The 108,345-nt window shown below is 46.7% G+C and overlaps 1 protein-coding gene and 1 long non-coding RNA gene across 4 annotated transcripts; one reads left to right on the top strand and one right to left on the bottom strand.

Annotated features, from left to right (window-relative positions):
- Positions 1 to 947: 947 nt before the first annotated feature.
- On the bottom strand, positions 948 to 89,075 carry DLX4 (distal-less homeobox 4). Of its 3 annotated transcripts, none has more exons than XR_008309424.1 (5): positions 88,891 to 89,075; positions 69,632 to 69,752; positions 67,707 to 67,791; positions 66,008 to 66,199; positions 13,585 to 13,718 (listed from the first exon to the last, which is right to left on the bottom strand). XR_008309424.1 is itself a non-coding variant. In XM_053259000.1 (4 exons), exons 2-4 carry the CDS (start codon positions 34,706 to 34,708, stop codon positions 2,544 to 2,546), a joined length of 819 nt encoding a protein of 272 aa, XP_053114975.1. In that variant the 5' UTR covers positions 34,709 to 34,728; positions 35,029 to 35,152; the 3' UTR covers positions 948 to 2,543. The 3 variants fall into 3 exon arrangements, 1 of the variants encoding a protein (XP_053114975.1); XR_008309423.1 differs by lacking the exon at positions 13,585 to 13,718 and adding an exon at positions 50,797 to 51,171 and having other exon boundaries at positions 66,082 to 66,199; XM_053259000.1 differs by lacking the exons at positions 66,008 to 66,199; positions 67,707 to 67,791; positions 69,632 to 69,752; positions 88,891 to 89,075 and adding exons at positions 948 to 2,795; positions 34,336 to 34,728; positions 35,029 to 35,152 and having other exon boundaries at positions 13,525 to 13,718.
- Positions 54,193 to 77,812, top strand: LOC128328852 (uncharacterized). Its single transcript, XR_008309425.1, has 2 exons — positions 54,193 to 54,307; positions 77,312 to 77,812. It is a non-coding gene; the product is annotated as an uncharacterized LOC128328852 (long non-coding RNA).
- Positions 89,076 to 108,345: the final 19,270 nt, after the last annotated feature.

Genomic DNA, 108,345 nt, shown 5'->3' on the forward strand with positions numbered 1-108,345 from the left:
GTGGTAAGCATTTCAGGGTTTCCTCCCCACTCACCCTGTAGCCCTTTCTCACCAATCGTGAGAAAGGGCTCTATGTTTTAAAGGAAACTGCCATTTTTGTTTCTTTTGGCCCAGCAACCTGCTATCTCACATCTAGAAAAAGGCTAATCTAACTAAGGCTGCATAAAATCATTTGCACTCTGTTTTAAGACTATTACAAACTGTTACAATCATGTAACAAGAGTCTAGGCCTGCTCAACTTAGCCCCCCCCCGCCAGCTGTTTTTGGACTACAACTCCCAGAATCCCCAGCCACAGTGGCCAATAGCCAGGGATTATGGGAGTGGTAGGCCAACATCTGCAGGAGGGCCAAAGTTGAGCAGCCCTGATTTTACAAACTTCAGAATAAGGGATTTTCCATGAAGCTCAAATTTCCCTCCTATCTTCCCCTGCTCCATTTTGTTTTGCTTCCAAAGAACTCATTGCAAGGGACCTCCAAATACATTATTGGCTGGCATACAGCTCAATGTCCCCCTGCCTTAGTGCAGTTACACAAGAGCACTCATGCAATAGTTGTGCAGAGGCAGTTGCATGATGGATGGCCATTATTTCTATTGGCTGTCCATTGCACAACTGCATTTTCACAATTACTGGATCTTGCACAAGAGTGCTTTTGCACAATGTGCACACGTTCCGTTAAAAGGCAGTTGGACCATTCGCAGTATGTTGGCGGCTAACAGCTTTATGATGTTTTAGTTGGTCCCAATAAAATAGCTGAAGGCCATTGTGGCTGGGAATGATCGGAGTTGTAGTCCAACCATATCTGGGCACCCAGTCTTGGGAACCCTGCTCTGTGCTGTTGTGCATCCGAAACTCTGTTTCCATTTGTGGGTTTAGTTTCCATGAAATTGTCCTTCCAAATTCATACTTTACAAGAAAAACAAAGAAAAAGACTTAACAAGATTTGTTAAAAAAAAAACATTTATAGTTTTACATTCTTTTTATAAAGAGAAAACAATACCGTATACCAAAAGTTTTATTTCAATAAATAAAATTTTTGTCATTATGCTTGGCAAAGTGTGGGGGAAAGTAAAGTTAAATTAGTTAGTTGGTTTAGTTAAATAGTCTCAAGTTATTTATTTATTTTTGGTGGGGGGAGACTTTATGTAGTGACTGAAACAAACACAAATCATCTTTTTGGGGAGAGGGAGGGGGAGAGATCAAAGGGATTACATTCCACAAACTTTTCATTAAGTGTAAACAATCCTGGTTTAAACACAATTTTTAAAAATATATTTGAGTAACACAGACAAACCTTGAGGCAAATTTGGCTTTGTAGAAAGTGTTTGAATATATAGAAGTATTTTTCTGCAGGAGCAAGTTGGGGACCTGTATGGAAATGGGGGACCTACATCCACCACCTATTTCTTTTGGAGGAAGGAGGTGGGACTATACTGAACCCATTTGGATGGGTAAAGTTCTCGCCAGTTTTAATCCAGTGAGATGATTTTGCTATCTCCCAGTTAACCGGTATTCTGCTTCCAAAATCATTAAGTTGTGCCAATGTGTAGGCTTTCTCTTATTTTTCTATCCGGTTCTGCATTCCTTTTTCTAATACCTGTCTGAAAAATAGCCCAGTGCAGCTCATTAGCATGCTACACTAAGGAGAGCTGCTGACTTTTTTTTCTTGGCAAAGCTCCTGTGCCTTTAGCAATCACTTAACAGTCAGAAATTCAACAGACGAAGCCTTTCCATCCCTGCACCTCCATGTCAGGGAAAGCACCACTTGTCTGCCATCGCACTGTTCAAGACAGGTTCCTTGCCTGGAGAAAAAACGAGAGAGGTGGCAACTTACTCTAACCCTACTCACATCACTAGAACCAAAACAGGGCCATGTCATTCATGAGACTATCTTAAGCGCAAAATGCTAAGTCTTGTCATGCTTGCAACCACAAGACCAGCCACTTGTCCCCCTAGCTAAGCAGGGTCCACCCTGGTTGCATATGAATGGGAAACTTGATGTGTGAGCACTGTAAGATCTTCCCCTTAAGGGATGGGGCTGCTCTGGGAAGAGCATCTAGGTCCCAAGTTCCCTCCCTGGCATCTCCAGATAGGGCTGAGAGAGAGACTCCTGCCTGCAACCTTGGAGAAGCCGCTACCAGTCTGAGTAGACAACACTGAGCTAGATGGACCTATGGTCTGACTCAGTATATGGCAGCTTCCTATGTTTCTATGCTAACACAGCTCTTGCAAATCCATGAGAGAGCACCACTGCTTGAAATGGGGCCAAGACTTCTGGTTAAGTTTTATTGGGAGGTTTCTTTCCTGTCTCCACTTCACACATTCTGTCATAGTTGTTAAATTCAGTCCATGGCCTACATAGATGTCCACTGGTGCATCTGCAGTCCTCTCCTGCCAGGCAGCTTCTCATCTCAAGAGAAGGGCTGGAGATTCCTTCCAAGAAGCCATCTCCTCCATGAGCATTTCCCTGCTCCAAAGACCTTGGTGGTGAGCTTTGGAAAATGGCACACACTAGATGGATGGATGTCCCAAGTGCCGTCTGCATCACATCACCGGAGGCCTCCCCATGTTGTCTTGGTGTTGTGGCTGGTGGTACCAAGGTCCGAAGCTGTTGATGTAGCTGTTGGGGGGCAGGGGGGTTCCTTTGCATGCCATGGGGATGTCCCAGAGTGGGGGGATGTTAGGGGAACAGGGGGACAAAGATGAGGAGCTGTGGAGATGGTCTTCTTGGATGCCGGAGCCCTGCTTCATAATTTTTTTGAATTTGGAACGCTTATTTTGGAACCAGATCTTGACCTGTGATGAGAGAGGAAGAGACTTATCACGTATTGAAATCACTATTGTCATACAAGAAGATTAGATCCTTGGGTGTCGGTGATAAAATCCTTAATTAAAAAGCAAGGAGGAAGAGGAAGCAGAGAGTGCACATGGCTAGAGCAAATTTTGGAGTGGGGTGGGGTGGATATCAAGCCAATTCTTTTAATATGAATTGGCTTCCAAAAATTTATATACTACAAATGCATTTTTTTCAACATTGCCAGTATAGATACTTCTGGATTTAAGGGTTCTACATTTTAAGAGTATTGAATTTATAAGTGGACACCGGCCCTTAATTGCTTGAAGATTTTCAGACACACTCAGTGTTGACATTCAAAAGCAAAACTGTTTGAAAATACTCTAAAAAGTCAAAAATTAGGATCAAGTTGTGTTAGTATGGTTAAGAGCTGTCACAGGTGTTCTAACAAAGATTCTGTGCCTTCACCAGCTTGATGGAGGGGAAAAATCTCGGACTCTGTTTGGACACCTGTATATACTGGTTTCTCATTCTTTTCATTGTATTTTGTAATTCTACCTGGTATTATGCCATGATGTTTTTTATTATTTTCACATGTGTTGAGAGCTGGTTATTTATCCATCATTTACTTTGGGTTTTTTTGTTCACAGGTTTTGCATTTTCGCCCCTCCTCCATTCCATTTTTTCCTCGGTTCACCAGTTTGATGGCAGACAGACATGAAACAGGTCAAGTTTATCTGACAAGGAGGTGCAGTGATAGGAATACTTCATCTGTAGAATTTCTGAAAGGCACAGGAGCACTGTCAGAAAGACTTCATCAGTCAAATTTCTACCTGATCCACAGCTGTGAAGACACAGGGGCAGTGCCAGAAAAATTCTGAATGTGTGGAACATTATTTTCAATTCCAGCCTGTGTTAAGGAAGTGGTCAGCTATTGCAGGACACCCTTTCAGTACCATGTCACACTCAGCAGGGTTGGCATCGGGGACTGGCATCAGTGGGAGAGCTGGTCTTGTGGCAGTGAGCATGCCCTTTGCTAAGCAGGGTCCAGCCTGGTTTGCATTTGAAGGGGAGACTACATGTGAGCACTGTAAGATATTCCCCTTAGGGGATGGGGCTACTCTGGGAAGAGCACCTGCAAGCTTGCATGTAGAAGGTTTCAGGTTCCCTCCCTGGCATCTCCAAGAAAGGGCTGAGACAGACTCCTGCCTGCAACCTTGGAGAAGCTGCTGCCAGTCTGTGTAGACAATACTGAACTAGATGAACCAATGCCTGACTCTGTATAAGGCAGCTTCCTAGGTTCCTAAATGCTCAGAAGGGCCAACTACTGACCCCTCACTATCTCTATGCTCACACCCTTTGTGAGTGGTTGTCAAATGACTGTCTCAGGAGTTCTTCTCAAGTAGGAAGTTGTCAATGGAAGGCAATTTGCCAAACGCTTCCTGAAATCTGGGGCTGATCCTGGCACAAAACATCCTTGGTTTCAGTGCATGGGTTTTGTTTATGCCAAGGTGGTCATGTTTGAACTGAGGAATGAATTTCCCTCCAGATCAGATGGGTTAATCACTGCAGAGTTACCACCTTCAACATCTGCTCTGATTTGTGGCTTGGCTCATTTGCTTGAGTCATCTGGAACTACTGTAAACACCTTTCTGCAAGGTATCAGCCCACTTCTTGTGGTATGCATTTAAAAAAACACAAAAAAAAAACCCATGATCCAGGGCCAACCCAAAGTCAAAAGGAACAGACAAGGTCACTGGGGGCAGCAGAAATTTGGGAGGCACCAGTGAAGCAGCCTGTTCCCCGAGGCAGATGTCCTAGAAACATCTGCAGCTTGAATCCTTCTTGTATTGTGTGGCACAGACACTGAAGCTGCAAATGTCTTCACCAGCATCAATCAATCAATCAATCAATCAATCCATGATGACCAATGTCTGGACTGTCCTGTCTTATTGAACATAGTTGGTTTGGCCTTGCAATACATTCTAATGCTATGATTCTGTTCTCCTCCTTCGGCCTTAATTCCCTCCTCTGTAAAATTGAAATAAAAGTGGCCCATCTCCCAGAGCTTTTGCAAGGGTAGATAAGGGTTACAATACACTTGATACAGATGGACCATGGTTTTGGCAAACTTTGTCAAGAACCTGCCCTCACTTGCCTTTTGAATGTCCTCTATTGCTGCCTGACCCTTCTTCAAGGTCTCTTTTTTTCTAAAGCCAATTGCACAATGGCATTTGTGGAAAGATCAGAGAGGGCAAAGTGTCTTCAGGGCATTTCAATAGATGGAAAACTACAGGAGGGGAAAGCAGGCGACAAAGCTGCGACTAATCCCTGCAGTCCAGATAATGCATTTACAAGGTATATCATCTCCATCTGATCATGTGGCAAAATTGAGGCAAGGGGCAGAAAAAATCACTTTCCTCCTCCATTGGCTATTAGTTTGATATGCAGGAGAGCAGCAAACAATGAAAAGTTTAGTCTCAAGAGGATAAGTTTGTAGCTTTTGAGAACTGGTCTTGTGGTTAGCAAGCATGAATTGTCCTTTTTGCTAAGCAGGGTCTGGCCTGTTTGCATTTGAATGGGAGACATGTATGAGCACTGGAAGATCAGATGTGGCCACTCTGGGAAGAGCACCTATTGTAGGTCCCAAGTTCCCTCCCTGGCTTCTCCAAGATAGGGCTGAGAGAGACTCCTGCCTGCAATCTTGAAGAAGCCGCTGCCAGTCTGTAAAGACAATACTGAGCTAGATGGACCAATGGTCTGACTCAGTAATGGCAGCTTCCCGATATATATTTATATATTTCCAAGACTGGAAACTAATTGTGCTAGTAAAAGTTTCCTTGTGAGCCAGTGAAACATTTTTAGGATGGGGATCTTAATATCATTAATGCCCCCTCCCAGTTCCTTGTTCTGCCTTTTCATCTTCCCTCTTCTTCCTTCTTGTTTGCCTTGTATTCCTCCCTTTGTTTCTTACACCTTTCTCCTGATATCCCTTGACACATCTTGCTCTCGTCTTAAAACAGATCTTGCTCTGTTTTAAATCTTGGTCTTGTAAACCGCCCAGAGACGCAAGCTTTGGGCAGCATAGAAATATTTTAAATCAATCAATCAATCAATCAATTAAAAACAGCCCCTGCCAGCTAAGCAAGGAGGCAGCTTTCAAAGTGGTGGCTCTCATATTAATCAGAGGAGAGCAACTGTCTCTTTCCAAGCATATTACAGTGTCCCTCCCAGGGGCTGTTGCCAGGGCTCCTTTTAAAATTGAGACACACGGACCTGGGGCGTAGGGGGCAACGTGGGACAAGCTCACCCGGCATCCCCTTGGGCTAGCAGGCACACCCCCGGCATAGGATGTCATATGCAAGAGGCGTGGTCACCAGTTGCAATACAGGCGACTTGCCCATCTGCCTGCTGCACTCGGCACTTGGTTTGCACGCCATTGGAGTCATTGCTCAACTGAACGCCAGTGGTGCATGAATGAAGCAGCCAGTGCAACAGCCACTGGCACGGGGAGAACGGGGGCAGACGAGTGACTGGAGCAGACCCTCAAAGGTGTGGAGGGAAGTGGGGGCGAGCCTCTGGAGGCCCCCAGAAGTGTTTGGGGCCATGGTGACCTGGGGATGTTCATCCCCCTCATGCTCTCTGGGGGGTGGGTGGGCTGCACACACCCCTTTGGCATAGGGAATCACTTTCTCAATCCTTTCGCAGTGCAAACCACTTGGAAAACTTTTATTGTGGTCACTGAAATGTGGCATATAAATAGTCTTGATAATAAGGTTAAGAGGACACATCAACCTACGTGCATTCAGTCAAATAAGTATTATTTATATTTCTATCTCACCCTTTCTGCAAAGAGCTTAGATCAGTGTACATGAGATCCCCACCCGCCACACTTTCTTCTCGCGACAACCCTGTGAGGTAGGTTAGGAAGAGAGTGACTGGAGGAAGGTCACTCACTGAGTTGTTTATTATTAGAGAACCAGCCAGGTGAGGATCTGAACACAAGTATCCCCGCTCCATGTCTAACACTCTTAAGAGTGCACACATACATATATAATCATAGAGCTAATCTCTATTATTAGAAACTTTCTTTTCTAGGGTCCAAGATTCTGTGGACAGCCTTTTGCCCATACTTGTGTGTATACACACACACACACACACACACACACACACCATGCAAGTCCAACTGAATATTTATTATTCGTTATTTCTTGTATACCACCTCCTCCAAAGACTCTAGGCAGTGAGCCGGTCTTGTGCTAGCAAGCATGACTTGTCCCCTTAGCTAAGCAGGGTCCACCCTGGTTGCATATGAATGGGAGATTGATGTGTCAGCACTGTAAGATATTCTCCTTAGGGGATGGAGCCGCTCTGGGAAGAGCATCTAGGTTCCAAGTTCCCTCCCTGGCATCTCCAAGGTAGGGCTGAGAGAGATTCCTGCCTGCAACCTTGGAGAAGCTGCCGCCGGTCTGTGAAGACAATACTGAGCTAGATGGAACCATAGTATATGGCAGGTTCCTATGTCCCTTTGTAATTTACAAAAAAAAAAAATTAAAGAGCAGAAGCCTGCCAAAACAGATAAGTCTTAAGAAGGGCCTTAAAAGCAACTAAGCAGAAGGCTGAACAATGGGGGGGCGGGCGTTTTTCCAAAGAAGAGGGGAGGCTACAGAAAAGGCCTTCCTACGGGCCCAGGCACCACACACTACACCATGGCCCGGGACACTAAAGAGGGCCAGCTGAGAAGACCTCACAGGATGGGATACAACCGGCCGAGAGAGGCGGTCCTGAAGATATACAGGTGCTAATCCCATAAGGGATTTGTAGGTGAGAACCAGCACTTTGAATTGGACCTGGAAGTGAATAGGCAACTAGTGCAGCAACCATAAAAGAGGTGTGACACTATCAAATCTACAGCCTTCCATAAGGAGGCGGGCCACTGCATTCTGGACTAGTTGAAGCTTCCGAATCGTTTTCAAAGGCAAGCCTAGGTAGAGTGTGTGACAGCAATCCAAATGTTTACTGTATCCTGAATATGCAAAAAAATGAGGGCGGGAAGAGCTGCTGCTATGATCCTGCTTCCCTGCTATCCCATACACTAAGTCACCCTGGATCCCCCCTTTCTTTCATCACGAAACCCAAGGCAATGTATATGGGGTTCCCAGGCAGCCAGCACTGACCAGATCCAGACCGACTTAGCTTCAGCAAGAAGGTGGTCACTGGTCAGAGCATGCATGACTCGCACTCAGACCACTACATGATATGTAATACAAACTGGGCTTTCCGTAATCCTGTTTAACTTAGAAAACAGGAAGCACCAGAGCTCAAATGTGTCCGAAATTACGGTCCCCTAAGCCAAACCCATCTAGGGAAAGAAACCAGGGCTATAGAGGAGGCAAACATACTCTGCTTCTGTGCAGAATTATCTTCAGACAGTCTCTCCATTTGCCCTATCAGTTCCTTTGCAGACTCAAGAGTAGGGCTATAGAGGAGGCAAACATACTCTGCTTCTGTGCAGAGGTACTCTCCTTCATTATTAATTTACTATTTCAAGTGGTGAACATTCAGGAAAGGTTCCTGGGCTAAAACCCTGATTGAAATTATCTTCAGACAGTCTCTCCATTTGCCCTATCAGTTCCTTTGCAGACTCAAGAGTAGGCGAAGCAATGTTTTCTAGGGGCCAAATTACACATTACAATAACCTTGCAGTTTAGTCTTGAATGCTTGGTTTTAGTTTTAGTTTTTTAAGTTACATAGCAGCTGCAGACAGGGAATGGGGATTAAAACGGAGCCCACAGCACACGGGGAGGGGGTATTTAAGCCTCTCCCCTTGTGCCACGGTCCCAAGGAAAATTATTCCCCCAGATCATATTAGTGCTTCCCTCGTAGAGCTGATCGTAACTGTGGGAGCAATTTTCCTTGGGACTGCAGTGTGGCAGGAGAGAGTTAAATGCCCCTCTCCCCACTCACCATTCTGATCTCTCATCAGGGCTTGTTATCTAACTACAAAAACCCAAACACAGCACATGTTATATCAAACACATAACATAGCGTGTGAGTAGCCCTCTACTCCCAAGGACTTACAGTCTATCAGTCAGGAAGATCAGAAGTTGGCGGGTGAGTTTGGGGATGGGTAACATGGCAACAAAGGTGCAGGCAAGGTGAGGTAAGGTACGATGTTTCCCCGTGTAAAGAAAATACGTCACCGGCTGAATTTCGGCCTACTGCGTGGTTCTTAGAGACACAGGAGTCCAGCCAGGAAAAAAGCAGGGGGCAACCCTATTCCCTCCATAGTGGTGGTGGTTCAGCTTGGTGTGGGCACACTCAAAAGCATTTCAACAATTCCCCACCGAATGATGCCCATCGTTTGCAAAACGGTGGGAATTTTGGGGGGGAATCTGCAGCGTCGAGAGTGCGTCTCCACTCAGCAGCCGCTGTCACAGGTGGCTGAGCAGCTGAAAGAGATCGCTAGAGACAGACAGATGTCAGGGGGTGAGTCCACAGCCAGAGGCATTAAAAAGATTTGGGTTTTGAGCGAGAAAAAGTCAAGTAGAAACCTGCCAAATCCATATGTTGGGGGTGTGAGGGAGAGGCACTGAGGTAGAAAAGGCTGGTAGAGAATGGGGTTCTTCCCCTGGGCAGCACAACAAAAATAAGGCTTAGACCTGGACCACATGTTATAATCATAGCCCTATTCAGACGTTATGTCCAGTACATGTACAATCTGTATACCATGTATACATCCATGTACAGATCTAAAGGGCTCATGCCATGGAGTACCACTCTGGAGTACCACTCCAGATCACCCTCCCCCCCCCGATCCACCCAACCCCCTCCCACCCTGCCCAGGGGCTGCTGTTTAGGAAACAAAAACCAAATACTCAAAAGGCAATTCCATGCTTAACGCAATGTGTAATCCGGGGGTGGGGGGTGGCTCAAGATCTTTGAGTGCCTGAGGAGAGGCACCGAACACTACCCCCCCCGGCTTTGGCATACTTCTCCCCCCACCCACCGCCACCAGGCACCCTTGGGGATGTAGCTCCGTGGAAGAGCACTTGCTTGCATGTAGAAGGTCCCAGGTTCAATTCCCAGCATCCAAGTAGGGCTGAGGAAGGCCCCTGTCTGAAACCCCGGAAAGTCACTGCTGCCAGTCAGTGTAGACAGAACTGGACTAGGTGGATGAATGGTCTGACTTCAGTACAAGGCAGCTTCCTGTGTTCAACTTGAGGAGCACATCTGTAGCTTGCCATGTGCTCTGATGAACATGTATGCAAGGCATGAGTTCGTCAACATAAGAAGAGCCCTGCTGGATTGGGCCCCAGGCCTACCTAGTCTAGCATCCTGTCTCACACAGTGGCCCACCAGGTGCCTCTGAGAAGCCCACAGGCAAGAAGTGAGGCGAGGGACTCTGAGGCTGGAAGTGGCCCAGAGACACCAGTCTAGTAGCCATTGACAGGCCTGTCCTGTTCCCAGCTGCATCAATATGAGCATGGCCTTTGGCTGCTGTTCTCTTTATTGGAGCAATTTAGGCCCCATTTTCTAAGACTGTGTGCCTAGGCAAGAGAATTTATTTATTCGATTTATTTATTCAATCCGAATGCCCTTTGAGTGCTTGGCACACATACATGCTCCCCCCCCCTTTTTTTTTTTAAACACAGAGTCTGCTGCTTTTTAAAACCTGTTTCTTGTTTCCTCATTGCACTTGCTCTTGAGAAGTCTCTAATCAGTGAGGAGTCAAGGAAAAATAAGGCTGGAGACCAACATTTTTAAGAGAGCTGCAAGTGGTTTGCAAAGATGCTTTGCTTCTGACAGCAGAGACACACATTTCTTTTGTGCCAACCTTGTTTCTGGTTGAACAGGTTGGGCAGGTTTTAAAAAGGATACGCAAACCTGCAAAACCTGTTTACCAGGCCGGGGGGGGGGCGGAGGGGGAAGTGGAACGGAAGAGCAACAGGTCCTCTTTTGAACCAACTTTCTGGAAAAATCATAATCTCTCTCAGCCCTCAGTGTCTTTTAGGCTCTAGCTACAGGTCACATAAAGCATATAGGAGCATAGGAAGCTAAAGGTCAAGGTAAAGTGTGTTGGCGAGTCGATTTCAACTCCTGGCGCCCACAGAGCCCTGTGGTTATCTTTGATAGGATACAGGAGGGGTTTGCCATTGCCTCCTCCCACGCAGTATGAGATGATGCCTTCCAGCATCTTCCTATATCGCTGCTGCCCGACACAGCGGGGATTTGAACCGGCAACCTTCTGCTTGTTAGTCAAGCATTTCCCTGCTGCGCTACTTAAGGTTACTTAAGTGCTTTATACTAAAGCTGCTTTATACTAAGTCAGATCATTGGTCTGTCATGCTCAGTATTGACAGCATTGACCGGCAGCATCAATCCAAGGTTTGAAGCAGGAGCCTTTCCCGGCCCCACCTGGAGATGCTGCCAGGGATCGAGCCTGGAACCTCCTGCATGCAAAGATGCTCTACCACCGAGCTGTGGCCCTATCCCATAATTAGGCCCTGCATACAGTGTACACTGATGGGTGATCTGACTTCACATACAATTATTCATACATTAGGCAAGCACAACAGAATGCACAATCGATATCTCTGCAGGCTCCAGTCCCTAGGTTCACTTTTCAAACGAATGCAAACGAGTGTGCATTCACTCACATAAAGGCATGTGCTCTCGTACAGGCCCCTGTATGCACATACAGTGTAACATGTGAACAGCCCTCCTGCCATTCCCCTGTTCCATGCACGGACTCGATATAGAGTCTCAATGGTTGCACCACCTTGAAACTTACATCATTATCTCTTGAACATGCAAAGCTGCCCTATACCCAAGGGCGTAACTACCATTAGGCAAGGGGAGGCAGTCGTCTTGGGGCCCCACTGCCTCGAGGGCCCCCCCCCGAGGCACATCACATGACTCCCCACCTGCCCATGTTGCACCCCCTATGACTTATGTTGCGTCTCTTGGAGATCGGTAGGAGCAGAGAGTAAAAGAAACTCAATTCAATGTGAACTAAGTATTCACCGTATTCATAATGGGGATGTGAGTGTGAGTGCACTACATATTGTGAAGTATGTTTGTGTGTGTATATCAGCGAGGGGCCCATTTTAAAATCTTGTCTCTGGGCCCCCTCCAACCTTGCTACGCCCCTGCCTATACCAGAGTCAAGCTCACTGGCTGGCAGCAGTTTTCCCAGGGTTTCAGCCAGGAACCATTCCCAGATGCCTGCGGCCTGCTACAGGCAGAACAGATGCTCCACCATTGGGTTACGGGCCATGGGTGTAGCAAGGCCGAAGTGGGTCCTGGGACAAGAAGAGAAGATGGGCCTCTGGGCCCCCAGCCTCCTCCTCCTCCTCCTCCTCCGCCCCATGTCTTTGCTACCATCTCAACTGCTAATGGAGCAAAGAGGCACTTTCCCCAAGTGGTGGTTCTTTTTAGTGAGCAGGGGGAGAGCAACTGGCCCTATCCATCCCCAGCACAGCATCCCTTCAGTGGCTGTTGCAGGTGTCTTATGTTTCCTTTTTAGATTGTGAGCCCTTTGGGTGTGTGTGTGTGTGTGTGTGTGTGTGTGTGTGTGTGTGTGTGTAAGTAAACCACTTTGGGAACTTTTGTTGAAAAGCGGGATATAAATATTTGTCGTATTTGTATTCTTAAGAACTATAGGGACATGGTGAAAAACTAAACATCCTCGGCCTGCCCTTCCGCTCGCTCCTATGCAAATAATATCACACACTCCCCACACTCTGATGAGGAGCCAGATGCTTGCCAAGCAAGCGGGGAGGCGAAAAATACGAGTCAGCTGCTTCCCAGGAGGTGGGTCCCTCTTCCTCATGGGCATGGCAATGCCTAACTTGTCCTTTGAACTTCAACAGGACTAGGAACCTAGGAAGCTGCTTGCTACTGAGCCAGACCCTTGGTCCATCTAGCTCAGTATTGTCTATATGGACTGGCAGTGGCTTCTCCAAAGTTACAGGCGGCCCTATCCTGGAGATGCCAGGGAGGGGACTTGGAACCTTCTGCATGCAAGCATGATTACTTGGAGTGATTTTTCTCATCAGGTCAGCCAGTGACCCCCCCATTGTATAGTGTGGCCAAGAAAGCTTTAGGTGAAAGAAAGAAAGAACAGATGGAGAGGATTAATGTTGTCACTCTCTCTCAGCCTAACCTGCCTTACACAGTTGTTCTAAAGATTAATGCCATGGATAATTTGAGTCTTAGCTACGAAGCATGCTGGGTTACCTAAGGCCAGTCGTCATCATGCAACCCAACCTACCTCACAGGGTTGTTGTGAGGATAAATGGGATAACTCCATGATTGCTACCCTCCATGAGCTCCCTCTAGAGCAGGGATTCTCAACATTGGGTCCTCAGATGTTATTGGACTTCAACTCCCATAATTCCCAACCAAAAGTCACTGGGTCTAGGGATTATGGGAGTTGAAGTCCAATAACATCTGGGGACCCAACGTTGAGAATCCCTGCTCTAGAGCAGGGCAACTCAGCTTGGGTCCTCCTGCAGATGTTGACCTACAACTCCCATCATCCCTGGCTATTGGCCACTATGGCTGGGAATTATGGGAGCTGTAGTACAAAAACAGTTGGGGGGGGGCTAAATCGAGCAGACCTGCTCTAGAGCAAGAGTAGGCAACAACAAAAAAGGGGGATGGGCTACACAGATAGCTAAGAAATACACAGAAATGCAGGCCTGTGACTATTTCGCTCCGTCTCACCTGTGTTTGAGTCAAGCCCAACTGTGCCGCCAGCTCTGCCCGCTCAGGTAGCGCCAGGTACTGGGTTTGCTGGAAGCGCTGGTTGAGCGCCTGTAGCTGGAGGCTGGAGTAGATGGTGCGCGGCTTCCGGATCTTCTTCCCTTTCCCGTTGATGCGGATTTCCCCATTCTCAATGATGGTGGATTTCTCAAGCTCTTCCAAAACAAACAGATTTCAAGTCAGCTCCTCTGCAATTGAACCCAGTTCCCGTGCTCTCTCTCTCTCTCTCTCTCTCTCTCTCTCTCAGCTTAACCGACCTTTGTCATAAGGATAAAATGCAGCGGGGGGGGGGCACGTAAGTTGCCCTGAATTCATTGGAACAAAGGCAGGATAAAAATGTACTAAATAAATACAAGTGCTTGGCGGCAAGCAGACTTTGAGTGGCTACATGCAGCCACAGGGGAGGGGACTGTTCATAATTTGCATTGCTTTTCTTCCCCAGCTAATCGAAGTGTGCTAGTGGAATAATCACCTGAGTCAGCATTCTAGGAATATACTCATTAATTTCCTATGAAGAGAGATGCCGGAGACGAAGTCTGCCTTGTAGCCCTCAGCCCTCATCTCAGACACATGAGGACTAATTGCTGCGGTTATTTATTTAGCACATTTACACACCACCCAAATCTCAGGGCGGTTTACAATTTAAACAAACAGCAGTGGCAACTAGGACCTAAAAATCATATAAAACAGATTAAAATGTCCATAAATACAACTTTAAAACACCATCCACTAAGAGCCTGATGAAACAGGTGTGTTTACAAGTCATTTAAAAACAACGGGAGATTGAGAGGTCCCGATTTCATTGGGGAGTGTGTTTCAAAGCCTCAGGGCACCCCCAGAGAAAGCCCGACTTGGGGTCTCCACCAAGCGAGAGCCAGTGGCAACTTCGGCTGAACCTCCCCTGATGTTCTTAATAGGCGGCAGGGTTCATGAAGAAGGCGGCGCTCTCTTCAACACGCAATGAGGTGGGGAAAGCATTCTGTGCATGCTCAAAAGCACTCTGTTCAACCCCAAACCAGCATGTAACCCTGTAACACCCCCCTCAAACACACGCATATACACTTAAGTTCCATGCAACCGATTATTTGTCCCTAAATGTACCCCAGGTTCACTGTTTTAAATGAACGTATGTACAATCATTCACACAAACCTGGACATGGGTACCTGTAAACACACATACAACATAATCCAGGTGGCGGGAAGCTGCTCTGAACAGCTTTCAGGTGCAGCGGGAGGAGGGATAAACACCTACTAATTTATAATTAATGTTGCCTCCTGCAGCGCCACACACACACCCCTCCCGCCGGCTGCGGCCGCACTGACACGATCTCTGAATAAGGCTAGAGGAATCATGTCTCCTGACCTAGAGGCCGCCTGCACCCACATTATATGGATGTGTGGGCTGTGGTGACAGAAAGGTACTCTGTGTATACTCAGGCGCCCTCATCAATATGTTTCAGGCTTGAAGTGAACCTTGACCACAAGCCCAGATTTCAGAGTCTCTGCACACAGTCTTTCAGAAGCGCTTGCAGTGATGTGCTTGCGGAACACAACCCCGCTAACTGGACCAACCCTGTAAACTTTCAAAGCGGTGCTTCTCTTTTATTTAGCCGAGGTTGAGCAACTGGCCCAATTTAGTCCCCGCACAGCATCCTTCCAGCAGCAGCAGCTGCTGGTGTCTATCGTATGTTTCTTTTTAGATGGTGAGCTCACTGGGGACAAGGAGCCATCTTACTTCTTTTTCTGTGTAAACTGCTTTGAGAACTTTTTTGTTGAAAAGTGGCATACGTGATAGCAAAGTAATAATAGTAACAGTAATGTGTTAAGCTGGTGAGATGGATTCCCGGCAGAGCTCCAAGGCATGCCTTACCATGCAAGCATTTAGCAAAAATACTACAAGGGATGGGGGGAATGGTCATGGACATTTTAAAAGTCCCAGGTGATGATGTGAAGAGACTAAACTCTGGCCCAGTCCAAACATTTCTGTCGATTAATGGATTACTCACAGCATTGTCTGTGAAGCACCTCCCTTGCGAAGAGTAGCCACCTCCTATCTTTGATGGCTTCTTCACACATGCAAGTCATCGCTTGATATTGCCATATCAAGTCATAAATGTGTACATCAGAACAAGGCCAATATATCAACTAGTTGGGTTCTTAGCTGCATGCAAGCTTTTGAGTAACACAGAATATACACACAGAGGCAATCCTGTGAACATAAAAATTAGGACTGACAAAATTTAGGAAATGTAGGAGCAACAAAAGGAAGTACTTTTTCACACAGCACATAATCTATGGGCTTCTCTGCCATGGGATGTGGTGATGGCCACTAGCTTGGATGTCTTAGACAAATTCATGGAGGACAGGTCTATCAGTGGCTACTAGTCTGGTGGCTATAGGCCACCTCCAGCCTCAGAGGCAAGATACCTCTTAATACCAGTTGCAGGGGAGCAACAGCAGGAGAGAGGGCATGCCCTCAACTCTTGCCTGTGGGCTTCTCAGGGGATGAGAAGCCCACAGGCAAGAGTTGAGGGCATGCCCTCTCTCCTGCTGTTGCTCCCCTGCAAGTGGTATTGAGAGGTATGTTGCCAGATTTGGCTTATTTTAAGATACACCAAAATTCTAAGCTGTGATGGCTCCCTTCACCAAGGAATCTTGGGAATTGTATATCTGGGAAGATGCTGAGAGCACTCATACAGCTGGTTTTCACACCCAATCCACACTTATTTTTCCGATGTTGTTGGACTACAATTCCCATCATCCTCAGATGCAATGGCCAGGCCTTTGTGGCTGGGGATGATCGGAGCTGTAGTCCAACAACATCTGGGGACCCAAGTTTGAGAACCTCTGAGTTGTGTCTGTTCTTTCCAAACTTACAGATTGTATGAAATTCCAGACGTAATGCATTATGCTAAGAATTCCTCATTATATTCTCTGTTTTTCAAAACCTGCCTCTTCCCCAAGGGGAGAGTAATTGAGTAGGAGAAAGCTAGCCCACAAAATGCAAACAATTTCAGAAAAGAGTTCCTGTCCAATCAGAGGCCTTATTTCCCCCCCTCTTGCCTTGAAACTGTGTCAGGGGAAGGAAGGAGCTAGGAAGAGGTCCCTCTGCAGTGCTGGTTTTAATTCTCCCTGGGATACAATTTAATTAAGAAGCCCAACTGATGTGCAAAGCAAAGACAAGCTGTTAGACTTAACGAAGAACACTCCCTAGACGCCTCAATAAACCACATCCATGTGCTACTGTAGAAGCCACAACAGAAAAGATACAGAAGAAGTTTTGACAAGTCAAACAATTTGGGGAGGAAAACCATGACACTATTATCTTTAAAATAATTAGTTGTATGTTTTGTTTTGTTTTTAAAAACTACAATTGGGAAGTGCTTTTTTGTTTTTAAGTTGGATCTCAACCACTGAATTGTGTAGACCTTAGATGAGAATTTGGAGGAGGAGGAAGAAGAAGAAGAAGAAAAGACAGCGAGGTCATTCACACGAGCAGGTGAGCAGGGTGGTGAGCGGGCGAGGAGGGCAAGCTGATCAAACTCACCTCCCCCTCAGACCATGCCTCCAAAGTTGCTGGGAGTGCAGATCACGCTCCTGGATGATCTGCAATGTGTCCTGGCCTCTGGAGATCCCACAAGGCACAGTTTGACACGTACAAGGCATTGGGGGATTCCCCCAGGAGTCCGGTGCTCTAGGCACCCATCTCTGTGTCTGCTGGGGCTAAATATAGCCCCAGTGAACACACAATCCTGGAGCCTGGGTTAAGGGCTTGGTCAAGCCCTGAACCCTGGCTAAGAGCTGGGCTACAAAACAGGGCTAGGCGGCTCAATCCCGGAGGTTCTCATGAGCAGCCTAACCCCAGGCTGAGTGTCCCTGGCCTGGGTTAGGCTGCGCATGAGAACAGCCTCTGTGTCCGGAGTTCTCTCTCGTTTTTTCCATCTGTGTATGGAATGAGTTTTGTTCTAGGCGGCAGTATCAAGGCAGTGTCACATCAAAAACATGCATTCAGAGTGGGACCTTCTTGATTCAACCTGAGCGGGATCTAGAATTAACTGAGCGGACATCAAAAAACGAGTGAGTGCAGGCACACGCCTTAGAGCAGGGGTGGACAAGTCAAATACTCTCATGAGCCAGAACCAACCATGACTTGGTAGGCAGGGGCCGAGGTAACATTAATGATTACATTAGAATTAATTATTAAAAATATTAATGAAAGCAATTATTAGTTACCTACAGCACAAGGAGGCTCCTAGCAAGCAACCTTTTCTCTTCCACTTTCAGTGCTTGCAAAGGTCAATTTTGAAAGGGGGCTGAACACCACCAGGTCCATGGGGCAAGGTGGCATTTTGCACCTCACCCCAGGCACCACAATACTTTGGGCCACCCCTGGGGCCAGCAAAAAAGTCCCTGTGGGCCAGATCTGGATATGCATATGTTGTGTAGGCCTGCCTTAGAGGGAACACTGTCTGTGTCTCCTAAAAATTATAAAGTTTTGACATACCTTTAATCTAGGGACCTGTGGAACAGCAGAAGGAAGTGTATGTTAGAGGATAAAGAGGGTCTACTGCACAAGCTGCATGGAGAACTATATGGGACCAGATACATACACCAAGGTGGAGTGCCACAAAACTTGCTAAATCATACATCGTAGAGCAGGGATTCTCAGCGTGTGGGTGCCCAGATGTAATTGGACTTCAACTCCCATAATTCCCAACCAAAGGCCACTGGGGCTGGGGATTATGAAAGTTGAAGTCCAATAACATCTGGGAACCCACACATTGAGAAACCTTGTCGTAGAGTAAGGGTTCCCGACCCGGTCCCCAGCTGCTGTTGAACTACAACTCCCATCTTCTCCAGCCACAATAGCCAAAGGATGAAGATGATGGAAGTTGTAGTCCAACACACATGAGTACTCCAGGTTACAATAGCCACAATAGCCAAAGGATGAGGATGATGGAAGTTGTAGTCCAACACATATGAGTACTCAAGGTTAGGGATCCCTGCAGTAGAGAATCTTCCACAACCTTGCGAGAGGTCTTGGAGCACTTCACTGGGATTGCATCCCTGAAAAGACTGCGGCCACACTGGCCAGTGGAGTTCTTGTGCAATCAGGTAGCCCTGCATCAGAAGTTAATTTGCAAGTATAACCACATTGCGGGACACAGTCATTTCCCCTATCTTATTAAGCTTCCCCACATCTAATAGAACATCCATTCACAAATTGTACTTGCTAGAAGAAAGAATGTACAGGGGAGCAGAAAGTCAACAATTTACAACACCCCTACAAATCCTGCAGTTCTAAAATAAAATGCGGATTTTCTCTTTGTGATTTTATTCTGGTTTTTCAGTCAGGAGATATTTCCCCCCAGCAGTTATTAAATACTTTAAAGACAAAATGTGTTCATCACAGGCTTTCAGAATACCCCTTAAGGCTGCAATCCTATGCACTCTTACTTGAAAGAGTGCACTAAATACAGTGAAACTAACTTTTGGAGTAAACATACATAGGGATTGCATTGCAAGTCAGCAACCTTATGCATACTTGTATGGGATTAAGTTCCATTGCTCAGCGGTACTGACTTCTGAGTAAAAATACAAATGATCAGGCTGTACAACTGCCACAGCTGTAGATTAGACCACGGTATTTGGTGTCTGCCGTGGTTAAAAGCCACTAAGAGATGTAAACATTTATTATATAACCACATAACTAATGCTGTTAGCTGCTTATATTCTTCAAAAAGTCAGCAATAGGCTATCTAGCCCATTTATATTGGCAATAAATGGTTTCTGTCTCTGTAAGACATCCCTCTTATCCCAGATCACTCATCTTAATATACACATCCATAGATTATATAAAAGCAAGGATAATGCAAGGAATAGAAAATTTGCTCAGCAAAGAAATCCATTGAAAACGGAAGCTAAACACAAGATGCATAAAGTTCCAGGCTCCAAACTCTCCTTAGCCACAAACTCAATAGGTCAGATTTTTTTTCCCCTCCCCAGTTTCAATGCAGGGATGATAATATTGTCCTTCCCTTTAGGGCTGTTAGAAGCATCACTGACTAAATGCTAAGCACTATTTATTAGCCCAATTATCATCTGTACTTTGTCCATTAACATTAATAATAGTTTAGAGCAGGGGATTTCCAACTTTAGGTCCCCAGATGTCATTGGATTTGGACTACAACTCCGTGGCCACAATGGTCAAGTTGGCAACCTTTGGTTCAGAGGGAGATTGTACTGAATCAGTTTTCTCTCTCAGTCTAGGTATACCAACAGAATAAATATATAGCCTAATTGGCATCCTATTTCCTAACCTTGGTTTTCTTTATCATATCTGTATTACAAGAGCTGGAACATTTTAATTCTTTGAGTTTTGTTTTGTTCTTTAAATCTAGATGGGGTCATCTTGGTTACCTTAGATATTATAGTCTTTGGAATTGATTCTTTCACTGTTAGTTTAAGCTTAAGAGTTGAGAGCCTCTTCGTTCTGAACCCTTGAGATGGGGCAAGAAAGCTAGACCCCTGTAACTTTTGAATTTAACTTTGAATGTAACATAAAATTCAATAGACACAGCTTTCACCATCACGGCATCTTCCCTCCCCAGACAAACTTCACCTGTTGGATCTGCCTCTCTCTGTTAAAGACACAAAAACTCTGTTAAAGAAAGCTGAGCCAGTAAAATAAAACACCTTTCCTAAACTGATTCTCTTATCACTTTATTATACCTTCTCCGGCCAACAGGATATGACAACGCAACATTGTTCTCACTTGGAGAGTCTCATTTCAAATGAGACTCCTCTCATTTCGGACTGCACAATCTTTTTAATGGGGATTCCACTGTTTGGTGGAATCCAAGTCCCTGCGTTATTGACTCAGAAGTCAGTCCGGGTGAGTTCTTCCTCCCACGTACAGGATCATTACCTTAGTCTCTGGTGCTACAATCAAGGGTGATGTTGAATTGACTCGTTTCACAACCCATCTAAATGCATCGATCTGGATCTAACGCAGAGCAGAAATGCCTCAACAAGCTATCAACAGGTTACCCAAAAGCAGCACAGGACCTATTCGACCGGAAGCCCATAAGTAAAACTAATTAGACTGTTGTCCTGAGACCGTTTAAGAGGACAGCAGAGTGTAGGATATTTCTCTTGTTACAGGACAAACATATGGGCCGAAATTAACGCTGTAAATCAGTTCTACTAAATCCAGGGAGAGCGGCTTCTGAATCAGGGTGCAGAAGGCAAGCTCAATTCCTCAGCTGGTTTTGGGGGGAGAGAAAGACAATTTTGAAGGGAAGAAAAATATGTGCGGGGGGGGATATTAGATTTCATGTGGGAGTTCAGTTAAATAGGGAAGTGGGTCTGCACCAACGGTCTGAGTAAACGTGTTTGAGATTAAAACGTGTTTAAACGCTGCAATCCTTTGCAAACTTACTAGAGAGTAAGTTTTATTGAACATAGCGGTACGTACTTCTGGGTAAACAAGGACAGACTCCAGCCATAAACCCTGCATCCTCAACATAGTAACGCCAACGGAGTTAATAGGACAGGATCATTTGCTCCAGCCCAATAATTGCATTGCAGCCTGTCCGTGCGGTTAAAAAGACTGCCCTCTTTTTGTGTGTCTCTCCTTTTTAGTTCTTCTCCCCCCACAGAATCATGACAACAAATTAAAGGCCGAAACTGAAATCATTTAGCCAATTTTGCGGGGGTGTTCGGTTTTGATTGCAAAGAAAGAGCCGGTCTATCCACAATCCACTACTCGGTTAAATCGAAACATTAGTTTTGAAACCTAATTTCAAAACATCTTTCTTAGGTGCAGAGGGCGAAGGCGGGGGGGGGGGGGACACACCAACCCGTGATGGAAAAGACAGAAATTGAAATGTACCAGAATGGTGTAAATATTTGGTTAATTTCGGGTTATTGTAATTAAAGTATTAGTTACCGATTATTAACAACCTTTATTATGAATGTGTTTATTTGATGGGCTTTTGCGATGTTCTCGGGTGGTTTTTCTTAGAAATGTATTCGTATCTGTTGAAATTTGTCAATTACGGCGCCAGGAGGTCAGTTTCACAGGTCAGTTTCAACTCTCTCCGAAATTGATCGCGATTGATTGATCTCCCTGAAATTGATCGCGATTGCAGTGCGGTCTTAGGGACGTCAGTTCGGAAGCAAATCTCACCATCGGAAATAATGGACCTCCTACGTTAAGCGTGAATATGACTCTGAGACTTTATTGAAGCCGCCTCCAAAGACATTCAGTGGAATTTGCAGCCTGCCTGATCCTATGCATGTTCGCACCGAAGTGCCTCTAAGCTTAATGAATCAAATAGCACAAGCCTGCACATGTTTTTACCCCGATGTAAACTCCTCTGAGTTCAGGGATATTATTTTCCCTTTTAGGATTGCAGCTTTACTTCCAGGCAAGCATGCATTGCAACCTTAGGCTGCGCTCTGATGCATGCTGATTGGAGAATAAAATCGTACTGAACTCTGGGCGCGCTGCTGATCCGTTTAAATGAAAACCTAAAGCCACGATCCAGCGGGCAGCAGTTCCCTGCCTTGTAAAGGAGGTGTGGAAAAGCAGCACACCGCAACCCCAAGTTCTTTAGGGCTTAATCAAGGAGGGGCTGGACACGGCAGAGAGGAGGCTGTAATAACCACCGCGTGCCTCCAAGTCCAGGTAGCAGCGAGTCAACCAGATGAAAGGACTTATTCGCAAATGGAAAAGCCCTCGAGGAAGCATTTTGTTCCAAACACGAAGACGCCTGACCCAGTGTCTAAGTAAAACTGGTTGCATCGTAACTGGAACACACACGCACACACAACGACACAGAGACACCGCCACACCTTAAGCCGGTCCTCTAGGAAAAGACCAGCCTTCCATGCGTTCTGCAGAAATCAGGCACGTGTTTTGTTGTTGTTTTTTTAAAAGAAGTGGAATTCCGTGTGGGTCGCTCTCCAATTGCTTGGGGCGCCCTGCGCTGGATAACCCTGAAGGGGGCAGGAGGAGGATCTCTATTCCACCCCCCCTCCTGAAACTGAATGTCAATAAGCCGCCCCAAGCAGGATTGTACTACTGGAGAGACGGGATACAAATACATGTTTTAAATAAATAACGAGGCCCCGAGTGGAGTGGCGAGAGAAGACATAAATTTAAAAAAAAAAAAAGGGGGGGGGCTTCAGGCTATTTTTTTTTAAATGATCGGAATTTAACTTTAAATCAAGACGTTTTCCACACCCAATTAGACCTTTCATAACCAGAAATGTCTGGTCGGGGGTTGTAAAGCAGCTGCGCCTGATTTATGACTCCATATGGAATAGAAACCCCGCAGCCTATCCAGACACGTTTTTCGGGAGTTCGGATCGACCTTCGATCTACATCCAAGCAGATGATTTGGGTGCAGTCCTAGCAGGCGCGCGCGTTTACACGAGAGTAAGTCCCCCTTGAACCCTGCGGGACTTACTGCCATGCCGAATAAACATGCCGAGAAGCGCTCTAAATGAGACACAAACCCACCGATCCTCTCAGTGCTCTTGCGCAGGAGACTATCCTTCCCACTGGCCTTACGGAGGTGGCAACACTGGCGAGCAGTCTCAGTTAGCCTGTGATGAGCCAGGGGTGCAGATCCCCTAACCCCACACTAAGCATCTGAGGTCCCCCTTCATTTTACTGAAACCCCCCCCCCACCAACCTAACCCATATCTTCCATTTTTCTTTCCCCTCCGTGAATGCCAGTTCTCTCCCACCCCCAAAAAACTTCTCCTTAAACTATCTCTCTGTCTGCACTCCTGTAATGCGCAGGCTTCAATGCATGGGGGGAAACAACCCCCCTACAGCCAACGTATTGATTTTAAAACCTTTATATCCCGCTTTTCTGTTCGCAATAAGCCTCTAAAGCGGCTAACAAAAACATCACAAAAAAGTCAATTTCCTCTAGGGTGTTTTGTTTGTTTTTAAGGAGAGGGAAGAAAAGAAAACCAACTGTTTAATATATAAATATTTGAAAATAAAAGGGGAAAATCATTAAACATATAACTCTAACTCAATGTATTTGGGAATAACTCCGTTGACTATAATGAGATTTACTTCCGAGTAAAGAAGATACCTAGGTTCGGGCTCAACTCTAGATGCGACATTCCTGGTTATTATAAAGTGATGTGTGCGGGCATTATTAGTGTTCTTTAGAATACAATCCATCTTCTTGAAATAAAACTTATTTGAAAAGAAGCCAACTGCATTTAGGAGACCAGTAAAGCAGGTTTTTTTTTAATTCGCCTGTTTTAAAAGGAAAGTAAAATCAAATGACCTAAACTAAAATTAAGAACAATTGCCAAAGTATGTATTTTTTAAAAACTGTTGAAGGCCTAGGAGGTATTTAAGCACGATCTCATTGGACGATCATCTGAATTAGACTATAATTTTAAAAATCAGGCTCTCAACTAATGTTTAAGACGACTCGAAGTTGAAGGAGGGGCGAAATTGACCCTTGAAATTAACCAGACGCAACTATCTTTTCCGAAGCCATAGGAAGGAATCGCTAAAGAGCCGGACAAACAGAACAGAAATTAAAGAGGATAATTAATCTGATATATTTAACAACACCTAGCTGCAGTCCTTGAGGGGAAGGAAATCACCGTAAAGCAACTGAAGCTTCAGTTTCTTTCTTTCTGCAAAAAGCTTTTTGCAAAAAGCAGTGACACTGGTTTGAAATTACAGGTGAACTATTATTATTAAAATTTTAAATGCATCTGTTCCTCTAATTGTTCCTTGCCCATTAAATAATTCAACCTCTTTCTTGTTTCTTCCGAAGCAAAAACGGGGATTACAAAACCGTTTTAATAATGATCATCAACACACACACGCAGGCAAAGGCGGGGGGAGGGAAATCTCCCTATTGATTTCTTAATTTGGTATATACATTCGGATTATTCACCTCAAAACACCCTGAATGCTTGACTTTTGTGGGGGAAGGGAAAGACGTCTTTTATTGGTTTCAGTTGAGACACTGGGGTGCAAAATCGGAGCGACGATGCAGATTTTTTCCACCGGCTATAACTCCAGATTCGCCTACAGATGAGCCTTCAAAGCTGTTTCACCTCCCTTGCTGAAATCGACTAACTGATTGCATAGTACTGCCCAGGAATTATTCAAGGACTACTTTATTTCAATAGGACTACTCGGGAGTAGTTTCGTCTGGATGGCGGCCACTGAGAGCAAAAGACTGACGCCCAGCGACCCAGCTTTTCTTTCTTTTCTTTTTTCCTTTTGGTTTGCTTTTTTAAACATTTCGGTTGAAATAATTTGCTTTGCATTTCCACCCACAGGCTCATGACACACCCGGACGAGAGTCTGATGTTCCGTTTTCCCCTGCACATTTCTCGCATTGGGTTTTACATTCCCGTCCCAGAACGACGAATTAAATTACCATTACAGGGGCGGCTTTCTGCTGCGGGTTTTTATGATGGCACAATCTGATTTCAGGTTCATTTATGGCAACGCGAATGTAAACGGGAGTTCGTTTTCAACGACCGTCGTTTCAGGTCTACCGCTCCCATGTCATTTAGATTCTCAGACATTTCCTTCTTTTCTCTCTTTTCCTGCCCTATCGCCTGCTCTCGGGAGTAGTAGGTCTCACCGAAGTCAAAGGGACATACTTCTGAATAAATGTCGACGGGAGGATTGCAACCTTACACCCTTCATCTTGACTCGGAAACAAGTCTCTTTGGGTTCCAGGGGGCTTGCTCCAGGGTAAGAAGGCAGGTGGGGATGAAGCCTTACAGGGCTTCCTCGCAGACCTCCTCCCACAACTCTCCCCCTCTCCTTCAAAGGGTTGCGGGAATTCAAGCGACTTATGAGGACAGCGCTTTCCGACTTCGAAAGCTGCAGTACTAGCAACTTAAAAGCAATTTCACCATCACTCGTAGATTTGGTGTGATTTGAGGGACCAGACCATCCGCGTTGGCATTTTGGCAAGGGAGCACCTCCCTCCCGACAGCTCAGAATCAACGACCTTTCTCATCCAGAACTGCTGAAGAGTTCTGTGTAATTCGAAAGCGGGCAGATCCTAATAGCAACAGAAATTGATTGAAATTGAAGCAAAGAAATGGCTCCCCACGCGTGCCTAACTTCTCCTCACAGACCTGCAGCCCGAACCACAGTATGTTGACTCAGAAATAAATCCCACTGATTTCAGCGGGGCTTGATCCCACATAAGTGAGCCCGGGATCGCAGCGTAAAAAGCCTATCTCCGATGCAGAGTTAGATTGCTTAAATCCTTAGATGCGCCTTATTCTACACAACAAAGGCTGCGATACTGTGCAACACCTCTAATTCGGGACAAAGCCCCCGTTCAATTTAGAAGGATTTATTTCTGACACAGGAACAAGCTGTACAAAGTGGAGAGCGGAGAAGAAATCTTGCAGTCTCCCTGGCACTGACAACCAACCCTTTTTATTCTGTCTGACCAAGAGATCTGTGTAACTCTGAAGGCTAGCCACCTACTCCAAAAAGTAAACATTTCAAAGAAAACAAGAAATGGGGTATTTTGATGGCCCTTGGCTAGTAGTGACAGCCAAGTCAGAGGAGCCCTCCCACTTCTGAGCTCTTTGCGGCATGATTAAGAGTCCTGGCATTGGGTTGCCACTGTTGCACTTAATAATTATCACCTTTTTGAATTAGAGCAGAGCTGCGCGTTCCAATGCTAATTAGCTGCTGGTGTGATCCACACTCTTGTAATAAATAATTTGTTTTTCAGCCAAGGGACCAGCTACAGAACAATCCCTTTAATGGATTGAGTTTGCCTCAAATATTATTAAGACATCTTCTATCTCCCTGACTGATCTTGACAGGTGCCAATTAAAAAGAAGGAAAGCTGGAATTCAGCAATATAAACATGCACTGCAAGGAAATGATTGATTATAGAATCATAAAGTCAGATGGGGCCTTGTGGGCCGTTGTAGGGAATCCAGAGCTGAAGCATCCCCCAGATCAGGGATTCTCAAGGTTGGGTCCCAAGATGTTATTGAACCAACTCCCATAATCCCCAACCAAAGGCCACTGGGGCTGGGGATTATGGGAGTTGAAGTCCAATAACATCTGGGGACCAAACATGGAGAATCCCTGCCCCATCTCTGCTTGGAGACCCCCAGTAGGGAGAGTCCACTGAGCCTCAATAAATTGGCCCCATTGTCAAACTGCTCTTAAACATTAAAAGCTTCTCTTAATGTTCAACCAAAATCTATCCTCCTGCAACTTAAACCTGTCTGATCTTCTTCTGCTGCTGGGGCATCAGAATCCATGTTTTTGCCCTCGCCTGTGTGGAAGTCCTTCAAGCATCTGAAAAGTGCTGTCATGTCTCTCCTCGGCTTTAGTCTTTCCCAAGCTAACCAAATAGTTCCTTCAGCCTTTCTTCCAGACTCCTGACCATCTTTGTCACCCTCTTCTGAACCCGTTACAGTTTGTCTAAAGGGAAAGTGTGCCATCAAGTCGATTTCAACTCCCGGAACCTACAGAGCCCTGTGGTTTTCTTTGGTAGAATAGAGGAGGGGTTAACCATTGCCTCCTCTCGCACAGTCTGAGATGATGCCTTTCAGCATCTTCCTACATCGCTGCTGCCAGATACAGTACCAGCAGGGATTCGAACCAGCAACCTTCTGCTTGTTAGTCAAGCATTTCCCCTCTGCGCCACTGTCTACATCCTTCTTAAAGTGAAGCACCCAGAACTGAATACAGTACTCCAGATGAGGTCTGAAGAGTGCAGAATAAAGGAATTCCCTTCTTGTGCCCTGGAAACTCCTCATTCTGTTAATGCAGCCTAAAATCACATTAGCCTATTTTGCAGCTGCATCACACTGCCGACTCATGTTCGGCTTGTGATTGTCTGCAACCCCAAGATCTTTTTCACATATACTGTTGTCAAGTCAGATATCCTCTATCCATGCGGTTTTTTGCCTATGTGCAAAACTGTATTTTCCTCGGTTGAATTTTGTTAGATTCAGACCAATTTTTCATTATATCAAGGCCATTTTGAACTGTATTCATGTCTTCTGAGATGTAGCTTTTCCTCCCAGCTTTGTGTCATGTGCAAATTTGGTGAGGACTCCTTCCACCCCTTAATCTAAGAAAGGGCTGCTCAACTTCAGCCCTCCTGCAGATGTTGGCCTACAACTCCCATAATCCCTGGCCATTGGCCACTGTGGCTGGGGATTATGGGAGTTGTAGTCCAAAAACAGCTGAGGGGGGCAACATTAAGCAGGCCTAATCTAAGTCATGGATGAAACTGTTGAAGAGAACTGGGAGCAAGACAGGGGTCTGTGGCATTCCACCCAAAGCCTCCCTCTAGTCTGATTTTTGAACTTTGAGCACAGTTTCCCAACCACTTGCGCATCCACTTGATAGTATTATTATCTACCCTGCATTTGATTAATGTGCATTGCTGAAATCATGACGAGTTACATCCACAGGATTCCCCCAGTGCACTTAGTAAACAAACAAACAAATTAGTTTGGCAAGATTTATTCTTCAAAATACAATTCTGGCTTCTACTAATCACTCTCCTGCTATAAAAATGTTCATCTATTGACTGTTTTAGAATATGTTCTGTATCTTCTTTGATACTGAAATCAGACTGACTAGTCAGCAGTTTCCCAGATCCTCCTTTCCCCACTTTTTGAAGACTGGGACAACTTTAGCCCACCTTGTGACCTCTCACGCATTCTCCAGGAATTTTTAAAGGTGATAAACAGAGAGGTTCTGAGAAAACATCAGCAAGTTCTTTTACTATCATAGGATGCAATTCATCTGGTCCTGAACTTATTAAAGCTAGATAAGTGTTTCCTGACCAACTAATCATCAGTCTTGAACTGCAATCCTGACCCCTCACCATGCACACAGCTTTCATGAGGTTGTTGCATGATATAGTTCCCCTCTGGGGAGAAGACAGAAGCAAAGCAGGTGTGGGACAATTTTGCCATATCCCTTTCACATTTCACCATCCATACTGGGCAGGGAACCTACCGTTTTCTTCCTCTTTCTCCAAACATAACTGAAAACACCCTTTTCTATGCTCCTAGCATGCCTTACCAGCCTCAGCCTGCCTGACACTGGCTGGCATACTGCATTGTAACATTGCACTTGTGCAAGAGCAAAAATTGTGCAAGAGCAAAAATTGCACAAACACCGTTGCATAATGACAGGCCATTATTTCCAATGGTCAATACCATCGCACAATTTTTGCACTCGTGCAAGAGTCCTCATGTGCAGTGGCAGGAACATTACAACATGTGTGTAATGTTGCAAAGTATGTCAACCACTATCCTTACAAGCCTGGGTTACTTGTCTTCTTTTAACCTCTGTGACTTGTCCATCTTTCTGTTTCTTATGGGCACCTTTATTATTACTACTACTACTACTACTACTACTACTACTACTACTACTTCAGGACACTTTTTGTGCAGCACACAAAGAGTACGGCTTTTTGAGAGGATTTCCATTTTTCTCCCTCTTCCGTTTCTGACAGTGCTTTTAGTAATTATCTTCAGAAGCCTCCACTCACTTCAGGTTCCTTTCCCTGTTAGTTTATTTAGCCATGGGATCCTACTTAGCACTTATCTGAGCTTATCGATTATAAGGCAGTGCTCAATTTATTTTTAAGAAGTATTGCAGCAGTTTAGGCCTACCTGGAAGGCTTAGGTCTAAACTAGGAGGAATGTCTGATAATCCTGGTGGTGGTGAGGAGCTTTGGTTACTCAGCCGTGAAGGAAACACTTTTTACATGCTCAGAGACACTGTTATGACAGACATTTAAAAAACCATGTGTCAAGCCTAATCGGTGAAGAGTCCTCTGCTCAAATCAAGTCCCTGATATCTTTGCATTTCCCAATTAAAACATTAAAATGGCTCTGAAAATGGCAATATTCTACAAAGGGCATTCAAATTCGCCAGGGCAATTAAGATACGAAAAACTCTGGAGATTGCACAAAAACATTTGCAGGTTTACAGCCCCTTATCAAGAAACCAGTTAAGCCAAACTAACTTGGATTTCCTCTAAATTTAGCAAACTGGTGTTACTGCATTCTGAAAGACCTTTCAGTTCAATTTTTTGTGGCTCTCCTGAGGAAGGGGATTTCAAGCTTGCTTGTTTTAAATGGGTTGGGGATTAATCTTAAACCCAGGTTACTTTGTTCAATATGGGCAAGCAAATCCTCTTACTAGAGCATCTTAAATCAGGCTAATGATGATATGCAAGCATCTTATAAGAAGTGATGGCCATTTCAGTGTACAGTATCAGTAATCATTTGGCCATTACTTTCTGAAATACTCTCACCAATCCATATGGAAAGCTGGGTGCAGACACAGAGGGTCATTTTAGACTCTAAAATGTCAGAAATCCAAAGTGTAGGGTTATAAGAAATCCCCCTTTCCCTTCTAATCATATTTCATGTTTTTTAAGCTAGCATTTCCATTGCATATTTAGAGCAAAATATCAAAAGAAAAAAATATTTTGAGTTACAATGTTCATATGTTTTCAATTTATGCACCACCAACTGGCTTTTAATTTTTTTTTAGCTGCTTCTTTTGAATCCAATACTAAGTTTTCAAAACTCAGCATGCCTTAAAACAAACAACATACACAAATTATTCTCAGAATCTTGGGCCATTTAAAATAGAAACTATCTTTTTGTTGGGATCTCAGTTTGAAGCCAATTTAGTTGGGAACAGTATACAAAGACCTCAAAATAGTTCATTTGCAATGCAAAATGAGCAAGAGAAATATTAATATTTTTGCATGCACTAAAAAAAACAAAAAACAGTCAAGCAGTTTTCCATTAGAACAGAGAGTTCCAGAATTTGCCCTGATGTTTGAGAAAACATCTGGATTTTGTCAAAATTATTCAAAAGGCTATCCTTTGAGGGGGGGTTAAGTATTTGGCAACATGAAATTTCAGAGTTACTGGAATAAGTTTCTATAGAACTCATTTCAATTGTATCCCTTGGTAATATGTCAAGAAAAGGGGGAACCTGAGAAGGAAAACTGTCCATCTTCTGTGTTATGAAGGAGGTGGGATGGGAGAAGTTTCCCTCAAACCCAAATGCAAAAATGGTTTAAATTCAGAAATGTTTGCTAACTGTATGGGATGGAAAATGGAAAAAAGAGAGAGAGATAGAGAGATAGAAATATGTTTCTCTGAATGGGGCCCTGGGTCAGCCATCAAACTTACTGATGAAATGCATATAAATGGAAGGGCTCAAGAAATTCACAGATCAAATTGTGAATATGGAAGGCAGTGCAGTATATTGGTTAGAGTGTTGGACTTCGCCTGGGAAGACCTTGCTTCAAATCCCTTCAAGCTTACTGCATTATGTTCAGTTAGTCACTTTCTCTCAGCCTAAACTACCCCACGGGGCTGTTGTGAGGGTGAAGTAGTTGGGGGTGGGGGTGAAGTAGTTGGGGGTGGGGGTGGGAGTTTTCAGCATGCTACTGAAAACTCTTTGGTGGAAAAAATGAAGTTAGAGAAAGTAATCTTTACCAAGAGTCAACGAGGAAGCAATTTGACTAGGGAGCAAGAGGTTCGAATCACCACTGACATGTTCCCCAGATGGTGGGAAACACCTATACTGGGCAGCAGCGATATAGGAAGATGCTGAAAGGCCTCACCTCATACTGCGCAGGAGATGGCAATGGTAAACCCCTCCTGTACTCTACCAAAGACAACCACAGGGCTCTGTGGTCGCCAGCAGTCGACACAGACTTGACGGCACAACTAATGGACTAAAAATCTTTACCCAAAACTTCATATTGTTAATGTCCAAGATGTGGACCTAGGAAGTGCCTTAGAACTGGTGACTACTTGAGGTTACATAGTGGGAAGGGGGAAAACCACTCCGCACATGATCAGATGCCAAAGGTTGCGGTTCCATGGCGGTGAGGAAAAAAGCACTCTGTATGTGGTCAGATGGCAACAAAAAGAGCCAGAAAACATCATCGAGCAAAGACCTCTCACGCTTACTGAGTGGCTTCACCTATCTCAACCTCTTGTAGGGAGTTATTTATATAGCAGCATCAGCGTATAGGATCTCTCCCAGGGCCCTGCTGCCCAGAGGCACTTTCAATCTGAATGTCAACAGCAGGGGAAACAACAACAGCATGGGGAGGAGAGAGAGAAGCAAGGGTTACAAGGGAGGATGGGGAACAAATGCTTCTTCAAAAGCTCAAGCATCCTTTCAACTGATAACAAGGACTACGGAGCAAGGACTCATGTCTCATCCCAAGCATGCACATAGCACTTCTCCACACCAGCCCTCTTTTAACTCAGTTGCTCTGAACATTTCTGTGGCACTCATTTCCCTTCTGGCCATTTTGCAGATGGGGAGACTGAGGCAGAAAGATTAAAACTTGCCCATGGCTACCCAGAGGTTAAATTGGCAATGCCATCTCAGATGTGGGAAGATGGTAGAGCATCTGCCTTACATGCAGAAGGTTCCAGGTTCCATGCATCCCTGGCATCTCCAGGTAGGGCTGGGAAGGACCCCTGCCTGAAACCTTGGAGAACTGCTGCCAATCAGTGTTGACAATACTGAGTTAGATGGACCAGTGGTCTGACTCTGTAAGGCAGCTTCCTATGGAATCTGAGGAGGAACGAGCTCAATCTTTCTCCCCACATGTGACACAGACAGACAGGGACCTCCCAACCCAAATGCCCCACAATGTTTATGTGTGTTAGAAGCAGAGAACAGGAATCAAGGAACTTCTCCCAGGTGGCTACAAGACCCCCAGCTATGCTCAAGTAACTGCCAATTTGGTTGCCCCAGGCGGGACTCCTGTTGTCCATGGAGACTTAGACATACCCTCCTACCATTACTCAGGACCTTGCTGATGTTTTGGTATCCATCAGATTGGTTGCCCTAGGGGCAAGCATTCTGGTAGCCCCACCTACGAGGCTATTTTCAGCTAGTGACTGAGGGGAGAGATAGCAGGAAGGAGGGCTATTTTCATTTTTATTCCACAAAATGAGGTGAAAAAAGCTCTAAATTTCAAAAAGATATAGAATGATGTGCAAGGCACTGTACATCACAATCATGACAAGGTCTCTGCACCCAAAGAGCTTACAATCTGCATTTTATTATGCATGATTATTAGATATAATTAATTTGTATAGCACCATCCATGTACACAGTGACACAGAACAATATACACCTGATAAAATATATCTACATTGCTTAAGTTTCCAGAGGCTTCTTTAATTATAGTAAGCTCACTTCTGCAGTGCAGGAAGAGATGCAGAATTTTTATTTCGCTCTCACAGCCTCTCTGGCTGCTTTGCTACCTCGGGATGCCCGATTTGTGAATGTGGCTTGATGGTCGAAGGACAGAAAGAAAGGCACCAGGGGCGTAACTATAATAGGGCAAGGGGGGACAGTTGTCTGGGGGCCCACTGCCTTGGGGGGGGCAGAGTCAAGTCACATGACTGACTCCCCCAGCTGTGCACCTGCTCGGGCTTCCTTCAGTTGTATTCATCCTCCAAAATTGATGTGAGTGTTCAGACCTGGAGCTACCAGAACAGCATGTCTTTCTCTAGGACCATTCAATGACTCGCATCGTCCACAATTTACCACCTTTAAAAAAATAATTTAGGATGATGTGGCACATAGGAGATATATCTATATCTATATCTAAATCTATAATTTAACTATGCTTTTTGTTACTACTATTCAGCATAATTTAAGATTTCTTAACTTCATGAGCTGAGCTTCCGTGGGGGAGGGGGCATATTAAAATCTTGTCTCTGGGCCCACTCCAACCTTGCTACGCCCCTGAAAGGCACCAGGTGTGCAAAGTGTACCATGCAGCCAGTTGATCCGGAGGTTGCTCCGGATCAAGTTGAATTCAATGCAAACACTGGTTTATGACCTCACATTCTAGCAGCTACGAGTTTCTTTTGGTGTCTTTGATATGTGGGGCAAGACTGACTCTCTCTCTCTCGCTCTCTCTCTCTCTCTATATATGAGAATGATCGCTGGACATAGAGTTAAGTTTGTTTCTGAAAGTTTCCAAGACAGACCCAGCCAAGTTCTGACTTTTTCTCCCCAGCAGGTCCCGCGAATGAGCGGAGGGGGTGGTGTGTGTCACCTTTTCTTTGTAATGTCTGCGTCCCGGGGAATCTCTCATTTTGGCACCTCTAAATCACTTAATCCAAATTCTTTAGCTTTTAACTACCTGCCCTTTCATATTGTCAGTTAAGGAAGGCAGCCAAAGGAGAGCCGAATGCTGGAGATTTCTCTCCACACTTTCAGCAGCGCGCAGAACAAGGAATGCGAATTACGGCGCAGTCCTGGGTATATTTACTCCAAGGGAAGCCCTGTCGAGTTCAATAGGGCTTCCTCCCAAGTAAACGTGCCTAGGACTGGAGCCTTCGTTGGTGTCTGCGGCTGCAATACTGAGCAGATTGATTAGGGAATTAAGCACTATGGAGTTCGATGGGAGGGACTGGTTTTCAGTAAACGGGTTGAAGATTGCCTTGTGAGAGAGTCGGGAATTAAGAGACAGTCCTTCCTCTGAATTATTTACTAGAACAGGGTGATCGTGTGAAGGGGGGCGGTTGCTCCGGATCAAGCACTCTGCCCTGCCAGGAAGCGATCTTGTGTCGGGGGCGTCCCTCGGCGGCGCTTTAGCTACCCCCGAGACAGAGCCCCAATCCACCCTCTATCCAACCGCTGCCCCCCGCCCCAAGATGCTTCCAAGCCAACCAGCCTCGCCTTACCCGTCTCCTCCAGCCTCGTCCCGTGGCCCAGGGCGCTGGAGGTCTGCTGGTAAGGCGAGTAGGAGGCTCCGTGGTGGTGGTGATGGTGGTGATAGAAGGCGTGGGGGCTGCCGCTCGCCGCCCCGGGGTAGGGGGGATACGCCAGGGGTCTGCCGTAGGAGGCGGCGGCCGGGAAGGAGCCGCCGTCGTGCTGCTGCGGGGGGTGCAGGGCTTGGAGAGGGTAGGGGGGCGCCGCCAGGCTGGCCGGGTGCGGCTGCTGCTGCTGAGGAGGAGGAGGAGAAGGAGGGGGGCCCAGCCCGAAGTCCAGGAAGGCCGCCTTAGACGGGTCCGGAGGCCCCAGCAGGCTCTCGGCTAGAGAGTTCATCGTCATCATCCAAACTTCTGCAGGAGGCGCTGGAGGAGGAGGAGGAGAGGAGGAGGAAGAAGAAGAAGAAGAAGACGAAGAGAGCCTCCAGACGCGGAAGCATCCAGAGGGCCAAACAGGATTGGGGGACCCGGGGAGCGGGCGCTAGCAAAAGCTTCCCAGAGCGAGGTTGCTGCTGCTGGGGCTGGACAGCCTCATATCTGGGAAAGCACCTTCTTCCTTGCCCGGGGTCAGCCTTGCCACCGCCACCGGTGGCGCCACCGCCGCCTCCTCCTCCTCGGGGCCCTTCTGCCTGCCCTCCCGCCTGCCTGCCCACCACGTCCACTCACTCTTCGCCTATTCCCCCAAATCACAGCCAGACGCCCTTTTTTCTCAAGCACCGACTCCCGCAAGAGGGAAAAGACTGCCCGGGGGAGTTCCTCCTCCACCGCGCCCCCCGCCTCTCCTTTCATCTCCCGAGCTCCGCCCACCGCCTCCTCGATTGGCCCAGGCGCGCTGGTGACGTCACGGAGCCCCTGGGGACATCCCTCATTAAGATAAGCATCGCAGTCGATGGCTAAAAGGCAGCTGTTTTAGCTCAGTGGCCCTGCCTTCCCCACCCCCTCCCCGGGGTGGGGAGAGTCGGAGAATAAGTTAGAGATGAAACACCAACAGGTTTGGGCATGTCTATTTTTTCACCTATGCAGGAAGAGGAAAGAAAGTCCAGGCTGAAATGGTTGTCAACCCCTGGAGTGGCCGCGTGTGTGTGTGTGGCTGGGGAATCTCTGAAAGTCAGAGAAAAGCGACACAGTAAATAATTAATACCGATGAGGGGGAGGAGGAAACCACGACCTGGATATGAAACATCTCAACAGGTTTGGACTAGTCCTTTCCCCGCCCCGCCCCCGTCCTCTCTGGAGAGATGAAGAGGAATCCAGATGTAAATGTTTGTCAACACACATTAGAAAGTTCGGGAGCGGGGAATATTTACTGTACCAAAAGGCTTGGCGGGAGCGGGGGGAGAACAACATAATTTAAATGGGGAGAAGGGGGGAGAGAAATCTAATATGTGATTACACAATTTTTAAAAAATATATGTAAATAGTCAGATATTATTGCTACATCACTTAACTCCTTGAATGGGGACTTTTCTTCTTCCTCAAGACTTTGAAAGATCAGCTCAGTTCAGACAAGTTGTATGTGCATACAGGTATACATGTACAGGTTCTTGTGTAAATGCATGCACTTGCATTCATTTTGGGGTACAAATTCCCTTAAATGCAAGGTACAGATAGGAAGTGATGTGTACTACAGAATATGGAAGTGCATTTGTCTCTGCCCCATGATCCTTGCCCCAAGCCAAGATGGAGGTAGAGGGGAAGTGTCAGGGATGACAAGAAACCTTGCATGCATTAGAAATCCAGATTCCATTGTATTTTGCCAGGATAATTTGAGTGTTTGAGAACTTCCATCTCAAGCGTCCATTTCAGCCAAGAGCCATCTCCTTGCATTGGCTATAGGAAGCAGACCAAACTGCAGTTTTGATCCTCAGTTACCCTGCAGGCCATCCTGTCAATCATGCTATCCTAAATGAAGATTTAATTATTCCTGCCTGCAAAAGGCAGCTGCCTGCATTGTAAGAAACTGATTGCCTGAGATACAGAGCACTAAATGAAGCCAACTTTGTGTAAGAAGACCATGCAAAGACAGCTGTGCAATGCTTACCTGTTACCACTCACACCACTGTCTCAGAGCCAAAACCAAAAATAAACCTACAAAGAGACAGGACTTGCTGTATAAACAACTTTGAAAAGTCTAATTTGTTGTTGAAAAGTCGCATATGCATAAATAACAAGTTGTTCTAGTAAGAACTCATCAGCCTACTTTCCTTTCACTGTCTCTACAACTGGACAAAATTTGGTTGAAATTGAGGTCCACAAGTTAGATTTCTTGCGCCTCAAATGTTCATGCATCTGCCATATTGGATCGGGGTAGATGACATCATCACAAATTACACCATTGGGGCATCCCTATGTGTCCATACAGCTGTAGCAAATTTGGTTCAAATCAGACTGTCCACAAGTTAGTGCACTTGTACCTCAAAAGTTTACGTGTCTGCCAACTTGAATTGGGTTGGATGACATCATCACAACCAGCGCCATTGAGATGTCCCTATGTGTCCCTACAGCTGTAGCAAATTTGCTTCAAATCAGTTAAGCGGTTCACAAGTTAGCCCACTTATGCCTCAAAAGTCTATGCGTCCGCCATCTTGAATCAGTGTGGATGACATCATCACAAACTATTCCGTCGAGGTGAGAAGATACTTCTCAAAGAAAAGGCTGTGATGTCTTTCACAAGGATCACGAGAGTTTCATTGAGATTAAGCATCTAGCTAACATTAAAGGATGTCGGTGCGTGCACTTCTTGCAAAAAACTGGCTCTGAGCAGCTGGTCTGCTGAACACAGAGGCACATGACACATGTGCAGAATCATATTATACTAATGTTTTGAAGCCCGTTATAATAACGGGCGCTAGCCTTTTCCTCTCCCCTTTACTGTTTTTTTTTTTTAAATGCAGCCTCCGCCGCTGCCTCCGAAGTCCCACCCTCCCTCCCTCCCTCCCAGCTTCCGAAACCACCTTACCCTGGCCCGTGACAGTTGAGCAAAGAAAGTCCTAAATTGAGGAGGGAGAGAGGAGCTCGCAAGCAGTGCTCCTCCCTCTGCAAAGGTTCTGCCCGAACTGGTGCTTGGGACTGAAAGGACGCACTTTGGAACTTCGGAGGCAGCGGCGGAGGCTGCATTTTTGCTTTTAGTTTTCTTCGGCCTTCGCTCGGCCCCCGGTCCCGGCCTCCGTCTCCCTGGGCCGGTCTGGATCTCCGCCACCATTCCCCCTCCCGCCACCCACCGCGGCCCATGTCTCCGGCCAGGGCGGCCACCCAGGGCTCCGGCGGGCCCGCCAACCACCGCCGCCACGGCCCGCGGCTCCAGCGGGCCCGCCACCCGCCGCCGCCGCCCGCAGCTCCGGCCGGGCCCTCCGCTCCCTGGGGCCTCTCCCTTGCCGCCGCGGGTGTCCTCTGGCCAAGGTGGCGGCGGCCAGTGTTCCCCGGTGCCGCTCACCCAGCTTCTTCGGGGCGGCCGCTTCTGGCCGCCCAAGATGGCCACCGGGTGCCGGCCGTCGTGTCTCCCTTGCCCTGTTCTGCGCATGCGCTCCGCGCATGCGCAGAACAGGCCAGGGAGGCATGGACACACGCTTGGTGTCCGTCCACGGACGGACACCAAGCGTTTTATTAGAGAGGATATTCTGAGCCAGAGAAGATCTTGGTGTGTGTGTGCGGGGGGTGGGAGGGATGGTGCTAGAGACATAATTCATCTGAACATTATGAGCTGGACAAATTTGTATCCCAAAGCAGGTAATTGCAACCTCTGGCAACTTTGCTATTGTTCTCTTCATCTTTCCAGTCTGACAGCGCTCTACAGTGTTCTTTATTTAGTACTGTTTATTTCCTTCCAGTCTAACAGCACTGGACAGCACTGTAGTTTATTCGATCTCAGACATCTTTTTGTTAACACCATGCCTTATGCCACCATACCACTCTTAGTATTAAGGTCTATTCCTTTCTGTTTTTCACTTCCAAAGCCTTCCCAGCTTTGACTCCTGGACCAGATCTCACATTACTACTACCGGTTTTACTACTACTGCTATAAGATTTATATACTGGTCACCAACCAAAGTTCTCAAAGCAATATACATAGAAAAATAAATAATACATCAAGAAGATGGCCCCCTGTCCCCAAAGGGTTCATAATGAAAAAATAAACATAAGGCAAATACGAGCAACAGCCACTGGAGGGATGCCGTGCTGGGGTTGGATAGGGCCAGTTGCTCTCCCCCTGCTAAATATAAGAGAAAGATGCCTCTTTGCTTAGTTAGCAAAGCTTAGCTTGGCATGGTAATGTTTATCATTACCGTACTAGGCAACAGGGCAGTTCATGCAATCAGACCTCCATGCATTTGAGAAACTTGTACCCAGGTTCACTTTTAAAATGAATGTGGTTCCAGTTATTCATACAAAACATGTACGTGTGTACAGACATCTGCACACTCGTGCAACATGGTGTCTGAATAGGGCTTATTTGTGTGGTGAAACTGATCTGTAACAGCACACTCACCCATACAAGTCATTGGGGCAGTTCACACAGTCATATGCTGGGCTGGAGGGCTCCCTTATACCCAACAGCTATACTCAGCTGCTGAATGAGATAGGAAGAAAAGCCCTCCAAACCAGCAGCTGCTTAGTAGAGGATCAAGCTCCCCGCCTCTGACCTTGGTTTTAACTCACATACTGTTGGCAAATGGGAGATTCTTAAAGCTCCCAAAAATATGTCCACTGCTTTCTAAATTGTTTTAGATTTTTTTTAAAAGCTTAATCTAAGCCCCAGATAGTCTCATGTGTGCATTTCCCCCATCTCACAGTCACACTGCATCATGGGTTCTGTAGTGTTCAGCTTGCACAAACACTTAGTTCCACATGCCTGTTTTGCTCTAGTTAAAGCTGCAGTCCTTTTTACCCTTGCTTAGGAATAAGGTCCTTTGATCTCAGCGGACCTTTCTTCTGAATAAACACACTTAGGATTGCCTGTCCTGTAAATTAGTCTCTGAGTGAAAGATGATATTGAGGGATTTGGTAAGATTACAGATGTAAGACTGCAGACGTTGTGAAGTATTGCTCGTTAGCAGAAGCAAGCCGACGATGAACATTTTTATCAGGGTGAACGTGTGGCAGGTATGAGGAAAGAATAATTAATATTTATCACCCACCACACTCTTTCTCTCCCTCTCTCTCTTCTCTCTGAATTTTTCTAACTGGATTTTGATTGCACTATCAATCCAAATTCCATTTTTTAACTAATGTTGGTAGCACGTCTTGTGGCTGGTGCAATGGTGCTAAATATATTTTAAGCAGTAACAGCAGACAATAATGACAAACAGACACACACCTGTGGCAAAGTGTTTCCTGTTCTCTAGCTCCTCCACCAGTTCCACCATCTCCAAGCTCTTACACAGGCACCGATCTGTCCACATACTTGAGAGTGTGTAAGATGTGCTTCCTGGTATTTTTTATTTGAATATTTACAGCCAGACCCAGCTGTTGGATCTGTTGAAAGGTAAAGGGCACCTACCATGCTTATCTACAATTGCTCTTATTCATCTCAAGCCCTTTAGGGACAGCAAGCTCTCCACAGACATTCACACCAGTCGGCCAGAGTGTATTGGCCGTGTGTGACCCAGGAAAGGTTGCACGCACAGTGGTAGGTCTGATCTTTGCCATAGGTTATCGGGGCTGCCTTTGGAAAAGCAACCCAGCAGCAGTTCTAAGTGTGGAGCTATGCAAATGAGGCATCATGCTTTCCATGAAAAGGAAAGGAAAGCAGAGCCAGAATTTGGCTGAGTTTGCCGTTGCCAGAGCAATTAAATCTGGTATGGTGTTGAGTTTCTTTAGGGATTGCAGGCACAGCTTTCAACAAGGGAAGGCAGGGCGCTGGCTCCAAGATTTGATGTGATAATTGCCCAGAAATGAAAATCCAGGCTCTGGCCTCCTTCTCTGGATGGAGAACCAGCCACCACCTGTCCATACAACAACCTGTCGGCACAGAGGCCCCACAAGCGAAGCCATTTGGTTCTCTGCGATGTGAGGCTGAGAGGTGGGCTGGGAAGCAGGACCATGTTGTCACCTGTTCTGCTCTGTGTGTGTGTCTGTCTGTCTGTCTGTCTGTGCGTGCACATGTATGATTCATTCATTCATTCATTTGAAAGATGTGTATGGTGCCATTCTTCATACATGAATTGCTGGTGGCTTACAACAAAATTCATTAAAAACCCAGTAAAATACAGTAAACACAACCTCTAAAATCATAGAAATGCAGGACTGGGCCATCGTTAAAACAGGGCGGCCACAGAGAAATGTAAGGAGTTAAGGGAATAAGAAAAAGTCTTCAACTTGTGTTTAAAATCAAAGAGGGAGGGGGCAAGCCTCAGATCAAGGGTCAGGGAGTTCCAGAGAGCTGGGGCCACCACTAAGAAGGCTTGCCTATGCGTTGCTGACAATCACTCTTCTGAAAGTGGGGGGATGCACAAGAGAGCCTCTCTTCGTGATCTCATGGGATGGGCAGAATTATAGGGGAATAGGTGGTTCTTTAGATATCTTGGCCATAAGCTGTTAAGGACTTTAAAGGTCAGAATCATGCCCAGAAAAACAGCGGTAACCAATGAAGCTGGTGCAGCAGTGGAGTGATAAGAGCCAAGCATCTGGCCGTTCAAAAACTTCAGAGTATATGAATGCATGAAATTTACATGTGCATTTCATTAGGATGTAGCAAGTCTGGAGCGGGCTCTGGGACAAAAAAGTGAATATGGGCCCCTGGGCCCCACTGTAATGAAGCTCCTTTAAATGAAAATAGTTTCAGCTCTGTCTCAGTTTTAGGCGGGGAAGTGGGAGGAGTGCCAGGCGGCATACCTCCCTCCTCCTATTCTTTTGACTAGCTGTCTGATGCCCAGTGACATTTCTTTGGTTATTGAAGCTGTCAGTCAGGCTGAAGGAAGGTGGGCTGAACCTGAGCATTAGCCAGCCGGTTAGGAGGAGGAAGGGTTGCTGCCTGACACGTCTTCCCTTCCCTCTCCTGGAGATGGGGTGCACCTAGGTATTTTTGGACCTGAGGCTGAAGGGCTTTAGAGCCGCCGCCCCCCCCCCGGCTGTGAGATCCCCCCACCCATTTTGTTTGTTTGTTTTAAATACCTCTTGGGTGGCCAGGTGGCCCCACAGCTGATCTGCCACTGGCCTGCCGCTGCTGCCCAGGCCCCAGTGTGTGCACCGCTGCTATTTCCCCCTCTTCACCGCTGCAGGGGTGAGTGGACCAGAGCAGCCCTCCCCCCCCAGTGGCAGTGGGTTCAGGGGGGCCTTGGCCTGCATGCCTGTACAGTTGGCGTATGGAGTGTCGCATCCCATGACAACAACAACCAATATTTATACACCGCTTTTCAACAAACATTTCCAAAGTGGTTTACGTAAAGAAATAATAAATAAATAAAGATGACTCCCTGTCCCCAAAGGCCTCACAAGAGAAAAAGAAACATAAGACAGACACCAGCAACAGTCACTGGCAGTACTGTGCTGGGGGCGGATAAGGCCAGTTACTCTCCCCCTGCTAAATAAAGAGAATCACCATGTTAAAAAGGTGCCTCTTTGCCCAGTTAGCAGGATGCGACACTCCATACTGCTACTGCGCACACGCGCAGGCTGAGGAGGAGCATGCACAGAAGGACTATAGCGTGTCACATCCTGTGACGTCATGGGATGAAACACTCCATACTCCAGCTGCGTACATGCGCAGGCCGAGGAGGCCCGCCTGTGCCCGCCATCGCCTGGGGTGTGTGTGGCCTGCTCCGCTCCGCCGCCCCCCGCAGTGAAGAAGGGGAAATAGTGGCGGTGAGGGGAAAATAGCAGCAGTGCATGCGGTGGGGGGGGGGTGGACAGCAGTGGCGGGGCATTGGAGCTCTGGGCATTTGGGAGCCCCCCAGGAGACAGGAGGCCACAGACCCCCACCCTGTGGTCCGTGCCTAAATGTGCCCCTGCATGGATTGGATGTGTCTTGTTTGAAGCTGAGGTGAGTTCTCTGAACGGGAGCCAGGAGCATGCCAATGAATTATGGAGGAGGTAGCAGGGCGGGGAGAGGAAAGAACAATCTGTTGCCCAGCGGGTAGGGCAACCTTTCTCAAGAGCCCAGGGATATCCCCCCTCCCTTGTTCAGTTATGGCTACATCCCTGCATTTCATGCTTAACTGCAGATTTCCAGTGTAAAGTCTCCATATATTTAAATGGTAAGAATGGTTCTACAACAAAGAACTTTAAAGTTGTTTTAATTATTGTTTTATTAAATGTTTTTGATTTTAATGTAAACTGCCATAAGCCAATTTAGGAAGGGCGGTATATAAATTGAAGGAAGGAAGGAAAAGGGACACTTCAATGTGAAACCTTTGAATTAGAATGTATTTATCAGCAGCGATATAGGAAGGTGCTGAGAGGCATCATCTCATACTATGCAGGAGTCAGGAGATTATTATTATTATTATTATTATTATTATTATTATTACATTTTATATCCTGCTCTTCCTCCAAGGAGCCCAGAGTGGTTCACTACATACTTCAGTTTCTCCTCACAACAACCCTGTGAAGTAGGTTAGGCTGAGAGAGAAGTGATGGCCCAGAGTCACCCAGCAAGTCTCATGGCTGAATGGGGATTTGAACTCGGGTCCCCTGGTCCTAGTCCAGCACTCTAACCACTACACCACGCTGGTAGATGGCAATGGTAAATCCCTCCTGTATTCTGCCAAGAAAACCACATGGTCCTGTGGTTGCCAGGAGTCGTACTTTCCTTTTCCTTTATCAAATATGGAAGGATGTTTCTATCAGTTTGGGCTTAAATAGAGACTGTTTACACATATGCTAAGTAACAGCTTAGCCAAGCTGTTATTGCTATTGTAAATAGCCACTGTGCTTGTCTCATATATTTAAGCTTTTCACAATAGTCACAGACTGTACCTCTTGCATTCCATAGCCATTTGCTCCCTCCATCTACAGATCGGAGTCTATCGATTTAGGCTTAAATAGGAACATTGGTTTCCTGTCTTATTACATGTGATAATTAGTATTGTGACTAGGACTGTGTTATCAACAATTATAGCTGTTGTGAATGGACAGTTATCTTTTACCTTTTAAAATGATGTAAGAAGAATGACAGTGTACCTCTTGCATTTCATAGACCTTTGACCCCATGGTTCAATTTTATTTTATTTTTTTGCCTCTACATCATCAGAATGAGGGAACATAGGAAGCTATCTTATACTGAGCCAGACCATTGGTCCATCTAGTTCAGTATTGTCTGCTACACTGACTGGCAGAAGCTCTCCGAGGTTCCAGGCAGGAGTCTTTCTCAGCCTGACGTGGAGATGCCAGGGACTGAACCCAGGACCTTCTTCATTAAAAAAACCCCAGATGTTCTACCACTGAACTACAGCCCATCCTTAGTATGTCTGTGTCTGTGTCTTTTTCTGCAGATGCAAGTCCAAGGCAGCTAACAAACAATAACACAGAACAATATCCCCCAAACAAGACATCAGAAACAAACATATGGTGCAACACTATACACATACAGTTAAAACAACAGTATAAACAAAAACTGTTTTGACAAATTAACATGACAGCATTAAATGGCCTTGTAGAGCAAGAATGTTTCCAACAACCTCCTTAAAATATATATACCTGCCAACTGAGGATAACATTTCATGCATTTAATTAAATGGGCTCTGGTCTACGAAAGCTGATGCCAGAACATATTTGCTACCTGACATCCTAAAGGACAAAGCACTGGTGCTCTATGAAATACACCACTGCTGCAGACAACTTCCAGACTAAGACAATAGTGCTGCTTGCAAGAGGTGAATTTCAACAACCTCCCCTTCTTCTGGAAGTCCTCTGTGTCACCCAAAAATATGCCCCTGAGGGCTGCATGGCCCTCAGGGACATCTTTTCAAGTGACACAGAAGGCTTCCAGGAGAAGGGGCGGGGAGAGTTTAATTTGCTCTCCCCTCCACCCGTTTATGAGTCCTGGTGCTGAGCTAGTCAATCGTGTTTGCAACACCAGTTGTATCTCACAGAGCACGATACTTCATTACTTAGGATGCTGGCTGTTAGTCTTTAAGGTCTCTGTTGTTTCAGGCTACATGTGGGTTTTTTGCTTTTGCCCACATAGAACTTGAAATCTGTATCCATGCAGGAAAAGTGCAGTATGTGAAGAAGCCCCACAAGTTATATTTATCCTGCATGGAAAATAGAGACACATTCTGCTTGATGAAATAGACACACTTGAAATATTTACAAATCACAGTGCACACAGATATATACTATTCTTCTTTAAAGTCATACAGGCAAAATGTCCTATGTGAAGCAGTTTAGCCCTGAAACATGTGTCATTGTAGTCAAGAGTGATTCTGAGCACATATAGAACGTTTTGCTTTTTAGTAACCTCAGGTGAGGATAAAGTATCTGAGGACAAAGTACCTTTAAGCAAAGTCTTGCCTGGGACCAGTTCTCTATACCAGTTCAATGCATCACTGGATCTGATGGGTTTCCATTCTCTTTGCTAAACCGCAGCTGGTTTGCAGGGTTTCTCAACGTGTGGGTCCCCAGATGTTATTGGACTTCAATTCCCATAATCCCCAGCCCCAGTGGCTTTTGGTTGGGAATTATGGGAGTTGAAGTCCAATTACATCTGGGGACCCACACGTTGAGAATCCCTGGTTTAGAGAGCCCTGTGGATTGGGAATACAGCAGGGCCTTTACCCCTACCACCATCATAGTCTCATTCTGGATTCCCCTTACCCTAGAGCTGTTATTTGACAAGGAAAACAAGTTGTTATAGTAATAACTAATCTCTGCCTACTTTCCTTTCACTATTCCTACCTAATGGTGCAGTGGGGAAGTAACTTGCCGTGGGAGCAAGAGGTTGCTGGTTCAGTTCTCCACTGATATGTTTCCCAGACTATGGGAAACATCTATATCAGGCAGCAGCGATATAGGAAGATGCTGAAAGGCATAATCTCATACTGCGTGGGAGATGGCAATGGTAAACCCCTCCTGTACTCTATGAAAGAAAACCACAGGGCTCTGTGGGCGCCAGGAGTCGACACCGACTCGACAGCACAACTTTACAACTGGAATACATTTGGTTCAATTTGGTTAAGCAGTCCACATGTTTGACCTCTTGCACCCCAAACATTCACATTCAGATGTCCACCATCTTGAATCAGGGTGGATGCCATCATTACAAACTACATGACTGAGCTGTCCCTGTGTATCATTCACTACAACTGTACCTAATTTGGTTCAAATCTCTGTTGCCAGATTTGACTTTTTAAAAGCCAAATTTTGGGTTATGCCCCATTTGACTCACGAGTATACCCCTTAGGTTCTGGCCACCCTGGTTCAAATCAGAGAGTCCACAAGTTGCGCCACTTGCGCCTCAAAAGTTCACATTTCTGCCATCTTGGACTGGAATGGATGACATCATCACAAACTATGCACCTCAAACGTTTAAATCACTTCTGGGGAATCATGGTCTATGGTACAATTATTCAGGGTTTCCAAATACACCTTGGCGATTTCTGGCATACTGCTTCCAAGGCTGGAATAGCTCCCCACTGTCTCACTACAGTACTGAGGAACTGCAGGCAACTCTCATGCAACTCAGCCTTCGTTCTCACTAAAGTGGTAAACTTTGTCTAGGCCAAGATTGCACAACTCTGGCCCCACAACTGTTGTTGGACTACAATGCCCATCATTCCTATTAGCCACTATAGCTGGGGATGATGGAGTCATAGTCCAACAACAGCTGGAAGGCTGTAAAACAAAAAGACACCTATGCCTAGAAAACAAGCATGTCAGCAAAAAGACTAGGCTAGAGTCCTTCTCCTTTGACATGGTGGAGCTGTTCACATGACCATTCGGGAGGGTGGGCCGAGAAGGCTGCGAAGCCTTCCCTTCCCCTCAGATGATCCTTCGAACATTGCTGGGTGCACGGACTGCACTCCCAAATGGGCAGCGCTGCGTCAGGAAGCACAGAGCTCCAGAGGCCAGGACGATGAGCCTTGGCCTCCAGGCATCCCACAGTGCACCACGCGCTGAGTTTGGTGCATTGTGGGTTTCCCACATCAGATGGGTCCTCTAGGCGCCTGTCTCTGTGTCTCCTCACACTGTGTGCAGGCTGTGCCCTCACTCCCTTAACCTCGGCTAACAGCCAGGCTTAAAAGTAAGGTTTGGCTGGGTGGGAGAACTGCCTCATTAGTTTTCTTTCTGCAAGGAATGTTTTTAAATAGAGGAGCATTCAGTCATGAAGTGATACAGCCCAGACACCAGTTTACCTCAGTGAGGACTAGGCCTGAATTGCATGAGGACTGGGTGTAGTTTCTTGGTAGTGAAAAGGGGCGCTCTGCAGATGTTCTAGAATGTTCTCTCTTGAGCATTCTTATACTCCAGGACTGACGTGAAAAACCCAGGGCAAGTTTCTGCCAAACTCTGGTGAGGTTAAGCTGTGCTGCTACGCATCCCCCTTCCTCACTGTGTACCCCATTTTTGCCCCTGCGGTTTTGTTTGCTTATGAGGAGGAGACCCTGTCAACACGAGAGGGACATTTTGCAGGAGAAGTCTGGGAGGATGCGACGCCTCCCGATGAGACCATCTTCCAACCATGTTTCCAGTCAACGTCATCTGGAAACAACGCTGTCACGCATGAATGTGGAAGCTGCAGCTGCAGCCCCCTGATACAAACAGTCATAAAAAATACAGCTCAGAGGAGACAAGAAACTCTGGAGTCGTTCTTTGCCTCCTCATATCCAACCCAACCATCTCTTTGTCACCGTTGACTCCTCATTGTCTCAAAACACAAGGAACTCTTTTGAGAACGCCATTTTCTCTTCTGCCTTAAGCCTTCCCCATCAGCTCTTGACAAGTGACCAAAGAAAAATTTCCAAGATGCTAGGGTTTAAATTAACAGCATTGGCTGTGCTTTTCCCCCTCTCACACTCACAGAGCTTCCCAAAAGAAACATTACAACTCAGTGCAAACACTGTATTTCACTCAGCAAGGCTGACACCTCTGGGTCTGCTTCAGAGCCCTTTTTGATCACACTAGACCAGGAGGCAGAGAATATACAATCTGGTTTTATGGGGTGGAGGACATGTAGCTGAAGTCACCCAAGGAAAAAAAATGGCAAAAGGAACCTTCGCCAAAATGCCCAGGATCCAATCTGAGCCATGGAACTTGTGCTGAATGCTGAAGTTCGGCACTGAAACGTATGCATTGGATTGGGGAGAACAACAGAACCCACAGACCCTTTCTAATAGCTCAACCCTTTAGTGCTAAAACTCATTGGGAACACCCAGTGGATAAATTTTAAATTGATGGGGGGAAACACACACACACACAAACACACACACACACTCTCTCTCTCTCCAAGCACAACTTATCTCCAGGCTGTCTCTAGTTTCTAGTCCATCTGGGCATAGGACTGTTCAGGAGATACAGACCCAACCACTCACATCGGCTTCTAGGCGAAACTGAAACTCATCCCTACTCATGTTTCTCACATGTCCTTTCTTATCCTGAGGCCTTTGGACCTGCCTCTTAAAGAAGTAGTACTCAATGGAGTGAAGTAGTAAATGCCTCTGAGCACATGCAGAATGCATTTTCCTCACCACTGACTACAATCAGCCCTCCCACCTCTAGGATTCAGAGGAAGGACATTCAAGTTAGAGGGTGATGTTTCCAGACAGTCTGGAGCTCTGGTACCTCCTTTAAAAAATTCAGTTTTGTTCGATAACTTTTGCTTTGCATTTACCAAATTTAAGTTCACCTCTCTTTGGGAATCATCCAGGAAGTGAAGTTGTACCTAGATTGCAGGATATACTTGTGGCATTTGCTAGTGGGATTCATCTGTTCCTCTGCATGCCAAAATGCATAACACACATTTCTTTAGAATTTGTTTCAACAATCCTGATTGCCAGGAGGTACTTCCAATTTGGACTAGTATTAAATCTGTCACATCAGTCTGGCCTTGAGTGTCCCTGATTTTCATTATATGTTCTTGAGGGTTCCTGAAGGAACACATGAAGAAGGAGGAGGAGAAGGAAGAAGAAACCAAGAGAGGGAAATTGATAAATGAAAGGGAGGAAAGAGTAAAATAACAGATCTGCAAGAAAGCAATTTTAAAGTAAAATAGAAGGAGGGACATATGGGTAAATGAAAGGAAGGAAAGAAAGAGACTTTGTAACTAGCTAGCTAGCTATTATTACTCGTTATATATATATATATATATATAGAGAGAGAGAGAGAGAGAGAGAGAGAGAGAGAGAGAGAGAGTTGTTGTTACTATTTACTATTAGTATTATATTATTATTATTTTATTTATTTTATTTCTATACTGCTCTTCCAAACATGGCTCAGGGTGGTTTACACACAGAAATAATAAATAACTAAGATGGATCCCTGTCCCCAAAGGGCTCACATTCTAAAAAGAAACGTAAGATAGACACCAGCAACAGTCACTGGAGGTACTGTGCTGGGGGTGGATAGGGCCAGTTACTCTCCCCCTGCTAAATAATCACCACCTTAAAAGGTGCCTCTTTGCCAAGTTAGCAGGGGTTATAGAAAGTATCTCTAAAGGTAAAGTGTGCCGTCATGTCGATTTTGACTCCTGGCGCCCACAGAGCCCTGTGGTTTTCTTTTGGTAGAATAAATAGAATCACTGCCGCCCAATTATAGTACCAGTAGTGATTCGAACCGGCAACATTCTGCTTGTTAGTCAAGCATTTCCCTGTTTATTAGGGCATAGCAAGGTTGCCAGTGGCCCCCGGCCAAGATGCTGAGGCCACCTTGTGAGCGATCATGTGCCAGCCACACCCATCCTCCTGCACCATTATGCCAGCACAGGGAGCATGGCCCATACTGGGAACGAATGCACGGTGGCCCCTCTCCTTCTCCAGTCGGTGAGGCGCTTTCTTCGCCAGCTGGATGCTTCCTTTTGAGGAGGAGAAGGACACATCTAGCCAATGAAGAAAATGCTTCATCAACTGGAGAGGGTGAGGGGACACCACCGTTCTCAGCGCCAGTCATGCTCCCTGCACTGGTGTAATGATGCAGGTGGAAGGGTGTGATTAGGGCACGCCCAGCCTTGGTGAGTGTGTGGGAAGCATGGCAGGGGAGAAAGATTTGAAGGAAGACCTGGGCCCCTTGGTAGCCCTTCAGATCCTACAGCCCAAGGACATTTGTCCCCCTCCCCACTCCATTGTCCCTATACACATGCTTTGAATATATTACACTCGTCACTCGCCAATTGTGGTTTTCCCAATTGCCAATTAAGTATCCGCGACTGGGAAATTGTGACCAGTCTTACCAACCACGGCTCAAGTATCTGCGGTTTGGCGAGATATTTCGGAAACTTCAGTTAGTCCAAAATGCGGCAGCCAGATTGGTCTCTGGGGTAACCCGGAGAGACCATATTATGCCTGTCTTAAAACAGCTGCACTGGCTGCCGATATGTTTGCGGGCGAAATACAAAGTGCTGGTTATTACCTTTAAAGCCCTGAACGGCTTGGGTCCGGGTTACCTTAGAGAGCACCTTCTTTGGTATGATCCCCATCACTCGTTGAGGTCATCTGGAGAGGTCCGTCTCCAGTTGCCACCGGTACGTCTGGTGGCGACTCGGAACCGGGCCTTTTCTGCAGCTACTCCTGGTCTATGGAATGCACTCCCGGCAGATATCCGTAGTTTAGGCTCTCTGTCGGCCTTTAAGAGAGCCCTAAAAACCTATTTATTTGGCCTGGCCTTCCAAGGCTTATAAAGTGTTGTTGTTTTTAAAAGTATTTTAATTGGTTTTAAATTGTTTTAATCATTTTTGAATTGTTTTTATATTGTTTTAGCATAGTTTTAATTGTGGGTTTTATCTCTTTTTAAAAGTTATTGTACACCTCCCAGAGCCTCTGGATGGGGCGGTTTATAAATGTAATAAATAAATAAACAAACAAACAAACAAACAAACAAACAAACAAACAAACAAACAAACAAACAAACAATATTTTGGAGATTTGGGTTTTTTGTTTTTGTTTTTGCAATTTAGGGGGGTTCAGAGGTTCAATCCACTCATTCCTCTTGTTGACTCTGCCGACGACTTGCAGTTTAAAATGACTTTTAGCAATGGGGGGGGGCTTCAAAAGTACCTTTTAGCGATTTGGGGGAGTTAAAAATATTATTATTATTATTATTATTATTAATTTGATTTCTATACCACCCTTTCAAAAATGGCTCAGGGCGGTTTACAAAGAGAAATAAAACAAATAAGATGGCTCCCTGTCCCCAAAGGGCTCACATTCTAAAATGTCCAGAGTTTCAATCTGCTCACTCATCTTGCTGATTCTTGGTGATTTTAAGGGATTCGAGGTGATGTTTAGCTTGGGGGGGTATTTTTTTCTTTATTTTTCGGTCTTTCAGTGACCACGCTTCCTCTAACCCTCTGTTTTCCATTGACTTTAATGCCTCACCAACTGCGAATATACCAGTCGCAGAGTTTTCCCAGAATGGAACCCTCACAGTTGGTGAGGGACGACTGTGTTATGTATTCATCAAAAAAGCCCTTAAAGCAGTTTATGTAGCAAAAGAAGTAAGAAAATGGTTCCCTGTCCTGAAGGGGCTCAAGGCTTAAGAGAACATCTGTAATAGCCACTGGACCGGAGGAACATTAGGCTGCGTTGAACAGAGACTGCTCTTCCTTCTGGGAAATATAAGAGAACCACCACTTTAAAAGGTGCCTTAGTAGGGATGGATGGATGGATGACAAATCTGGAAGTCTTCATTCAAATCTTGCTTCATCAGCCTCAGACATCTGACCTGCCATATGGAGATAATATTCTTGATTTATCTTGCGAGGTTTTTGTAATGATTTCAACAGGCTATTATGAAAAGTGCTCTGAATATTCAAAAATGATACAAATGCTAATTGTTGTTATTATTAGACTGAAGGATATTTTCAAACGTCTGAAACCCCTTTCTGTTAAGCATTCAGTCCCCTATACAAAGCTGACAAAAGTTAATTAATGTTCAAACATCTCTAGAAAGCTAGAGCAATGTTTCCCTGGATGCCCTAGGTTTTACTTCCCTGCAGAAAAATCCACCAGACTTTGGTGGCAAGGAGGAAGAGCAGGTTCCAGGTAATAAACCTGCATAGACTTTCGAAGATAATGAAGGTCCAGACAACTGTAATTATGCATTAGCGATGGAAGTGGGGGAAAGAGAGAGAGAGAGAGAGAGAGAGAGAGAGAGAGAGAGAGAACGAAAAACCACAATAACAACTGCAAAGGCCTGAAGCCAAGTACAGAAGCTCCGGTTTAATGGAAGCCCAAGGAGAAGTTAATAACAAGACAAGAGAGTTCTTTACAGACAGGCTGGCGTCTAGCCTCCCACACGCGGATGCTGCCATGTTCACTGAACAGCAGCAGCAGTAAGCAGCAGCAATCCATGAATAATAAATATGCCAAGGAGGAAAACCTGGGGAAGGGCATGAGTGTGTGTGCAAACAGGGTACTCTGTGTGTGCATGTTGACTTAACCTTTTCCATTTAAAAAAAGATGGGGGAGGGCTGCAAAACTGAGCCGCCTGGATTTGCTTGACCCAGGTTTCCCAACGTACCACTGGAGTTTGTGAACAAAATGTGGCCATGGGCCAGAACCCTGGTCTGCATGTGAAGTTTGCAGCTTCCCTTAACATAGGTTGACTGGTAACTTGTACACATGCCGAAGCGTTCGGATGACTAGGTTCAAAGGACATTCGGCCCCAACTGGGCTGCTTGGACGAGCCACCTTAAGCACCTAGCTGGGTGGAAAGAAGAGAGACAGGCAGAATAGATGGCAGTCTAAAAAGAAGCAGGAAAAAAGGCATATAATAAGATTTTAGAACCACCTTAAGTGGCGCAGCGGGGAAATGTTTGACTAACAGGCAGAAGGTTGCTGGTTCGAATCCCCGCTGGTATGTTTCCCAGACTATGGGAAACACCTATATCGGGCAGCAGCGATATAGGAAGATGCTGAAAGGCATCATCTCATCCTGCGTGGGAGGAGGCAATGGTAAACCCCTCCTGTATTCTACCAAAAGAAAACCACAGGGCTCTGTGGGCGCCAGGAGTCAAAATCGACTTGACGGCACACTTTACCTTTAATAAGATTGTAGAGTCAGGAACATCCTTGGAGATCTTCTAGACCAGCCCTTTAGTGCAGGAATCAGCTACAGCAGGGGTTCCCAACCAGTGGTGCAGCAGCTGTTGCTGAACTACAACTCCTATCATCCCCAGCCATGATAAATTGTAGCTGGGGATTATGGGAGTTGTAGTTCAGCAACATTTGCAGTACTACCAGTTGGGAACCCCTGTGCTACGGCATCTCTGACAGATGGCCAACCAGGCTCTGTTTGAACACCTCCAGCACCTCCAAAGGAGACCCTAGAGCTGCTGCACAAGGTGGACTGTTCCACTGTCAAACAACCCTGACATCCCTCCTAACCTGAAAATCTGTTTTATTGTATGATATTATTCAGACCTCATTGATACTGAATTAGGAGGACTGTTTAGAGCCGGCCTCCTCTTGCAACCTCTTTTTCTTGCTCTTTTTTCTCCTGTTCAGTTCATAGTGCCTGGCAGTAATTGGGGGAAAGTAATTTTCTGCCAGACAAATGTTTGGACCTCTCATTACTCTCCTCTTGGCCTGATCCATTCAGCTGATTTGGAGTGTGTGTAATTATGGCCCACGTCTGGAACCTTTTTGAGAAGGTGTGAATGTGTCAACAAGAAATGTGACACATTTTATCAATTATTCCAATAATTAACTCCAGCCGTTGTGTTTATTATGATATAGGCATGGCACAAAAAGGATCCTTTAACCATCATTTGGCCCTGGTCACCATTAATTGCGGGGGTCAGGGGAAACAGGGAGAACCAAACTGAGCCTGGTGTGTGTGTTCAGGGACCTCTACGCCCCCACCACAACTTCCATCCACAGCAGATTCAAGCCCTTTTCAGACAATGAGGCTGTTCTCACAAGTAGCCAAGCTGTGAGAACTGCCGGGAGCTGCATGGATCCTGGCAGTGCTGTGGTGCCAAACCCAGCGCCGCAGGCCGGCTCATAGAAGAGGTTAAGGATGCAAATGCACCCTTAACTTGGCTGCCCGGCTCATGTGTCAGAGATGGACACCTAGAGTGCCCATTCCCTGGGGGAATCTCCCATTAAGCTGGGATTCATGGAGGCTGGGACAAAGAGTCCCAGCCGCTGTCTATCAGCTCAGTCCTGGCAGTGCTGGTCATGTGAGCATGTAGCTTGCTTGCTGTCTAGGCTGCAAAGGGTCATCTGGGAGAAGGTAGGTTGAATCCTGCCTCCCCCCACCCACTGCCCAACCGACTGTGCATGTGCAGTCATGTGAATGGCAGTAGGGGTGTGCACAAAACCGCCTGGCCTGGTTTGGTTTGGTTTGAGTTTGAATGGGACCGGAACCAGACCAATTTGGCCCCCCCATCAAACCTCACCCCCACCAGTTTGGTTCAGTTTAGGAGGTTAATCGAACTTTTTTCCGAAAAAGCTTCCCCTCCTTTTTTAAACTTACCCCCTCCAGGGGACTTCTCTGAGGAAGCGGCAGAGGATCCACAGAGGTTCTCCCTCCCCTGCCGGCCTTAATTTATGCAAATATCACCAAGTTTGGGCAGTCCTTGCCCTTTTCCGGGCCTATTCCCCAGTGCAGCGGCCATTTTGGAGGCTGCCGCACATGCTCAGTGGGGCTCTGTGTGGCCTGGGTCATGACCTGGCCACGCAGGGTCCCACTGCGCATGTGCGGCAGCCTCCAAAATGGCTACAATGTAGGGGAATAGGCCTGGAAAGGGCCCCAAACTGCCTGAACTGGGTGATTTTTGCATAAAGGAAGGCTGGAAGATGGAGGGGAACCTCCGTGGACCCCGCCGCCACCTCGGAGAAGAACCCTGGTTGGGGTAAGTTTTTTGTTTTTTTAATGGCTCAACGAATTCCTGAACTGGGAGCGGGGGTGTTCAGTCCGGGGTCAAGCCGAACTGGGTGTAGTTTGGCTTGACCCCAAATCTTCGAACTGAACTCGTACGGATTTGAACCTGTTTGCACACCCCCAGCGAACAGCTTGTGCTTGCATTCAGATGTCTGTACGCATATACATGTTTTTGTGAGAATGATTATGCCTGTGTTCATTTTAAAAGTGAACTTGGGTACAGGTCCCCAGAAATGCGGGATAGATAGGAAGTGGACTGCTCTACCTGCGTTCAGCATAACATAGGAATAACTGTACCTGCATACAGATCTGTACTTACGTGCATTGTGTGCATTTTCACACAGTGCATAATTTATCGATGGAATTCTCTGCCACAAAATATGGTGATGGCCACTAGGTTGGATGGCTTTAAAAGGGGCTTAGACACATTCATGGAGGACAGATCTATCAATGGCTATTAGTCTGGTGGCTATAGGCCACCTCCAGTCTCAGAGGCAGGAAGCCTCTAAATACCACTTGCAGAAGAGCAACAGCAAGAGAGACAAAGTGCCCTCACCTCTTGCCTGTGGGCTTTTCAGGGGCATCTAGTGGGCCACTGTCTGGAACAGGATACCGGATGAGATAGGCCTTGGGCCTGAACCAGCAGGGCTGTTCTTGTGTTCTTATGGAACACACATGTTCAACCATGTATTGGTGTTAGTATACTGTGCATATGCTGGACTGACAGAAAGATGGGTCTGCAAACCACTGCTTGGGGAAATGCTGCTAAGTCTTCTGTTATAAGTGTGTTGTTTTATTATCAGATAGCACACATCATACAATCCAGGTCTCAAAAGCATGCCAGCCCAGCAGGTTTCTCCTGACCAACTCTTCTATTCACATAAGTCTTCTCCAACACATAGGCCCCATTCGCACGAAACGTGGAACTGTAGTTTTAGAGGGCACTGGTTTCCTCACCATGTTGTCTGAATGCTTGCAACTCCAGTTCCGCGCACTGACTGACCCTTGATTTCAGTTCTTTATCTCCAGTTTGAACTCTCGGGTTGTAGTGAATTTTGTCTCCCCAACCTAAGGTTCCATGCTGCCTGTGTGTAGTCTACATCGTTTGCTGTAGCCAGAGTTGAGGGAAGAAGCTCCTCCCTCTCTCTAGCTGTGATTGGCTGTGCTGGCTGTCCTTCATGCCAGAAGGAAGCCTGCACAGCCAGTTTCCCCTCCTCTCTGCAGTCTCACTGACTGCAGTTAGATTGCTCTCTGTGACGTCCAAATTTGAACAGGAGCAGCGGGGGCAGAGGGGAGCGGAACAGCAGGTCCATTGGACCCTCGGTTCCTCATTACGTGCAAATACGGCCATAGAACTCTCTAGCTTGGTTCATACCCAAGGGAGCTCCCTCAGCAGAAGGTTTCACATTGTACATGCAGGAACCAAAGCCTACCAAGAACATAGGAGCATAGGAAGTTGCCATATACCGAGTCAGACAGTTGGTCCATCTAGCTCAGTATTGTACACTGAATGGCAGGGGTTCTCCAAATTTTCAGGCAGGAGCCCCTACCAACCCTACCTGGAGATACCTGGGACTGAGCCTATCCTTCTGCATGCGAGCGGATGCTCTACCACTGAGATATGACCTCCACAGACTCTCCAGCTGTGAAACACTTATTATGGTAAGGTAGGAATGAGGCTTCAGAGCCAAGAGTCCAAGCAACTGAGTGAGACTGATACAGAATGGCATATACAGTCCAACAGGCTATGTGTCTTAGAAGGCCTCTTCTTAGCGGTGAGGGTGGCGTGCTGGGGGCGGGGGCAGCAACGAGAGGTACCTTTAAAAAGTGATTACATGTTGACCACGCAAATGGCCTCCACACATGCGCAGAGGCCAGGTGAGTGTCAGAGCCAAAGCAGCCATGGGGTAGGATGCTGGGCATTGCACCGCTGCTTACAACAGCTTGCAGGTGCCTGCGGTACCACCGGCAGGGGCCGAACTATAATAGGGCAAGGGGAGACCATTGTCAGGGGACCCACTGACTTGGGGGGCCCACCAGAGGCAAGTCACATGACTGACTCCCCCAGCCGCGCATGCGCCCGGGATTCCTTCAGTTGTATTCATCCTCCGAAACTGATGTGGGTGTTAAGACCTGGAGCTACCAGAACAGCATGTCTTTCTCTAGTACCATGAAATGACTTGCATCGTCCACAATTTACAGAACCTTTAAAAAATAATTTAGGATGATGTTCTATTGTGGCATGCGTATATGTATATATATGTATATATGTGTGTGTGTGTGTGTGTGTGTGTGTGTATATATATAAAATTTTTACTATGCAGTCTCATTTAAGATTTCTTTACTTCATGAGCTGAGCTTCAGTGAGGGGGCCCATTTTAAAATCTTGTCTCTGGGCCCACTCCAACCTCGCTACACCCCTGACCACCGGTAATCACTTTTTAAAGGTACCTCTCGCTGCCGCCATCCCCCAACATCGCCCTCACCGGCACCCTCTGTATCTGACCATAACTATTTTATATACAAATGGATAAAGGAAATCTCACCTGTTGTGCACCAGTCTGTTGGATTAAACTAAAGGGTTCCATTTCCTGCTAAATGAAAAGCAGCAGAATAGAGTGGTTCATCCTGGGATCCATTCCAAGACCTTGATTTGCCCTTTTTGGCACAAGTAGGGAACTCTGGTGCATAATTCACTCGAGACAAGCCTCCTTCTGAATTTTAATATAGATGTAGAGATAGGAAGACACCCCTGAGCCCAACCCAGCACTGCCTTGCCTGGCCCCATTTGGAAATAATTTGGGCACACTGAACTATTTATACAAACAAAGTCTGCATTGTGTGTGTGTGTGTGTGTGTGTGTATTTACACCTGCTGCACACATGCACACACCACACACACACACACACCCCACACACACAAACATACACACACAGCTTAAAGACCTCAGTTATAATGGGACAGGTGTACCTCAGGTCCTAGAAAACCTTTGTGGAGGCTATGGCTTTCACGTCACAAATTGAGCCAATGGTCACCAACTTTTGGGGAGTGGGATAGTACCTGGAGGTGAGTGTGAATGGGGGAAACCTGAGGCAGGTTCAGGAATGGAGCTGAGCTCAAAGTCATCTGTCCAGCTAAGGTGTATGTACGGCCACTGCATGTTCTCACAAGGTCCAGCAAGCATCTCATGAACACATGACATCAGTCCCTTACATATCACAACACAGTCCAGACTTCATGTTGCCATGTAGCAGCATTTCTCCAAGCAGCGGTTTGCAGACCCATTTCCTGTCAGTCCAGCCTAGGCACAGTACACTTCAAAGCCACTGTTCTCCCAGTTAAGTACTAGCTAACATGCATAATTGTAGTGCTCTTCCTCATCTTGCAGATGAGAATCTCAAGTGTTCATAGGGCAGCAAGACATAGAACTTATTCTGGCCACAGTGGGAGTGGGTAGAAACTGGGGAGTGGGAAGTATGTGGTCCAGAAGCCTAGCATCTTCGATTTCATGCATAATCTAGTCTTGGTTACCTAGGGACAAGCCTCTGTAAGTAAGGGGGGGGGTTAATTTCTATTAGGGTGCCCCAACCCCCGGGATAACTCTATTATTTTCTGTCTGTATCTGGCATGATCTTTCATTGGGGCACTCTTGGAGGTCTTGGCACTAAGCCACTTCCAATCTTGGAAATAGCTCTTTGAACGCCTGCTGGAGAGTTGTGTTGCTGTTTCAGATGTCTCCTGTTTACAGACATAAATTACCACTAGAACTTTGGGCTCAGGCTGAAATTGCATCAAGATCTTGTGCCCAGAAGTGAGACATGGTGCTGGTCACTCTTGCCACCTATCTCAATCCGCATAATACTCTCTGTTTGAAATTCTTCATGCTGGCTCCATACCCTCCAACCACTAGGTAATACTATCTAATTTGGTTTCTAGGCTCTTTACCTAGTCCACACAGTCTAAAACTAATCTCCAGCTTTGCTAATATACAAACGACCATGTTCCTCTTTACTTCTGCTCTCTCTCTTGTAGGGACCTACGCAGGTCCAAAGTTTTAAAGAAGGAACTAATGAAATGCCTGTACAGCAGATTGCTCAAAAGAGTAAGCCAAGCCATAGTTTCAACTCAACTCATGGGATTGAAAAAAACCAAAATATATAGGAGACATTCTAGCAAATATTCTTCACATTTTACAGATGGTGAACACTGAGACTAGACTCAATGAATTAATCCATGGCAGAGAACACTAACACATGCAGTACTGATATCACTCAGCTCAACTCACTCAAGGAAGTGAGCCAAGCTACAGGTTCTGGATCAAGTCTGGGAGTTGGGACTCCTGAAGCCTTGATCTCCACTACTGTTGCCTGGAGGTCAGGGCTGACACAGGGCTCCTCTGACAGCAGACCCTGGTCTGAGCTAAGCCTTAATCTGCCAGTTCTATCAATGAGAAGGGAACTGGGGAACCAGAATGAAATAACTGGCCTGTCTGTCTGAGGAGTTGGACCGGCTGAATTGCACGGACCTGATCCTCTGCAGTATCTGGGACGTGGCCTCCTCCTGCTTTAGCTGCAGTAGATTTGCAAGCATATGCATTTCCTAAAAAGTGAAGGGTGGGGAGTTAAAATTACATGAAAAGAAGGCTGGAGGAAGAGGGAACAAACAGGTCATTCATTGCCTTGTACTCTTCTGCAAATTAGCTGGAAAACAAGAAAACCTGTTGTTCTTTCCCTGGTTGGCTGGCAGCCTTGATGGAGCCCGACTCACCATCTTGCTCTCTCACTTTGTGTGACCCAGTACGAGGAGGAGAAGCAGTAGCTCTGTTCTGTGGTCCGGACGGGCCCGAACCTAACTGAGGCCTTTGGCATTCCTGTGTGTGGAGTATATCCAGGGCAGATGACCGTCATGGAAACAACTTGAAACTGGGCCTTCCCATTGGGTTTTTCTCTGCCTCCAGCTAGGAGTGAAAGGGTGTCCCAGTTCATAATATGAAGGTTCTGAAACTTCCAAACTGACCCAGAGGCCTCTAGGCAAGCTTATAGCCGTGGCCCCTCTTCCACTGGACATTTGCCTCAGGCTTGGGTGTAAGAAGGGGACGGGTGGCAAGCGCTGCCCCCCCCCACACACACCCCACAGGTGCATTCACCTGCAGATGGGGGAGTGCCATATCGTCCTTTGCCTCAGGCAGCCAAAGATCTTGGGTCTCTTAGGAACATAGAAAGCTGCCATATACTGAGTCAGACCATTGGTCTATCAAGCTCAGTATTGTCTTCACAGACTGGCAGCAGCTTCTCCAAGGTTGCAGGCAGGAATCTCTCTCAGCCCTATCTTGGAGATGCCAGGGAGGGAACTTGGAAGGAACCTATATGCTCTTCCCAGAGCGGCACCACCCACTGAGGGGAATATCTTCCAGTGCTCACACTTCTAGTCTCCCTTTCATATGCAGCCAGGGCGGACCCTGCTTAGCTAAGGGGACAAGTCATGCTTGCTACCACAAGACCAGCTCTCCCCTGCTGATCACTTCCCAGGCTATTTCTGGATCAGTTTTGAATATCCTGACTTTCATGATCCACTGAAAACAAACCCAGAATATTCTGGAGTTGGGCAATATCTGTACATTCCTGTGAGCAATTTGTTATCCTGTTTCTCTGCTGGACCTTCTTACCTTGCCATTTGGGGGCAGGCTCCCAGAGGGTTCAATTCAGCAGGTGTTCAGTCCCAGGCATGCTTTGAACACCAGGTCTGAACCACGGCACATTTGCCATAATTCTAGAATGCCTCTGTGCTTTCTTTAAAAAAAAGGGGGGGGGGAGAATTGCAGCTGTACAATACATCGTTTTTATAATGCCTCTGACCTTTCTTTACTACTGTGGACCACAGCCAATGCTTACGCATTTGGGGAGGGGGCTTCCAGGCCAGCGGGTCTGTTTTCTAGGCAGACTCAGGCCCCAATGCCTTCTTCTGTCATAACCACCCATTGCTGGCACCCGCTGGATATGTCAAAGCAGACAATTTGGGGGGAAGAATATGTCAGTGCTTTTAAAGAGCTGACAGGAAAAGGTGAACCCACATCTGACAGCATTCTGAGTCCCCACTTGTGACGGCTTTTCTTTGCTAATGACAGAAAATTGCTTTGTTGCCCAGGTTCTGGGGGAGGGAGGGTGATTGACAAGGAAAATAGCAGAGTTCTTTCCGTCAGAGACAAAGTGGAGTCCCTGGGAAAGTGGAGAGGGAGAGGCAAGAGAAGCAGAAAAATCACATTTGCCCCACTCTGCTCAAAATAGAAAAGCCACTTAAATGGTTTTCACCTTCCTGCCTGTGAAGTTGTGCGCCATCAGACAGGCAGCACTCTTAAATCTGAGCTGTGTAAAAGTACATTTCACATGTCTGGAAGAGCTTGCCCTTACGCTCAATGCTTTCTAGTGCATTCTAACTCTTTTCACATGTTATGTTCAACATTCTAACGATCTGTATGTTCAACATTCATACAATCTGTGCAGAGGTCAGGGGCGTAGCAAGGTTGGAGTGGGCTCAGAGACAAGATTTTAAAATCCGCCCCCCAACTGAAGCTTAGCTCTTGAAGTAAAGAAATCTTAAATGAGGCTGAATAGTGGTAACAAAAAGCATAGTAAACACACACACCTATGTGCCACAATAGAACATCATCCTAAATTATATTTTAAAAGGTTTTGTAAATAGTGGACGATGCAAGTCATTGAATGGTACTAGAGAAAGACATGCTGTTCTGGTAGCTCCAGGTCTTAACACTCACATCAGTTTCGGTCGGAGGATGAATACAACTGAAGGAAGCCTGGGCGGGTGCATAGCTGGGGGAGTCAGTCATGTGACTTGCCTCTGGGGCCCCCCGCAAGACAGTGGGCCCCCAGACAACTGTCTCCCCTTGCCCTATTATAGTTACGCCCCTGGCAGAGGTACAGAGCTGTACACGGGCACAATTATTCACATGTTATGGTGAACACAAGTACAGCAGTACGCTTTCTGTTTGTATCATGCATTTGATGGGCCTGTGCCCAGGTCCATTTTAAAAATGAACACAGGTGCAATCATTCATACAACAACATGGACAAGTATACAGACATCTGGACACAGGGGCAGCAGAATGTCTGAATAGGACTAATGCGTTTTCTAGCATGCACAGTGGCCCACCAGATGCCTTTGGGAAGCCCACAGGCAAGAGGTGAGGGCATGTCCCTCTCCTGCTGTTGCTTCCCTGCAACTGGTATTTAGAAGCATCGTGCCTCTGTGGCTGGAGGTGGTCTATAGCCACTAGACTAGTAGCCATTGATAGACCTGTCTTCCATGAATTTGTCCAAGCCCCTTTTAAAGCCATCTAAGCTAGCGGCCATCACCATATCTCGTGGCAGAGAATTCCATCGATCAGTTAGGCACTGTGTGAAAAAGTTCTTCCTTTTGTCGGTCCTACATTTCCTGACCTTCAGTTTCATGGGATGGCCCCTGGTTCTAGTGTTGTGAGAGAAGGAGAAGAATTTCTCTCTGCCACTTGCTAATGCCATCTTTGTCTCTGCCTATGTGCTGCACTACGTGAGTCGGTCAGAGGATAGGAGGGAGCTCAGCTGGTGGGTGGATAGGTCTGCCTTTGGGGCAGGCGGCTTAATTTGATGGCCTTCCAATTCTTTTCCACTGCTTTGGATATTTTAACTGAAAAGCAGTAGATCAATATTTTGATTGATTGATTGATTGATTGATTGACTGAAACAGCACAACAATGCCCATAGGCTTCTTGCTCTTGTAGCTGCCAAGAAAAGTTAGAAGAGATGGACACTGGCTAGCAAAATCTTGGAGTCCATCATGGGACTAAAAAATGTTTCTAGCATGGTCAGAGGGCCGGCCTTCCATGTTCCTCTCCAGCCCCAATCTCCTATAGTCCAACTATGGCCTTGTGTCTATTGTGAAGGGGTGGACTCTCCTGGAAATGTGTAGACTCTCCTGGAAATAAAGAGTGGCCATCATCCAGGCTAACATTGCAGTTGTGTGACAAATTCATGCGCCTGCACAAAAATGGCATCGCTGTACAAAATCCCAGAGAGTCACTCTTGCGCAAACATTCCCTACAATGCAAACAGACAGAAGAAGCTGTTTCCCAGCAGGAAGTGCACCACAAGTTGTGCATTTTGTTGTACAAATGCAAGGATGTTTGCACTCATGCAACACTAGTCTGAAACAGAAACGCTTGTAGCATCCATGGGAGTTGGGGTTTTTTTTGTGGGCGGGGGGGGGGGGAAGAAGCTATGCCCACTTATCTGGGAGTAAGCCCCACTGAATTCAATGGGAGTGACTCAATCCAGAGGTACCTGACTCCTTGCCCTCCCTCCAAACACTCATGAACTAGTGCAACATCCTTACATTTGCACCACATGCTTGGATGTCGGCCAGTGTACTTAAGCATGTGCAGAATGCCCTCCTTTCATGACTGAGTATTCACAACCAATTCATCTCAATGCATCTGGAATTGGGGTTAAAGGCTTGTAAGTTAGTGGCATGACCTCCAGGCAACCCGGGTCCATTGCTGATAACCAACTACCCATAATCATAATATGAGTGAAGTGTTCCCAAGACCCTCCAAGTCCGGGTTGCTTTTGGACCAGCTGCACCCCTTAGAAGTCCAGCCCTTAAACTTTCTCTTAAACTTAGAAAACCAGCCCTTAAGCATTCCCCAGTCCACAGAGACTAGTCCAAAACAAAACATGGCATACCAAACTAATCCCACCTCCACGGTGAGTAATTGCCAATTGCGGTCACCCAGATCACAGCGAATTGTACAGACGACGGGGTTTCCCCATGCACTTAAACTAAGCCTTCTGAGTTGCCTGAAATTCCCAAGAAAGACTGCACTGCATTCCCTGGGAGATCATCTTTGATTAAGATAGGGACCCCTAAACAAGATCTCCCACCCAGGGTCTCATCCTGCTCAGCCTGGCTGCCTGCAAAGTGTTTTCAAAGTTGTAATTAAGTGGGACCGTGTTCTGTGTGGTATATTTACATATCTGGGGAACCCTGAGCTTTAAAAAAGAAGGGTTAAAAAAAGAGAGAGAGAATAAAACGAATAAGTGATGGTAGATGTATAATTAAAGGGCTATTAAGAGGCGCCTCAGAGTCTCTTTGCAAGCAAGACAGACATGCTGCGGGCGGATTTCAGTTCTGCTGCTTTACCACCCGCCCTTCTGTACAGCCACAAGGTGGTCCTTGAAGGGAAGGCCATGGCTGGGTTGATGATGGTGCAGACCAAGAGCTGGGAATGTCCAAAGGGTTGCTCAAGCTGGCCAATGAGTTGATCAAACCTTGGGAAATTCTACAGCCACATTTGTCCTCTCATCATACTTTCAGGCAGGGCTTCTCAGCCTTGGGTTCCCAGATGTTGTTGGACTACAACTCCCATCATCCAGCCACAATGGCCAGCTCCAATGGGAGATGTAGTCCAATAATACCTAGAACCCCTGGCATAAGGCATTCCATATTGATTTCCAAGCTCCATGATGATCTTTTTTCTCTGCCTACTGCTTGGGCTATAGAGATGCTATGATCTCCCCTCAGCTTTGTGTAACCATTTTCAGTGGTCAAATGCTGAAATTAATTCAGCCTGGATTATTGTTCATTGCCATCGGACAACCTATCTGTTGGAGGTGGCAGGTTCTCCTGGGAACATGTGGAGCAGTAATGAAGAGTGGCCAGCAACCAGACCAATACTGTGTTTGAGCAACAAACACACCAGAGCCAGCTCTAGGATCAATATCAACCTGGGTGGAACATAGGTCCATCTAGCTCAGATTTGCTTGCATGGACTGGCAGTGGCTCTCCAAGGTTTCTGGCAGGAGTCTTTTTTGCCAGCCCTTCCTGGAGCCTTTTGCATGCAAAGCAGATGCTCTATCACTGAGCTATGGCCCCATGTACCGAGGAATGTTTTCAGTAGCTCCTCCCAAGCCCATGGTTAGTTTATCATCTGTTAAGTCATCGCTTCAACTCATTGCAGCGATTTTTATCTAGGACAAATGCCATCATACTGCAAATGGAAAAAAGAAACAAACTTTAAAGATAACTGATGGAAGTTCATGTTTGTGGTTAGTACCAAAACAACCTGTAGAACTTTGAATAAAAGGTTACACTCAGGGGCGTAGCTACCGTTGAACTGGGGCGGGGTGGGGGGCTAATGTCCACTAGCCGACAGTGTGCAGGGGCCATCTGGGGATCTTCATCACTGCCCCACTCCCGGCACCCAGCTGTTAAATGAAGTGCTCAACAGCTGGTAAGAGGGTGATGGGTGGAGTGTCAGTGTTCTGGTGCCAGCTGCGCCCCCTGCACCGGTGTCAGAAACATTAGGGTATGGATGCCCCACCCATCAGCTCTCCCAGCTGGCAAGCACCTTGTTCACTGGCTGGGTGCTTCCTTCCTTTCTCTCCCTCAGAGCCACCTTCAACCTTCCTGCACCCCTGTTAGATTCCTCTCTTTTTCTCTCTCCTTAGCTCACTGCAGCCAGTGCACTCAGTATATAGGGATGTGCGAAGAGGTCAAGCCGGTTTGCCATTGAACCGGGCCAGCTTGAGGGCCCTCCCTTGAGCCGCACTGGGCCCAATTTGGCTTGACCTTGAGCAGAACCTCCCGGGCCAGCTTGGAGCCGGTTCAGGGGTTCTGAAGTTTTTTTAAAAATTGAAAAATCCCCACTCAACGCTAGGTCCAGGGATGCTGTCGCAGCAAGAGGGTGGGGGTCTGCTATTCTCCCCCTGGCCACTGCGCATGCACCCTGGCCACCTGCATGGCCACGCAAATGGCCAGAGCACATGCGCAGTGGCCTCCAAAATGGCTGCCACCACCAGAGGAAGGCCCGGAACAGCCTGAAAATGGGCTGAAACAGCCCTTGGGAGAGTGGGGAAAGGCCAGCAGGGGGAGGGGGAAATGGCAGAGACCCCCATGCAGCCACGGCAGTACGGTTAGTGTTCTTACCGTTAGCCACGGTAAGTGTTCTTTGGGATTAGGGTTAGGGTTTCGAGCCTAAATTCAAGCCGGGCCGAGGGTCTGTTCAGGTAATACAAAACCGAACATGCTCAGTTCAGTTTGAGTCCAGTTTGAACTCGAACCGAACCGGGCAAGCCGGTTTTGTGCACACCCCTATTAATAAACAGTGAGCCATCAGGCTCAGCCTGGCACTCCCTTCAGGTCAGGGGCAGCTGGTGCAGACACTGCCACGGAGGCGGCGTGTGTGGGGGGAGGCATCTTTAAGTTTAAATTAGGAGGTGCTTACCTCCTGGATGCCCACACCTGGAAGCTCTTCCCAGCAGTGCCGCCCAGCCCAGTACCCACTGTGGTGGAGGATCAACTCCACCACTCAGCTGGTGGAGGCTATTTGTGTAACCAGCAAATGGCCTCCACGCATGTGCGGCAGAGGCCGGTTGAGTGGCAGAGCCGATCCTCCACTGCAGTGGGTGCTGGGCGGCGTGCCGCTGCTGGGAAGAGCTTCCAGGTGTAGTGGGACGGGAGGTAAGCACCCACTAATTGACACTTAAAGGTGCCCCCTGCCGCCCCCTCCCCAGTGGCACCTGCACCAGCTGCCACTGCTTCAGGCAGGAGCCCTGGATGACTATCCAGCTCATTCCCCTCCAAGGCCAGCTTTGCTCCTTCTCTGTTGATTCCAACTCACATGCTTCCCAGTTTCTCTTCCTCAGCACTCCCAGACACAGTCACCTCAGCCCAAGAAAGGCGAAAGCCTCACACCTAGCTGCATTGTGGGAACAGCAGTCTGTGCTGGATTAGGTCCATAGATCTACATAAGAAAGGTCCAAGGTTGATCGTATCCAGCATCCTGTTTTCCACAGGAGCCAACCAGATGCATCTGGAAAGAAGACAAGCAAGAAGCATGAGAGATCAAGGCATGCCCTCCCTCCCCCTGGGGCTCCCCTGCAGCTGGTAGTCGGAGACATAATGGAACATAGGAAGCTGCCTTTACTGAGTGAGATCATTGGTCCATCTCGCTCAGTACTGTCTATATTGACTGGTAGCAGCTCTCTAAGGTTTCGGGCAGGAGTCTCTCCCAGTCCTATCTAGAGATGCCAGGGATTGAACCTGGAACCATTTGCATGGCTGACAGCCAGACTAAATTACTCATGTTTTGTCCCACTTAAATTAATGGGATGTTTTAGTCATGAGTAACTTATCCCATTAATTTCAATAGGTCTACTTATGAGTAACTTATTCGGGCTGCCAGTCACAGCCTTGGAATCTGGAAGCAGCATCTAGCCACCAAGACTAGTAGTAGAGTTGCCATAGTCAAGCTTCCCAAATCCAGGTGGCCAATTTGCATATTATGCAAATTATGTGACAACTAATTAGCATTTATTTATTTATTTGACAGGTTTGTATACTTTCCCCTCCTTCTCGGCCCTCCCATGTGATCGGATCCAGAGTGAAATCCGGGCAATCCAGGCCGCGCAATTGAAATCCATGTAAATCTGGGTGGAATTTAGCAGCTGGGTGGAGGAGCCAAAATCCGGGGGCTACCCTAAATTCAGGGGGACATGGCAATAAAGACCATCCTTCATGAGCTTGCCAAAATCAGCTTTGACAGCACCAGTCTCCTCTTTGGATGGAGGGCTGAATTCAGGTCTTTTCCCCTCCCAAAATCAATAGACCAAGACTTTCTCCAATGTTACCTGAGTGTGCTCAGCAACTGCTTGGCAGATACATGTATGCAAAGCTGATTGCTCGTCAACAATGCTTTGTCAAAACACACACACACACACACACACACACACACACACACAGCCATACCTGCTCAAGGTTATCTGTTTGGACCAACCAACCAACCATCCAAGTCCAGCTATTTTATAAAACATAATTAGCTTGTGTCCATTTAAAACATACATTATCTATCACCACAATCTGCAGGGGCATCCCTTTCACAAGGCAAGGTGAGGCAGTCACTTTAGGTGGCAGATTATTGGGGTTAGTGATTGGTGATTGCCTTTCACCAGCACGAACAGAGCATCTCGTTGGAACCAACCTAAGCTGTACAAACTTTGCAAGGAGCACGGAGCACCTCTCCTCACACACCCTGAAAAGCTTGCAAGAAGCATGAGAGGAAAGGAGGAGATTGCTAGCAACTTTCCCTCCTCCCTGTCCTGCGGTGCACTTTCAATGCTTACAAAGGTTGGTTTGGAAAGGGGGCTGACCCTAACCAGGGCCATGGGGCAAGGCAGGATTTTGCCACAATACCTTGGGCCACCCCTAACCATCTGTGACACTCAGATGCCACAGATTTGAATGAAATTTAAGCACACTGAGTTGTGTGCTAGATGGCCCCCTCTTTTCTTCCAGTGTTCGAAAGCCGAAAGAACCCTTACCTTTGTCCGGCAGTTTCCTCAATAGCTGTTCTCTGGAATTCATTCTTGACAGGATTGTATTTCACAAATAGGTTTATGCTTCATTCTAAAGCAAAAAGAAAAGAAAGGAGATAAAGAAGGTGTATTTGAAAGAGTGGTGTGTTTTTTAAGTCGCGCTTTCATTGTTGATGACTCTTAGTTGTTGTTTTATTAAGAACAAAGATGATAAATGGACATGTGTAAAACCTACTGAGGGCATTCAGTTTTGACGTGCTGTTTGATGCAGTGACATTCTGGAGAGAATACGAATGCCAATTTGAACTTTAGTGATCTTTTAGTGAACTTTTGTGTGTACATTAATCTCATCTTAGACATTCTTTTATTTCATTAAAGGCCACAGGTGTTTCTACGCACATGGCATTCTTTCGCTTCATGGCAGCACTGCATCATAGGCTTTGTGGTTGTAGGGACTGTATGCATAAACTGTCTTCTTATGTTGGTGCTTTTTACCCAGAAGAATAATGGTTTGGTGGGAAAGTGTGAAAATATTAGAACAGAGATTTCACACATGGTATGTTTTGTTTACAAGCACGAAGATTATTTCTCACCATATTCCCTTTTGTTCTAAGATGGATCTAGCTGTGGTGGCACAGCGGGGAAGCAGCTTGCCTAGAATGCAAGAGGCTGTTAGTTCAAATCCCCGCCAGTGTGCTTTCCAGACTGTGCCTAAGAAATACATTTGTAGTCACCTATACTGGGCAGCATCAACAATATAGGGAGGTGATGAAAAGCATCATCTCATACTACAAGGGAGGAGGCACTGATAAACCACTCCTGTATTCTACCAAGAAAATCACATGGAATGTGATCGCTAGGAGTTGACACCAACTCAGCGGCACAATCTTTTACTAAGATGGATAGTTTGGTATGGAAAAGTTGAGACGGTGCAACATCCATCCTGTTTATTCATCACACGTAGATTCACTGAAAGCATGGTAGATTTTGGAACAGCTGCTAGCATTTGGGAGATTAGGACTCAGAAGTGACAGAACTGCAATTTTCAACTCAAATTCTAGTCGGATTCTAGCTGGGTTCTGGGTTAGGCAGCACGTGATAAGAACTGCCAGGATCAGGCCCCAATTCTTAGCCCAGCTGTTAGCCAATGTTAAGGGACTGTGGGCTCCCTTAACCCAGGCTATGGGCTTGTGTGTGAGTTGAGCTACTACTAGAGAGCCTGTCCCTTGGGGGAATCCTCAAATGCATTGCGCGTGTCATGCTGTGCATTATGGGATTCACGGAGGCCAAGACAACCAGTCCTGGCCTCTGTTTCCCAGCACTGCCAGGAGCAGCACGGAGATTCATCTGTGCTGCTCTCGGCAGCACTGGCCATGTGGGTGTGCAGCTGTGAGCACACAGGTTGTCTGGGGGAAGGTAGGTTAACACAGGCTGAACACAGCCCGAGCAAACACATGATTCCAAAGCCGGAGTTAAGCGAGCACTCACATCTTTAACCCTGGCTAAAAGGTGGGTTAAAAATATGGGCTAGGTGGCACTGCCCCGCTGGGATTGGGCCAGATCCTGGCGGTTCTCACATGCAACCTAACCCAAGCTGGGCTTCCCTAGCCTGGGTTAGGCTGCATGTGAGAACAGCTTCTGGGCTGTGAAGTAGGAAGTCCTTGGTTCAGATCTCACCTGACCTCCACCATCCCTATCCAGCTGTGTACTCACTACTATGAAGCCTTCAACAAGCCACAATCTCTCTCAGCCTCAGGAATGAGTTTCTAGGAAACTGCATACTGCTTCTGAAAGTGGAGGTTCCATATAGTTGGAGGAACCGTGTCTGAGTCTTTAGTAACATCTTGCTGGACCCTGTATGTCAAGGGCTTTGTTGAACTCTCTATAGTGCTGTATCAATGGAAAGCCATTATTACCATTCTGCGGCATACCTCTTGGAGACTGAGAGCTGCTTCAGTGCTGCCGCTATAAATACAGCTTCCTTTCCTTCCACAAATGATCACCTGGGTTGCTTTTGCAATCAGGCCAGTCTTCCGAGGACCTCCCCTGAACCTTCCAATTTAAACATAAGCCATTCGTTAATGCCCTAATATATTAGCTTATGCATCTAGGGAATCAAGAGATCAGAATGAGCATTTGGACATCAAAAACACACTGCCTGTGTTCCATAGCCTAGAGGAGCATCTGCCTACGCACCAACCACCTTTGCAGATGGATTCCCTCATCTATAGACACACACCTTTTTCCTGACACCACCTGTCCACTTCCATAACAACATCCTTGTTAACTCTGGTTCACTGGCTACTGAATGGAGACTGGAATTCTTTAATCCACTCGTGACCTCCCGTAGAACTTTACATGCTGAGCTCTGTAACCCAATCCTTCTCAATCCCATCTATGGTGGGATATTATCTCCAGTCCTGGTTTCACATCTTCACATTACATTTCCTTGGGAAGGAAAGGTAGGAGCAAAGTTTCCTTTAACCCTCTATGAACAGAGATTATTTTCCCCTCTGATGCTGAGTCTTTGTACAGCATCTTCTTTTCTCTGACTTCTTCTTTTCCCACCCTTTACTTTTGTTCTGTTGTATTTTTTTTCCTTTTATTTCTTCACACACGTTTCCACCACTCTTTCCCCCTTTGCTATTTTTTTCCTGCCACATGTTTTTGTTCTTTCTTTAGAAAGCGTTACCAGCTTTTTAACTGGCCCCTATACCTTTAGCATCAGTTTGATCTGTAGCAATTATCAAGTAATTATGTTCAGCTCCTTGCCATGAAAAGCTTCACTTACAGATTGCTGCGTATCAGTCCTTTGTCAGAGGCACAGAAGCAGGCCAGACTGTTTCATGGGGTTTTTGTTTGCTTGTGTGTGTGCATTTTTTCAGACGTGCACCTAGGTAATTTTGGAGCTTGGATCTAAAGGCCTTTGGATCCTCCCCCCCACCCCCCAGCAAAGTCAGCATCATTTTTTAACACATTAGTTCTTGAGGGCACAAACCACAGCACCTGGGACAAACTAAAGAAGATTTGGGAGGCCCCAGGGGGTGTGGAGGCCCTGGACTTTGGGTCCTGAAGTCCAGCGGTAAGAGCGCCTCTGGCCCAAATCCATCTCTGGGCTGGCCCCCTCCAGCCCCTGTGCCCACGTCCCCCACCACCGCCACCCAAAGATAAAGCTAAACTAGGCATGACACATCTCTTCCACAGAATATTGCCAGTGGCAGAGGAGGAGGGAGATGATCTCTCCCTATTGAGGTGGTTATGTCTTCCTCATCTCCCCATTGTGTAGAATAAAAAACGTTGCTGCACTATTCACTCCTCTTTTAGGACTTTAAGCTTAAACATTTGCATTCATTCAGATTGCTCTCTGGTCTACTTCAGTATAAGTAGTGCAAATTGTATTTAAAATGCCATATCAGTTGGCCCATCCCATCAAAGATGGACCCGTCCCCCTCCCCTTTTTGTTGGGGCCTGCCCTAAACCTTCAGGTCATCCAGGGTCTTGAGTGCATCAGGTGTGTACTGCTAGAGTACAAGGAGAGTTTGGTCAGCGATTTGTACATTGACAATCACAGCCGGCCTGGGTGCAGAGAAGGGAACCAGAACAATTTTTAAAAGCTTTGTCTGATTCTATGTGTCAGTCCACTATAGATCTTTGAAAAACATTAATACTTTAATGTCATCAGCAGTCACAAGTAACAACATAGAGGAGTGATCAGGTTACATTGAGTATGATCATCCATAACAGACATTTGTTGTTAATGACTTGGTTTTTTTCAGCTCAATTGAGGTGTATACCCTACAACTTCAATATCAAGGAAGTAGAAAAGGCACCCAGTTTTTTTAAAAAATGTGCATTCATTATTTCATCATATTATCACTAGGTTTGTAACCTGCTTGTCTGCTGAAGCACTTTTAAAATGCAATGAAACAGTTCAATCACATGTACTGTTTTTATTTGGAAAAGGATATGGGAGATTCATTAACAAGTGTTCAGAATTACTTTGAAACTAAATAGCATTGACCTGAGTTCACTACTTGCTTGGAATTGTGTTATGAATATCAAGAATCATCTCAATCCGCCCCCCCCCCCCCGCAACTAAGGCTATGTTCAGAATTAATGTAAAGCATTACATTTAACTCTAGAAGTCTGGAGGACAACTTTGATGGGTCCCCTTTGGCAAATACATTTCCCCTTTGGCAAATACATTCAGAGTCTTTAATACAACCACCAAAAAGGCCCTGCACAGGAACTCCTCTGAACTGATCTCTTAAAATGTGGAAATACTCAGCAGCGCTTGGTCCACAGACTTTAACAGATGCACTGGCTCATATGAAAGAGGGACTTGCTAAGGTACACTGGGGGATTCCACAATTCTGCTTGCTCCACGTAGATTCTTGAGGACACAAACCACACCACCCAAAACAGACTAAAGAGGATTTGAGGGTCCCCAGGGAGTCTTTGGACCTCGAAGTCTAGGGGTAAGAGTGCCTCTGGAATTTTTTTTTTAAAATGTAAATCTCCTTCGAGATCCATCTACCATGCCTTCCCTTACAACAGATCTCTGCTGCTCGCTTCCTCCCATGCTGCAGTAAAACATGCCTTGGTGTTTCAGCACTTTTCAAGCTGCAGATGAAGGGTTGCATTGCTGAGTAAGGTCTTTTCCTTGCACGATGATCAGATGCAGGCATATGCAAGTTTAGTTTGTTCAGATGACATAACTATGTTCCACCCTAAGCAGATCCCGAATGCAAATAGCTGAAGGCATCCTAATGAAATATATCGCTTCTGGAACATTGTAGGCCAAGGGTTCTCAAAAGTGAGTCCCCAGATATTGTTAGACTACAACTTCCATCATTCCCTGAAACCATTGTGGCCGTGGATGATGGGGGTTGTAGTCCAACAACATCTGGGGATCCAGCCTTGAAATCCCTGACTGCAGGCTGTTGCTAGGGTGGCCACATTCCAGATTTTTGAAATGGGAACCAGGATTTCAAGGATTGTCTTTCTTTGGCTTTTCAGGGTAGAAGTGTTGCAAGGTGAGACTGAATGGTGCAACAGTTTCAAGCCATGAGTAAAGGGTTGTTCAATGCTTCGTGGTAGGCCTGATGGCCATTCATATTGCTGTCCACTGCAATGTGGTTTCCAGGTGGTGGGTGTCCATATTCTCCTTGAACTGCATTATCTGGCCTCTCCTCCCATCCCAGTTTGGGCCAATGGGGTTGTGGAGGAGGCGGGGGGATGAAGTGATGTCTTTTTAAAAAAAAATTCTCTCTCGTCTCCCTTGCACAAAGCTGTCACGGAAAGTACCATTCAAAAACAAAAACTTAATTGCAGCATTGCATCCTTGCACAAGCACTACAGCAAAAACAAACAAACAAAAACCAATGGTGGGGAAAGTGCTGCTCCAAAATGAGATTTTAATTGCAGCGTTGCACCCTTGCAAAAGCGATCCAGAAAAACAAAACAAAAAATGGCGGAGAGAGCCCCTAGAGGGGCTCCTCTAGAAAGCCCCTAAATGTCAGGGGAGTTGGAGATTGGTTGGATTTTGAACAGGAGGGTCATGGCAGGGGAGTCAAGGGAGCTGTCCCCCTTGCTTCCCCCCCCCCAAGTGGTGAGCAAAGCAAGCCTGGGAGGAGCCTCTTGGCTCTTAAGGCTCCGCCCACCCACCCTTCTCATAGGGTAAAAAGAAAAAAGAAAAAATAAGAAAAGGGGGGAAAGATACAATAAAAAGAGACAAATAAAATTGAAGTGCCCCCCCCACCCCCGACACATCATCTGAGTACTTCATCCTTATGTGGAAGCAGGAGATTCTTATTTCTGATGTGATTTGCCATATTGATTGGCTGATATCTAAAATTAGACCAGCATAGCTTTACAAATTCTAAAATGTTGCAATTGCCAACATTTATCCAGATTTTTAATGTATTTAACAGAGGGACAGTCCAAGATATTTTGCTTCTTGAGGTGAAGGACAATATGGCACCCCCAGCTGTGGGTGGGTGCTCAGCATGATTCTCAGGCCAGGCTCAGATCAAACCAATTATTTCCACTAATAACAAAATAACGAATGAGCTCCAACTCCTTTCCCTTCTCGCTCCCTACCAGAGTACTCTGTGGTTCTGGTGAGCTGCAGGCAATGGCTGCAATTGCTAACAGTCCCATTTTGGGGTCATGAACAGCCATCAGTGATTGGCTACCTTAGCAGGTCTCAGGATCATGAATATCATGCAAGCAGTGACTAAGAGTGCTGGACTAGGACCGGGGAGACCCGAGTTCAAATCCCCATTCAGCCATGAGACTTGCTGGGTGACTCTGGGCCAGTCACTTCTCTCTCAGCCTAACTTACCTCACAGGGTTGTTGTGAAAGAGAAACTCAAGTATGTAGTACACCGCTCTGGACTCCTCTGGGAGGAAGAGCGGGATATAAATGTAAAATAATAATAATATTAAACCTGGAAGAGAAAGAACATTACAAATACTTGGGCATTCTCCAGGCTGATAACATCGCACACACTGAAGTTAAAAGAAAAATTGGAAGTGAATACATCAGGAGAGTTAGAAAAATCCTCAAGTCCAAACTCAATGGCGGGAACACCATACAAGCCATAAACACCTGGGCTATACTGTACCTGTTATCAGATACACTGCAGGAATAATAGACTGGACCCAGGCAGAGCTAGAGACGCTAGATCGTAAGACCAGGAAAATCATGACCATCAATCATGCTCTGCACCCCCACAGTGATGTCAATAGGCTATACCTCCCTCGCAGCTCAGGTGGAAGAGGAATGCTGCAAGTCCATCAAACAGTAGAGGAGGAGAAAAGAGGCCTTGAAGAATATATCAAGGACAGTGAAGAAGATGCACTTCAAATGGTCAATAACGCGAAACTGTTCAACACCAATGAAACAAAGCAGGCCTACAAGAAAGAACAAGTCAAGAACCGAGCAGAAAAATGGAGAAATAAGCCCCTGCATGGTCAATATTTGCACAATATAAGTGGAAAATCAGACATCACCAAGACCTGGCAATGGCTTAAGAATGGCAACTTGAAGAAAGAAACAGAGGGTTTAATACTGGCTGCGCAAGAAAAGGCACTAAGAACAAATGCAATAAGAGCCAAAGTAGAAAAATACACAAAAAACAGCAAGTGCCGCCTTTGTAAAGAAGCAGATGAACCAGTGGACCACCTAATCAGCTGTTGTAAAAAGATTGCACAGACTGACTACAAACAAAGGCATGACAAGGTAGCAGGGATGATACACTGGAACATCTGCAAAAAATACAAGCTACCTGTAGCCAAAAATTGGTGGGACCATAAAATTGAAAAAGTTGAACAAAATGAAGATGTAAAAATATTATGGGACTTCCGACTACAAACAGACAAATATCTGCCACACAATACACCAGATATAACTGTAGTGGAGAAGAAAGAAAAACAAGTCAAAATAATCGACATAGCAATACCAGGGGATAGCAGAACAGAAGAAAAAGAAATAGAAAAAATCACCAAATACAAAGATCTTCAAATTGAAATTGAAAGGCTGTGGCAGAAAAAGACCCAAATAATCCCAGTGGTAATTGGCACCCTGGGTGCAGTTCCAAAAGACCTTGAAGAGCACCTCAACACCATAGGGGCCACAGAAATCACCATCAGCCAATTACAAAAAGCAGCTTTACTGGGAACAGCCTATATTCTGCGACGATATCTATAACCATTGACAATAAAATTCTGGCATCCCAGGTCCTTGGGAAGGACTCGATGTCTGGATAAAACAAACCAGTCAATAACACCTGTCTGACTGTGTAAACAAGAAATAATAATGGATAGTGCTCATGTGTGAAACCTATTTTTACTGGCTAATAACGCTTCACTTTCTAGAAAACAAAATTACATCACACCCAGTTTGACTAACCACGGTTGTATCAATAAGCAGTGGAGAAGCAATCTAAGCTGTAACTTACATTGTAGGTTAAGTTGGAAGTGATCAAAGCACCTCCAGCACTCAGGCTCCCAATTACTCCTGCATACTTCCCCACTCATATCCCTTATTCGCACAACCCTGGTGGGGTGAGGCAGGGAATATGAACAGCATGCCCCAGCAGGGCAAGGAACAGCAGCCCTGAATGGTGGGATGGGGTCTGTGGTGGCAGGGGCTGACCCAGCACTCTCTGCCCCCTGTGCCCCTACCTACACCTGTGCCTGAGGAACAGGAGCATAAGAAGGCTCTCAGCGGCCCGTGTGCGGCCACCGCCACAGCCGTCTGGCCCCGCCCCCACATCTGACGTCAGACACTGGGGATGTGGTCTTCCTCCCAAATGGGGTCGCACGCTGTGTTGGGCAACGAGACCAGGAGTGGCTCTCCCTGTCACTCCGGCCACACTGCCAAACACAGCGCGGGCCGATTTCGGCTCCAAACAGGGCCACATGGCCCCATTTGGGACTGAAATAACGCTCCCACATCTGATGTCAGACATGGGGGGCGTGTCTGGGGCCGCCCTTGCGGCCCCTGATTGGTGGTGGCCCAGGTTCTTTGAACCCGTTTGCCCAATGGTGGCTCCGCCCCTGCTGAGGCAACTGGAAGGGAGGGACACTCCAATGTGACACATTGGGCCTGACACACATCCCAGTGTGGTATCCCTTAAGCTCCAGCTACCATCAAGAATCATTTCCAGCTGCACAGTGGTAGGGTTGCCATACTTTGGCTTTCCAAATCTGGGTGCCTAATTTGCACATTGTGTAAATTGGCTTGAAAATAATTTTTGAGCAGAATAGTGACTGAACGTTTTGCTCCATAACTCTGCTTCTACAAGGGCTATCATCATCATCATCATCATCATCATCATCGTCATCATCTTCATCACCTACATTTTATATCCCACTCTTCCTCCAAGGAGTCCTGAGCGGTGTACTACATACTTAAGTTTTTCCTCACAACAACCCTGTGAAGTAGGTTAGGCTGAGAGAGAAGTGACTGGCCCAGAGTCATCCAGCAAGTATAATGGCTGAATGGGGATTTGAACTCGGGTCTCCCCGGTCCTAGTCCAGCACTCTAACCACTACACCATGCTGGCTAGAGCTTAGCTTTTATTGATTTATTGATTTATTGATTTATTTAAAGCTTGAATCCGGGTGAATTGGGGTGGGCTAAGCAATCTGGGTGAGATGTATTTAATTAATTAATTTAAAATATTTATACCCTGCCTCTCCAGTGCACTACTGCTTGGGGCAGTAAATCAATGCTTGAAATCCAGGTGAAACCCGGAATGTCAGGGGGCATGGCAAATCTACACAGGGGGCGACACTGGATGAGGTACAGGGCAAAGGGCTGTGAGCAAAATCTATTTGTATGACTGAGGACATCACCCCCAGATCTCCTGAGTTTCATTTCACCACTGGCCTTTTCTGAGCTCTGTGGTCACCCATTTCACAAGGAATATCCCATCCAGCACTCACAAGTTGTTTTCCCTTGTGGTGACTCTGATGACTCAGCACCCTGCCTGAGACAGAGAGTAATCTTCCTGTACCCTAAGGGGATGCGACTTGTAAGCAAACTGGTTAAGAAAGAAACCGAAGTTTTCATCCCCCCACCCCCAATTCTGTTGCTGCAGGAGCTTTTTCTGAAAGAGAGGGATGTTCTCATCATACTGCCAAACCTAGAAGGGAGCGCACCGTGAGAAAATCAGAAACGCTTCTTTTTGGCTCCAAACATCTGTGGAGCCAGACAACTTGGGAGATGGCAGCTGAGAACTTCCAAACTTCCACCAGCTGACTTCAGAAGTTCAGAACACAAAGGAGTTCAGCTGAAGGCCACAACAGTGCATCATGCTGCTACCAGGGTTGGCAACCCTTCAGGATTGGTCTGGAGCCCCCAGGCATTGGCATCGGCTATGTCCCCTGCTAACTGAGCAAAGAGGCACCATTTTAAAGTGGCAATTCTCTTTATTTATCAGGGGGAGAGCAACTGGCCCTATCCATCCCTAGCACAACATCCCTCCAATGGATGTTGCTGGTGTCTATCTTATGTTTCTTGTTTAGATTGTGAGCCCTTTGGGGACAGTTCACTTTGGGAACTTTTGTTGAAAATGTTATATAAATATTTGTCATATTTGTATTTGTATTCGTATTCGTATTCATATTCGTATTCGCATCAATCTCCAGACAACTCTTGAAAGCAATTCTGTAAATTTTAATGTCTTGATTTTGGGGAAAATATTTGTTTGTGGGGGACCTCCAGGAATAGTGCCAGTCAGCATTAGGAACATAGGAACATAGGAAGCTGCCATATACTGAGTCAGACCATTGGTCTATCTAGCCCAGTATTGTATTCACAGACTGGCAGCGGCTTCTCCAAGGTTGCAGGCAGGAATCTCTCAGCCCTATCTTGGAGATGCTGCCAGGGAGGGAACTTGGAACCTATATGCTCTTCCCAGAGCAGCTCCATCCCCTATGGGGAGTATCTTCCAGTGCTCACACTTCCAGTCTCCCTTTCATATGCAACCAGGGCAGACCCTGCTTAGCTATGGGGACAAGTCATGCTTGCTACCACAAGACCAGCTCTCCGCTGTCAGGGATGCTTTGGCAGTTTCCTGCACTGAGCAGGGGGTTGGACTAGAAGACCTCTAAAAAGTCCCTCCCAGTTCTAAAATCCTGTGATGCAACCCTTCCATTTTCTTGGTATGGTTATCAAGCAAACCATGCTGGACCAGGGCTAGTGTTGCACTGTAGCAGCAAGTAAGGAAATAACTTTCCTTGCTCCATAGTAATCATCAGCCAGAGTTTGCCTCCCTCCTGTCCATCTGACTGCCTCCAAAATCTTCTCCATTGCTAAGCTAATCCTATTCTTTGAGTCTGTTCTTGACTAACTTGGCAAAGAGGCACCTTTTTAACGTGGCGATTCTCTTTATTTAGCAGGGGGAGGGTAACTGGCCCTATCCACCCCCAGCACAGTACTTCCAGTGACTGTTGCTGGTGTCTATCTTACGTTTCTTTTTAGATTGTGAGCCCTTTGGGGACAGGGTTCCATCTTATTTGTTTGTTATTTCTCTGTGTAAATCACCCTGAGCCATTTTTGGAAGGGTGGTATAGTAATCGAATAAATAAATAATACATAACTGTTTGCCTACAACTAGGATTTTAGACACTGCTTTCTGGTCGTTCATGGAGGGGACAGCCAGGGATGGTGTCAGGAGTCAGCACTGTGCTGGACAGCTGCCAAGGGCCCAGGGATCTCTGAAGGGCCTACTCAGCCCTGGGACTACCTCTGTTGACCCATAATATTTATGCAGTGGTGGGGCCCAGCCAGCTTGCTGAGGGCCCTCTGAAACCTGGAACTGGGTCTGGGAGCAGACATCACTAATTGTAGACATAACTACAATTTGTTTTCTTTAGAACCAAATTTCTTATGAGATAAGAGCCCTGGAGATGCAGTGCCTTTTGTGGTCTACCATTGTGCAGGTTGAACAGATGGGAATCAAGCACTCCAGAAGCATTAGTCCCAAAGTGACATCAGTCTGGCATCCCCAGGATTGTGGAAGCTGTTTCTGCCAGCTAGGAATCTCACGCAGTACAATCCTATGCAGGATCACTTGGAAATAAGTCCCACTAAATTATTTTTTGTTCTAACCCACACTTTATTTTATCCACTGAACTCATTGGGGCTTACTCCCAAAGATGCATGCCGAAGACTTGTAGCCATAACCATCTCCTCTAGCTAACTCCCAACAACTTTCTTTTTGTCTCTGGACACATCAAGAGAGACTGCAAAACGGATCCTTTTAGTGCCCCACTTGAAGTTGGAGTAGCCATCCATTATAACCAAAGGCCAATGAATCAGGAATGTATTACAAGGTGATGGCTAACAGTCTGGTCCTAAATAGAAGATTCCCCCACCCTTTCCCCCTCATTATCATTATTGATATATTATTTATACGTTATGCTAATGATTAAGGGTTTCTTCCTTTTCTTTTCTTTTCCCCTCTTTATCCTTGATTGCATTATTATTTATGCCATTGTTGTTCTCTTTTAAACTGGAATAAATTTAAAAAACCAGTCTGGTCCGATGCAAAATTAGGCACATTTAAATTAGGAAGAGTGGCTGGTCTCTTGATTTAGCACTTGCATAATGGGCAAAGTTGGGCTAGCGCAAGAAGATTGCATGGTTGCATGAAAAAGCCAAGGATTTGTGCAACTGCATAACAGTTCAGTTTAAAACAAATGAGATGTGCCACAGTTGTGCACTATTGCACAAGTACAAGCATGCTTGTAGTTGTGCAACACTAGTCTGGAATGCTATCTCCAGACTTTGTGTGAGTAGCTAGCACAACAGCTTTGCACTAGTGCAGTGTCATTGTTCTGCAAGTGCTTTGTTATTCAGGATGTCAGGAACTGAATTCAACAGGATTACATTGACAGAAGAGCAGGCCAGGGGCATAGCCACCATTGCGCGACCGGGTTCAAAGAACTCGGGACACCGCCCCTCAGGGGCCACACCTTGCGGCGCCGACACACACTGATGTCAGATGTGGGGAGGCTGGTTTAGCTCCCAAACAGGGTCGCTTGGCCTCATTGGGGAGTTAAATGACCAGCACTGCATTCACAGTGTGGCCAGGAGCAGCTCAGAGAGCCGCTTCTGGTGATGCTGCGAATGCAGCGCTGGCCTCGATATAGCTTCCGAATGGGGACGTGCGGCCCTTTTGGGGAGTTAGGTGTCCAGCGCTGTGTTCGCAGCACAGCCAGGAGGGCCGCTCCTGGACACGCTGCAAAAGCAGCACTGGCCTGATCTAACTCCCAAACGGGCCTGCATGGCCCCATTCAGGAGCCAGACCACACACTCTGCATCTGACATCAGATGTGGGGGCGTGGCTAACCCCCCCGCGTCTGACGTCAGGTGTAGGTGGCAGGGCGAGCAGGGCCACCACAGCAGCCCAATACAGGCCACCACTGGCCTCGCTCCGCTACTGGAGCAGGCTGTTAGACTGAGAGCTGTGAGTCAGAGGCACTGGTTCAAATCTCACTTACATAGGAACATAGAAAGCTGCAATATACTGAGCCATACCATTGGTCCATCTAGCTCAGTATTGCTAGATGGCAGTGGCTTCTCCAAGGTTATTTATTTATTTGATTGATTGATTGATTGATATACTGCCCTTCCAAAAATAGCTCAGGGCAGTTTATATCAAAACAAAAACAATTAAAACCAATTAACAATTAAGATTAAAACTAAATTAAACAATTACAATCATTTAAACATTAAAATCATTAGCATTAGAATCATTTAAAACCAACATTAAAAATTTAAAACCATTAATCTAATTAAAACCCCGGGAGAATAAATATGTCTTCAGTGCCTTTTTAAAACTTGCCAGAGATAGGGAGACTCTTATTTCAACAAGGAGCGTATTCCAAAGTCCAGGGGCAGCAACGGAGAAAGCCCGTTCCCAAGTAGCCACCAGACGAGTTGGCGGCAACTGCAGATGAGACGAACCCCTCCAGGTGATCTTAACAGGCGGTGGGGCTCATCATGGTGAAGAAGACGTTCTTTTAAATACCCAGAGCCTAAGCTGTTTAGGTTACAGGCAGTGATCTCTCCTAGCCCAACTTGGAGATGCCATGGAGAGAAACTTGGAACCTTCTGCATGCAAGAATGCAGCTGTTCTTCCCAGAGCAGCCCCATCCCCAAAGGAGAATATCTTACAGTGCTCACGTGTAGTCTTCTTTAAATGCAAACCAGGGTGGACCTGCTTAGCAAAGGGGACAATTGATGCTTGCTACCACAAGACCAGCTCTCCACTGTGGAAGTCTCCACAATGACTTCTTACATTTTGCTTATTTTAATTGGTTTTGGTTTTGGTTTTTTTTTAAAAGGAGAGAGTGCTGTCCCACCATTCTGCTCAACTTTTGTGTATCCCTTTAGACATGGAAAACAAGAAAAAGAATATCTCCCCCAACTGGTTCCTATAGAGCAAAGTCTTGAAAAACTATTTTTGGTCCACAAGGCTGCGTGACAAGAGCTGAAGGTCAGTCATACACAAGATCACCTGTAAGTGTAGTTATGTACATGATGGGGACTTTCCCCCAACCCCCTTTCCTTATCAGCTTGTTTGTGTTAACAGTCCCTGAGGTTATTTCTGAACAGACTTAACTTTTTATTCACATGGATCCATGCCATCACCTGTCAGTAGTATCCTTTTACTATCTATGAACAGGTCAGTCTCCACTCAAAAAGAATAAATGGACACAAGTCTGACAAAAAGGGGAACTTTCAAAATCTGGTGAGAGAACATTTCAGTCTCCCAGGACATTCTGCTGTTGATTTGAAAGTATCCAGCAAAAGATCCTCAGAGGTAAGTCAAATTGCTGAATTGCAATTGATTAGCAAGTTTGATACTATTGATCTGGGATTCAATCAAGACCAAATTGTTCTCTCCCATTACAGGAGTTAAACCACCCTGGGCCATTTTTTGGAAGGGCGATATATAAATCAAATAAATAAATAAATAAAATTTGCCTAGCAAAGGAATAACATGGTCTTATTGTCAACTCCTGCTGTGGTGAATGATCACTGAGCTTCTCTTATAAATATTTTACCTTTGGATATATTTATGCCAAATGAAGATGACACTTCATGCATCCATGAAAGCTACTGCCACAATAAATATGTTCTTCTGTAAGGTGCTACAATATAAGACGAATGTGTGTGTGTGTGTGTGTGTGTTTATGTATGTATGTGTGTGTGTGTGTGTGTGTGTTTATTTATTTATTTATTCATTCATTCATTCATTCAATTTCTATACTACCCTTCCAAAAGTGGCTCAGGGCGGTTTACATTAAAATCAAAAACACATAATAAAATAGTTAATTTTTTAAAGCATTTAAACCCAATTAAAACACATTACAATTCAAACTAGATATCATTAAGAGCCTGGCTAAAGGCCCTCCTGAAAGCCTCCAAGGAAGAGAATCCTCTTATACCCACAAAGAACGCATTCCACAACCTAAGGGCAACAGCTGAGAAGGCCTCATCCCAGGTTGCCACCAGATGAACCGGAGGCACTTGAAGATGGACTCCTCTTGATTATCTTAAAGAGAGGTGGGGCTCTTGTAGAGAAAGGCGCTCTCTCAGGTAACCAGGACCTAAGCCATTCAGGGCTTTAAAGGTAATAACCAGTACTTTGTACTTTGCCCAGAAACATATCGGCAGCCTGTGCAACTGTTTAAGGGCAGGCACAATGTTATCTCTCCGGGATACCCCAGAGACCAATCTGGCTGCTGCAGATTTTGGACTAACTGAAGTTTCCGAACTACATACAAAGGCAGCCCTACATAGAGTGTAGTGCAGTAGTCTAACCTGGAGGTTACCACCTGGTGTAGCACTGTTTCCAGGTCATTCTAATCAAGAAATAGATGGAGTTATCGAATCAATTGCAGCTGGTAAATAAAAAGTGCTCCTGGCCACAGCCTCAGCCTGAGGCAGCAGGGTGAGACCCAGGACCAAGAACACTCCCAAGCTACAAACCTGTTCTTTCTGGGGGAGTGTAACCTTGTCCAGAACAGGGAGTTTTATCCTGTCTTGCAGATTATGACCCCCAACAATGAGCACCTCCATCTTGCTTGGATTTAGCTTCAGTTTATTATCCATCATCCAACCCATTACTGCCTGTAGGGAGGCATTTAAGAGGCTAATGCAATTTCCTGATATTGATGACAGGGAGAAATAGATTTGGGTATCATCAGCGTATTGATAACACCCAGCACCAAATCCCCTGATGACCTCACCCAGCGGTTTCATGTAGATGTTAAAAAGCATCGGTGACAGAACAGAGTCTGGAGGGACTCCATATTACAGCTCCTGTTTTGAAGAGCAACTGTCATCATCTGAAATCTACCCAACACATAGGAGCAGAACTACTGTTAAAAGAAAGTGCCTCCTATCCCCCAAATCCCTCAGGCGATCCAGAAGGATACCATGTTTGATGGTATTGAAAGCCACTGAGAGATCCAAAAGAACCAGCAGAGTTACATTCCCTCTGTCAATTCCCTGGTGGGGATCATCTATCAGGCAAACCAAGGCCGTCTCAGCTAGGAATATGAATGAACTGCGGTTTGAGCACATTTCAGGAGTGGTGTGGGGGAACTTAAGAAAGAGGAGAGTAGGTCCTTAACTGCTATCCGCCACCCCATGCAGCTTCCTGCTGGGACGATGCACATCCTGAGAAGCCCCACGCGGCATCAGCATGCACATGATGTCTGCACATGTGTGGGTGCCATTTGTGTGGTCAGCAACACCATACTGACCACACCAATAGCACCCACACATGTGCAGACGCCATGTACGTGCTGATGCCGCGTGGGGCTTCTCAGGTTGTGTGTCACCCCAGCAGGGAGCTGCATGGAGCGGTGGAGAGCAGGTAAGGACCTACTCTCCTCTTTCTTAAAACTTCCCTGCACCGCTCCCGAAATGTGCTCGAATTGCGGTTTGCGCACATTCCTAGACACAACCCCATAATCCTCCCTAAAGCCAGTTTGAAATGGGTCTGGATCAGTTGCCTCCAAGACCACTTGGAGATGGTCAGCCGCCACCCTCTCAGTCGTCTTACCCAACCATCAGAGGTTGGAGACTATGAGGCTATTCACACGCATGTGCAAAACCGGACTAAGGGAACCCAGCCTGGTCGGGCCTGATCCTGGTGGCACCACGGTGGCAAAGCCACCTACAGATCCTCCCCTCAAAACAGGGTTAGGAGAGTGAGTGCTCTCCTCATCCCATTTGATTGATTGTGTGTCAGCCACGGCTGCAAGCAGCTGAGCGGGGATCCCCATAATGCACTGCATACTCGCGCAGTGCATTATTGGAGCTCCGGGGGACGGAGCAGCACATCCTGGTACCCTGACCCTCGGAGCTGCCGGCAGGAGCCTGTGCTCATCTGAGCGGATGATCCGCCCACCTAGGGACATCGCGAGGATCGTCTGCGGGGAATTACCGTATTTTACAGACGATAAGACACTACGGACTATAAGACGCACCTTAATTTTAATCCATTTTTTCAGAGTTTTAACATATTAAACTGTTAAAACATATAAGACGCTCCTGAATTTTGGCGGATATTTTTCGAGGGAAAAAGTGAGTCTTATAGTCCATAAAATACGGTAAGTGCTTTTGGGCTTCCTCCCCGCAAACTGGGTAGCCCTTTCTCATTGGTTGTGAGAAAGAGCTCGATTTCTATATCTATATCTAACTTTAGCTCTAGCTCTACATATAGATATAGATAGAAAGTTATGAACCTGCCTCATACTGAATCAGACCATTGGTCCATCTAGCTCAGTATCCTTGACCAGCAGCAACTCTCTAGGCTTTCAGACAGGCTTCCCCCCCAGTCCTACCCAGAGATGCCAGGGACTGAACCTACGATTTTTGCATGCAAAACAAGCACTCTTTTCACTGAGCTACGGCTCCATGTCAAAGGTGTTTGCTATAACAGACTAATCCAGCTATCCCTCTGGAATAAGATCCTATAAAATCTATTGGAATACATCCTTCAAACATGGTGTTCCTTGGGCAGCAAGGGATTAGGATGAGGAGACCTAAACTATGCTATGCTTCATCGCTTGCTCAGCAGCTGGAGGCAAGGCTGACTGCCCACAGGCTGATGACCAGGAGTCCATCCCTCTGCTTCCTGTTTTCCATAACTCCTTGTTGATGAACACCCTTCTTGGGGAACCAAGAAAGCTTCCCTTGCAACAGGATAATTTGACAACAGCACTGGCTCTATGCCAGTGGATTCCTGCTATGACAACATCCTGTAAGCTGCTTGGATTGTGATTGGCTTCCATCGGGCGACAGCCTAAAAGCAACCACCAATTGCAGCCTGCAGCTTGGGAGATAGTCCTTAAAGAAGCCAAGGCTTGGTGTAACCAATGGGGTGTTGCCAAACAAACTTCCTCCAGGTGAGTAAGAGCTTTACTGGGAAGAGGTGGCCCAACGGGAAGGGTGTAAACAAGGATTCCAGGTTGAATTCCTTCTATCTGGTTTGGTGTCCATGTTCATTGCTGTCTTAAAGTGGAGAATTTCTCTGTCTAGAATTCTAGCCTGCCCTACTAACAACCAGATATCATAGACAAACAAAAGGAAGAATATATCCATTCCAATATATAAATGGTGCTTAGGCTGAGATACTAATGCTGGTCAACCTTCTTGTCCCAAGTCAAGCCAAAGTATTAGTGCCACTCTGTGGCTTCACATGTCACAGAGAAATGGTGGCTCGGCTGAATTGTGATTCGTTCCCGAAGTGCACATGGGAGCCAGACATCCGGTGTTGGGAGGGCTCTGTTGACCTTGGGTGTGTTGTCCGAACCCACCAGTGTTGACATATTCTGCCCTACTTGGATCTGGAAGCCATCTGAAACCAACTTCAAGTTTTGGTTACAGATGTTGGGTCTATTCTCACGATTAACAAAAATCGGGCTAGGAGAGCCTAGCCCGATTTTTGTTAATCGTAAGAACCACCGGGCTTGCAAGCGAGCCCAGTGGTTCTTGAGCGGCTAACCCGCTCAAGTAGCCTGCCCCTTAGCCCAGGTTTGCGGAGCGAGCACTCCGCAAACCCTGGCTATCTGCTCGTGAGCAGCCGCGGCCCGGCTCTGCAGCGCAGCTACCTGTGAGTAGACCCCCGACTGGGAGGCGAAAAGCCGCCTCCAGGCTCCGGGGGGTCTCCCCAGTATGCCCTGCATGCTCGCGCAGGGCATACTGGGGCTTCTGGGGGCTGGGCAGCCGATCCGGCTGCCCAGGGCTCCCTCCCTGCTCTTCCCGCTCAGCGCCCCAAACCGGGTCTCACGGATCGTGAGACCTGGTCCGTTGCCTTCCAGAACACAGGTAGGGCAGAATAAGGCTTCCAGATGGCTTCCAGAATATGTCAACACTGGTAGGTTTGCATGACATGCCCAATGTTGGCATAGCCCTTCTGACGCTGGAAATTGGGCTCCAGTGTGTGCCCTGGGAACAAACAGTTTGGCTGACCCGCTGCTTCTCTGTTAAGTGTGAAGCTGCCTTATGTCTCAATGGGAAAGCACAGTAGCTCAGTGGAAGAGCATCTGTTTTGTATGCAGAAGAGCAGGTCAAATCCATGGTATCTCCAGGTCGGGTTGAGAAATACCCATCGGAAACCCTGGAGAGCTGCTGCCAGTCAGTACGGACAACGCTGAGCTTGACAAAGCCATGGTATGACTCCATATAAGGCAGCCTCCTGTGTAACTTATGGCTTTACCTCGATTCTGCTCAGCTGACTAGGGAGACGTATGATGCAGGTATGACTTTATGCCAGGGCTGCATGAATCTTGCCCTCCAGTCATGTTGGATGACAACCCCCATCATCCCCAGCCACAGTAGCCAATAGTCAGGGATCATGGGAGTTGTAGTCTATACCATCTGCAGGCAGGTCAAAGTTGTGCAGGTTTGCTCCATGTCATAGCCATGCCCACAGGCCCCCTCCCTCCTGCCAATATGCCCCCCATACCTCTGCTACTTATGCCACAGATTACCCCCCCCCATTACTCTTGAATGAGTTAAAATTAGCATGCATCATTCCCAGCTCTGAGACCAGCAAAGGGCTCATTGGATCCTCCAGTCCAAGCCCAATAGTAGGATACAATGGCCTTCGCCAGAGAAGAAGGAGCACAGCTTCATAGTCTTGGGATGTAATCTGAAGCCGCAAGATACAGCCACCTTGCTGAAGTTAAGTAGGTCCAGGTCTGCTCAGTGCCTGGATGGGAGACCACCTTGGAATCACCTGTCCACCAGCTTGAGCTTTGTAATGGGAAAATAGCAGAATATCAATGTGATAAATACTGGGCTCCTTCTTCTCCACTCATGCCAGCCCTGGAAGAGAAGCTCTTAAGGTGCACAGCTTTCACCTGGGCCCTCTCGCCCGCCATACTCTGGAACCAATGGGTAGTATGATTGCCCCACACTGCAGGAAACTGCTGGCCTTTATTGTTCCCAAGAGCAATGCTTTGCTCTACCTCCAGGTACTCAACCTTCTATAAACAAGTATACTCCTTCTGTCTCAACGCTTCAGTTCAGGTACCCCATATAAGTAGCCAAGAATTATGACCCTCCCCCCCACAAGTAAATCTTGCCAGCGTTGGTGGGAAATAACAAATACAAACTAAGTGCATCGGCTCTGGAATCAAGAAAAAAAGGAAAGCAAAAACCCAAACTCACCCCCCTAACTTTATGCTGTGCCTTCCATCCTCCTCCTGGAGTCTGGAGTCTAAGGCCAGGACTACAGCATACCCTGACCTAACCTGACCTTGCCTCTCCCTCCTCCTCTCCATGTAATTGGCTGGCAAGGCACTCGGGCTCCGCCCAGCCTGCCCTCAGTCTGATTGACAGCCTGGACAGCAAAGGCAATGCCAATGCTGAGCACCAGGTAGTGGTTCCCTCACTGTCAGGCCTGTCAGTCAGGCTTAGGAAGCAGAGGGCTGAGCCTGAACACACAGCCAGCCAGTCCTGTGGAGGGGAGGGAGGGATGCTGCCTGACACGCCTCCCCTTCCCCTCCTGAAGAGGGAGAAGCCAATGGTGTAGCAACATGCAAGTCAGTCGGGGTGGTGAGAAGGTTCATTGTATGGCATGTACCCCCCTACAAGGCTTCAAAGTACCTCCCGGATTTCAAGTACCCCTGGTTGGCATACCCCCACCCCATTCCATTATTGCTACGACCCTAATCCCTGGCTTCTCCAGATAAGGCTGAGAAAGAATTCTGCCTGTAACCTTGAAGAATTGTTGCCAGGCAGAGTAGACACTACTGAGCTAGATGGACCAATGGGCTGACTCAGTAGAACAAAGCAGCTTCCTCTGTGACAGTTTCGAAATGTAGAGCAAAAGTAATAAAAACAATGCTGCCACTTGCATGGTGTAGTGGTTAGAGTGCTGGACTAGGACTGGGGAGACCCGAGTTCAAATCCCCATTCAGCCATGAAACTAGCTGGGTGGCTCTGGGCCAGTCACTTCTCTCTCAGCCTAACCTACTTCACAGGGTTGTTGTGAAAGAGAAACTCAAGTATGTAGTACTCTGGGCTCCTTGGAGGAAGAGCGGGATATAAATGTAATAATAATAATAATGTATAGCAGAGTTATCTATCAATAAAATAAAGCCGCATTCCACTTCTAGCCCATTGTAGGCTGTCTGTCCTCACCCTGAAGTCATACTTCAGCATGTGCCAGGCTCAAACGCGGCCGGGCCTGGCCTGCAGATGGACGGGTCATCATGTGAATATTTCTACCGGCGAGTAGCCCTGCAGAACAGAGGCACTTCTTCCAGCACTGGCGTGTTGTAATTCCAGCTTTGCTCGCCCTATGCAAGTTGCCTCTTCGGCGCATGTCTTCGGAAGTTTACAGCGTTCTTCTGAAGAACTACCCGTGCCTGGCTGGCTGCCAAGACCCCTTTGAACATTCTCTTGGAACGAAAACCAGCCTGGTTTTCGTTCCAAGAGAATGTTCAAAGGGGTCTTGTGACGGAGCGACGCTGGTCAGTGTTCGGTGCGCCGCGTATGTACTCTTCCTTCCTGAGAGTGGGTAATCGTAATCAGCTGTTTAAATTAACTGGCGGGAGGGGGGGAATCAGAGCTGCTGATTGGCTGAGCTCTGCAACCGCGGAAGGCTTGAAAACGCAAACGGTTTCTCTTTTAGTCCTCCTCGCTTTTCTTTGAGGATCCGTCCGGCTTCTGACGTCATCCAGCAGCCTCTTCAAGTTATATGTATCCCGCCGCTGCCCCCCCTCCGACCCCGCCCTTTCTGATCCCCAAAGTTAGTTAAACGAGGGAAGAGAAGAGAAGGCAAGGTGGGAGCTTTGCCCTTTCCTTAACTGCGGCTTGTAATGAATATTTTCAGGGCGGATGGCGCTGGGAAGTGGAGGTGGGGAGCCTGTCACCGCATTGCGTGTATCCCCCCTCACAACCCTGACCCTTAAATTGCCTTTTGCACAGTTCAACCATAAAGGCAAAGCATAGGTGGAGACGGAGCCGATGGACGGATAGATCGATCTATCGATAGTGCGGACACGGAGTTCCTCTTTCTGACATTACAGCAAAGACACACAGAACTTCACGCACTTCCAGAGCAACGTCTGAACGGGGGTGGGGGTGCAATATCTGTTCAGTTCACATACTGGGCTTGTTTTCTCTTTGCCAGCCTCCTATCATGGGGGGAAACAGTGGCCTATATCTTGAAGGGGAGATAGAAGCTACACATTTGTAATCTTGATGGGATTAATCATGCATCTAAACTTGTACTCTCCTTCTACTTCTGTTGTCCACCTGTAAAATGGGGGTAATACTGACCTGCATGTTGAAACCTTGTGAAAGTAGGGTGAGCTATGTGGCATGATCTGGTCACTACCCTTGTGAAGCATTCGTGCTGTATTTCTGTATAGCTAAAACCTAAATGCTGTCTTTCCAAAAGGGAGTACTATGTGACCTTACAATATTTATGATTCTCCTAAGATCCTCCTTAATCCTTCATTGCAAGGGATGCATTAAAAAAAAAGCTATCTTGGCATAGCACATTATGTGTCTTTCTTTGTGAATTTTTAATAGGAAAGGTTATCTCCTCTAGGGTACCGGAACAATTTGACGAAAGAATTGTGCATGGCATAGATCAGAATATGGAGCAGATGGAAGGGACTTCAGTGTGTGGCTGGAGCTCAGAGTGGGCAGGTAGGAGGAACTACAGTGTTTGGGCTTGACCACCAGCACTTTATCTATCTGTCTATCTATCTATTAAATTTGTACACCACCCCAAACTTTCATCTCTGGGCAGTTAACATTAACATTAGCATAAAACAAGTTAAAACATATGCAAAAACTTCAAACAATTTAACAATTTTAAATCAACCACAGATTAAAAGCTAAAAATTTAAAAAGCTGAAAGAGCTTGGGTGAGGAGGTGGGTTTTCAAATGCTTTTTAAAAATCGTCAGAGATGGGGAGGATCGTATTTCAGTAGGGAGCGCGTTCCACAGTCTTGGGACAGCAACTGAGAAGGCCCATCCCCATGTGGCCACCAGCTGAGCTGGCAGCAACCCGAGACGGACCTCTCCAGATGACCTCAATGGGTGGTGGGGCTCATAATGAAGAAGACGTGCTCTTGAATACCCAGGGCCTACGCCGTTTAGGGCTTTATAACCAGCACTTTGTTTTTTTGCCTGTAAACCTATTGGTAGCCAGTGTAGCTCTATATGCAAAGCTCTATGTGATCTCTCCGAGATGACACGGAGAACAACCTGGCCGTCACATTCTGTACCAACTGAAGTTTCCAGACTACATACAAAGGCAGCCCCACATAGAGCACATTGCAGAAGTCAAGTCTGGAGGTTACCAACATATGTACCACTGTTTTGATGTCATTCATCTCAGGAAACTCAGCAGGCGTATCAGCCAAAACTGATAAAAAGCCCCTCTGGCCGCCACCTCAACCTGAGATATCAGGGAGAGGTGTAGATCCAGAAGTACTCCCAGGCTGTGAACCTGTTCCTTTTGCAGAAGTGTGACCCCATCTAGAACAGGGAGATCAAAATCGTCTCTGGAGTTCTGACCCTGCACAATAAGTACCTCTGTCTTATCTGGATTCAGTCTCAGTTTATTCTCCCTCATCAAGCCCATTACTGCTTCCAGGCAGGCATTTAGGGAAGTTATGCCATTTCCTGAAGAAGTTGACTTGGAGAAGTAGATCTGGGTGTCATCAGCATACTGATAACACCCTGCTCCAAATCGCCTGATGATCTCTCCCAGCGGTTTCATGTAGATGTTAAAGAGCATTGGAGAGAATATGGAGCCTCGAGGGATGCCGTATTTCAGCTCAGACTTTGAAGAGCAACAGTCTCCAATCAACACCATCTGGAATCTGTCCGAGAGGTAGGAGCAGAACCACTGTAGAACAGTGCCTCACACCCCCAACACTCAGACGTTCCAGAAGGATACTATGGCTGATAGTATCAAAAGCCGCCAAGAGGTCCAAAAGGACCAATAGAGTCACACTTCCTCTGTCAATTCCCAATAGGAGTTCATCCATCAGGCTAATCAAGGCAGTCTCCACCCCATAGCCCACCCGAAAGCAAGTTTGAAATGGGTCTAGAGATAATCGGTTTCTGGCAAGACTGCCTGGTGCTGAGAGGCCACCACCCTCTCAATTACCTTGCCCAGCCATGAGAGGTTGGAGACAGGCCTATAGTTGCTCAACTCTGAGGGATCTAATGCAGACTTCTTTAGAAGAGGTCTAATAATTGCCTCCTTAAGACAATGAGACATCCTGCATCCCTCTGAGAAGCATTTATGATTTCTACTAGGCCTCCTACAACAGCCTCCCTGCTAGATAGAACAAGCCATGTTGGACAAGGGTCAAGCGAACAAGTGGTAGGCCTCATCCAAGAGAACAAATGGCTTGTGCACATCCTCAGGAGTCACAAACTGAAAATGATCCAGTCGAACCACATTGAGGACACCTCAAATTCAGACATCAAATTGTGGAGTCTCCATCTAAGTCAGCCTGAATCAGAGATATTTTATCTGCAAAAAATTCTTTAAACACATCACAGCAGGTAACTGATGGCTCCAAATTCTGATTCAGGGAAGTGGGGTTGCATACTAGTCCCCTCACAACCCTGAACAACTCCACTGGATGTGAACTCACAGATGCAATATGGGCAGAAAAGAACCACTTCTTTGCCACATGTATTGCCTGAGCATAGATCTTTAAATTTGCTCTATTTTGTAATCTGTTGGATTCAAGTCAAGCCTTTCTCCACTTGCGCTCCAGTTGCCTACCTTGCTGCTTCTGCTCCCGTAGATCTTCACTATACCAAGGGGCCAGTTTCGAAGTGGGTCAGAGGGGACGCTTAGGAGCAATCGTGTCTACTGTCCTGGTGAGCATGTTTTTCCAGTTCTCCACCAGGGCATCAACAGGATCACCAGCAAAGACAACATTAAATCCCTCCAAGGCTTCTTGGAATCCTATTGGGTCCAATTACCTCTTCGGGTGGACCATTCTAATAGGCCCCTTCCCCTGCAGAGGTGGGAAGTGGTTGTAAGCCTAACCTTAACCAGATGGTGGTCTGTCCATGACAATGGGGAAACCACAGGAGTCCCCGCCCACAGAACACCAACGTGATCAGAGTAAAATACCAAATCAAGCATGTGACCTGCAGTGTGCATCGGTCCAGAGACCACTTGGCCCATCATTGTCATGGCCACTATGAACTCCTGAGCTGCCCTGGACAAATTGGTCCTGAAATGAGCATTGAAGTCTCCCAGCACCAGAAATCTGGGAGACTCCAACATGAGTTCTGCGACCAAGTCTGTGAGCTCAGTAAGGGAATCTGTTGGGCAGCAGGGCGATCGGTACACCAACAGAAGTCCCAGTCTATCCTTGGTCCCCAAACTTAAGTACACACATTCAATATGGTCAGATACCCCAACAGGGACCTTGTTATCCTTATAGACCACAGCCACTCCACCTCCCCGCCCACGTCCCCTCACCTCCTCCTCTACAGAATACCCTGGAGGGAGAAGCTGGGACCAGAATGGGCCACTAGCCTTCCCCAACCAAGTTTCGGTGATGCACACCAGGTTGGCCCTTTCATACACAATCAAATCATGGATGAGTTCGGGCGACCAGGCATTGCAAAGGAGCAAGGTAAGGCTATGTGGGTTGTTGGCAATGCTCCCTGAGGTCACAGAGCTGGCAGGACAGCTTTGTGGCGGATGCCAGTCACCACTGCTGTCAAATAAGGGCAGAAGTCAATAAATATTTTGGATTTCTAGACAATTGCATCTTGTTTCTATGCACTAAGGCACGTGGGACTTTTCCAGTCCTATCTTTCAGAGAGGCCACACTGTTTACCCCTCTTTACATTTCATTCATATCTGTAAATACAGGCACACGTTATGACTGCTCTTTTTGCCAACTTTCTCCCCCTTCTGATTCCCAGCAACAAGCTATCTCTCAGTGGGATCAGGGGTGTTAAGGAAGACTCCCAACAATGGAATGCTGCCTCTCTGGCAGAAGCTGGGCGCTGGCTGGATTTGGGCCTTCTCAAGTTGGGTCACTGCATGACTTCTGAAATCTCCTGTAAGACAGGGCTAGAAAAGGCCCAGATGCCTTTTATACAGAATACTGTAGGGATGTGCACAAAACAGATGTTTGCATGTTTGTTTCTAGCTCAAAACAAAATGCAGATGGCCTAAACATTTTGTCGAAATAGTGGTCGGCTCGGTTGTTTCAACAAAACAAAACTCTAAATATTTCAAGTGTTTCGGCCATTGGAAAACAATGGGGAAACTTGAAACACCCCATTGTTCCTCATGGGTACCTCCTAGGGACACCAAAGTGAGTTGGGTGGTATGGCATGATGGGTGCTACCTACCACCCAACCCACAAAAGAAATGGGCAAGCAGGTGATTTTTAACAATTTTTTAACCTTTCCTCCAAACCCCCATAGGAGGGTTTCAGACCCCCATAAGGGGTCTCTCTGCCTCCCTGTCCCCTTAAATATATTTTGAAACTCTCTCCTTTTGGCTCCCTCCTCTCTCCCCATAGCCAATGAGGGCACAGTTGTCCATGACAATACTTGATTTGTATGATAACAAGCCCACCAAGAAGCAAGGAGATCGCAAGCCAGTCAGAAGTCAGTGCCATAAAACCAATCAGCAAGGGAAAAACAGGCTGCCAAAATGGTGCTCAAAACATTGAAACATTTCAAATCGAAATGGAGTTGTTTTGTTCCAAGCTTGAAACAGGCCCATTATTTAAAGGGTGTTTTGTTTCGAAACAGGCCAATTCGAGTTGAAACGTTTCAATGTCAAAATGTTTTGCACATTCCTAATACAGATTCATGATGCCATTGTCTAGGACTCCAAAACATTTATTGACTCCTGCCCTCAGTGGGCACCAATGGCAGCTAAGATCCCCCACAAAGTGGTGGTTCTCAAGTCAATACACTGAAGTCCCTCCCACCTACTCTATTCTTAGCTCCACACACACACTGGTCCCTCCCACCTGCCCAATCCTATCCGCACATCTTTTCCACCTGCTCCATACCCTGCCTAATGCCATGTACAAATCTTGTACTCCACACCCTGCCTAATGCCATGTACAAATGCGACGGGCGCATGTGCGCTCGGTACTTCCAGCCGCTTCCGGCCAATAAGGGCAATGGGGCGGCACGGAGGAACGCTGCCGCCCCGAGGGGCTTTAAAACAATGGAGCGCCAGCGGGGGAAATGCGGTGGGAGGGGTGAGTGCACCCTCCGCCGCCCTTAAGGAAACACCCTCACCACCTCCAGAACAGTTCCGGGCACATCCCTACATTGAATTAGAATTTAAAAACAAAACCCTATGAATTATGTCTCTACATATGCACCAGCATTTTGGGTTTTCGGTCCTGTCAAAATTAAGACACCAAGCTAAAAATGATAATGCAGGCATTCAGACTGTGTAAAGATAAAGGCAACTCTGAGGGTTCCTTAGTACATTTTTGTTGGGATGATAAGAGGTGATGGTGGTGGCGGTGAGACCTGTGAGGTATCCTGCTCCTAAGTTTTGGTCCACATCTGTCTGTGCCTCTGCATATCTCTCTCTCCTGTTTCCCATCAAAGGCTGTTTCATCATAGCCAGGCATGCTGGATTCCTCATAAGCCATATTTCTGTGACTCACTTTTCCTCAGGTAGAACCAAGATGTTAGGGCCACCTGAAATCCTGGTCATGTGCCAGTCTTCTCAGACCAGAAGGGAACAAAACTCTTTCTCTCTCTCTTCTGAACAGAGTAAACTGGAAACCCAGAGTGGGGAGAACGAACACATTTGGACCTGCTGGTGTTAAAATGCAGGTGCTGCCTTTTGGGTTGCATAGAATTTTATATCAAATTGATACAGATTTCTGTATAACACAACATCTGTTGGGATTTTACCATGGACGTTATCTCAGTTCTTTGTGTGGGGCTTGCTTGTATATATTTGAATGTGTCTGGCTTGCGAGTAGAGTCACTGTCTTTGTCTCCTCTTCACTTGCTGTGCTGAATTAAAATGAAGAGGTTCTCCCTCTCTCCGCATACGAGACTGTTAGTCTGCTTCTTTTCTTAGCTGATGTTTTAGTTAATAATAAATATCAAACGCTTGTTTCTCAGGTAAAGTTGCTTCTTGTATAAATTACTTATAGAGGATAAATAATTTATCTGCAATATCTTCCCCTGTTGCAAAAGGAACTATGGAAATTGTTTTGCTGAAAAGACATCTCTAATAGAGAATTCTTAGCAACTTCGCAATACTGTAAAGCAGGGATTCTCAAAGTTGGGTCCCCAGATGTTATTGGACTTCAACTCCCATAATCCCCAGGCCCAGTGGCCTTTGGCTGGGGATTATGGGAGTTGAAGTCCAATAACATCTGGGGACCCAACGTTGAGAATCCCTGCTCTAAAGCCTAGAGTTCCTTGAGGAAAATCATGGCAATTAAATGGATTTCTTTCCGATTGGGTTCTGTATGTTCTGTGTGTGCGTGCATTCGCATGTGGTGGTGGGGGAAGAAATATTTAAATGTGACACCCTAATCTAGATATTGTGTGTGTGTGTGTGTGTGTGTGTGTAGAAATCTGTTCACGTACTATTACACATGTCACTTACCTATTGCACAAGTTAGTGGGGCATAGATGAGATGTGGTTGCTGATGTGTTGTCAGGATTCTGGACACACATTTGCAACAGACCTTTGCACATAGTGTGCTGCCGATTCACATGCACAAACTTATTTCCATACCTAGGTTGTGTTAATTGCATCAGGGTAAAAGTATTTTTAAATTATTTAAAGTAGCACATATGTAGAATCCCCACCCACCCACCCTCCCCCTCCCCCTCCTCCTCCTCCTCCAGATTCCTCTTCAAAGCTATTCTTTTTCATACAGCCATTAGAATACATTTGCTCACATTCATTTCTTCTTACCCTTGTCTCTTCCTACTTGCCTTTCCTTTGTCATCTTTCATGCTCTCAGAATTTAGATCGGAAGCTCTGTCGGAACAGAGACATGTCCCTTTTTGCTTATGAAACTCTGTAAAGCACAGAGTTCATGAATGGCACTGTATAAATAACAAAATGAGCTCCTTTCAGTTAATCCCCAGACATTATTATTGGACTACAATTCCTATCACCCCCAGCCACAATGACCTTTGGCTTGGGATGATGGGAGTTGCAGTTGAATAATAATATCTGTGGACCCAGGTTTGACAACTCCTGAGTAAATATTGCTAATCCACCCTGAAGCTCCAAGATAGGGCTAGGACGTAGCCCCAGAAGGAAGAAAATCTTTTAGACAGTCCTGTGCAGAGTAAGCCCACTGAGTCCAGTGGGCTTAGGCACGACTAATTTTTCTAGGATCGGGCTGGAGATGTTTTAATGATGAGAATATTGTTTCTGAACTTAAAAAAAAAAGGCTTTGTGTAGCTGTTTAATGCCTCTAGCACACAATGAAATAAATGAAAAGCACATGGTTACAGTTCCTGAAGGGGAATTTATTGGCCAAATCTCTCTTAAAAGTTGCTTTATAGACTTTTCCTTCCTCTTAATGAGGGAAGGAACTTCAAATCCTATTGATATTTTTCCCTTTTGTGGTCTCCTTTATTTTCACTCTGTGGTTATTTTGGCATGTTTTTGCTGAGGTGGGGGAAAGAGTGGGTTTGATACCATAATACTTGTCTTGTTCTCTTTATTTTTTCGCTGCACTGATCTCTTTATGCTCTGCGTTGGACGGGGAAAACAAAATATGGTATTTTTCACTGGGGAAAGCCTAGGGTTGAAGCAGCAGCAGTTTTTATTTCACGATCAATAGAAGATATGGCATTACAAATTTTATCTCTCTCATTTTCTGGTCCCAAACATGACTACAATTCAGTGTGTTCCAAACCCCTGGAATATCCAGTTGCCTCTGGGCTTTAACGCTAAATATAGAAAGTTCTGAAGCAAAGTGGTATACAAACACCTCAGCTATGCCCCACGCTGGAGATGACCGTAGCTGAAGTGAAAAATCCATCCTGCTGAATCCTCAGAAGGACAAAAGCTCAGCTGAGCAACTTGTGGTGGGGGTTGCAGGAGGGGGATGAGAACATCGTGCAGAGCTTGACAAATCCCAGGTGCCAGGGAGCCTAGAACAGGCTTTGACAAATTCTCTTTGAATCTAGGAGCCAGCCTAAAAATTGGGGAGCCAGACAATGGACACTTGAAAAAATTGCTGGACGTAGTGACCGACATTGTGGAGGCGCCATGTGGTGGGTGGGATATAAATGAGCTTCTGTTTATTAGGGATGTGCAAACTGTTTTGGGGGTTCGTGGTCTGTGGTTCGGGTTCAGGAGTTCGACGGTTCAGGGGTCGAACCAACCTCCCCCCCCCCGGTTCGGTCCGGACCCAGACCAACCAACCCCCAAAGTTCGGGGGGTTCGTGGCCCGAAAATCCTTAATTTTTTTTTTTTTTTAATTACCTTGTACTCCCCTCAGGGGAGTTCCTGGAGGTAGCGTTGGGGGGGGGGTCTGCGCATGCGCCCATCCCCCATCATGGCTGCCGGGTGAACGCTGAAAACTGGCTGAAGAGCAACCGAATGGGGCAAGGGGGTGATTTAGGCTGGTGGGGGGAGGAGGAACCTCTGCAGACCCCCCCCCACCTCCAGGAACTCCCCTGAGGGGAGTACAAGGTAAAACAAAAAAATTTTTAAAGGATTTTCGGTCCGTGAAGCCTCTGAACCAAACCAAACCGGGGGGGGGGGTTCGAGGGGGTGCCAGACCCAACTGGGCCAGCTGGTTTTGTGCACACCCCTACTGTTTATCCTCTTCACAAGTCACATACCTAGGACAGAAATAGCCTGAGACCAGAAAAAAGAGTTTATTTAAAAACGGTAGGGCTGTGCTCACGAGCAGCCTAACCCAGGCTAGGGCAGACCGGCCTGGGTTAGGCTGCTTGTGTGCAGTGCTGGGATCAGGGACAATCTGTGCACTGCCGCTTCCTCTAATCCTACCTTCAATCCTGGCCATTAGCCAGGGCGAAGGACACCAGGGTCATGTGTATACTTGGGTTATACTCAGCCTGAATATACACCAAGCTGGGCAGCAAGAGTGCCTGGCTGAGGGAGGATCCCTCAATGCACAGCGCTCTTGGTGTGGTGCATTGAGGGATGCTGGGGGATTTCCTCCGCCGGCTCCCTGCTCAGCTGCTCGCTGCAGCACCGCTCCTGTATGGCTGTGACATGAGTGGCAAAACCTGGACGGGATGGAGATCGTGTGCGGACATGGGAGTCAGGCAGGAGCCTGCCTTCCTGCCAGCACTCTGCCCCACCAGCAAAAAAAATGTGCACGACCTTTGTACCTCTGAATATCTTAGTCTTATTTACGTTTGTTTGCTCATTTGTTTATTTATTTTATTTTATATTTTATTTTGTTTTGTTTATTTATTTAAGCTGCTTTGAGAACTTTGGTTGAAGAGCCGTATATAGTAGTAGTAGTAGTAGTAGTAGTAGTACATAGGAACATAGGAAACTGCCATATACTGAGTCAGACCATTGGTCTATCTAGCTCAGTATTGTCTTCACAGACCGGCAGTGGCTTCTCCAAGGGTGCAGGCAGGAATCTCCCTCAGCCCTATCTTGGAGAAGCCAGGGAGGGAACTTGAAACTTTCTGCTCTTCCCAGAGCGGCTTCATCCCCTGAGGGGAATATCTTGCAGTGCTCACACATCGTTTCCCATTCATATGCAACCAGGGCAGACCCTGCTTAGCTAAGGGGACAAGTCATGCTTGCTACCCCAAGACCAGCTCTAGTAGTAGTAGTAGTAGGCGTCGGCACCACAGTTAAATTTATAGGCCATGGCTTCCTGGCACCAGGGATTTGTCAAGCCCTGGCCTAGAAATTTGACTTAAATAAGTTTAGGCCTCAAAGAAAAACAGCAGCAATGATATCACAGCAGAGCCAACATGGCTACTGCCTCCAGGGCTGTCCTTAGAGAGCCCTGGCGGGGGGCAGGGCCTGGGGCAAAGCAGCCAATGTGGGGCCCCTTTGCATTTAATTCTAATGGAGGTTAAAAGAGCGGGACCCAGGGCAGTCGTCCTGCATGCCATGCCCTAAGGACTCTTTTGGGGGGAATGGCCAAATGGGAATTTCGGGCCTTGATTTCAACTGCCTATGAGCAGATTTCAACAACAACAACACACAAACACAAAAAACAGGTGACTTGTAATCAGTTTTTGGTGAGAGCTGAACAATAATTCTTTTAGGAGACTTCCCCATTCATGCCGGGGAAACATTCCATGTTCTGGCATCACCCCTTCCAATGGTGGCCTTTTGGTCACCAACAATTGCTGAGAGGCAAATTGACTTTCTGGGAGGGACTGTCCTTTGCAGCATGAACATTACCCTGTGCAACCTCTCTCTGTTCCAAGCCCAACAGCTGTGGCTGTGCAGCAGGGAGTGTACTGGAGGTAGAAATATGGACTTCTCTAATGAGTAGAAGCTGCTTTCTTCTTTCCCCCTTAGGAGGACATTGCTTGTGACTGTTCAGAGACACCATTCCCCTCCCTTGGAAACCTCCCCAGAGTGAAAGAGCAGCTGGTTCCCAGCTGTTCACCTTGCTTTTGGTACCACTGGTAAATGTGCCTATGTAAGAATCCACCCGGGGCCTGTGTCTGAGGTTGGCCTCTCTCCAGGGAAGCAACAAATAGGTGCCTCGTGAGAGTTTGGCCTGTGGAGGTGTGCTTTGATAGGTGCGGCGTGCTTGGTGCGGCTGCGAAGGCACAATGGGAGTGTGTTTTCCTTGCTGGGTAGAGAAAAACAGGGCAGCGGGGTAAAAACAAACCCCAAGTGCATCTTGCACCTGTGATCTTGGAGACCCCTTCAAGGCAAATGTATGCTGGGGGCAGGTTATTAGAGAAATGCTAAACCTCAGGGGTATGTTGAGATGCCTTTGGCTTATCAGTCTCTTCTCCACCCCCTGCGCCAAGCAGCAGCAGCCAGCAGAAGGAATGAACCTGGGACCTTCTACTTGCAGTGCCTGTGTTCTGTGCCTGGGCTAGAAAGCCACCTTGTGCGGAGCCAGATCAATGGTCCATCTTGTGCGGCCGTGCCTACTCTGAGTGACAGCAGCTCTTCAAGGTTTTGTGGATAGGTCTTTCTAAACCTCACTGCTGGAGATCCTTTTGGAATGAGAGGTGGAATGACAAAGGTGGAAAATTATGGGGCAGCGGCTCAGTGGTAGAACATTTATTTTGCATGCAGGAGTTACTACTACTAGTACTACTACTACTAGTACTATGTAGTACTACTACTAGTACTACTACATAGTACTACTACTAGTACTACTGTTATTAGTACTACTTATATATCACTTCTCAACAATGAGAAGTGATATATAAGTTATATATCTACTACTTATATATCACTTCTCAACAATGTTCTCAAAGCAGTTTAGATTTTAAAAAATAAAATCATTCACTGTCCCAAAGGGGCTCACAATCTAAAAAGTAATGTAAGGTAGATACCAGCAACAACAACCAGAAAGACGCTGTGCTGGGGTTGGTTATGGACAGTTGCTCTCCCCCTACTAAATATAAGAGAATCATTACACAGGGCTGCTCAACTTTGGCCCTCCTGCAGATGTTGGCCTACAACTCCATAACCCCTGGCTACTGGCCACTGTGTCTGGGGATTCTGGGAGTTGTAGTCCAAAAACAGCTGGGGGGCCAAAGCTGAGCAGGCTTGCTTTAAGAGGTGCTTCCTTGCTCAGTTAGCAGGGATTCAGTCCCCAGCATCTCCAGGTAGGGTAGGGAAAGATTCCTGCCTCTGATTCTGCACAGCTGCAGCCAGTCAGTGTAGTCGACAATACTGAGCAAGGATAGACTAATGTCTGATTTGGTATAAGGCAGCTTCCCCTATTCCTATGATACTCCCTCTGAAATCTCCACGTTGCTCCATGGTCAAGCCAACCCCATCTCTTCCACTGCAGCCCATGACTTGTATACTATTTTTATGTTCCCCCATTAGCATTGTTGTATTGCTTTGTATTGTTGCTTGGTCCCATTAAAAAGAGGAGGGGAAAAGGAAAAACCTGCTTCTTTATTTGGAGGGATTTGCATTTTCTAGCTTCTGTGTGTGCACCACAGTGCTATATAGATAGTGCTGTGTGTGGCACACAAAACATAAACAGACCACCCCCGGGCCCACACACCCCTTAAAGCTGCTTCTTCTCCCCCTCATCAGAGTTAGGGCTTAAAAAATTTTAAACCCCAAGCTATCTGGGAGGGCGCGAAGCAGAGCCAGGAGCTGAGTGGCAGGCAGAGGGAAGTGTGATGATCTGTATTCCCTCTAACAGGGATTCCCAGATGTTGTGGACTACAGCTCCCAGAACCCCCAGCTGCAATGGCTTTTGCTTGGAGATTCTGGGAGTTGTAGTCCACAACATCTGGGAATCCCTGTTAGAGGAAACACTGGTGATGATGTTGGTCATGGTGGGTGAGGGCGAGAGGGCCTACTCCCCGAGTCGAGCCCACTGATGTTGTGTGCAGGCTCTTCTTTCGGGAGGAGCCTGGTCCTGCAACACAGGGTAGGATGGGGGTGTTCTTCCTGTGTCAGCAAAGGAGGAGGTTTTGTCAGCTGCTTGCCCAGCCAGATCGCACTCTCCATCCTCCCCAATCCCAGTTGGCAGTGCAACCCACCCACCCACCCCAGCTGAGATGGAGGAGGAAGTAACTCTGGATGTTCCTGGACCTTCTCAGCCCTGGATGGAGGGTGATGGAGGTGGTGGCCCCCAGAAGGAACCAGCCAGCAGCCCCAGTACCAAAATGGCCCTGGACCGAGAGCAGCCTGGTGTGGAACCACTTTGAGCTCTGCCATGGTGACCCACACCATGCTGTCTGTATTCACTGCAGGACACAGGTCAGCAGGGGTAAGGACCACAAACATCTTGGGACAACAGGGATGCTCCAGCTCCTGTGACGGCTGGGGGTCCCTGCTCTTGCTGGCAGCCATAGGCCTAGTGTGTCCTCAGATAGTGGCAAAGCACCTGCTCCTGCTCCCAAGCAGGAGAAGTTGCCTGCGTGTTGGGTGCAGTTGGTGGGAAAGCGGTCTGGTCGCTCAGAGCCTCATCTCATCACATGGGCCAGTGGGGACATGATCGCTTTGGATGACCAGCCCTTCCAGATGGTGGAAAATGCCAGCCTTTGCCAGCTGTTCCCACTGCTTGTCCGTGACTACAACGTCCCCTCATCCACCACCTTCAGCAGGTGGGTGGTGCCCTCTCTGTACCAGGCATACAGGGAGGTCATGTTGGGGTTGCTATGCGCAGCAGCACCTGACACCAGCATGCACTTCACTGTGGATCTGTGAACCAGTCCCAGTGGGAGGCACGCTGCTCTCCTGTCCCTCATGGTGCTCTGGGGTGGGACAACTGCTGTTGGCAGCATGGCCAACCCCCACCCCCCACCCCATGCAGAAAAGTACAAGTGGGCTGTGCTGCATGTAGAGGTGCTGGACACTGGACACACGGCAGATGAGCTGTCAGCAATCATGGATCGCCAGTTGTGGGGATGGCTGTCCGGGCAGCCAAACCTTTGCCAAGGGTTCATGGTCACCAACAAACAAGCTGCCATCATAAATAAGGCAGCCAAGCAGGGTTAGTTTGTGTTCATCTGTTGTGTGGCACATACTCTGAACCTGGCCATGCGGGATGCGCTTGGTCCTTCTGGGGCTGCGGCCAGGTGAGACATCCCTGCTGCAGGTGCTGGGTACCATCCTGCTGCTACCAAGGCTGCTCTTGTGGAGAGTTGCTGCAAGATGGCAGCTCCATAAGATGGCAGCTTTCTTGCACCAGTGTGAAAAGGGTAGGCAGATGCTCAAGGAGAGGCAGCTTGAGCTCCGCCCACCTGAACACCTGATCCCTCAGAATGTTCATCTGTTGTGTGGCACACACTCTGAACCTGGCCATTCAGAATGGAGCGCTGAACGGTTCTGTGCACATCTCTAACCATGACTGCTCTGTCCTCCTGACTCTATGTGGCAGGCAGGATGGAAGGAAGGAAAGTTTGATTTTTTTTTTTTTGTTTTCTCAGCATTGATTAAGAATAATATACTTGCTGTGCTATTGCTTGCTGTTAACTATCTGGTTTTGCTGGACCTCAGATTGACAAAGGCAGAACTTGGGTGCCTGCCTGCCTTGAGTTGTGGTTTGGTCAGTTTGTGAGATGGTGTTGTGGTGAGAAATGGACAGTGGCAGCTCAGTTCTATGTGTCTGTGTGCAAAAATTCTTGGTGATTACTGTGATGAACTCCATGTCTGGCCTTGAGACTAACTTGTGCTTCAGTCACTGCTCTTGTCTGGTCTGGTCTTCAATCTGCATTCCGCATTGCAAAGTGTATTCAGTCAAAATATGGTTTAAGACATTGTTCTAGTTGAGCTTATGGGTATGCTTGAAGGCTGCTAAGTGTGCTGCTGTGGTAGCTGTTGCAATGCTGAAGTAAGGAGACATAATTGTGTGTGAGAGAGCAACTTGTGCCAATGATGTTACTGGAGTGCAGGCACTGTGACTGGCAGTGGATTCTGGGTCAGTGATTCTTTTTTGACCATTTCTGGACTGTATGTTTGGCAAAATGTTGTGTTCTGTGTTGGGAGAGACTGTGTGCTTCTCTTCCACAGTGCTGTAAAGGCAGAGTTGAAAAAGACAGGGTTGCAAAACTGAGCACTCTGCTTGTTTCGGCCATAGGGGACAATGTGTAACTTGAAACACCCCATTGTTCCCATTGTTCCCTAAGGACTCCAAAGTGGGTTGAGTGGTATGGCACGATGGGTGCTACTACCACCCAACCCACAAAAGAAATGGTCATGCGGGTGATTTTTAGAAAACATTTTAAGCTTTCCAAAAAAACTTCATAGGATTCTATGGGGGCTTTTGGGAAAAGTTTTTTTTTAAATGTAGTCATCTGCTTGCCCATTTCTTTTGTAGGTTGGGTGGTAGATAGCACTCATTATGCCCAACCCACTTTGGTGTCTCTAGGACCCACCCATGGGAAACAATGCGGTGGTTTTAGTTCCCCATTGTTCCCTATGGCTGAATCGCTCGAATTTATTTATTTATTTATTACATTTATTCCGCTCTTCCTCCAAGGAGCCCCGAGCGGTGTATGTACATAGTTAAGTTTCTCCTCACAACAACCCTGTGGGTTAGGCTGAGAAATCAGTGACTGGCCCAGAGTCACCCAGCAAGTCTCATGGCTGAATGGGGATTTGAACTCAGGTCTCCCTGGTCCTAGTCCAACACTCTAACCACAACACCATGCTGGCTCCTCGAGCTGAGTGATCGAAACAGCCAGAAATGGCCACTGTTTTGACAAATCAATGCAAGTATTTTGCAATTTGATCCGCGCTTGAATGAATAGCAAAATATGATTCATGCACATCTCTACTTCCAGTTCTGTTAAGTCAAGGTGCTAATGTAGGAAGCTGCTGCCTAATGAGTCAGTTGGTCCAGCTATAGCAGCATTGTCTTCTCTGACTGGCAGTGGCTCTCCAGGAATTCAGGCAGCATTTTGATTCCTTCCTCAGGATTCATGTCGGTCCCCTCCTCCCTTTCATGATCTCAGATTGCAAGGGAGGGAGTTGCTTCGCTCACTGCCTCCTCCTGGCAGACTAAACTCCTCTTGGTTCTCCTTGCCCACCCTCCTTTTGCTCCTTCCCAAGTCTAGCTCCTCATATCCTGGGCCATCTCAGGGGTCAGAAGCCCCGCCTCATCACCGTTGTGCATGCCAGCTGCTACACCAGTGTCTTCTTGCTGCTGCTGTTGCCCAGCTCCCTTCTATCGCTTGACCAGTACCACTCACTCTGGCCAGGCCCCACGGCATGTCAGGACCCCACACCACTTTGATGTCTCCCAAAGTTGCTTCCCCCTTCCTGAGTGAGTAAGGTGCAGGGACTGATGGTGTCTGATTGTTCCACACGCTATCCCTGTGTGCTCACGTTTCATGTATGCATTGGGTCAGTGAGGGTTAAAAAGCATGCACATCTTTTTTTAAAAAAGTATCTTCGGTTTTGTCCTAAAAACACTAAGGGAGGGAGCATGGCAAAGCTTTTCCAGGAAGATGTTCTGACATCTAGGGGCCACAACTGAAAAGTTAGGGTTTTCAAAAGGCCCTGTCTCTAGTCCCTGCCAGGTGGATTTCTGTTAGTGGTGGGCCATGAGCAGGACCTGAGATGCTGAGCAGAGGGCCCTGGCAGGTTCATGTGGGCAAATGCTGTCTGACAAGTATCCCAGTCCCAAGCCATGTAGGGTTTTAAAGGTTAAGACCAGCACCTTGAGCCTAGCCTGGAAGCGAACCTGTAGCCAGTGAAGCTGCCACAGGATGGGTGTGACACTCATGAAGCGACTTGCTCCCACAAGCATCCTAGCAGCAGCATTCTGGACCAGCTGAAGCTCCTGAACCATCTTCAAGGGCAGCCCCACATAGAGCACATTGCAGGAGTCCAATCCAGACATCATCAAAGCATGAGTGACATCTTATTTATTTATTATTTCTCTATGTAAACCGCTTTGGAAACTTTTGTTGTAAAGCAGTATATAAATAGTTGTTGTTGTTGTGTTGTGTTGTTGTTGTTGTTGTTGTTGAGTGACTGAGGTCAGGTCCAACTTCTCCAAGTAGGGTCAGAGCTGGCATATCAGCCGTAGCTGTTAAAAAGCACTTCTGCACACCGCCGCCAACTGCGCCTCCAAGGACAGCATTGGGTCCAGAAGCACCCCCCATGTTGTGGACTTTGGCTTTCAGGGGGAGCATGACCCCATCCAAGACCAGATTTACCTCACTATTCGGATGATCAGTTTTACCATCCCAGAGCACTTCCATCTTATCCGGATTAAGTTTCAGCTAGTTTGCCCCCATCCAGTCCAGAACAGTCCACGCGCCAAAGTATTCCTCTTCAAATAGGTGCATTCTCTTGCTAAACTGTTCATCCTATGGCATAACTGCCGAGAAATTGTTAACAAGGGGAATTAGCTGTTTGGTTTGGGTGCAGGTTAGGGTTGCCAACATTGTGTTGGCCAAAATTGGGACACCGAGTGGGGGGCAGGTCTTGCATTCACTGCCCCAGGTGGCAGCCGCTGGGCACTCTTACCTGGTGGTGGTCACCTGGTGGCAGCTGCTCATGCTGCTGTGTGGCGGCAGCAGAGCAGGGGCAGTGGCAAGAGCTCCTCCCACTTCCCCCACTAGGTGAAGTTGGCAGGCACGCAGGCTGTTGCTCGGGGCGGGTGCACTGAAGGGCGCGCTGAAGGCACTGCAGGCGGGGCTTGGGAGAAGCCATCTTCCTCCCCCAAAAGAGGTGGTCCAGGCCGATTTCAGGGGAGGAAGGCGGGCCGGGTAGGGACTCCTTGACCGCCTTCTCCCAGCCCCACCTGCAGTGACTTCAGTGCTCCTTTCAGCGCACACGCCCCGAGCAGCAGCCTGCGTGCCTGCCAACTTTATCTAGTTGGGGAGGCGGGAGGAGCTCTCACCACTGTCCCTGCTCCACCACTGCTGCTGCACAGCGGCGGCTTTAAAAGTTTTTTTTAAAAAAATTAAGTGGGAGAAAGCTCATCCCGAATGGGACGAGCATTTCCCTGCTGGAAGTAGGGACATCCCCCACAGTGCTGGACAGTTGGCAATGGCAGGTGCAAGAATCGCAAGCAGTGATCCCTGATCTGTTCTATAACACACTGGATTACTCGGACATGCCTCTGTCTTTCAGCCTAGTGAGCCCAAATGGGATCTACTGTAGTCTTATAATGGCCTGGGTTCAAATCCTAGAGCAAATGAGAATGAGTGGTCGGTGCCTTTTGAAAAGGAACATCCAGAACTGCACAATGGAATGTGAGTGTACCTTGCATGTGTAGCATGTGCTGCTACAAACACATACCTGGGCATTTTCTTTGTCTGCACACGCATGCTGTGTTGCCTAGAGTCATATGCCATGACATTTAGACGCTGACACAGAGTGGAAGAAAAACCCCACAACTGGGAATTTAACAGCACTTTTGCAGAATGATGTTATGTTCGTTGGTGAAGACCATTTAGCAGAGTCTGCGGGAAAGCGTCTTTGGTAGGGGGAAGAGAAATAGGGACGCTTGATCAGAGGCTGGATTCTAGAAGAGCCAGAGCTACTCACTTTGTTTTTCTCATTGTCATCAGTCACTTTTTACAGCATCGAACATCATTATGTGAAAACCCAGTTCCCTTGAGAAGTTGCTGGGAATAGTTGAAGGAAAGAGAAGAGGACGGCCAGCAGAAAGGTGGATGAACTCGATCACAACAGCAATGAATGCACCACTGAGAGACTTTAAAGGCCAAACTAAAGACAGATCATCCTGGAGAGAATATCTATGTGGTCACTAAGAGTCAACACCGACTTGATGGCATTTGATCAATCAATCAATCAATCAACCAACATCATAAATTTTTGCATGACTTGAGTTTCTAAACTACAAAAATGTTCTTTTAGAACTGCACTTCTTTTTTAAAAAAATAACTGTACATTTTGTGTCTGGTTGCACACTTTAAAAAGCTCTGGTAGTGATCCATACTTTACATGGCTGTTGAGAGAAGTGAAAGATTACAAAAGTCTG

Source organism: Hemicordylus capensis, chromosome 6 (assembly GCF_027244095.1).
Source record: "Hemicordylus capensis ecotype Gifberg chromosome 6, rHemCap1.1.pri, whole genome shotgun sequence".
Lineage (NCBI taxonomy): Eukaryota > Metazoa > Chordata > Lepidosauria > Squamata > Cordylidae > Hemicordylus > Hemicordylus capensis.

Bases quoted from the DNA above. Each gene is read 5' to 3' on its own strand.
- DLX4 (XM_053259000.1), bottom strand. From the start codon at position 34,708: ATGATGACGATGAACTCTCTAGCCGAGAGCCTGCTGGGGCCTCCGGAC. The intron at 13,719-34,335 runs GTAAGGCGAGGC...TTGTTTTGGAAG, and splicing joins GACGAGGCTGGAGGAGACGG to AGCTTGAGAAATCCACCATC. The intron at 2,796-13,524 runs GTGAGACGGAGC...CTCTCATCACAG, and splicing joins TGGGCTTGACTCAAACACAG to GTCAAGATCTGGTTCCAAAA.